Below are 144179 nucleotides of genomic sequence, written 5' to 3'. Positions count from 1 at the left end.
TTCCCCCTCTCTGTTGATCTAATATGCGTTTTAAGGTTTGATGTGTTCTTTCAATGATTGCTTGGCTTGTGGGAGAGTGGGGAATACCAAAAATGTGTCGAACACCCCATTCATTTAAAAATGTGGCCAATTTTTGAGATATGTATGCGGGACCATTGTCAGTTTTTACTTCTTGGGGTATACCCAATGAAGCAAAAGCTTGCAGGAAATGATGACAGGCATGGCTGCCAGTTTCACCTGTGTGAAGGGAAGCAAAAACTGCACCAGAGAACGTGTCTATGGAAACATGAATATTTTTAAATTTACCAAAAGAAGGCTATTTAGTAACACCTGTTTGCCACAACTGTAGGCTTTGTAAGCCTCGGGGGTTGATTGCTCCTGTAGAAACAGGAGGTTGTACCAATTGACAGTCAGGGCAAGTATGAATGATAGCTTTAGCTTGACTTTTAGTGATTTGGAACATTCGCATGAGTGCTTGTGCATTTTGGTGGAAAAAGGCATGACTCAATTTTGCTTGTTCAAAAATATTTGGCAATGTGTTAGAAATGACCATTGTCAGCTTGTCCGCTCTTGCATTTCCTTCCACTAAAAATCCAGGAAGTGAAGAATGCGCCCTAATGTGAGAAACAAAATATGGATTAGTTCTTTATTGCAAAGTTATAAAAAGACATGAAAGCCAACGATGTAAAGTTTCATTACTAACATCCTTTAAAATTGAACCTTCTATTCTCCTGACTACATTAGCAACATAAGCAGAATCTGTGACCAAATTAAAAGGCTGAGGAAACAGCTGAAAAGCTCAAACTACTGCAGCAAGCTCAACAATTTGAGGGGATCCCTCTACTGTTTGAATATCAGATTCCCAAACATCAGTCTTTTGATTAAACCAAGTCACAACGGACTTGTGGCTTTTACCAGAGCCATCAGTGAAGAGAGTCACAGCATGTAAAGGTTCTTCACTTAATTTAGGTTTTTCTCTGAAACTCAATTTTGCTTGCAGTAGTTTGTGAGCTGGATAGTGTATGGAACAAACACCTGGAAAACCTAAGAATGCATATTGTAAATCATCAGAATTTTGCATTGCCCAATTGCAATAATCATTTTTCAATGGCAAATAGATAACTGAACATTCTTGACCTGCCAAAGTTAACAATCTGGTTCTAGCCTTAATTATAATGTATGCAATCATTTCTAAAACTGAGCAAATGGTCTTTGAAAACCTGTAGGGAGGAAAAACCCATTCCATTATTAACAAAGGATCTTGTTCTGTGGCATCCCACTGGAAAATGAGACCACAAAGCTGCATCTTCTCTCCTAAGATTGCAAGAAAGAAAGGATTTTCAGGAACGCAGCGATGAGCTTGTCTTTTTTGAAGAGCTTCTGTGACTTTGTCGAGAGCAGCACGAGCTTCAGGGGTTAAAGTTCTTGGCGAAGTGATGTCGCAACTTCCTCTCAGCAAATGGAAGAGCGGACTCAGTTCATCATTGGTGATTCCCAGCATCGGTCTGACCCAGTTGATTTCTCCTAGAAGTTGTTGTAACTCTTGTAGGTTGTTGACTCTGGTTCGGATCTGAATTTTCTGTGGTATTATTGTCGTCTCAGTCATCTTCCATCCCAGGTACTTCTAAGGTGAAACTTGTTGAATTTTCGTTGCAGAGATTTCAAGTCCAGCTTTTTGAATTTCAGCAACAACACAGTCGCGAGTTTCTTCCATCTCTTCCTTTCAAAGGACTCCACCCTTAAAGCCAATTTTTCTTTCTCTGTATCTATAGATTGACAAACACCAGAACAACCCTGTTTTTGCTTAACTGAAAAAGAGTTCCCCGGAACACAATTTCCCGAGTGGAAGCAGCCACCTCAGCCTCCACCCAGGCCCAACAGAATCCAATTCAGGTTTCAGTGTCCCTGCACAAACAATTTTAGGAAGTACAGTCACTTTTTCATTTCCATCTTTTACACACTTTGTTCCATCCCCCTTACAAGAGTCACATATTTTTACATTAACAGAACAACGCGAAGAAAAGTCCAAAAGAGTCTCATTTTTTCCCAGAGAGAGAGAAGAAAGATTTTGTTCAACAGAGTTCAAAGCAATACTTTCAGCATTTGCAACAACACTTGTAACATTCTCCGATACTCACACAGTCTCCGGTTTACTGGAATTTAATGAGACAGAACAAGAAGCTTTGTTTTCTGAGTCCAAGTTGATCTTATTATTATCAGTTTGTTTAAAACAGTGCTCCAACAGCGCTCTACAAACCGGCATAAGTTCTCTTAAGCTTTCATCTTTTTTGAGAGAGACTAGATTATAGATTCTCCAGTTTATCTGATCCCAAAAGTGAAAAGTAAATGCAGACTGCAGATTTAAATCTTGCGTATTCGCTTTAACCCAGATAAGTAAGTTTTTAAGCTCAGTTTTTGAAATTTCAGAGTGACCTTTTTCTTGTAACATTGCCTCTAATTGATGAAAAACATCCCATTCAACTTTTGATAAATTCGTTCCCATTTTTGTGTTCTTTTAATAATTTTCTTTTTCGCTATTTTGCCTCCCAACGTCACCCAAGCGCTCTCCCGAGATAAGTTACTTACAATTTTCTTGGCTTCGGCGGGAGAGATGATACAGTGTGCTCCTTGTTAACACTTGGGTCTCCGCAGCTGGTACTTCCACGATTTTTCTTTGTTTTTCTTCTATTCTACGTCCTCACACGAGGCACCAATATGCGGGGGACGGGACAGGTATAAGTCCAATGGTGTCAGGAGCCCACGCCTTAAAAAAGGAACCCACTAGGTCGCGGCAAAATATCCAAATATGGATAACATGGTAACCAGACCAGTGAAGAGATTTTTGCTTTTATTTCCAGCACATCAGTCTCAAAATACAAAATGGAGACATGACAGCTCACTGATCCACACCAAAAAATGTCTCCTTCAACAGGGCTCATACAGCAATACATAAAATCATCTCAGACTAGAATTCAGCCAATCAGACACAGAAAACACATCTTGACAAGCATTCTATCCAATCTTATAAAACATAGGTAATCGTAGCTAAAACAAAGACTAGTTGATAAGAGACAAAGAACAGAGTTCTATTCATGCTAACCTTCTAAAGATATACATTAAATAACCTTGTTGCCATCTTAAAGCCTATTCTACAGAAGCCTATTGTTATTTGTCACGTCTACTGCTTGGGAAACTTTTCTGCTTGCATGGAAAACTTTTTCTGCTTGCATGGGAAACTTTTCTGCAATGCTAACAAAACTCCAGTCTAAGGCCTACATACTTCTTTGAAACCATTTCTTAAAATCCTCTAACCTTATGGATTCCAACATTTCCCCCTCTCTGTTTGACCCAGAAGCTTTCATTTTCTTGTCGCTTGCTATTTGCGTTTCATAGCTCTATTGCAAAATTTCTGCTTATTATCTGCTGAAGACCTATTTTCACTAAACTGAAGCATTGCTATATTACGGCACAGCAACTTAATGCTGTGAAGACCCAATCCCTGAAAGAGAGATATGAATCACGTTTGGCAACAGTCACAAGGCATCGTTCAAAAAACTCTGGTCGATTCCAAGGCCTTAATTCAAAACCTTCGTTCATGTCAATACCCTCATCTACTGCTTTCGTGAGATTTCATACACTCTCTGTGCTTCTACTTCCTAGTTCTCCTGCTTGAATGACAAAAACTTCTCGGACTGTTTTGTTCATCATTCGCCGAAGACAACAGAGTATACAAGGTGCCACTATCAATATCAGTATTAGAACACCTAATATGTAAAGACCTATCTTGCAAAGCTGCCTTAGCCAAGGTGCAAAACTCCAATTTTGAAACAAATCATCCAACCAGGAACCTCCATCTTCTTTAATTTGGGCTGTCAGATCCTTTAATTTTTGAATGCTTTTGTGAATGGATTCGGAATGATCAGACAAATTCATACAACACAATCCTTCCAATTCCTCACAACCATGTCCTTGTGCCAGTAAGAGAAAATCAATGGCTGCTCTGTTTTGAAGAGTAGCATGTCTAATACTATCAACATCGGTCAACATATCACTGATTGCGGAGGATGTGGCATTAGCTTGTTTGCTCAGCCAACATCCAACTTGATCTAATTGTCTCAATGCCACAGCTGAAGCCAATTGGGGTAGAAATATACCTGCTGAAAGCCTTCTGGCGGCATTCCAAGGCATAAAATCACTCTGACAGTTCTCATCATAATGAGGAACAGCTCTTGTTTTCCTTTGTTTCTTTTTCATCACTGCTTTGGCAGTGGGGGCAATTATGGTAAGCATACCAATGCTACAAGGGCCACCTTCAAGGTGGGCTGGAATGCCTTGCCAACCTCTGTCTCCGCAAATGATCCAATACCCTTTTGGCAATTGCCGTGGATATTGGTCCGTCTCCAGAAACACATCCCAACTGTTTGAAACATTTGCTGCCCTGAGAAGTTTTTTCAAACAAATGTTCCAATTGAAGGAAGGACTGTTTCCATTGTCAATTCCACCTGGTTTACCATTGGATTCTTTTCTGACCAAAGGAAACTCTTTCACTGGCACACCAACCAAACAGGTTGAGAAAGGCTTTTCTGGTTCCGAATTCGACAGGCATATAGTATCCGATCCGGCAGCCTTGGCTAAGGTCACCCAAACATTCGTTTTCGGTTGATCCACAGCAAATCTGCACGACAAAAAACAATTAACATCAAGCAAAACAAGTATACCATTTGATTCTGCCCCATCTCTTTCAAGAACTAAGTTTTGGCAGAATTCTTTCTAAACAAAAACAATAACCTAAATTTTCAGCCAAAAACTAGCTTTGTTAAACAAACATTCAGCATTCAATTCGTATACTCATAAATAACATTGGCACAAAATCAGAGTTCATGGGTTCCACTGATGCACAAAGAACGTCAGGCACAAGAGGCGTCAGGCGAGACCCGGGATCCTTCCATTCGGTCCACGTCTGCGTACTCGCTTCCTCAGTTCTAGGCTCGACAACAGGTTCTGAAGTGCGATACGGTTTGACGTTTTTGGCAGGAACCCACTTAATTCTTCCAGCACCTGTGGAAATAGAAGCATACCCTTTGCCCCACGTTATTAATTGAAACGGGCCTTCCATCTGTCCAGAGTCAGGGTTTCTAATTAGAAGAGGAGGATGTTCTTTCAGTTTTGCCTGTGTGCTATTTGAAAAGTGTCTAAAGATTGGTGGATCTGGTTCTGTACTTGAACTATTTAGAAAATTAAAACCATACAAAGCCTTACTCAGTCTCATCTGTGGGGTGATTTCCGTTCCCCCTCTCTGTTGATCTAACATGCGTTTTAAGGTTTGATGTGTTCTTTCAATGATTGCTTGGCTTGTGGGAGAGTGGGGAATACCAAAAATGTGTCGAACACCCCATTCATTTAAAAATGTGGCCAATTTTTGAGATATGTATGCGGGACCATTGTCAGTTTTTACTTCTTGGGGTATACCCAATGAAGCAAAAGCTTGCAGGAAATGATGACAGGCATGGCTGCCAGTTTCACCTGTGTGAAGGGAAGCAAAAACTGCACCAGAGAACGTGTCTATGGAAACATGAATATTTTTAAATTTACCAAAAGAAGGCTATTTAGTAACACCTGTTTGCCACAACTGTAGGCTTTGTAAGCCTCGGGGGTTGATTGCTCCTGTAGAAACAGGAGGTTGTACCAATTGACAGTCAGGGCAAGTATGAATGATAGCTTTAGCTTGACTTTTAGTGATTTGGAACATTCGCATGAGTGCTTGTGCATTTTGGTGGAAAAAGGCATGACTCAATTTTGCTTGTTCAAAAATATTTGGCAATGTGTTAGAAATGACCATTGTCAGCTTGTCCGCTCTTGCATTTCCTTCCACTAAAAATCCAGGAAGTGAAGAATGCGCCCTAATGTGAGAAACAAAATATGGATTAGTTCTATATTGCAAAGTTATAAAAAGACATGAAAGCCAACGATGTAAATTTTCATTACTAACATCCTTTAAAATGGAACCTTCTATTCTCCTGACTACATTAGCAACATAAGCAGAATCTGTGACCAAATTAAAAGGCTGAGGAAACAGCTGAAAAGCTCAAACTACTGCAGCAAGCTCAACAATTTGAGGGGATCCCTCTACTGTTTGAATATCAGATTCCCAAACATCAGTCTTTTGATTAAACCAAGTCACAACGGACTTGTGGCTTTTACCAGAGCCATCAGTGAAGAGAGTCACAGCATGTAAAGGTTCTTCACTTAATTTAGGTTTTTCTCTGAAACTCAATTTTGCTTGCAGTAGTTTGTGAGCTGGATAGTGTATGGAACAAACACCTGGAAAACCTAAGAATGCATATTGTAAATCATCAGAATTTTGCATTGCCCAATTGCAATAATCATTTTTCAATGGCAAATAGATAACTGAACATTCTTGACCTGCCAAAGTTAACAATCTGGTTCTAGCCTTAATTATAATGTATGCAATCATTTCTAAAACTGAGCAAATGGTCTTTGAAAACCTGTAGGGAGGAAAAACCCATTCCATTATTAACAAAGGATCTTGTTCTGTGGCATCCCACTGGAAAATGAGACCACAAAGCTGCATCTTCTCTCCTAAGATTGCAAGAAAGAAAGGATTTTCAGGAACGCAGCGATGAGCTTGTCTTTTTTGAAGAGCTTCTGTGACTTTGTCGAGAGCAGCACGAGCTTCAGGGGTTAAAGTTCTTGGCGAAGTGATGTCGCAACTTCCTCTCAGCAAATGGAAGAGCGGACTCAGTTCATCATTGGTGATTCCCAGCATCGGTCTGACCCAGTTGATTTCTCCTAGAAGTTGTTGTAACTCTTGTAGGTTGTTGACTCTGGTTCGGATCTGAATTTTCTGTGGTATTATTGTCGTCTTCCATCGTCTTCCATCATCTTCCATCCCAGGTACTTCTAAGGTGAAACTTGTTGAATTTTCGTTGCAGAGATTTCAAGTCCAGCTTTTTGAATTTCAGCAACAACACAGTCGCGAGTTTCTTCCATCTCTTCCTTTCAAAGGACTCCACCCTTAAAGCCAATTTTTCTTTCTCTGTATCTATAGATTGACAAACACCAGAACAACCCTGTTTTTGCTTAACTGAAAAAGAGTTCCCCGGAACACAATTTCCCGAGTGGAAGCAGCCACCTCAGCCTCCACCCCAGGCCCAACAGAATCCAATTCAGGTTTCAGTGTCCCTGCACAAACAATTTTAGGAAGTACAGTCACTTTTTCATTTCCATCTTTTACACACTTTGTTCCATCCCCCTTACAAGAGTCACATATTTTTACATTAACAGAACAACGCGAAGAAAAGTCCAAAAGAGTCTCATTTTTTCCCAGAGAGAGAGAAGAAAGATTTTGTTCAACAGAGTTCAAAGCAATACTTTCAGCATTTGCAACAACACTTGTAACATTCTCCGATACTCACACAGTCTCCGGTTTACTGGAATTTAATGAGACAGAACAAGAAGCTTTGTTTTCTGAGTCCAAGTTGATCTTATTATTATCAGTTTGTTTAAAACAGTGCTCCAACAGCGCTCTACAAACCGGGATAAGTTCTCTTAAGCTTTCATCTTTCTTGAGAGAGACTAGATTATAGATTCTCCAGTTTATCTGATCCCAAAAATGAAAAGTAAATGCAGACTGCAGATTTAAATCTTGCGTATTCGCTTTAACCCAGATAAGTAAGTTTTTAAGCTCAGTTTTTGAAATTTCAGAGTGACCTTTTTCTTGTAACATTGTCTCTAATTGATGAAAAACATCCCATTCAACTTTTGATAAATTCGTTCCCATTTTTGTGTTCTTTTAATAATTTTCTTTTTCGCTATTTTGCCTCCCAACGTCACCCAAGCGCTCTCCCGAGATAAGTTACTTACAATTTTCTTGGCTTCGGCGGGAGAGATGATACAGTGTGCTCCTTGTTAACACTTGGGTCTCCGCAGCTGGTACTTCCACGATTTTTCTTTGTTTTTCTTCTATTCTACGTCCTCACACGAGGCACCAATATGCGGGGGACGGGACAGGTATAAGTCCAATGGTGTCAGGAGCCCACGCCTTAAAAAAGGAACCCACTAGGTCGCGGCAAAATATCCAAATATGGATAACATGGTAACCAGACCAGTGAAGAGATTTTTGCTTTTATTTCCAGCACATCAGTCTCAAAATACAAAATGGAGACATGACAGCTCACTGATCCACACCAAAAAATGTCTCCTTCAATAGGGCTCATACAGCAATACATAAAATCATCTCAGACTAGAATTCAGCCAATCAGACACAGAAAACACATCTTGACAAGCATTCTATCCAATCTTATAAAACATAGGTAATCGTAGCTAAAACAAAGACTAGTTGATAAGAGACAAAGAACAGAGTTCTATTCATGCTAACCTTCTAAAGATATACATTAAATAACCTTGTTGCCATCCTAAAGCCTATTCTACAGAAGCCTATTGTTATTTGTCACGTCTACTGCTTGGGAAACTTTTCTGCTTGCACGGAAAACTTTTTCTGCTTGCATGGGAAACTTTTCTGCAATGCTAACAAAACTCCAGTCTAAGGCCTACATACTTCTTTGAAACCATTTCTTAAAAATCCTCTAACCTTATGGATTCCAACATTTCCCCCTCTCTGTTTGACCCAGAAGCTTTCATTTTCTTGTCGCTTGCTATTTGCGTTTCATAGCTCTATTGCAAAATTTCTGCTTATTATCTGCTGAAGACCTATTTTCACTAAACTGAAGCATTGCTATATTACGGCACAGCAACTTAATGCTGTGAAGACCCAATCCCTGAAAGAGAGATATGAGTCACGTTTGACAACAGTCACAAGGCATCGTTCAAAAAACTCTGGTCGATTCCAAGGCCTTAATTCAAAACCTTCGTTCATGTCAATACCCTCATCTACTGCTTTCGTGAGATTTCATACACTCTCTGTGCTTCTACTTCCTAGTTCTCCTGCTTGAATGACAAAAACTTCTCGGACTGTTTTGTTCATCATTCGCCGAAGACAACAGAGTATACAAGGTGCCACTATCAATATCAGTATTAGAACACCTAATATGTAAAGACCTATCTTGCAAAGCTGCCTTAGCCAAGGTGCAAAACTCCAATTTTGAAACAAATCATCCAACCAGGAACCTCCATCTTCTTTAATTTGGGCTGTCAGATCCTTTAATTTTTGAATGCTTTTGTGAATGGATTCAGAACGATCAGACAAATTCATACAACACAATCCTTCCAATTCCTCACAACCATGTCCTTGTGCCAGTAAAAGAAAATCAATGGCTTCTCTGTTTTGAAGAGTAGCATGTCTAATACTATCAACATCGGTCAACATATCACTGATTGCGGAGGATGTGGCATTAGCTTGTTTGCTCAGCCAACATCCAACTTGATCTAATTGTCTCAATGCCACAGCTGAAGCCAATTGGGGTAGAAATATACCTGCTGAAAGCCTTCTGGCGGCATTCCAAGGCATAAAATCACTCTGACAGTTCTCATCATAATGAGGAACAGCTCTTGTTTTCCTTTGTTTCTTTTTCATCACTGCTTTGGCAGTGGGGGCAATTATGGTAAGCATACCAATGCTACAAGGGCCACCTTCAAGGTGGGCTGGAATGCCTTGCCAACCTCTGTCTCCGCAAATGATCCAATACCCTTTTGGCAATTGCCGTGGATATTGGTCCGTCTCCAGAAACACATCCCAACTGTTTGAAACATTTGCTGCCCTGAGAAGTTTTTTCGAACAAATGTTCCAATTGAAGGAAGGACTGTTTCCATTGTCAATTCCACCTGGTTTACCATTGGATTCTTTTCTGACCAAAGGAAACTCTTTCACTGGCACACCAACCAAACAGGTTGAGAAAGGCTTTTCTGGTTCCGAATTCGACAGGCATATAGTATCCGATCCGGCAGCCTTGGCTAAGGTCACCCAAACATTCGTTTTCGGTTGATCCACAGGCAAATCTGCACGACAAAAAACAATTAACATCAAGCAAAACAAGTATACCATTTGATTCTGCCCCATCTCTTTCAAGAACTAAGTTTTGGCAGAATTCTTTCTAAACAAAAACAATAACCTAAATTTTCAGCCAAAAACTAGCTTTGTTAAACAAACATTCAGCATTCAATTCGTATACTCATAAATAACATTGGCACAAAATCAGAGTTCATGGGTTCCACCGATGCACAAAGAACGTCAGGCACAAGAGGCGTCAGGCGAGACCCGGGATCCTTCCATTCGGTCCACGTCTGCGTACTCGCTTCCTCAGTTCTAGGCTCGACAACAGGTTCTGAAGTGCGATACGGTTTGACGTTTTTGGCAGGAACCCACTTAATTCTTCCAGCACCTGTGGAAATAGAAGCATACCCTTTGCCCCACGTTATTAATTGAAACGGGCCTTCCATCTGTCCAGAGTCAGGGTTTCTAATTAGAAGAGGAGGATGTTCTTTCAGTTTTGCCTGTGTGCTATTTGAAAAGTGTCTAAAGATTGGTGGATCTGGTTCTGTCCTTGAACTATTTAGAAAATTAAAACCATACAAAGCCTTACTCAGTCTCATCTGTGGGGTGATTTCCGTTCCCCCTCTCTGTTGATCTAATATGCGTTTTAAGGTTTGATGTGTTCTTTCAATGATTGCTTGGCTTGTGGGAGAGTGGGGAATACCAAAAATGTGTCGAACACCCCATTCATTTAAAAATGTGGCCAATTTTTGAGATATGTATGCGGGACCATTGTCAGTTTTTACTTCTTGGGGTATACCCAATGAAGCAAAAGCTTGCAGGAAATGATGACAGGCATGGCTGCCAGTTTCACCTGTGTGAAGGGAAGCAAAAACTGCACCAGAGAACGTGTCTATGGAAACATGAATATTTTTAAATTTACCAAAAGAAGGCTATTTAGTAACACCTGTTTGCCACAACTGTAGGCTTTGTAAGCCTCGGGGGTTGATTGCTCCTGTAGAAACAGGAGGTTGTACCAATTGACAGTCAGGGCAAGTATGAATGATAGCTTTAGCTTGACTTTTAGTGATTTGGAACATTCGCATGAGTGCTTGTGCATTTTGGTGGAAAAAGGCATGACTCAATTTTGCTTGTTCAAAAATATTTGGCAATGTGTTAGAAATGACCATTGTCAGCTTGTCCGCTCTTGCATTTCCTTCCACTAAAAATCCAGGAAGTGAAGAATGCGCCCTAATGTGAGAAACAAAATATGGATTAGTTCTATATTGCAAAGTTATAAAAAGACATGAAAGCCAACGATGTAAAGTTTCATTACTAACATCCTTTAAAATGGAACCTTCTATTCTCCTGACTACATTAGCAACATAAGCAGAATCTGTGACCAAATTAAAAGGCTGAGGAAACAGCTGAAAAGCTCAAACTACTGCAGCAAGCTCAACAATTTGAGGGGATCCCTCTACTGTTTGAATATCAGATTCCCAAACATCAGTCTTTTGATTAAACCAAGTCACAACGGACTTGTGGCTTTTACCAGAGCCATCAGTGAAGAGAGTCACAGCATGTAAAGGTTCTTCACTTAATTTAGGTTTTTCTCTGAAACTCAATTTTGCTTGCAGTAGTTTGTGAGCTGGATAGTGTATGGAACAAACACCTGGAAAACCTAAGAATGCATATTGTAAATCATCAGAATTTTGCATTGCCCAATTGCAATAATCATTTTTCAATGGCAAATAGATAACTGAACATTCTTGACCTGCCAAAGTTAACAATCTGGTTCTAGCCTTAATTATAATGTATGCAATCATTTCTAAAACTGAGCAAATGGTCTTTGAAAACCTGTAGGGAGGAAAAACCCATTCCATTATTAACAAAGGATCTTGTTCTGTGGCATCCCACTGGAAAATGAGACCACAAAGCTGCATCTTCTCTCCTAAGATTGCAAGAAAGAAAGGATTTTCAGGAACGCAGCGATGAGCTTGTCTTTTTTGAAGAGCTTCTGTGACTTTGTCGAGAGCAGCACGAGCTTCAGGGGTTAAAGTTCTTGGCGAAGTGATGTCGCAACTTCCTCTCAGCAAATGGAAGAGCGGACTCAGTTCATCATTGGTGATTCCCACCATCGGTCTGACCCAGTTGATTTCTCCTAGAAGTTGTTGTAACTCTTGTAGGTTGTTGACTCTGGTTCGGATCTGAATTTTCTGTGGTATTATTGTCGTCTTCCATCGTCTTCCATCATCTTCCATCCCAGGTACTTCTAAGGTGAAACTTGTTGAATTTTCGTTGCAGAGATTTCAAGTCCAGCTTTTTGAATTTCAGCAACAACACAGTCGCGAGTTTCTTCCATCTCTTCCTTTCAAAGGACTCCACCCTTAAAGCCAATTTTTCTTTCTCTGTATCTATAGATTGACAAACACCAGAACAACCCTGTTTTTGCTTAACTGAAAAAGAGTTCCCCGGAACCACAATTTCCCGAGTGGAAGCAGCCACCTCAGCCTCCACCCCAGGCCCAACAGAATCCAATTCAGGTTTCAGTGTCCCTGCACAAACAATTTTAGGAAGTACAGTCACTTTTTCATTTCCATCTTTTACACACTTTGTTCCATCCCCCTTACAAGAGTCACATATTTTTACATTAACAGAACAACGCAAAGAAAAGTCCAAAAGAGTCTCATTTTTTCCCAGAGAGAGAGAAGAAAGATTTTGTTCAACAGAGTTCAAAGCAATACTTTCAGCATTTGCAACAACACTTGTAACATTCTCCGATACTCACACAGTCTCCGGTTTACTGGAATTTAATGAGACAGAACAAGAAGCTTTGTTTTCTGAGTCCAAGTTGATCTTATTATTATCAGTTTGTTTAAAACAGTGCTCCAACAGCGCTCTACAAACCGGGATAAGTTCTCTTAAGCTTTCATCTTTCTTGAGAGAGACTAGATTATAGATTCTCCAGTTTATCTGATCCCAAAAATGAAAAGTAAATGCAGACTGCAGATTTAAATCTTGCGTATTCGCTTTAACCCAGATAAGTAAGTTTTTAAGCTCAGTTTTTGAAATTTCAGAGTGACCTTTTTCTTGTAACATTGTCTCTAATTGATGAAAAACATCCCATTCAACTTTTGATAAATTCGTTCCCATTTTTGTGTTCTTTTAATAATTTTCTTTTTCGCTATTTTGCCTCCCAACGTCACCCAAGCGCTCTCCCGAGATAAGTTACTTACAATTTTCTTGGCTTCGGCGGGAGAGATGATACAGTGTGCTCCTTGTTAACACTTGGGTCTCCGCAGCTGGTACTTCCACGATTTTTCTTTGTTTTTCTTCTATTCTACGTCCTCACACGAGGCACCAATATGCGGGGGACGGGACAGGTATAAGTCCAATGGTGTCAGGAGCCCACGCCTTAAAAAAGGAACCCACTAGGTCGCGGCAAAATATCCAAATATGGATAACATGGTAACCAGACCAGTGAAGAGATTTTTGCTTTTATTTCCAGCACATCAGTCTCAAAATACAAAATGGAGACATGACAGCTCACTGATCCACACCAAAAAATGTCTCCTTCAACAGGGCTCATACAGCAATACATAAAATCATCTCAGACTAGAATTCAGCCAATCAGACACAGAAAACACATCTTGACAAGCATTCTATCCAATCTTATAAAACATAGGTAATCGTAGCTAAAACAAAGACTAGTTGATAAGAGACAAAGAACAGAGTTCTATTCATGCTAACCTTCTAAAGATATACATTAAATAACCTTGTTGCCATCCTAAAGCCTATTCTACAGAAGCCTATTGTTATTTGTCACGTCTACTGCTTGGGAAACTTTTCTGCTTGCATGGAAAACTTTTTCTGCTTGCATGGGAAACTTTTCTGCAATGCTAACAAAACTCCAGTCTAAGGCCTACATACTTCTTTGTAACCATTTCTTAAAAATCCTCTAACCTTATGGATTCCAACATTTCCCCCTCTCTGTTTGACCCAGAAGCTTTCATTTTCTTGTCGCTTGCTATTTGCGTTTCATAGCTCTATTGCAAAATTTCTGCTTATTATCTGCTGAAGACCTATTTTCACTAAACTGAAGCATTGCTATATTACGGCACAGCAACTTAATGCTGTGAAGACCCAATCCCTGAAAGAGAGATATGAATCACGTTTGGCAACAGTCACAAGGCATCGTTCAAAAAACTCTGGTCGATTCCAAGGCCTTAATTCAAAACCTTCGTTCATGTCAATACCCTCATCTACTGCTTTCGTGAGATTTCATACACTCTCTGTGCTTCTACTTCCTAGTTCTCCTGCTTGAATGACAAAAACTTCTCGGACTGTTTTGTTCATCATTCGCCGAAGACAACAGAGTATACAAGGTGCCACTATCAATATCAGTATTAGAACACCTAATATGTAAAGACCTATCTTGCAAAGCTGCCTTAGCCAAGGTGCAAAACTCCAATTTTGAAACAAATCATCCAACCAGGAACCTCCATCTTCTTTAATTTGGGCTGTCAGATCCTTTAATTTTTGAATGCTTTTGTGAATGGATTCAGAACGATCAGACAAATTCATACAACACAATCCTTCCAATTCCTCACAACCATGTCCTTGTGCCAGTAAAAGAAAATCAATGGCTGCTCTGTTTTGAAGAGTTGCATGTCTAATACTATCAACATCGGTCAACATATCACTGATTGCGGAGGATGTGGCATTAGCTTGTTTGCTCAGCCAACATCCAACTTGATCTAATTGTCTCAATGCCACAGCTGAAGCCAATTGGGGTAGAAATATACCTGCTGAAAGCCTTCTGGCGGCATTCCAAGGCATAAAATCACTCTGACAGTTCTCATCATAATGAGGAACAGCTCTTGTTTTCCTTTGTTTCTTTTTCATCACTGCTTTGGCAGTGGGGGCAATTATGGTAAGCATACCAATGCTACAAGGGCCACCTTCAAGGTGGGCTGGAATGCCTTGCCAACCTCTGTCTCCGCAAATGATCCAATACCCTTTTGGCAATTGCCGTGGATATTGGTCCGTCTCCAGAAACACATCCCAACTGTTTGAAACATTTGCTGCCCTGAGAAGTTTTTTCGAACAAATGTTCCAATTGAAGGAAGGACTGTTTCCATTGTCAATTCCACCTGGTTTACCATTGGATTCTTTTCTGACCAAAGGAAACTCTTTCACTGGCACACCAACCAAACAGGTTGAGAAAGGCTTTTCTGGTTCCGAATTCGACAGGCATATAGTATCCGATCCGGCAGCCTTGGCTAAGGTCACCCAAACATTCGTTTTCGGTTGATCCACAGGCAAATCTGCACGACAAAAACCAATTAACATCAAGCAAAACAAGTATACCATTTGATTCTGCCCCATCTCTTTCAAGAACTAAGTTTTGGCAGAATTCTTTCTAAACAAAAACAATAACCTAAATTTTCAGCCAAAAACTAGCTTTGTTAAACAAACATTCAGCATTCAATTCGTATACTCATAAATAACATTGGCACAAAATCAGAGTTCATGGGTTCCACCGATGCACAAAGAACGTCAGGCACAAGAGGCGTCAGGCGAGACCCGGGATCCTTCCATTCGGTCCACGTCTGCGTACTCGCTTCCTCAGTTCTAGGCTCGACAACAGGTTCTGAAGTGCGATACGGTTTGACGTTTTTGGCAGGAACCCACTTAATTCTTCCAGCACCTGTGGAAATAGAAGCATACCCTTTGCCCCACGTTATTAATTGAAACGGGCCTTCCATCTGTCCAGAGTCAGGGTTTCTAATTAGAAGAGGAGGATGTTCTTTCAGTTTTGCCTGTGTGCTATTTGAAAAGTGTCTAAAGATTGGTGGATCTGGTTCTGTACTTGAACTATTTAGAAAATTAAAACCATACAAAGCCTTACTCAGTCTCATCTGTGGGGTGATTTCCGTTCCCCCTCTCTGTTGATCTAATATGCGTTTTAAGGTTTGATGTGTTCTTTCAATGATTGCTTGGCTTGTGGGAGAGTGGGGAATACCAAAAATGTGTCGAACACCCCATTCATTTAAAAATGTGGCCAATTTTTGAGATATGTATGCGGGACCATTGTCAGTTTTTACTTCTTGGGGTATACCCAATGAAGCAAAAGCTTGCAGGAAATGATGACAGGCATGGCTGCCAGTTTCACCTGTGTGAAGGGAAGCAAAAACTGCACCAGAGAACGTGTCTATGGAAACATGAATATTTTTAAATTTACCAAAAGAAGGCTATTTAGTAACACCTGTTTGCCACAACTGTAGGCTTTGTAAGCCTCGGGGGTTGATTGCTCCTGTAGAAACAGGAGGTTGTACCAATTGACAGTCAGGGAAAGTATGAATGATAGCTTTAGCTTGACTTTTAGTGATTTGGAACATTCACATGAGTGCTTGTGCATTTTGGTGGAAAAAGGCATGACTCAATTTTGCTTGTTCAAAAATATTTGGCAATGTGTTAGAAATGACCATTGTCAGCTTGTCCGCTCTTGCATTTCCTTCCACTAAAAATCCAGGAAGTGAAGAATGCGCCCTAATGTGAGAAACAAAATATGGATTAGTTCTATATTGCAAAGTTATAAAAAGACATGAAAGCCAACGATGTAAAGTTTCATTACTAACATCCTTTAAAATGGAACCTTCTATTCTCCTGACTACATTAGCAACATAAGCAGAATCTGTGACCAAATTAAAAGGCTGAGGAAACAGCTGAAAAGCTCAAACTACTGCAGCAAGCTCAACAATTTGAGGGGATCCCTCTACTGTTTGAATATCAGATTCCCAAACATCAGTCTTTTGATTAAACCAAGTCACAACGGACTTGTGGCTTTTACCAGAGCCATCAGTGAAGAGAGTCACAGCATGTAAAGGTTCTTCACTTAATTTAGGTTTTTCTCTGAAACTCAATTTTGCTTGCAGTAGTTTGTGAGCTGGATAGTGTATGGAACAAACACCTGGAAAACCTAAGAATGCATATTGTAAATCATCAGAATTTTGCATTGCCCAATTGAAATAATCATTTTTCAATGGCAAATAGATAACTGAACATTCTTGACCTGCCAAAGTTAACAATCTGGTTCTAGCCTTAATTATAATGTATGCAATCATTTCTAAAACTGAGCAAATGGTCTTTGAAAACCTGTAGGGAGGAAAAACCCATTCCATTATTAACAAAGGATCTTGTTCTGTGGCATCCCACTGGAAAATGAGACCACAAAGCTGCATCTTCTCTCCTAAGATTGCAAGAAAGAAAGGATTTTCAGGAACGCAGCGATGAGCTTGTCTTTTTTGAAGAGCTTCTGTGACTTTGTCGAGAGCAGCACGAGCTTCAGGGGTTAAAGTTCTTGGCGAAGTGATGTCGCAACTTCCTCTCAGCAAATGGAAGAGCGGACTCAGTTCATCATTGGTGATTCCCACCATCGGTCTGACCCAGTTGATTTCTCCTAGAAGTTGTTGTAACTCTTGTAGGTTGTTGACTCTGGTTCGGATCTGAATTTTCTGTGGTATTATTGTCGTCTTCCATCGTCTTCCATCATCTTCCATCCCAGGTACTTCTAAGGTGAAACTTGTTGAATTTTCGTTGCAGAGATTTCAAGTCCAGCTTTTTGAATTTCAGCAACAACACAGTCGCGAGTTTCTTCCATCTCTTCCTTTCAAAGGACTCCACCCTTAAAGCCAATTTTTCTTTCTCTGTATCTATAGATTGACAAACACCAGAACAACCCTGTTTTTGCTTAACTGAAAAAGAGTTCCCCGGAACACAATTTCCCGAGTGGAAGCAGCCACCTCAGCCTCCACCCCAGGCCCAACAGAATCCAATTCAGGTTTCAGTGTCCCTGCACAAACAATTTTAGGAAGTACAGTCACTTTTTCATTTCCATCTTTTACACACTTTGTTCCATCCCCCTTACAAGAGTCACATATTTTTACATTAACAGAACAACGCGAAGAAAAGTCCAAAAGAGTCTCATTTTTTCCCAGAGAGAGAGAAGAAAGATTTTGTTCAACAGAGTTCAAAGCAATACTTTCAGCATTTGCAACAACACTTGTAACATTCTCCGATACTCACACAGTCTCCGGTTTACTGGAATTTAATGAGACAGAACCAGAAGCTTTGTTTTCTGAGTCCAAGTTGATCTTATTATTATCAGTTTGTTTAAAACAGTGCTCCAACAGCGCTCTACAAACCGGCATAAGTTCTCTTAAGCTTTCATCTTTTTTGAGAGAGACTAGATTATAGATTCTCCAGTTTATCTGATCCCAAAAATGAAAAGTAAATGCAGACTGCAGATTTAAATCTTGCGTATTCGCTTTAACCCAGATAAGTAAGTTTTTAAGCTCAGTTTTTGAAATTTCAGAGTGACCTTTTTCTTGTAACATTGTCTCTAATTGATGAAAAACATCCCATTCAACTTTTGATAAATTCGTTCCCATTTTTGTGTTCTTTTAATAATTTTCTTTTTCGCTATTTTGCCTCCCAACGTCACCCAAGCGCTCTCCCGAGATAAGTTACTTACAATTTTCTTGGCTTCGGCGGGAGAGATGATACAGTGTGCTCCTTGTTAACACTTGGGTCTCCGCAGCTGGTACTTCCACGATTTTTCTTTGTTTTTCTTCTATTCTACGTCCTCACACGAGGCACCAATATGCGGGGGACGGGACAGGTATAAGTCCAATAGTGTCAGGAACCCACGCCTTAAAAAAGGAACCCACTAGGCCGTGGCAAAATATCCAAATATGGATAACATGGTAACCAGACCAGTGAAGAGATTTTTGCTTTTATTTCCAGCACATCAGTCTCAAAATACAAAATGGAGACATGACAGCTCACTGATCCACACCAAAAAATGTCTCCTTCAACAGGGCTCATACAGCAATACATAAAATCATCTCAGACTAGAATTCAGCCAATCAGACACAGAAAACACATCTTGACAAGCATTCTATCCAATCTTATAAAACATAGGTAATCGTAGCTAAAACAAAGACTAGTTGATAAGAGACAAAGAACAGAGTTCTATTCATGCTAACCTTCTAAAGATATACATTAAATAACCTTGTTGCCATCCTAAAGCCTATTCTACAGAAGCCTATTGTTATTTGTCACGTCTACTGCTTGGGAAACTTTTCTGCTTGCACGGAAAACTTTTTCTGCTTGCATGGGAAACTTTTCTGCAATGCTAACAAAACTCCAGTCTAAGGCCTACATACTTCTTTGTAACCATTTCTTAAAAATCCTCTAACCTTATGGATTCCAACATTTCCCCCTCTCTGTTTGACCCAGAAGCTTTCATTTTCTTGTCGCTTGCTATTTGCGTTTCATAGCTCTATTGCAAAATTTCTGCTTATTATCTGCTGAAGACCTATTTTCACTAAACTGAAGCATTGCTATATTACGGCACAGCAACTTAATGCTGTGAAGACCCAATCCCTGAAAGAGAGATATGAATCACGTTTGACAACAGTCACAAGGCATCGTTCAAAAAACTCTGGTCGATTCCAAGGCCTTAATTCAAAACCTTCGTTCATGTCAATACCCTCATCTACTGCTTTCGTGAGATTTCATACACTCTCTGTGCTTCTACTTCCTAGTTCTCCTGCTTGAATGACAAAAACTTCTCGGACTGTTTTGTTCATCATTCGCCGAAGACAACAGAGTATACAAGGTGCCACTATCAATATCAGCATTAGAACACCTAATATGTAAAGACCTATCTTGCAAAGCTGCCTTAGCCAAGGTGCAAAACTCCAATTTTGAAACAAATCATCCAACCAGGAACCTCCATCTTCTTTAATTTGGGCTGTCAGATCCTTTAATTTTTGAATGCTTTTGTGAATGGATTCAGAACGATCAGACAAATTCATACAACACAATCCTTCCAATTCCTCACAACCATGTCCTTGTGCCAGTAAAAGAAAATCAATGGCTGCTCTGTTTTGAAGAGTAGCATGTCTAATACTATCAACATCGGTCAACATATCACTGATTGCGGAGGATGTGGCATTAGCTTGTTTGCTCAGCCAACATCCAACTTGATCTAATTGTCTCAATGCCACAGCTGAAGCCAATTGGGGTAGAAATATACCTGCTGAAAGCCTTCTGGCGGCATTCCAAGGCATAAAATCACTCTGACAGTTCTCATCATAATGAGGAACAGCTCTTGTTTTCCTTTGTTTCTTTTTCATCACTGCTTTGGCAGTGGGGGCAATTATGGTAAGCATACCAATGCTACAAGGGCCACCTTCAAGGTGGGCTGGAATGCCTTGCCAACCTCTGTCTCCGCAAATGATCCAATACCCTTTTGGCAATTGCCGTGGATATTGGTCCGTCTCCAGAAACACATCCCAACTGTTTGAAACATTTGCTGCCCTGAGAAGTTTTTTCGAACAAATGTTCCAATTGAAGGAAGGACTGTTTCCATTGTCAATTCCACCTGGTTTACCATTGGATTCTTTTCTGACCAAAGGAAACTCTTTCACTGGCACACCAACCAAACAGGTTGAGAAAGGCTTTTCTGGTTCCGAATTAGACAGGCATATAGTATCCGATCCGGCAGCCTTGGCTAAGGTCACCCAAACATTCGTTTTCGGTTGATCCACAGGCAAATCTGCACGACAAAAACCAATTAACATCAAGCAAAACAAGTATACCATTTGATTCTGCCCCATCTCTTTCAAGAACTAAGTTTTGGCAGAATTCTTTCTAAACAAAAACAATAACCTAAATTTTCAGCCAAAAACTAGCTTTGTTAAACAAACATTCAGCATTCAATTCGTATACTCATAAATAACATTGGCACAAAATCAGAGTTCATGGGTTCCACCGATGCACAAAGAACGTCAGGCACAAGAGGCGTCAGGCGAGACCCGGGATCCTTCCATTCGGTCCACGTCTGCGTACTCGCTTCCTCAGTTCTAGGCTCGACAACAGGTTCTGAAGTGCGATACGGTTTGACGTTTTTGGCAGGAACCCACTTAATTCTTCCAGCACCTGTGGAAATAGAAGCATACCCTTTGCCCCACGTTATTAATTGAAACGGGCCTTCCATCTGTCCAGAGTCAGGGTTTCTAATTAGAAGAGGAGGATGTTCTTTCAGTTTTGCCTGTGTGCTATTTGAAAAGTGTCTAAAGATTGGTGGATCTGGTTCTGTACTTGAACTATTTAGAAAATTAAAACCATACAAAGCCTTACTCAGTCTCATCTGTGGGGTGATTTCCGTTCCCCCTCTCTGTTGATCTAATATGCGTTTTAAGGTTTGATGTGTTCTTTCAATGATTGCTTGGCTTGTGGGAGAGTGGGGAATACCAAAAATGTGTCGAACACCCCATTCATTTAAAAATGTGGCCAATTTTTGAGATATGTATGCGGGACCATTGTCAGTTTTTACTTCTTGGGGTATACCCAATGAAGCAAAAGCTTGCAGGAAATGATGACAGGCATGGCTGCCAGTTTCACCTGTGTGAAGGGAAGCAAAAACTGCACCAGAGAACGTGTCTATGGAAACATGAATATTTTTAAATTTACCAAAAGAAGGCTATTTAGTAACACCTGTTTGCCACAACTGTAGGCTTTGTAAGCCTCGGGGGTTGATTGCTCCTGTAGAAACAGGAGGTTGTACCAATTGACAGTCAGGGAAAGTATGAATGATAGCTTTAGCTTGACTTTTAGTGATTTGGAACATTCGCATGAGTGCTTGTGCATTTTGGTGGAAAAAGGCATGACTCAATTTTGCTTGTTCAAAACTATTTGGCAATGTGTTAGAAATGACCATTGTCAGCTTGTCCGCTCTTGCATTTCCTTCCACTAAAAATCCAGGAAGTGAAGAATGCGCCCTAATGTGAGAAACAAAATATGGATTAGTTCTATATTGCAAAGTTATAAAAAGACATGAAAGCCAACGATGTAAAGTTTCATTACTAACATCCTTTAAAATGGAACCTTCTATTCTCCTGACTACATTAGCAACATAAGCAGAATCTGTGACCAAATTAAAAGGCTGAGGAAACAGCTGAAAAGCTCAAACTACTGCAGCAAGCTCAACAATTTGAGGGGATCCCTCTACTGTTTGAATATCAGATTCCCAAACATCAGTCTTTTGATTAAACCAAGTCACAACGGACTTGTGGCTTTTACCAGAGCCATCAGTGAAGAGAGTCACAGCATGTAAAGGTTCTTCACTTAATTTAGGTTTTTCTCTGAAACTCAATTTTGCTTGCAGTAGTTTGTGAGCTGGATAGTGTATGGAACAAACACCTGGAAAACCTAAGAATGCATATTGTAAATCATCAGAATTTTGCATTGCCCAATTGAAATAATCATTTTTCAATGGCAAATAGATAACTGAACATTCTTGACCTGCCAAAGTTAACAATCTGGTTCTAGCCTTAATTATAATGTATGCAATCATTTCTAAAACTGAGCAAATGGTCTTTGAAAACCTGTAGGGAGGAAAAACCCATTCCATTATTAACAAAGGATCTTGTTCTGTGGCATCCCACTGGAAAATGAGACCACAAAGCTGCATCTTCTCTCCTAAGATTGCAAGAAAGAAAGGATTTTCAGGAACGCAGCGATGAGCTTGTCTTTTTTGAAGAGCTTCTGTGACTTTGTCGAGAGCAGCACGAGCTTCAGGGGTTAAAGTTCTTGGCGAAGTGATGTCGCAACTTCCTCTCAGCAAATGGAAGAGCGGACTCAGTTCATCATTGGTGATTCCCACCATCGGTCTGACCCAGTTGATTTCTCCTAGAAGTTGTTGTAACTCTTGTAGGTTGTTGACTCTGGTTCGGATCTGAATTTTCTGTGGTATTATTGTCGTCTTCCATCGTCTTCCATCATCTTCCATCCCAGGTACTTCTAAGGTGAAACTTGTTGAATTTTCGTTGCAGAGATTTCAAGTCCAGCTTTTTGAATTTCAGCAACAACACAGTCGCGAGTTTCTTCCATCTCTTCCTTTCAAAGGACTCCACCCTTAAAGCCAATTTTTCTTTCTCTGTATCTATAGATTGACAAACACCAGAACAACCCTGTTTTTGCTTAACTGAAAAAGAGTTCCCCGGAACACAATTTCCCGAGTGGAAGCAGCCACCTCAGCCTCCACCCCAGGCCCAACAGAATCCAATTCAGGTTTCAGTGTCCCTGCACAAACAATTTTAGGAAGTACAGTCACTTTTTCATTTCCATCTTTTACACACTTTGTTCCATCCCCCTTACAAGAGTCACATATTTTTACATTAACAGAACAACGCGAAGAAAAGTCCAAAAGAGTCTCATTTTTTCCCAGAGAGAGAGAAGAAAGATTTTGTTCAACAGAGTTCAAAGCAATACTTTCAGCATTTGCAACAACACTTGTAACATTCTCCGATACTCACACAGTCTCCGGTTTACTGGAATTTAATGAGACAGAACCAGAAGCTTTGTTTTCTGAGTCCAAGTTGATCTTATTATTATCAGTTTGTTTAAAACAGTGCTCCAACAGCGCTCTACAAACCGGCATAAGTTCTCTTAAGCTTTCATCTTTTTTGAGAGAGACTAGATTATAGATTCTCCAGTTTATCTGATCCCAAAAATGAAAAGTAAATGCAGACTGCAGATTTAAATCTTGCGTATTCGCTTTAACCCAGATAAGTAAGTTTTTAAGCTCAGTTTTTGAAATTTCAGAGTGACCTTTTTCTTGTAACATTGTCTCTAATTGATGAAAAACATCCCATTCAACTTTTGATAAATTCGTTCCCATTTTTGTGTTCTTTTAATAATTTTCTTTTTCGCTATTTTGCCTCCCAACGTCACCCAAGCGCTCTCCCGAGATAAGTTACTTACAATTTTCTTGGCTTCGGCGGGAGAGATGATACAGTGTGCTCCTTGTTAACACTTGGGTCTCCGCAGCTGGTACTTCCACGATTTTTCTTTGTTTTTCTTCTATTCTACGTCCTCACACGAGGCACCAATATGCGGGGGACGGGACAGGTATAAGTCCAATAGTGTCAGGAACCCACGCCTTAAAAAAGGAACCCACTAGGCCGTGGCAAAATATCCAAATATGGATAACATGGTAACCAGACCAGTGAAGAGATTTTTGCTTTTATTTCCAGCACATCAGTCTCAAAATACAAAATGGAGACATGACAGCTCACTGATCCACACCAAAAAATGTCTCCTTCAACAGGGCTCATACAGCAATACATAAAATCATCTCAGACTAGAATTCAGCCAATCAGACACAGAAAACACATCTTGACAAGCATTCTATCCAATCTTATAAAACATAGGTAATCGTAGCTAAAACAAAGACTAGTTGATAAGAGACAAAGAACAGAGTTCTATTCATGCTAACCTTCTAAAGATATACATTAAATAACCTTGTTGCCATCCTAAAGCCTATTCTACAGAAGCCTATTGTTATTTGTCACGTCTACTGCTTGGGAAACTTTTCTGCTTGCACGGAAAACTTTTTCTGCTTGCATGGGAAACTTTTCTGCAATGCTAACAAAACTCCAGTCTAAGGCCTACATACTTCTTTGTAACCATTTCTTAAAAATCCTCTAACCTTATGGATTCCAACATTTCCCCCTCTCTGTTTGACCCAGAAGCTTTCATTTTCTTGTCGCTTGCTATTTGCGTTTCATAGCTCTATTGCAAAATTTCTGCTTATTATCTGCTGAAGACCTATTTTCACTAAACTGAAGCATTGCTATATTACGGCACAGCAACTTAATGCTGTGAAGACCCAATCCCTGAAAGAGAGATATGAATCACGTTTGACAACAGTCACAAGGCATCGTTCAAAAAACTCTGGTCGATTCCAAGGCCTTAATTCAAAACCTTCGTTCATGTCAATACCCTCATCTACTGCTTTCGTGAGATTTCATACACTCTCTGTGCTTCTACTTCCTAGTTCTCCTGCTTGAATGACAAAAACTTCTCGGACTGTTTTGTTCATCATTCGCCGAAGACAACAGAGTATACAAGGTGCCACTATCAATATCAGTATTAGAACACCTAATATGTAAAGACCTATCTTGCAAAGCTGCCTTAGCCAAGGTGCAAAACTCCAATTTTGAAACAAATCATCCAACCAGGAACCTCCATCTTCTTTAATTTGGGCTGTCAGATCCTTTAATTTTTGAATGCTTTTGTGAATGGATTCAGAACGATCAGACAAATTCATACAACACAATCCTTCCAATTCCTCACAACCATGTCCTTGTGCCAGTAAAAGAAAATCAATGGCTGCTCTGTTTTGAAGAGTAGCATGTCTAATACTATCAACATCGGTCAACATATCACTGATTGCGGAGGATGTGGCATTAGCTTGTTTGCTCAGCCAACATCCAACTCGATCTAATTGTCTCAATGCCACAGCTGAAGCCAATTGGGGTAGAAATATACCTGCTGAAAGCCTTCTGGCGGCATTCCAAGGCATAAAATCACTCTGACAGTTCTCATCATAATGAGGAACAGCTCTTGTTTTCCTTTGTTTCTTTTTCATCACTGCTTTGGCAGTGGGGGCAATTATGGTAAGCATACCAATGCTACAAGGGCCACCTTCAAGGTGGGCTGGAATGCCTTGCCAACCTCTGTCTCCGCAAATGATCCAATACCCTTTTGGCAATTGCCGTGGATATTGGTCCGTCTCCAGAAACACATCCCAACTGTTTGAAACATTTGCTGCCCTGAGAAGTTTTTTCGAACAAATGTTCCAATTGAAGGAAGGACTGTTTCCATTGTCAATTCCACCTGGTTTACCATTGGATTCTTTTCTGACCAAAGGAAACTCTTTCACTGGCACACCAACCAAACAGGTTGAGAAAGGCTTTTCTGGTTCCGAATTAGACAGGCATATAGTATCCGATCCGGCAGCCTTGGCTAAGGTCACCCAAACATTCGTTTTCGGTTGATCCACAGGCAAATCTGCACGACAAAAAACAATTAAAATCAAGCAAAACAAGTATACCATTTGATTCTGCCCCATCTCTTTCAAGAACTAAGTTTTGGCAGAATTCTTTCTAAACAAAAACAATAACCTAAATTTTCAGCCAAAAACTAGCTTTGTTAAACAAACATTCAGCATTCAATTCGTATACTCATAAATAACATTGGCACAAAATCAGAGTTCATGGGTTCCACCGATGCACAAAGAACGTCAGGCACAAGAGGCGTCAGGCGAGACCCGGGATCCTTCCATTCGGTCCACGTCTGCGTACTCGCTTCCTCAGTTCTAGGCTCGACAACAGGTTCTGAAGTGCGATACGGTTTGACGTTTTTGGCAGGAACCCACTTAATTCTTCCAGCACCTGTGGAAATAGAAGCATACCCTTTGCCCCACGTTATTAATTGAAACGGGCCTTCCATCTGTCCAGAGTCAGGGTTTCTAATTAGAAGAGGAGGATGTTCTTTCAGTTTTGCCTGTGTGCTATTTGAAAAGTGTCTAAAGATTGGTGGATCTGGTTCTGTACTTGAACTATTTAGAAAATTAAAACCATACAAAGCCTTACTCAGTCTCATCTGTGGGGTGATTTCCGTTCCCCCTCTCTGTTGATCTAATATGCGTTTTAAGGTTTGATGTGTTCTTTCAATGATTGCTTGGCTTGTGGGAGAGTGGGGAATACCAAAAATGTGTCGAACACCCCATTCATTTAAAAATGTGGCCAATTTTTGAGATATGTATGCGGGACCATTGTCAGTTTTTACTTCTTGGGGTATACCCAATGAAGCAAAAGCTTGCAGGAAATGATGACAGGCATGGCTGCCAGTTTCACCTGTGTGAAGGGAAGCAAAAACTGCACCAGAGAACGTGTCTATGGAAACATGAATATTTTTAAATTTACCAAAAGAAGGCTATTTAGTAACACCTGTTTGCCACAACTGTAGGCTTTGTAAGCCTCGGGGGTTGATTGCTCCTGTAGAAACAGGAGGTTGTACCAATTGACAGTCAGGGAAAGTATGAATGATAGCTTTAGCTTGACTTTTAGTGATTTGGAACATTCGCATGAGTGCTTGTGCATTTTGGTGGAAAAAGGCATGACTCAATTTTGCTTGTTCAAAACTATTTGGCAATGTGTTAGAAATGACCATTGTCAGCTTGTCCGCTCTTGCATTTCCTTCCACTAAAAATCCAGGAAGTGAAGAATGCGCCCTAATGTGAGAAACAAAATATGGATTAGTTCTATATTGCAAAGTTATAAAAAGACATGAAAGCCAACGATGTAAAGTTTCATTACTAACATCCTTTAAAATGGAACCTTCTATTCTCCTGACTACATTAGCAACATAAGCAGAATCTGTGACCAAATTAAAAGGCTGAGGAAACAGCTGAAAAGCTCAAACTACTGCAGCAAGCTCAACAATTTGAGGGGATCCCTCTACTGTTTGAATATCAGATTCCCAAACATCAGTCTTTTGATTAAACCAAGTCACAACGGACTTGTGGCTTTTACCAGAGCCATCAGTGAAGAGAGTCACAGCATGTAAAGGTTCTTCACTTAATTTAGGTTTTTCTCTGAAACTCAATTTTGCTTGCAGTAGTTTGTGAGCTGGATAGTGTATGGAACAAACACCTGGAAAACCTAAGAATGCATATTGTAAATCATCAGAATTTTGCATTGCCCAATTGAAATAATCATTTTTCAATGGCAAATAGATAACTGAACATTCTTGACCTGCCAAAGTTAACAATCTGGTTCTAGCCTTAATTATAATGTATGCAATCATTTCTAAAACTGAGCAAATGGTCTTTGAAAACCTGTAGGGAGGAAAAACCCATTCCATTATTAACAAAGGATCTTGTTCTGTGGCATCCCACTGGAAAATGAGACCACAAAGCTGCATCTTCTCTCCTAAGATTGCAAGAAAGAAAGGATTTTCAGGAACGCAGCGATGAGCTTGTCTTTTTTGAAGAGCTTCTGTGACTTTGTCGAGAGCAGCACGAGCTTCAGGGGTTAAAGTTCTTGGCGAAGTGATGTCGCAACTTCCTCTCAGCAAATGGAAGAGCGGACTCAGTTCATCATTGGTGATTCCCACCATCGGTCTGACCCAGTTGATTTCTCCTAGAAGTTGTTGTAACTCTTGTAGGTTGTTGACTCTGGTTCGGATCTGAATTTTCTGTGGTATTATTGTCGTCTTCCATCGTCTTCCATCATCTTCCATCCCAGGTACTTCTAAGGTGAAACTTGTTGAATTTTCGTTGCAGAGATTTCAAGTCCAGCTTTTTGAATTTCAGCAACAACACAGTCGCGAGTTTCTTCCATCTCTTCCTTTCAAAGGACTCCACCCTTAAAGCCAATTTTTCTTTCTCTGTATCTATAGATTGACAAACACCAGAACAACCCTGTTTTTGCTTAACTGAAAAAGAGTTCCCCGGAACCACAATTTCCCGAGTGGAAGCAGCCACCTCAGCCTCCACCCCAGGCCCAACAGAATCCAATTCAGGTTTCAGTGTCCCTGCACAAACAATTTTAGGAAGTACAGTCACTTTTTCATTTCCATCTTTTACACACTTTGTTCCATCCCCCTTACAAGAGTCACATATTTTTACATTAACAGAACAACGCGAAGAAAAGTCCAAAAGAGTCTCATTTTTTCCCAGAGAGAGAGAAGAAAGATTTTGTTCAACAGAGTTCAAAGCAATACTTTCAGCATTTGCAACAACACTTGTAACATTCTCCGATACTCACACAGTCTCCGGTTTACTGGAATTTAATGAGACAGAACAAGAAGCTTTGTTTTCTGAGTCCAAGTTGATCTTATTATTATCAGTTTGTTTAAAACAGTGCTCCAACAGCGCTCTACAAACCGGCATAAGTTCTCTTAAGCTTTCATCTTTTTTGAGAGAGACTAGATTATAGATTCTCCAGTTTATCTGATCCCAAAAATGAAAAGTAAATGCAGACTGCAGATTTAAATCTTGCGTATTCGCTTTAACCCAGATAAGTAAGGTTTTAAGCTCAGTTTTTGAAATTTCAGAGTGACCTTTTTCTTGTAACATTGTCTCTAATTGATGAAAAACATCCCATTCAACTTTTGATAAATTCGTTCCCATTTTTGTGTTCTTTTAATAATTTTCTTTTTCGCTATTTTGCCTCCCAACGTCACCCAAGCGCTCTCCCGAGATAAGTTACTTACAATTTTCTTGGCTTCGGCGGGAGAGATGATACAGTGTGCTCCTTGTTAACACTTGGGTCTCCGCAGCTGGTACTTCCACGATTTTTCTTTGTTTTTCTTCTATTCTACGTCCTCACACGAGGCACCAATATGCGGGGGACGGAACAGGTATAAGTCCAATGGTGTCAGGAGCCCACGCCTTAAAAAAGGAACCCACTACGTCGCGGCAAAATATCCAAATATGGATAACATGGTAACCAGACCAGTGAAGAGATTTTTGCTTTTATTTCCAGCACATCAGTCTCAAAATACAAAATGGAGACATGACAGCTCACTGATCCACACCAAAAAATGTCTCCTTCAACAGGGCTCATACAGCAATACATAAAATCATCTCAGACTAGAATTCAGCCAATCAGACACAGAAAACACATCTTGACAAGCATTCTATCCAATCTTATAAAACATAGGTAATCGTAGCTAAAACAAAGACTAGTTGATAAGAGACAAAGAACAGAGTTCTATTCATGCTAACCTTCTAAAGATATACATTAAATAACCTTGTTGCCATCCTAAAGCCTATTCTACAGAAGCCTATTGTTATTTGTCATGTCTACTGCTTGGGAAACTTTTCTGCTTGCATGGAAAACTTTTTCTGCTTGCATGGGAAACTTTTCTGCAATGCTAACAAAACTCCAGTCTAAGGCCTACATACTACTTTGTAACCATTTCTTAAAAATCCTCTAACCTTATGGATTCCAACATTTCGCCCTCTCTCTTTGACCCAGAAGCTTTCATTTTCTTGTCGCTTGCTATTTGCGTTTCATAGCTCTATTGCAAAATTTCTGCTTATTATCTGCTGAATACCTATTTTCACTAAACTGAAGCATTGCTATATTACAGCACAGCAACTTAATGCGGTGAAGACCCAATCCCTGAAAGAGAGATATGAATCACGTTTGGCAACAGTCACAAGGCATCGTTCAAAAAACTCTGGTCGATTCCAAGGCCTTAATTCAAAACCTTCGTTCATGTCAATACCCTCATCTACTGCTTTCGTGAGATTTCGTACACTCTCTGTGCTTCTACTTCTTAGTTCTCCTGCTTGAATGACAAAAACTTCTCGGACTGTTTTGTTCATCATTCGCCGAACACAACAGAGTATACAAGGTGCCACTATCAATATCAGTATTAGAACACCTAATATGTAAAGACCTATCTTGCAAAGTTGCCTTAGCCAAGGTGCAAAACTCCAATTTTGAAACAAATCATCCAACCAGGAACCTCCATCTTCTTTAATTTGGGCTGTCAGATCCTTTAATTTTTGAATGCTTTTGTGAATGGATTCAGAACGATCAGACAAATTCATACAACACAATCCTTCCAATTCCTCACAACCATGTCCTTGTGCCAGTAAAAGAAAATCAATGGCTGCTCTGTTTTGAAGAGTAGCATGTCTAATACTATCAACATCGGTCAACATATCACTGATTGCGGAGGATGTGGCATTAGCTTGTTTGCTCAGCCAACATCCAACTTGATCTAATTGTCTCAATGCCACAGCTGAAGCCAATTGGGGTAGAAATATACCTGCTGAAAGCCTTCTGGCGGCATTCCAAGGCATAAAATCACTCTGACAGTTCTCATCATAATGAGGAACAGCTCTTGTTTTCCTTTGTTTCTTTTTCATCACTGCTTTGGCAGTGGGGGCAATTATGGTAAGCATACCAATGCTACAAGGGCCACCTTCAAGGTGGGCTGGAATGCCTTGCCAACCTCTCTCTCCGCAAATGATCCAATACCCTTTTGGCAATTGCCGTGGATATTGGTCCGTCTCCAGAAACACATCCCAACTGTTTGAAACATTTGCTGCCCTGAGAAGTTTTTTCGAACAAATGTTCCAATTGAAGGAAGGACTGTTTCCATTGTCAATTCCACCTGGTTTACCATTGGATTCTTTTCTGACCAAAGGAAACTCTTTCACTGGCACACCAACCAAACAGGTTGAGAAAGGCTTTTCTGGTTCCGAATTAGACAGGCATATAGTATCCGATCCGGCAGCCTTGGCTAAGGTCACCCAAACATTCGTTTTCGGTTGATCCACAGGCAAATCTGCACGACAAAAAACAATTAACATCAAGCAAAACAAGTATACCATTTGATTCTGCCCCATCTCTTTCAAGAACTAAGTTTTGGCAGAATTCTTTCTAAACAAAAACAATAACCTAAATTTTCAGCCAAAAATTAGCTTTGTTAAACAAACATTCAGCATTCAATTCGTATACTCATAAATAACATTGGCACAAAATCAGAGTTCATGGGTTCCACCGATGCACAAAGAACGTCAGGCACAAGAGGCGTCAGGCGAGACCCGGGATCCTTCCATTCGGTCCACGTCTGCGTACTCGCTTCCTCAGTTCTAGGCTCGACAACAGGTTCTGAAGTGCGATACGGTTTGACGTTTTTGGCAGGAACCCACTTAATTCTTCCAGCACCTGTGGAAATAGAAGCATACCCTTTGCCCCACGTTATTAATTGAAACGGGCCTTCCATCTGTCCAGAGTCAGGGTTTCTAATTAGAAGAGGAGGATGTTCTTTCAGTTTTGCCTGTGTGCTATTTGAAAAGTGTCTAAAGATTGGTGGATCTGGTTCTGTACTTGAACTATTTAGAAAATTAAAACCATACAAAGCCTTACTCAGTCTCATCTGTGGGGTGATTTCCGTTCCCCCTCTCTGTTGATCTAATATGCGTTTTAAGGTTTGATGTGTTCTTTCAATGATTGCTTGGCTTGTGGGAGAGTGGGGAATACCAAAAATGTGTCGAACACCCCATTCATTTAAAAATGTGGCCAATTTTTGAGATATGTATGCGGGACCATTGTCAGTTTTTACTTCTTGGGGTATACCCAATGAAGCAAAAGCTTGCAGGAAATGATGACAGGCATGGCTGCCAGTTTCACCTGTGTGAAGGGAAGCAAAAACTGCACCAGAGAACGTGTCTATGGAAACATGAATATTTTTAAATTTACCAAAAGAAGGCTATTTAGTAACACCTGTTTGCCACAACTGTAGGCTTTGTAAGCCTCGGGGGTTGATTGCTCCTGTAGAAACAGGAGGTTGTACCAATTGACAGTCAGGGAAAGTATGAATGATAGCTTTAGCTTGACTTTTAGTGATTTGGAACATTCGCATGAGTGCTTGTGCATTTTGGTGGAAAAAGGCATGACTCAATTTTGCTTGTTCAAAAATATTTGGCAATGTGTTAGAAATGACCATTGTCAGCTTGTCCGCTCTTGCATTTCCTTCCACTAAAAATGCAGGAAGTGAAGAATGCGCCCTAATGTAAGAAACAAAATATGGATTAGTTCTATATTGCAAAGTTATAAAAAGACATGAAAGCCAACGATGTAAGTTTCATTACTAACATCCTTTAAAATGGAACCTTCTATTCTCCTGACTACATTAGCAACATAAGCAGAATCTGTGACCAAATTAAAAGGCTGAGGAAACAGCTGAAAAGCTCAAACTACTGCAGCAAGCTCAACAATTTGAGGGGATCCCTCTACTGTTTGAATATCAGATTCCCAAACATCAGTCTTTTGATTAAACCAAGTCACAACGGACTTGTGGCTTTTACCAGAGCCATCAGTGAAGAGAGTCACAGCATGTAAAGGTTCTTCACTTAATTTAGGTTTTTCTCTGAAACTCAATTTTGCTTGCAGTAGTTTGTGAGCTGGATAGTGTATGGAACAAACACCTGGAAAACCTAAGAATGCATATTGTAAATCATCAGAATTTTGCATTGCCCAATTGAAATAATCATTTTTCAATGGCAAATAGATAACTGAACATTCTTGACCTGCCAAAGTTAACAATCTGGTTCTAGCCTTAATTATAATGTATGCAATCATTTCTAAAACTGAGCAAATGGTCTTTGAAAACCTGTAGGGAGGAAAAACCCATTCCATTATTAACAAAGGATCTTGTTCTGCGGCATCCCACTGGAAAATGAGACCACAAAGCTGCATCTTCTCTCCTAAGATTGCAAGAAAGAAAGGATTTTCAGGAACGCAGCGATGAGCTTGTCTTTTTTGAAGAGCTTCTGTGACTTTGTCGAGAGCAGCACGAGCTTCAGGGGTTAAAGTTCTTGGCGAAGTGATGTCGCAACTTCCTCTCAGCAAATGGAAGAGCGGACTCAGTTCATCATTGGTGATTCCCAGCATCGGTCTGACCCAGTTGATTTCTCCTAGAAGTTGTTGTAACTCTTGTAGGTTGTTGACTCTGGTTTGGATCTGAATTTTCTGTGGTATTATTGTCGTCTTCCATCGTCTTCCATCCTCTTCCATCCCAGGTACTTCTAAGGTGAAACTTGTTGAATTTTCGTTGCAGAGATTTCAAGTCCAGCTTTTTGAATTTCAGCAACAACACAGTCGCGAGTTTCTTCCATCTCTTCCTTTCAAAGGACTCCACCCTTAAAGCCAATTTTTCTTTCTCTGTATCTATAGATTGACAAACACCAGAACAACCATGTTTTTGCTTAAGTGAAAAAGAGTTCCCCGGAACCACAATTTCCCGAGTGGAAGCAGCCACCTCAGCCTCCACCCCAGGCCCAACAGAATCCAATTCAGGTTTCAGTGTCCCTGCACAAACAATTTTAGGAAGTACAGTCACTTTTTAATTTCCATCTTTTACACACTTTGTTCCATCCCCCTTACAAGAGTCACATATTTTTACATTAACAGAACAACGCGAAGAAAAGTCCAAAAGAGTCTCATTTTTTCCCAGAGAGAGAGAAGAAAGATTTTGTTCAACAGAGTTCAAAGCAATACTTTCAGCATTTGCAACAACACTTGTAACATTCTCCGATACTCACACAGTCTCCGGTTTACTGGAATTTAATGAGACAGAACCAGAAGCTTTGTTTTCTGAGTCCAAGTTGATCTTATTATTATCAGTTTGTTTAAAACAGCGCTCCAACAGCGCTCTACAAACCGGCATAAGTTCTCTTAAGCTTTCATCTTTTTTGAGAGAGACTAGATTATAGATTCGCCAGTTTATCTGATCCCAAAAATGAAAAGTAAAAGCAGACTGCAGATTTAAATCTTGCGTATTCGCTTTAACCCAGATAAGTAAGTTTTTAAGCTCAGTTTTTGAAATTTCAGAGTGACCTTTTTCTTGTAACATTGCCTCTAATTGATGAAAAACATCCCATTCAACTTTTGATAAATTCGTTCCCATTTTTGTGTTCTTTTAATAATTTTCTTTTTCGCTATTTTGCCTCCCAACGTCACCCAAGCGCTCTCCCGAGATAAGTTACTTACAATTTTCTTGGCTTCGGCGGGAGAGATGATACAGTGTGCTCCTTGTTAACACTTGGGTCTCCGCAGCTGGTACTTCCATGATTTTTCTTTCTTTTTCTTCTATTCTACGTCCTCACACGAGGCACCAATATGCAGGGGACGGGACAGGTATAAGTCCAATAGTGTCAGGAGCCCAACCTTAAAAAAGGAACCCACTACGTCGCGGCAAAATATCCAAATATGGATAACATGGTAACCAGACCAGTGAAGAGATTTTTGCTTTTATTTCCATCACATCAGTCTCAAAATACAAAATGGAGACATGACAGCTCACTGATCCACACCAAAAAATGTCTCCTTCAACAGGGCTCATACAGCAATACATAAAATCATCTCAGACTAGAATTCAGCCAATCAGACACAGAAAACACATCTTGACAAGCATTCTATCCAATCTTATAAAACATAGGTAATCGTAGCTAAAACAAAGACTAGTTGATAAGAGACAAAGAACAGAGTTCTATTCATGCTAACCTTCTAAAGATATACATTAAATTAACTTGTTTCCATTTTTCACGTCTACTGCTTGGGAAACTTTTCTGCTTGCACGGAAATCTTTTCTGCTTGCATGGGAAACTTTTCTGCAATGCTAACAAAACTCCAGTCTAAGGCCTACATACTTCTTTTTAACCATTTCTTAAAAATCCTCTAACCTTATGGATTTCAACATCAGGCCTTTATCAGTTCCATAGCTTTAAGCCATAACAAACACAATTCAACCAACCACCATGCACCACGCTGTGAACACACGACGGTTCTAGAACTTGTTGATTTACCTCTAATTCAGCTGCCTCACCTCCCACAGTCCTTTTCTACTTAGCCAAAGTAATGGGCCTCAGCCCAAGGCCTTCCTTTTTTAAGCTTCTAGCTATATGCAGCAGCAAACCACTACTTTCTTCTGTGCCAAGACTTTAGGTAGACGATTTGCATCTGCCCTTCCAGTGAAACCTAATGGGGAGAGAAAAGCCTCTCAGAGATGTTTAGTCATTCCATTTTCTAGACAGGCCAAATCCAAAGAAAAGCAAGCTATGGGATTGTGTACTTGCTCTTACAAAACACCTGCTGCCCTCTGACAATCAACTAGCAGAAAACCAGCCAAACTGAGACTTGAGGCAAACGACCCTTGGAAGGGAATAATGATGTGATCCATCAAGACAACACTTTTCCAGGCTACCGAGATATTGGAAATGTCAGCAAAGGCTTGAGAGCAAAGGCTGAACAAATGGGGAAAGGGTAAAAGAATCCCAAGAAAAACATGACCAAAGGTTAAAACAATTCCAAGAAAAACATGGGCAAGTAACCTGTTGAAGCCTTCAGGAAATCAGTGGCCGCTGATTGACATAGGCCATTCAAGTTAATTGACCCCTGCACCTTCCACTCCTTTTTCATAGGGTGAATTGAGACCATGGAATCACAATTCCTTGGATTCTGTTCTTAACTTTAGGAGAGAAGTACAGCAGCTGAAGTACCTGTTACTGATGTGATACCCAGAAACACAGAGTTGACACATTTCATTCTTGGCCAATCACAACAAGCAAGACTAAGAGGATAAGGCTGGCTTATGTTCATGACATTTTTCTTGTTTGACAGCCTGCTCTGATTGCAGTGAAACTTTTTCATTAGCTTCTCTCTACAAGGAGAAAGTCAAGTTCAATGTCCTGCCCTACTGCTGCAAGTATACCATTTGGTTTCTCGAGCCAAAAAATTGAATTGGAAGGTACGGAGCTAAGAGCCGCTCCGGGGCGTCTTTCGGCAGAAGCCGCGCTAAGGAGAGCACTGTGAGCGGCACAATCGTCTTTGCGCGAAGAAGCCGCTTCTTCGGCTCCGGGAGCCGGAGAGAGCGGCAGCTTCGGGAAGGTGAAGAAGCAAGCTGTACAACACTGGGATTGTGTGCGCACCTTGCCAACTGATACAAAACAGTACTTTTGCACTCTCCTGACTTTTCCAATCACATGAACGTTCGATTCGAAGCTGTTTTGGACAACTTTTCTTTTCTTCCTGCCAAACACTTGGCAGATATCTCTGCAACTTCCAGAACACGATGGGAGATGTTTTCTGTGCTGGCACAGTTTTTCCTAGCAGACATAGTGGAAAAGCTTTTTGCTGAGATGTAGATGAGAAGAGACGCTAAAGACGAAGGTAGGATGCTGTCCGGAGCTAAGAGCCGCTCCCGGGCGTCTTTCGGCAGAAGCCGCGCTAAGGAGAGCACTGTGAGCGGCACAGTCGTCTTTGCGTGAAAAAGCCGCTTCTTCGGCTCCGGGAGCCGGAGAGAGCTGCAACTTTGGGAAGGTGAAGAAGCAAGCTGTACAACACTGGGATTGTGTGCGCAACTTGCCAACTAATAGAAAACAGTACTTTTGCACTCTCCTGACTTTTCCAGTCACATGAACATTCGATTAGAATCTGTTTTGGACAACTTTTCTTTTCTTCCTGCCAAACACTTGGCAGACCTCCGTGCAACGTCTAGAACACGATGGGAGATGTTTTCTGTGCTGGCACAATTTCTCCTTGCCAGATGTAGTGGAAAAGCTTTTTGCTAAGATGTAGACGACAAGAGAGGCTAAAGAGTGGATGTAAGCAAATGACACCCATCTTCAAAAAATGCAATTAAGAGGACTCGCGATAGTACAAACCAGCCAGCCTCTTTTTTATCCCCAGTAAGTTGATGAAGCAGCTCTTCCTGGAAATCCTTGCCAGGCACATGAAAGACGACCAAATAATGTAGTTAGCATGATTTTTCAGGGGAATTTCATGCTGAACATCACTTTAAACTCCTCTGATGAATCAACTTGACTGGTAGATGAAGGGAATATTATCTGCCTGGGCTTCAGGGCGGTTTTTGACATATCTCTACATGGCAGCACACATACATATGGAATCAATAGTGCAAAGGGGAGGGAATCAGTGTCTTTTCAGTGATGCTGAGGGAAAAGACAAGAGGCAGTGGGCACACACTGAAATACAGGAGATTGCCTTTGAACATCAGTAAATGTTTCTTTATTGTGAGGGTGACTGAACCACGGCACAGACTGCCCAGAAAGATTGTGGAGCCTGGATCTTTGAAGACATTAAAAGTACACCCAGATAGAATCCTGGGCAAGAGGCTCTAGGTATCCTGGTTTAGGCAGGGGGGTTGGGCCTGGTTAGCCCCACCAACCCCTTCCACTCTCTTTCATTCTGTGCTAGTGAATTCTCTTCAAGATGCATTTCAAGCACTGGCATGACAAAGTTCTGTGCAGACAGAGATCCAAATGGACATGGCATCTAAGTTCCTTAAGCAGTGTTCAAGAAGAATGTAAAACTCTGGCACAAGTGTCTCTTCCCTAACTGAATCCCTTTCATGGGAAAATTCCCAGCTCTAGAAAGATCTTCTGATACGCATGCTTAAGACTGACACTGGCTGAGCAAATTTCTCCCTATGTGTATCTAAGACCAGTTAGGATCTTCACCCAAAGTGCTGTCAACATAGTCACAGAATGCCTATTGTTAAGAAGTGACAGCTTCCATCAGAATGGCAACTATTGGTCCACAAAATGGATTAATGGATGGGAATTATCTACGTGGGTTAAAAACAAAAATAAAGAGTTGGTCTTTATTTATCAATTTCATTGCAATATTGATAAGGGAAGAAAAAGATCTAAGTCCTTGACTTTCTGAACTCGAGGAAAGATTTTAAAAATTCCTTGTAAAAATGTATGATCACAATCAGACTATTGAAACCATTTTAGTTGGGAACAAAGTTCCAAAATTGTCTAGATAGTGGCAAAGAAGCCAAGAAAATAGGAAAGAAACAAAAAGAGAGCAAAAGAGTCAGCTTCAGTGTACAAGCTCGTTCTAGAAGTAGTCTGCTGGGAAAAGGAACCCCCAGCTAAATTTCCAATGTATTCCTGCGCTTGATTCAGTAACTGGTCAATGTAAAAACCAATCCTTTTGTACAACTTCTTCCAGCAACAAAAACTCCAACAGGTTGACACTACCATCATGCCTGTTCCAGACATATTTAAAAGAGAAATGATGATTTTCTTGAAAACCTACTTGCATAAAAGTTGCAAGATGGTGGAGGGATTCCCACATCCTCCTTCCTCCATCTGGCTTGAAAGTATATTTGATAAAATATGCAACAAAGCACATGATTTATAAGGGAGAGTCAAATGGATGATTTGGGAATTGATCTCTTGTTGATAGTAAACTTCATATCCACTCGGTGTGACCTTTTTAAAACAAAATGTGGAGCTGAGGCATGAATCTGCCACAACAATTGTAAAGCAAACATACACACTCCCCTTCACATGCCTCCCCTTCCACACACACCTAGGCACACACAGAGATCAGCATAGCAGATCATGAACACCTTGGAAAAGACTGAAATGCTAAATGCCTCTCTTGATGGGCAAAAGAGCTGGTGCAGTAATTCAAATGCCTGGTACAAAAATTCTGTTTCATATTTAGCTCCTATTTAAAACACAGCTTTTCATTTCATTCTATTTACAGAATATTTTAATTTCATTTGTTTCTTTAAAATTACTTAGTTCTCACCTGTTGTATGTCTAGGAATATTTTCTTCCAAAAATAGAAAAAAATAGATGATATCTTTTCAGCAGAAAACATTGGTTGATACAATTTTAAACCATCATGATATGGAAGAATTCTTCTGTCCCTCTCGAAGGTGGAAGAAGCATTTGGATCACAGATCATCTACAATGAAATACTTGACATGTTTAAGATGCTTTCAATCAATTTTGATCGTCAATTGCTTATTCGTTGTAAACAGTAATTTTTCAGTGAAGGGAAAGTGTGTGTGGTATATCTACATGATGTGTTCAAAGCCAGTTCCTACTAATGGCCAGGCTGAATTCCAGTAAATAATGTCCCGAATGATATTTTGCCGCCTTCTTTGGCACTTCATGAAATCTTACCCCGATGAAGTGCTGAAACACAGAGATTTTCTCTTAGAGAGTGTCTCATGTTGTAACCCATCCCATGGATTTTATGCTGTAATTCTTATCTCTTTTAAAATTTACTATCTTCTGTACAGTTTTCATGAAACTTTCTGTTACAGTAGTGAATAGCACAGATAAATGTCATTTTGTACAACTTTGAATTTACCCCAAGAGCTGAGAGAAAACTTGCTCCTATACTTCAATCCGAGTTTCTTCTATAGTCCAACTTTGTTTCTCTACCATCAAGCTTCTCCTTTGTTGCTGCTCCAAGCCCCGTCCAAGGTGACCTTGAATACTTTCAGGGAGGGGACACCCACAACTTCTCTGGGCAACCTGTTCCAGTGTTCCAGCACTCCCACAGTAAAAAAGGCCTTCCTTTCATCTAATATGTGTAGGAAATCATAAATCTAGGCATAGAAGCTTGGAGTGCAAATTTGAAATTCTTTGGATTTGAAGCACATTTTATATGAATACTGACTTACAGATGACTAAAAGATGTTGATGGGCATTTGAGCTGACAAGTTTTGAAAAAGTGCATGGAAATTAAAATTGAAACCACTAAAATTAAAAACTCCTTGCCATTTTCTTTTTCCTCTCCTATTCAAAATTGCATATGTCAGATATCAGTGCTTCATGCAAACATCTCAGATGCTCTCAGAGAAAAAGCTTTTCTTTCAGACTAAGTTGCGGTTGACGTAGAACACTAGCAGGAGTGAAAGTTTTTCTGGGCATCGGGGCAGCACCTTCTCCTTGGATTTGTGTGCAGAATGCATTTTATCCAAACTGGAAAATAGATCCCAGCTCTGTTCTATTCATCATTCTTACTTCATCAGGCCTGAAGATTCTGTGAAAAGTAGCCTGTGGACCTTGAAGATAGCGCATGTGAAACAGATGAGAGGTGATAGAGAAGTTGAGGGAGAGAAGAAAGAGCATATGGCTGAAACCAGAAAGTATTTCTTCACGTGATCATGGAAGATTGCAGGAGCCACTTGGTGCTATCAAACCAGCCCGACTTGGCACTGGTGCCACCTTGGGTCTGGGAGCCATCTTGCATATCGTGCATTTTAAGGAGCCAGCTGGCCACTCCCAGCCATATGCCCCCAAACACAAACCACGGCCCTTTTCTCTGGCAAACAAAACTCAGCTGCCCAGCTTTTTGATGGCAGATGGCAGGAGCCACTTGGTACTATCAAACCAGCCTGACTTGGCACTGGTGCCACCATGGGTCTGGTAACCATCCTGCCTATTGTAGCTTTTCAGGAGCCAGCCGGTCACTCTCAGACATAGGCCCCAGACACAAACCTCGGCCCGTTTCCCTGGCAAACAAAAGTAAGCTGCCCCGCTTCTGGATGGCAGATTGCAGGAGCTACTTAGTACTATCAAACCAGCCCGACTTGGCACTGGTGCCACCTTGGCTCTGGGAACCATCCTGCGTATCGTGGATTTTCAGGGGCCAGCCGGCCACTCTCAGCCATATGCCCCCAAACACAAACCACGGCCCTTTTCTCTGGCAAACAAAACTCAACTGCCCCTCTTCTGCTTGGCAAATTGCAGGACGCACTTGGTACTACAAAAACAGCCCAACTTGGCAGTGGTGCCACCTTGGGTCTGGGAACCATCCTGCGTATCGAGCATTTTAAGGAGCCAGCCGGCCACTCCCATCCATATGCCCCCAAAAACAAACCACGGACCATTTCTCTGGCAAACAAAAATCAGCTGCCCCGCTTCTGGATGGCAGATTGCAGGAGCCACTTTGCACCATCAAACCAGCCCGACTTGGCACTGGTGCCACCTTGGATCTGGGAACCATCCTGCGTATCGTACATATTCAGGAACCAGCCGAACACTGCTGGCCATAGGCCCCCAAACACAAACCTTGGCACGTTTCCCTGGCAAACAAAAGTAAGCTGCCCCGCTTCTGGATGGCAGATTGCAGGAGCCACTTGGTACTAGCAAACCAGCCCAACTTGGTACTGGTGCCACCTTGGGTCTGGGAACCATCCTGCCTATCGTGGATTTTCAGGAAACAGCCGGCCACTCCCAGCCACAGGCCCCCAAACACAAACCACGGCCCATTTCCCTGGCAAACAAAACTCAGCTGCCCCGCTTCTGGATGGCAGTTTGCAGGAGCCACTTGGGACTATCAAACCAGCCCAACTTGGCACTGGTACCACCTTGGATCTGGGAACCATCCTGCGTATCGTGGATTTCCAGGGGCCAGCCGGCCACTCCCAGCCATATGCCCCCAAACACAAACCTCGGCCCATTTCCCTGGCAAACAAAACTCAGCTGCCCCTCTTCTGGATGGCAGTTTGCAGGAGCCACTTGGTACTACAAAAACAGCCCGACTTGGCACTGGTGCCACCTTGGGTCTGGTTACCATCCTGCGTATCGTGCATTTTAAGGAGCCAGCTGGCCACTCCCAGCCATATGCCCCCAAACAAAACCCACGGCCCTTTTCTCTGGCGAACAAAACTCAGCTGCCCCGCTACTGGATGGCAGATTGCAGGAGCCACTTGGTACTATCAAACCAGCCTGACTTGCCACTGGTGCCACCTTGGGTCTGGGAACCATCCTGCCTATCGTGGATTCTAAGGAGCCAGCCGGCCACTCCCAGCCACAGGCCCCCAAACACAAACCACAGCCCTTTTCTCTGGCAAACAAAACTCAGCTGCCCCGCTTCTGGATGGCACATTGCAGGAGTCACTTGGGACTATCAAACCAGCCCGACGTGGCACTGGTGCCACCTTGGGTCTGGGAACCATCCTGCCTATCGTGGATTCTAAGGAGTCAGCCGGCCACTCCCAGCCACAGGCCCCCAAACACAAAAACAACGGCGCTTTTCCCTGGAAAACAAAACTCGTCTGCCAACTTTTTGATGGCAGATTGCAGGAGCCACTTGGTACTATCAAACCAGCCTGACTTGGCACTGGTGCCACCATGGGTCTGGGAACCATCCTGCGTATCGTGAATTTTCAGGGGCCAGGTGGCCACTCCCAGCCATATGCCGCCAAAAACAAACCACGGACCTTTTCTCTGGCAAAAAATCAGCTGCCCTGCTTCTGGATGGCAGATTGCAGGAGCCACTTGGTACTATCAAACCAGCCCGACTTGGCAGTGGTGCCACCTTGGGTCTGGAAGCCGTCATGCGCATGGTTGATTTTCAGGAGTCAGTCGGGCTGGTTTGATGGTGCAAATGGCTCTTGCAATTTGCCATCCAGAAGCGGGGCAGCTGATTTTTGTTTGCCAGAGAATAGTTCCGTGGGTTGTTTTGGGGGCATATGGTTTGGAGTGGCCGGCTGGCTCCTTAAAATGCTCGATACGCAGGATGGTTCCCAGACCCAAGGTGGCACCACTGCCAAGTTGGGCTGTTTTTGTAGTACCAAGTGCATCCTGCAATCTGCCATCCAGAAGCGGGGCAGCTTAGTTTTGTTTGCCAGGGAAACGGGCCGAGGTTTTTCATTGGGGTCTGTGGCCGAGAGCGGTCGGCTGGCTCCTGACAATCCACAATTCGCAGGATGGTTCCCAGACCCAAGGTGGCACCAGTGGCAAGTCAGGCTGGTTTGATAGTACCAAGTGGCTCCTGCAATCTGCCATCCAGTAGCGGGGCAGCTGAGTTTTGTTCGCCAGAGAAAAGGGCCGTGGGTTTTGTTTGGGGGCATATGGCTGGGAGTGGCCAGCTGGCTCCTTAAAATGCACGATACGCAGGATGGTAACCAGACCCAAGGTGGCACCAGTGCCAAGTCGGGCTGTTTTTGTAGTACCAAGTGGCTCCTGCAAACTGCCATCCAGAAGAGGGGCAGCTGAGTTTTGTTTGCCAGGGAAATGGGCCGAGGTTTGTGTTTGGGGGCATATGGCTGGGAGTGGCCGGCTGGCCCCTGGAAATCCACGATACGCAGGATGGTTCCCAGATCCAAGGTGGTACCAGTGCCAAGTTGGGCTGGTTTGATAGTCCCAAGTGGCTCCTGCAAACTGCCATCCAGAAGCGGGGCAGCTGAGTTTTGTTTGCCAGGGAAATGGGCCGTGGTTTGTGTTTGGGGGCCTGTGGCTGGGAGTGGCCGGCTGTTTCCTGAAAATCCACGATAGGCAGGATGGTTCCCAGACCCAAGGTGGCACCAGTACCAAGTTGGGCTGGTTTGCTAGTACCAAGTGGCTCCTGCAATCTGCCATCCAGAAGCGGGGCAGCTTACTTTTGTTTGCCAGGGAAACGTGCCAAGGTTTGTGTTTGGGGGCCTATGGCCAGCAGTGTTCGGCTGGTTCCTGAATATGTACGATACGCAGGATGGTTCCCAGATCCAAGGTGGCACCAGTGCCAAGTCGGGCTGGTTTGATGGTGCAAAGTGGCTCCTGCAATCTGCCATCCAGAAGCGGGGCAGCTGATTTTTGTTTGCCAGAGAAATGGTCCGTGGTTTGTTTTTGGGGGCATATGGATGGGAGTGGCCGGCTGGCTCCTTAAAATGCTCGATACGCAGGATGGTTCCCAGACCCAAGGTGGCACCACTGCCAAGTTGGGCTGTTTTTGTAGTACCAAGTGCGTCCTGCAATTTGCCAAGCAGAAGAGGGGCAGTTGAGTTTTGTTTGCCAGAGAAAAGGGCCGTGGTTTGTGTTTGGGGGCATATGGCTGAGAGTGGCCGGCTGGCCCCTGAAAATCCACGATACGCAGGATGGTTCCCAGAGCCAAGGTGGCACCAGTGCCAAGTCGGGCTGGTTTGATAGTACTAAGTAGCTCCTGCAATCTGCCATCCAGAAGCGGGGCAGCTTACTTTTGTTTGCCAGGGAAACGGGCCGAGGTTTGTGTCTGGGGCCTATGTCTGAGAGTGACCGGCTGGCTCCTGAAAAGCTACAATAGGCAGGATGGTTACCAGACCCATGGTGGCACCAGTGCCAAGTCAGGCTGGTTTCATAGTACCAAGTGGCTCCTGCCATCTGCCATCAAAAAGCTGGGCAGCTGAGTTTTGTTTGCCAGAGAAAAGGGCCGTGGTTTGTGTTTGGGGGCATATGGCTGGGAGTGGCCAGCTGGCTCCTTAAAATGCACGATATGCAAGATGGCTCCCAGACCCAAGGTGGCACCAGTGCCAAGTCGGGCTGGTTTGATAGCACCAAGTGGCTCCTGCAATCTTCCATGATCACGTGAAGAAATACTTTCTGGTTTCAGCCATATGCTCTTTCTTCTCTCCCTCAACTTCTCTATCACCTCTCATCTGTTTCACATGCGCTATCTTCAAGGTCCACAGGCTACTTTTCACAGAATCTTCAGGCCTGATGAAGTAAGAATGATGAATAGAACAGAGCTGGGATCTATTTTCCAGTTTGGATAAAATGCATTCTGCACACAAATCCAAGGAGAAGGTGCTGCCCCGATGCCCAGAAAAACTTTCACTCCTGCTAGTGTTCTACGTCAACCGCAACTTAGTCTGAAAGAAAAACTTTTTCTCTGAGAGCATCTGAGATGTTTGCATGAAGCACTGATATCTGACATATGCAATTTTGAATAGGAGAGGAAAAAGAAAATGGCAAGGAGTTTTTAATTTTAGTGGTTTCAATTTTAATTTCCATGCACTTTTTCAAAACTTGTCAGCTCAAATGCCCATCAACATCTTTTAGTCATCTGTAAGTCAGTATTCATATAAAATGTGCTTCAAATCCAAAGAATTTCAAATTTGCACTCCAAGCTTCTATGCCTAGATTTATGATTTCCTACACATATTAGATGAAAGGAAGGCCTTTTTTACTGTGGGAGTGCTGGAACACTGGAACAGGTTGCCCAGAGAAGTTGTGGGTGTCCCCTCCCTGAAAGTATTCAAGGTCACCTTGGACGGGGCTTGGAGCAGCAACAAAGGAGAAGCTTGATGGTAGAGAAACAAAGTTGGACTATAGAAGAAACTCGGATTGAAGTATAGGAGCAAGTTTTCTCTCAGCTCTTGGGGTAAATTCAAAGTTGTACAAAATGACATTTATCTGTGCTATTCACTACTGTAACAGAAAGTTTCATGAAAACTGTACAGAAGATAGTAAATTTTAAAAGAGATAAGAATTACAGCATAAAATCCATGGGATGGGTTACAACATGAGACACTCTCTAAGAGAAAATCTCTGTGTTTCAGCACTTCATCGGGGTAAGATTTCATGAAGTGCCAAAGAAGGCGGCAAAATATCATTCGGGACATTATTTACTGGAATTCAGCCTGGCCATTAGTAGGAACTGGCTTTGAACACATCATGTAGATATACCACACACACTTTCCCTTCACTGAAAAATTACTGTTTACAACGAATAAGCAATTGACGATCAAAATTGATTGAAAGCATCTTAAACATGTCAAGTATTTCATTGTAGATGATCTGTGATCTAAATGCTTCTTCCACCTTCGAGAGGGACAGAAGAATTCTTCCATATCATGATGGTTTAAAATTGTATCAACCAATGTTTTCTGCTGAAAAGATATCATCTATTTTTTTCTATTTTTGGAAGAAAATATTCCTAGACATACAACAGGTGAGAACTAAGTAATTTTAAAGAAACAAATGAAATTAAAATATTCTGTAAATAGAATGAAATGAAAAGCTGTGTTTTAAATAGGAGCTAAATATGAAACAGAATTTTTGTACCAGGCATTTGAATTACTGCACCAGCTCTTTTGCCCATCAAGAGAGGCATTTAGCATTTCAGTCTTTTCCAAGGTGTTCATGATCTGCTATGCTGATCTCTGTGTGTGCCTAGGTGTGTGTGGAAGGGGAGGCATGTGAAGGGGAGTGTGTATGTTTGCTTTACAATTGTTGTGGCAGATTCATGCCTCAGCTCCACATTTTGTTTTAAAAAGGTCACACCGAGTGGATATGAAGTTTACTATCAACAAGAGATCAATTCCCAAATCATCCATTTGACTCTCCCTTATAAATCATGTGCTTTGTTGCATATTTTATCAAATATACTTTCAAGCCAGATGGAGGAAGGAGGATGTGGGAATCCCTCCACCATCTTGCAACTTTTATGCAAGTAGGTTTTCAAGAAAATCATCATTTCTCTTTTAAATATGTCTGGAACAGGCATGATGGTAGTGTCAACCTGTTGGAGTTTTTGTTGCTGGAAGAAGTTGTACAAAAGGATTGGTTTTTACATTGACCAGTTACTGAATCAAGCGCAGGAATACATTGGAAATTTAGCTGGGGGTTCCTTTTCCCAGCAGACTACTTCTAGAACGAGCTTGTACACTGAAGCTGACTCTTTTGCTCTCTTTTTGTTTCTTTCCTATTTTCTTGGCTTCTTTGCCACTATCTAGACAATTTTGGAACTTTGTTCCCAACTAAAATGGTTTCAATAGTCTGATTGTGATCATACATTTTTACAAGGAATTTTTAAAATCTTTCCTCGAGTTCAGAAAGTCAAGGACTTAGATCTTTTTCTTCCCTTATCAATATTGCAATGAAATTGATAAATAAAGACCAACTCTTTATTTTTGTTTTTAACCCACGTAGATAATTCCCATCCATTAATCCATTTTGTGGACCAATAGTTGCCATTCTGATGGAAGCTGTCACTTCTTAACAATAGGCATTCTGTGACTATGTTGACAGCACTTTGGGTGAAGATCCTAACTGGTCTTAGATACACATAGGGAGAAATTTGCTCAGCCAGTGTCAGTCTTAAGCATGCGTATCAGAAGATCTTTCTAGAGCTGGGAATTTTCCCATGAAAGGGATTCAGTTAGGGAAGAGACACTTGTGCCAGAGTTTTACATTCTTCTTGAACACTGCTTAAGGAACTTAGATGCCATGTCCATTTGGATCTCTGTCTGCACAGAACTTTGTCATGCCAGTGCTTGAAATGCATCTTGAAGAGAATTCACTAGCACAGAATGAAAGAGAGTGGAAGGGGTTGGTGGGGCTAACCAGGCCCAACCCCCCTGCCTAAACCAGGATACCTAGAGCCTCTTGCCCAGGATTCTATCTGGGTGTACTTTTAATGTCTTCAAAGATCCAGGCTCCACAATCTTTCTGGGCAGTCTGTGCCGTGGTTCAGTCACCCTCACAGTAAAGAAACATTTACTGATGTTCAAAGGCAATCTCCTGTATTTCAGTGTGTGCCCACTGCCTCTTGTCTTTTCCCTCAGCATCACTGAAAAGACACTGATTCCCTCCCCTTTGCACTATTGCTTCCATATGTATGTGTGCTGCCATGTAGAGATATGTCAAAAACCGCCCTGAAGCCCAGGCAGATAATATTCCCTTCATCTACCAGTCAAGTTGATTCATCAGAGGAGTTTAAAGTGATGTTCAGCATGAAATTCCCCTGAAAAATCATGCTAACTACATTATTTGGTCGTCTTTCATGTGCCTGGCAAGGATTTCCAGGAAGAGCTGCTTCATCAACTTACTGGGGATAAAAAAGAGGCTGGCTGGTTTGTACTATCGCGAGTCCTCTTAATTGCATTTTTTGAAGATGGGTGTCATTTGCTTACATCCACTCTTTAGCCTCTCTGGTCGTCTACATCTTAGCAAAAAGCTTTTCCACTACATCTGGCAAGGAGAAATTGTGCCAGCACAGAAAACATCTCCCATCGTGTTCTAGACGTTGCACGGAGGTCTGCCAAGTGTTTGGCAGGAAGAAAAGAAAAGTTGTCCAAAACAGATTCTAATCGAATGTTCATGTGACTGGAAAAGTCAGGAGAGTGCAAAAGTACTGTTTTCTATTAGTTGGCAAGTTGCGCACACAATCCCAGTGTTGTACAGCTTGCTTCTTCACCTTCCCAAAGTTGCAGCTCTCTCCGGCTCCCGGAGCCGAAGAAGCGGCTTTTTCACGCAAAGACGACTGTGCCGCTCACAGTGCTCTCCTTAGCGCGGCTTCTGCCGAAAGACGCCCGGGAGCGGCTCTTAGCTCCGGACAGCATCCTACCTTCGTCTTTAGCGCCTCTTCTCATCTACATCTCAGCAAAAAGCTTTTCCACTATGTCTGCTAGGAAAAACTGTGCCAGCACAGAAAACATCTCCCATCGTGTTCTAGACGTTGCAGAGATGTCTGCCAAGTGTTTGGCAGGAAGAAAAGAAAAGTTGTCCAAAACAGCTTCGAAACGAACGTTCATGTGATTGGAAAAGTCAGGAGAGTGCAAAAGTACTGTTTTGTATCAGTTGGCAAGCTGCGCACACAATCCCAGTGTTGTACAGCTTGCTTCTTCACCTTCCCGAAGCTGCCGCTCTCTCCGGCTCCCGGAGCCGAAGAAGCGGCTTCTTCGCGCAAAGACGATTGTGCCGCTCACAGTGCTCTCCTTAGCGCAGCTTCTGCCGAAAGACGCCCGGGAGCGGCTCTTAGCTCCGGACAGCATCCTACCTTCGTCTTTAGCGCCTCTTCTCATCTACATCTCAGCAAAAAGCTTTCCCACTATGTCTGGCTAGGAAAAACTGTGCCAGCACAGAAAACATCTCCCAAGGTGTTCTAGACGTTGCATGGAGGTCTGCCAAGTGTTTGGCAGGAAGAAAAGAAAAGTTGTCCAAAACAGCTTCCAATCGAATATTCATGAGATTGGAAGAGTCAGGAGAGTGCAAAAGTACTGTTTTGTATCAGTTGGCAAGGTACGCACACAATCCCAGTGTAGTACAGCTTACTTCTTCACCTTCCCGAAGCTGCTGCTCTCTCCGGCTCCAGGAGGCGAAGAAGCGGCTTCTTCGCGCAAAGACGATTGTGCCGCTCACAGTGCTCTCCTTAGCGCGGCTTCTGCCCAAAGACGCCCGGGAGCGGCTCTTAGCTCCGGACAGCATCCTACCTTCGTCTTTAGCGCCTCTTCTCATCTACATCTCGGCAAAAAGCTTTTCCACTATGTCTGCTAGGAAAAACTTTGCCAGCACAGAAAACATCTCCCAAGGTGTTCTAGACGTTGCACGGATGTCTGCTGAGTGTTTGGCAGGAAGAAAAGAAAAGTTGTCCAAAACAGCTTCCAATCGAATGTTCATGAGATTGGAAGAGTCAGGAGAGTGCAAAAGTACTGTTTTGTATCAGTTGGCAAGGTACGCACACAATCCCAGTGTAGTACAGCTTGCTTCTTCACCTTCCCGAAGCTGCTGCTCTCTCCGGCTCCAGGAGGCGAAGAAGCGGCTTCTTCGCGCAAAGACGATTGTGCCGCTCACAGTGCTCTCCTTAGCGCGGCTTCTGCCCAAAGACGCCCGGGAGCGGCTCTTAGCTCCGGACAGCATCCTACCTTCGTCTTTAGCGCCTCTTCTCATCTACATCTCGGCAAAAAGCTTTTCCACTATGTCTGCTAGGAAAAACTTTGCCAGCACAGAAAACATCTCCCAAGGTGTTCTAGACGTTGCACGGATGTCTGCCAAGTGTTTGGCAGGAAGAAAAGAAAAGTTGTCCAAAACAGCTTCCAATCGAATGTTCATGTGATTGGAAGAGTCAGGAGAGTGCAAAAGTACTGTTTTGTATCAGTTGGCAAGCTGCGCACACAATCCCAGTGTTGTACAGCTTGCTTCTTCACCTTCCCAAAGCTGCCGCTCTCTCCGGCTCCCGGAGCCGAAGAAGCGGCTTCTTCGCGCAAAGACGATTGTGCCGCTCACAGTGCTCTCCTTAGCGCGGCTTCTGCCGAAAGTCGCCCGGGAGCGGCTCTTAGCTCCGGACAGCATTCTACCTTCGTCTTTAGCGTCTCTTCTCATCTACATCTCAGCAAAACGCTTTCCCACTATTTCTGGCTAGGAAAAACTGTGCCAGCACAGAAAACATCTCCCAAGGTGTTCTAGACGTTGCACGGATGTCTGCCGAGTGTTTGGCAGGAAGAAAAGAAAAGTTGTCCAAAACAGCTTCTAATCGAATGTTCATGTGACTGGAAAAGTCAGGAGAGTGCAAAAGTACTGTTTTCTATTAGTTGGCAATTGCGCACACAATCCCAGTGTTGTACAGCTTGCTTCTTCACCTTCCCGAAGCTGCCGCTCTCTCCGGCTCCCGGAGCCGAAGAAGCGGCTTCTTCGCGCAAAGACGACTGTGCCGCTCACAGTGCCCTCCTTAGCGCGGCTTCTGCCGAAAGACGCCCGGGAGCAGCTCTTAGCTTCGGACAGCATCCTACCTTCGTCTTTAGCGCCTCTTCTCATCTACATCTCAGCAAAAAGCTTTTCCACTATGTCTGGCTAGGAAAAACTGTGCCAGCACAGAAAACATCTTCCATCGTGTCCTAGAAGTTTCAGACATGTCTGCCAAGTGTTTGGCAGGAAGAAAAGGAAAGTTGTCCAAAACAGCTTCTAATCGAATGTTCATGTGACTGGAAAAGTCAGGAGAGTGCAAAAGTACTGTTTTCTATTAGTTGGCAATTGCGCACACAATCCCAGTGTTGTACAGCTTGCTTCTTCACCTTCCCGAAGCTGCCGCTCTCTCCGGCTCCCGGAGCCGAAGAAGCGGCTTCTTCGCGCAAAGACGACTGTGCCGCTCACAGTGCTCTCCTTAGAGCGGCTTCTGCCGAAAGACGCCCGGGAGCGGCTCTTAGCTCCGGACAGCATCCTACCTTCGTCTTTAGCGCCTCTTCTCATCTACATCTCGGCAAAAAGCTTTTCCAATATGTCTGCTAGGAAAAACTGTGCCAGCACAGAAGACATCTCCCATCGTGTTCTAGAAGTTGCAGAGATGTCTGCCGAGTGTTTGGCAGGAAGAAAAGAAAAGTTGTCCAAAACAGCTTCCAATCGAATGTTCATGTGATTGGAAGAGTCAGGAGAGTGCAAAAGTACTGTTTTGTATCAGTTGGCAAGGCGCGCACACAATCCCAGTGTTGTACAGCTTGCTTCTTCACCTTCCCGAAGCTGCCGCTCTCTCCGGCTCCCGGAGCCGAAGAAGCGGCTTCTTCGCGCAAAGACGATTGTGCCGCTCACAGTGCTCTCCTTAGCGCGGCTTCTGCCGAAAGACGCCCGGGAGCGGCTCTTAGCTCCGGACAGCATCCTACCTTCGTCTTTAGCGCCTCTTCTCATCTACATCTCAGCAAAACGCTTTCCCACTATGTCTGGCTAGGAAAAACTGTGCCAGCACAGAAAACATCTCCCAAGGTGTTCTAGACGTTGCACGGATGTCTGCCAAGTGTTTGGCAGGAAGAAAAGGAAAGTTATCCAAAACAGCTTCTAATCGAATGTTCATGTGACTGGAAAAGTCAGGAGAGTGCAAAAGTACTGTTTTCTATTAGTTGGCAATTGCGCACACAATCCCAGTGTTGTACAGCTTGCTTCTTCACCTTCCCGAAGCTGCCGCTCTCTCCGGCTCCCGAAGCCGAAGAAGCGGCTTCTTCGCGCAAAGACGATTGTGCCGCTCACAGTGCTCTCCTTAGCGCGGCTTCTGCCGAAAGACGCCCGGGAGCGGCTCTTAGCTCCGGACAGCATCCTACCTTCGTCTTTAGCGCCTCTTCTCATCTACATCTCAGCAAAAAGCTTTTCCACTTTGTCTGGCTAGGAAAAACTGTGCCAGCACAGAAAACATCGCCCAAGGAGTTCTAGACGTTGCACGGATGTCTGCCAAGTGTTTGGCAGGAAGAAAAGAAAAGTTGTCCAAAACAGCCTCCAATCGAACGTTCATGTGATTGGAAAAGTCAGGAGAGTGCAAAGGTACTGTTTTCTATTAGTTGGCAATTGCGCACACAATCCCAGTGTTGTACAGCTTGCTTCTTCACCTTTCCGAAGCTGCCGCTCTCCCCAGCTCCCGGAGCCGAAGAAGCGGCTTCTTCGCGCAAAGACGACTGTGCCGCTCACAGTGCTCTCCTTAGCGCGGCTTCTGCCGAAAGACGCCCGGGAGCGGCTCTTAGCTCCGGACAGCATCCTACCTTCGTCTTTAGCGTCTCTTCTCATCTACATCTCAGCAAAACGCTTTCCCACTATGTCTGGCTAGGAAAAACTGTGCCAGCACAGAAAACATCTCCCAATGTGTTCTAGACGTTGCACGGATATCTGCCAAGTGTTTGGCAGGAAGAAAAGAAAAGTTGTCCAAAACAGCTTCCAATCGAACGTTCATGTGATTGGAAAAGTCAGGAGAGTGCAAAGGTACTGTTTTGTATCAGTTGGCAAGGTGCGCACACAATCCCAGTGTTGTACAGCTTGCTTCTTCACCTTCCCGAAGCTGCCGCTCTCTCCGGCTCCCGGAGCCGAAGAAGCGGCTTCTTCGCGCAAAGACGATTGTGCCGCTCACAGTGCTCTCCTTAGCGCGGCTTCTGCCGAAAGACGCCCGGGAGCGGCTCTTAGCTCCGGACAGCATCCTACCTTCGTCTTTAGCGCCTCTTCTCATCTACATCTCAGCAAAAAGCTTTTCCACTATGTCTGGCTAGGAAAAACTGTGCCAGCACAGAAAACATCTCCCAAGGTGTTCTAGACGTTGCACGGATGTCTGCCAAGTGTTTGGCAGGAAGAAAAGAAAAGTTGTCCAGAACAGCCTCCAATCGAACGTTCATGAGATTGGAAAAGTCAGGAGAGTGCAAAGGTACTGTTTTCTATTAGTTGGCAATTGCGCACACAATCCCAGTGTTGTACAGCTTGCTTCTTCACCTTTCCGAAGCTGCCGCTCTCTCCGGCTCCCGGAGCCGAAGAAGCGGCTTCTTCGCGCAAAGACGATTGTGCCGCTCACAGTGCTCTCCTTAGCGCGGCTTCTGCCGAAAGACGCCCGGGAGCGGCTCTTAGCTCCGGACAGCATCCTACCTTCGTCTTTAGCGCCTCTTCTCATCTACATCTCGGCAAAAAGCTTTTCCACTATGTCTGGCTAGGAAAAACTGTGGCAGCACAGAAAACACCTCCCAAGGTGTTCTAGACGTTGCACGGATGTCTGCCAAGTGTTTGGCAGGAAGAAAAGAAAAGTTGTCCAAAACAGCTTCCAATCGAACGTTCATGTGATTGGAAAAGTCAGGAGAGTGCAAAGGTACTGTTTTGTATCAGTTGGCAAGGTGCGCACACAATCACAGTGTTGTACAGCTTGCTTCTTCACCTTCCCGAAGCTGCCGCTCTCTCCGGCTCCCGGAGCCGAAGAAGCGGCTTCTTCGCGCAAAGACGATTGTGCCGCTCACAGTGCTCTCCTTAGCGCGGCTTCTGCCGAAAGACGCCCGGGAGCGGCTCTTAGCTCCGGACAGCATCCTACCTTCGTCTTTAGCGCCTCTTCTCATCTACATCTCAGCAAAAAGCTTTTCCACTATGTCTGGCTAGGAAAAACTGTGCCAGCACAGAAAACATCTCCCAAGGTGTTCTAGACGTTGCACGGATGTCTGCCAAGTGTTTGGCAGGAAGAAAAGAAAAGTTGTCCAGAACAGCCTCCAATCGAACGTTCATGAGATTGGAAAAGTCAGGAGAGTGCAAAGGTACTGTTTTCTATTAGTTGGCAATTGCGCACACAATCCCAGTGTTGTACAGCTTGCTTCTTCACCTTTCCGAAGCTGCTGCTCTCTCCGGCTCCCGGAGCCGAAGAAGCGGCTTCTTCGCGCAAAGACGATTGTGCCGCTCACAGTGCTCTCCTTAGCGCGGCTTCTGCCGAAAGACGCCCGGGAGCGGCTCTTAGCTCCGGACAGCATCCTACCTTCGTCTTTAGCGTCTCTTCTCATCTACATCTCGGCAAAAAGCTTTTCCACTATGTCTGGCTAGGAAAAACTGTGGCAGCACAGAAAACACCTCCCAAGGTGTTCTAGACGTTGCACGGATGTCTGCCAAGTGTTTGGCAGGAAGAAAAGAAAAGTTGTCCAAAACAGCTTCCAATCGAACGTTCATGTGATTGGAAGAGTCAGGAGAGTGCAAAAGTACTGTTTTGTATCAGTTGGCAAGGTGCGCACACAATCCCAGTGTTGTACAGCTTGCTTCTTCACCTTCCCGAAGCTGCCGCTCTCCGGCTCCCGGAGCCGAAGAAGCGGCTTCTTCGCGCAAAGACGATTGTGCCGCTCACAGTGCTCTCCTTAGCGCGGCTTCTGCCGAAAGACGCCCGGGAGCAGCTCTTAGCTTCGGACAGCATCCTACCTTCGTCTTTAGCGCCTCTTCTCATCTACATCTCGGCAAAAAGCTTTTCCAATATGTCTGCTAGGAAAAACTGTGCCAGCACAGAAAACATCTCCCATCGTGTTCTAGAAGTTGCAGAGATGTCTGCCGAGTGTTTGGCAGGAAGAAAAGAAAAGTTGTCCAAAACAGCTTCCAATCGAATGTTCATGTGATTGGATGAGTCAGGAGAGTGCAAAAGTACTGTTTTGTATCAGTTGGCAAGGCACGCACACAATCCCAGTGTTGTACAGCTTGCTTCTTCACCGCCCGGGAGCGGCTCTTAGCTCCGGACAGCATCCTACCTTCGTCTTTAGCGTCTCTTCTCATCTACATCTCAGCAAAACGCTTTCCCACTATGTCTGGCTAGGAAAAACTGTGCCAGCACAGAAAACATCGAATGTTCATGTGATTGGAAAAGTCAGGAGAGTGCAAAGGTACTGTTTTGTATCAGTTGGCAAGGTGCGCACACAATCCCAGTGTTGTACAGCTTGCTTCTTCACCTTCCCGAAGCTGCCGCTCTCTCCGGCTCCCGGAGCCGAAGAAGCGGCTTCTTCGCGCAAAGACAATTGTGCCGCTCACAGTGCTCTCCTTAGCGCGGCTTCTGCCGAAAGACGCCCGGGAGCGGCTCTTAGCTCCGGACAGCATCCTACCTTCGTCTTTAGCGCCTCTTCTCATCTACATCTCAGCAAAACGCTTTCACACTATGTCTGGCTAGGAAAAACTGTGCCAGCACAGAAAACATCTCCCAAGGTGTTCTAGACGTTGCACGGATGTCTGCCAAGTGTTTGGCAGGAAGAAAAGGAGAGTTATCCAAAACAGCTTCTAATCGAATGTTCATGTGACTGGAAAAGTCAGGAGAGTGCAAAAGTACTGTTTTCTATTAGTTGGCAATTGCGCACACAATCCCAGTGTTGTACAGCTTGCTTCTTCACCTTCCCGAAGCTGCCGCTCTCTCCGGCTCCCGGAGCCGAAGAAGCGGCTTCTTCGCGCAAAGACGATTGTGCCGCTCACAGTGCTCTCCTTAGCGCGGCTTCTGCCGAAAGACGCCCGGGAGCGGCTCTTAGCTCCGGACAGCATCCTACCTTCGTCTTTAGCGCCTCTTCTCATCTACATCTCAGCAAAAAGCTTTTCCACTATGTCTGGCTAGGAAAAACTGTGCCAGCACAGAAAACATCTCCCAAGGTGTTCTAGACGTTGCACGGATGTCTGCCAAGTGTTTGGCAGGAAGAAAAGAAAAGTTGTCCAGAACAGCCTCCAATCGAACGTTCATGTGTTTGGAAAAGTCAGGAGAGTGCAAAGGTACTGTTTTTAATTAGTTGGCAATTGCGCACACAATCCCAGTGTTGTACAGCTTGCTTCTTCACCTTTCCAAAGCTGCCGCTCTCCCCAGCTCCCGGAGCCGAAGAAGCGGCTTCTTCGCGCAAAGACGATTGTGCCGCTCACAGTGCTCTCCTTAGCGCGGCTTCTGCCGAAAGACGCCCGGGAGCGGCTCTTAGCTCCGGACAGCATCCTACCTTCGTCTTTAGCGCCTCTTCTCATCTACATCTCAGCAAAAAGCTTTTCCACTATGTCTGGCTAGGAAAAACTGTGCCAGCACAGAAAACATCTCCCAAGGTGTTCTAGACGTTGCACGGATGTCTGCCAAGTGTTTGGCAGGAAGAAAAGAAAAGTTGTCCAAAACAGCTTCCAATCGAACGTTCATGTGATTGGAAGAGTCAGGAGAGTGCAAAAGTACTGTTTTGTATCAGTTGGCAAGGTGCGCACACAATCCCAGTGTTGTACAGCTTGCTTCTTCACCTTCCCGAAGCTGCCGCTCTCTCCGGCTCCCGGAGCCGAAGAAGCGGCTTCTTCGCGCATAGACGACTGTGCCGCTCACAGTGCCCTCCTTAGCGCGGCTTCTGCCGAAAGACGCCCGGGAGCAGCTCTTAGCTTCGGACAGCATCCTACCTTCGTCTTTAGCGCCTCTTCTCATCTACATCTCAGCAAAAAGCTTTTCCACTATGTCTGGCTAGGAAAAACTGTGCCAGCACAGAAAACATCTTCCATCGTGTCCTAGAAGTTTCAGAGATGTCTGCCAAGTGTTTGGCAGGAAGAAAAGGAAAGTTGTCCAAAACAGCTTCTAATCGAATGTTCATGTGACTGGAAAAGTCAGGAGAGTGCAAAAGTACTGTTTTCTATTAGTTGGCAATTGCGCACACAATCCCAGTGTTGTACAGCTTGCTTCTTCACCTTCCCGAAGCTGCCGCTCTCTCCGGCTCCCGGAGCGGAAGAAGCGGCTTCTTCGCGCAAAGACGACTGTGCCGCTCACAGTGCTCTCCTTAGAGCGGCTTCTGCCGAAAGACGCCCGGGAGCGGCTCTTAGCTCCGGACAGCATCCTACCTTCGTCTTTAGCGCCTCTTCTCATCTACATCTCGGCAAAAAGCTTTTCCAATATGTCTGCTAGGAAAAACTGTGCCAGCACAGAAAACATCTCCCATCGTGTTCTAGAAGTTGCAGAGATGTCTGCCAAGTGTTTGGCAGGAAGAAAAGAAAAGTTATCCAAAACAGCTTCCAATCGAACGTTCATGTGACTGGAAAAGTCAGGAGAGTGCAAAAGTACTGTTTTCTATTAGGCTGCAATTGCGCACACAATCCCAGTGTTGTACAGCTTGCTTCTTCACCTTCCCGAAGCTGCCGCTCTCTCCGGCTCCCGGAGCGGAAGAAGCGGCTTCTTCGCGCAAAGACGACTGTGCCGCTCACAGTGCTCTCCTTAGAGCGGCTTCTGCCCAAAGACGCCCGGGAGCGGCTCTTAGCTCCGGACAGCATCCAACCTTCGTCTTTAGCGCCTCTTCTCATCTACATCTCGGCAAAAAGCTTTTCCAGTATGTCAGCTAGGAAAAACTGTGCCAGCACAGAAAACATCTCCCAAGGTGTTCTAGACGTTGCACGGATGTCTGCCAAGTGTTTGGCAGGAATAAAAGAAAAGTTGTCCAAAACAGCTTCTAATCGAATGTTCATGTGACTGGAAAAGTCAGGAGAGTGCAAAAGTACTGTTTTCTATTAGTTGGCAAGTTGCGCACACAATCCCAGTGTTGTACAGTTTGCTTCTTCACCTTCCCGAAGTTGCTGCTCTCTCCGGCTCCCGGAGCCGAAGAAGCGGCTTCTTCGCGCAAAGATGACTGTGCCGCTCACAGTGCTCTCCTTAGCGCGGCTTCTGCCGAAAGACGCCCGGGAGCAGCTCTTAGCTTCGGACAGCATCCTACCTTCGTCTTTAGCGCCTCTTCTCATCTACATCTCGGCAAAAAGCTTTTCCACTATGTCTGCTAGGAAAAACTGTGCCAGCACGGAAAACATCTCCCAAGGTGTTCTAGACATTGCACGGATGTCTGCCAAGTGTGTGGCAGGAAAAAAAGAAAAGTTGTCCAAAACAGCTTCCAATCGAACGATCATGTGCTTGGAAAAGTCAGGAGAGTGCAAAGGTACTGTTTTGTATCAGTTGGCAAGGTGCGCACACAATCCCAGTGTTGTACAGCTTGCTTCTTCGCCTTCCCGAAGCTGCCGCTCTCTCCGGCTCCCGGAGCCAAAGAAGCGGCTTCTTCGCGCAAAGACGACTGTGCCGCTCACAGTGCTCTCCTTAGCGCGGCTTCTGCCGAAAGACGCCCGGGAGCGGCTCTTAGCTCCGGACAGCATCCTACCTTCGTCTTTAGCGCCTCTTCTCATCTACATCTCGGCAAAAAGCTTTTCCACTATGTCTGGCTAGGAAAAACTGTGCCAGCACAGAAAACATCTTCCATCGTGTTCTAGAAGTTGCAGAGATGTCTGCCAAGTGTTTGGCAGGAAGAAAAGAAAAGTTGTCCAAAACAGCTTCTAATCGAATGTTCATGTGATTGGAAAAGTCAGGAGAGTGCAAAAGTACTGTTTTGTATCAGTTGGCAAGGTGGGCACACAATCCCAGTGTTGTACAGCTTGCTTCTTCACCTTCCCGAAGCTGCCGCTCTCTCCGGCTCCCGGAGCGGAAGAAACGGATTCTTCGCGCAAAGACGACTGTGCCGCTCACAGTGCTCTCCTTAGCGCGGCTTCTGCCCAAAGACGCCCGGGAGCGACTCTTAGCTCCGGACAGCATCCAACCTTCGTCTTTAGCGCCTCTTCTCATCTACATCTCGGCAAAAAGCTTTTCCAGTATGTCAGCTAGGAAAAACTGTGCCAGCACAGAAAACATCTCCCAAGGTGTTCTAGACGTTGCACGGATGTCTGCCAAGTGTTTGGCAGGAATAAAAGAAAAGTTGTCCAAAACAGCTTCTAATCGAATGTTCATGTGACTGGAAAAGTCAGGAGAGTGCAAAAGTACTGTTTTCTATTAGTTGGCAAGTTGCGCACACAATCCCAGTGTTGTACAGCTTGCTTCTTCACCTTCCCGAAGTTGCCGCTCTCTCCGGCTCCCGGAGCCGAAGAAGCGGCTTCTTCGCGCAAAGATGACTGTGCCGCTCACAGTGCTCTCCTTAGCGCGGCTTCTGCCGAAAGACGCCCGGGAGCGGCTCTTAGCTCCGGACAGCATCCTACCTTCGTCTTTAGCGCCTCTTCTCATCTACATCTCGGCAAAAAGCTTTTCCACTATGTCTGGCTAGGAAAAACTGTGCCAGCACAGAAAACATCTTCCATCGTGTTCTAGAAGTTGCAGAGATGTCTGCCAAGTGTTTGGCAGGAAGAAAAGAAAAGTTGTCCAAAACAGCTTCTAATCGAATGTTCATGTGATTGGAAAAGTCAGGAGAGTGCAAAAGTACTGTTTTGTATCAGTTGGCAATTGCGCACACAATCCCAGTGTTGTACAGCTTGCTTCTTCACCTTCCCGAAGTTGCCGCTCTCTCCGGCTCCCGGAGCCGAAGAAGCGGCTTCTTCGCGCAAAGACGACTGTGCCGCTCACAGTGCTCTCATTAGCGCGGCTTCTGCCGAAAGACGCCCAGGAGCGGCTCTTAGCTCCGGACAGCATCCTACCTTCGTCTTTAGCGCCTCTTCTCATCTACATCTCGGCAAAAAGCTTTTCCACTATGTCTGGCTAGGAAAAACTGTGCCAGCACAGAAAACATCTTCCATCGTGTTCTAGAAGTTGCAGAGATGTCTGTCAAGTGTTTGGCAGGAAGAAAAGAAAAGTTATCCAAAACAGCTTCTAATCGAATGTTCATGTGATTGGAAAAGTCAGGAGAGTGCAAAAGTACTGTTTTGTATCAGTTGGCAAGCTGCGCACACAATCCCAGTGTTTTACAGCTTGCTTCTTCACCTTCCCGAAGCTGCCGCTCTCTCCGGCTCCCGGAGCGGAAGAAGCGGCTTCTTCGCGCAAAGACGACTGTGCCGCTCTCAGTGCTCTCCTTAGCGCGGCTTCTGCCCAAAGACGCCCGGGAGCGGCTCTTAGCTCCGGACAGCATCCTACCTTCGTCTTTAGCACCTCTTCTCATCTACATCTCGGCAAAAAGCTTTTCCTCTATGTCTGGCTAGGAAAAACTGTGCCAGCACAGAAAACATCTTCCATCGTGTTCTAGAAGTTGCAGAGATGTCTGCCAAGTGTTTGGCAGGAAGAAAAGAAAAGTTGTCCAAAACAGCTTCCAATCGAATGTTCATGTGATTGGAAAAGTCAGGAGAGTGCAAAAGTACTGTTTTGTATCAGTTGGCAAGCTGCGCACACAATCCCAGTGTTGTACAGCTTGCTTCTTCACATTCCCGAAGTTGCCGCTCTCCCCGGCTCCCGGAGCAGAAGAAGCGGCTACTTCGCGCAAAGACGATTGTGCCGCTCACAGTGCTCTCCTTAGCGCGGCTTCTGCCGAAAGACGCCCGGGAGCGGCTCTTAGCTCCGGACAGCATCCTACCTTCGTCTTTAGCGCCTCTTCTCATCTACATCTCGGCAAAAAGCTTTTCCACTATGTCTGGCTAGGAAAAACTGTGCCAGCACAGAAAACATCTTCCATCGTGTTCTAGAAGTTGCAGAGATGTCTGTCAAGTGTTTGGCAGGAAGAAAAGAAAAGTTATCCAAAACAGCTTCTAATCGAATGTTCATGTGATTGGAAAAGTCAGGAGAGTGCAAAAGTACTGTTTTGTATCAGTTGGCAAGCTGCGCACACAATCCCAGTGTTTTACAGCTTGCTTCTTCACCTTCCCGAAGCTGCCGCTCTCTCCGGCTCCCGGAGCGGAAGAAGCGGCTTCTTCGCGCAAAGACGACTGTGCCGCTCTCAGTGCTCTCCTTAGCGCGGCTTCTGCCCAAAGACGCCCGGGAGCGGCTCTTAGCTCCGGACAGCATCCTACCTTCGTCTTTAGCGCCTCTTCTCATCTACATCTCGGCAAAAAGCTTTTCCACTATGTCTGGCTAGGAAAAACTGTGCCAGCACAGAAAACATCTTCCATCGTGTTCTAGAAGTTGCAGAGATGTCTGCCAAGTGTTTGGCAGGAAGAAAAGAAAAGTTGTCCAAAACAGCTTCCAATCGAATGTTCATGTGATTGGAAAAGTCAGGAGAGTGCAAAAGTACTGTTTTGTATCAGTTGGCAAGCTGCGCACACAATCCCAGTGTTGTACAGCTTGCTTCTTCACATTCCCGAAGTTGCCGCTCTCCCCGGCTCCCGGAGCAGAAGAAGCGGCTACTTCGCGCAAAGACGATTGTGCCGCTCACAGTGCTCTCCTTAGCGCGGCTTCTGCTGAAAGACGCCCGGGAGCGGCTCTTAGCTCCGGACAGCATCCTACCTTCGTCTTTAGCGTCTCTTCTCATCTACATCTCAGCAAAACGCTTTCCCACTATGTCTGACAAGGAAAAACTGTGCCAGCACAGAAAACATCTCCCAAGGTGTTCTAGACGTTGCACGGATGTCTGCCAAGTGTTTGGCAGGAAGAAAAGGAAAGTTGTCCAAAACAGCTTCCAATCGAACGTTCATGTGATTGGAAAAGTCAGGAGAGTGCAAAAGTACTGTTTTCTATTAGTTGGCAATTGCGCACACAATCCCAGTGCTGTACAGCTTGCTTCTTCACCTTCCCGAAGCTGCCGCTCTCTCCGGCTCCCGGAGCGGAAGAAGCGGCTTCTTCGCGCAAAGACGACTGTGCCGCTCACAGTGCTCTCCTTAGCGCGGCTTCTGCCCAAAGACGCCCGGGAGCGGCTCTTAGCTCCGGACAGCATCCTACCTTCGTCTTTAGCGCCTCTTCTCATCTACATCTCGGCAAAAAGCTTTTCCACTATGTCTGGCTAGGAAAAACTGTGCCAGCACAGAAAACATCTTCCATCGTGTTCTAGAAGTTGCAGAGATGTCTGCCAAGTGTTTGGCAGGAAGAAAAGAAAAGTTGTCCAAAACAGCTTCTAATCGAATGTTCATGTGATTGGAAAAGTCAGGAGAGTGCAAAAGTACTGTTTTGTATCAGTTGGCAAGGTGGGCACACAATCCCAGTGTTGTACAGCTTGCTTCTTCACCTTCCCGAAGCTGCCGCTCTCTCCGGCTCCCGGAGCGGAAGAAACGGATTCTTCGCGCAAAGACGACTGTGCCGCTCACAGTGCTCTCCTTAGCGCGGCTTCTGCCCAAAGACGCCCGGGAGCGACTCTTAGCTCCGGACAGCATCCAACCTTCGTCTTTAGCGCCTCTTCTCATCTACATCTCGGCAAAAAGCTTTTCCAGTATGTCAGCTAGGAAAAACTGTGCCAGCACAGAAAACATCTCCCAAGGTGTTCTAGACGTTGCACGGATGTCTGCCAAGTGTTTGGCAGGAATAAAAGAAAAGTTGTCCAAAACAGCTTCTAATCGAATGTTCATGTGACTGGAAAAGTCAGGAGAGTGCAAAAGTACTGTTTTCTATTAGTTGGCAAGTTGCGCACACAATCCCAGTGTTGTACAGCTTGCTTCTTCACCTTCCCGAAGTTGCCGCTCTCTCCGGCTCCCGGAGCCGAAGAAGCGGCTTCTTCGCGCAAAGATGACTGTGCCGCTCACAGTGCTCTCCTTAGCGCGGCTTCTGCCGAAAGACGCCCGGGAGCGGCTCTTAGCTCCGGACAGCATCCTACCTTCGTCTTTAGCGCCTCTTCTCATCTACATCTCGGCAAAAAGCTTTTCCACTATGTCTGGCTAGGAAAAACTGTGCCAGCACAGAAAACATCTTCCATCGTGTTCTAGAAGTTGCAGAGATGTCTGCCAAGTGTTTGGCAGGAAGAAAAGAAAAGTTGTCCAAAACAGCTTCTAATCGAATGTTCATGTGATTGGAAAAGTCAGGAGAGTGCAAAAGTACTGTTTTGTATCAGTTGGCAATTGCGCACACAATCCCAGTGTTGTACAGCTTGCTTCTTCACCTTCCCGAAGTTGCCGCTCTCTCCGGCTCCCGGAGCCGAAGAAGCGGCTTCTTCGCGCAAAGACGACTGTGCCGCTCACAGTGCTCTCCTTAGCGCGGCTTCTGCCGAAAGACGCCCGGGAGCGGCTCTTAGCTCCGGACAGCATCCTACCTTCGTCTTTAGCGCCTCTTCTCATCTACATCTCGGCAAAAAGCTTTTCCACTATGTCTGGCTAGGAAAAACTGTGCCAGCACAGAAAACATCTTCCATCGTGTTCTAGAAGTTGCAGAGATGTCTGTCAAGTGTTTGGCAGGAAGAAAAGAAAAGTTATCCAAAACAGCTTCTAATCGAATGTTCATGTGATTGGAAAAGTCAGGAGAGTGCAAAAGTACTGTTTTGTATCAGTTGGCAAGCTGCGCACACAATCCCAGTGTTTTACAGCTTGCTTCTTCACCTTCCCGAAGCTGCCGCTCTCTCCGGCTCCCGGAGCGGAAGAAGCGGCTTCTTCGCGCAAAGACGACTGTGCCGCTCTCAGTGCTCTCCTTAGCGCGGCTTCTGCCCAAAGACGCCCGGGAGCGGCTCTTAGCTCCGGACAGCATCCTACCTTCGTCTTTAGCGCCTCTTCTCATCTACATCTCGGCAAAAAGCTTTTCCACTATGTCTGGCTAGGAAAAACTGTGCCAGCACAGAAAACATCTTCCATCGTGTTCTAGAAGTTGCAGAGATGTCTGCCAAGTGTTTGGCAGGAAGAAAAGAAAAGTTGTCCAAAACAGCTTCCAATCGAATGTTCATGTGATTGGAAAAGTCAGGAGAGTGCAAAAGTACTGTTTTGTATCAGTTGGCAAGCTGCGCACACAATCCCAGTGTTGTACAGCTTGCTTCTTCACATTCCCGAAGTTGCCGCTCTCCCCGGCTCCCGGAGCAGAAGAAGCGGCTACTTCGCGCAAAGACGATTGTGCCGCTCACAGTGCTCTCCTTAGCGCGGCTTCTGCTGAAAGACGCCCGGGAGCGGCTCTTAGCTCCGGACAGCATCCTACCTTCGTCTTTAGCGTCTCTTCTCATCTACATCTCAGCAAAACGCTTTCCCACTATGTCTGACAAGGAAAAACTGTGCCAGCACAGAAAACATCTCCCAAGGTGTTCTAGACGTTGCACGGATGTCTGCCAAGTGTTTGGCAGGAAGAAAAGGAAAGTTGTCCAAAACAGCTTCCAATCGAACGTTCATGTGATTGGAAAAGTCAGGAGAGTGCAAAAGTACTGTTTTCTATTAGTTGGCAATTGCGCACACAATCCCAGTGCTGTACAGCTTGCTTCTTCACCTTCCCGAAGCTGCCGCTCTCTCCGGCTCCCGGAGCGGAAGAAGCGGCTTCTTCGCGCAAAGACGACTGTGCCGCTCACAGTGCTCTCCTTAGCGCGGCTTCTGCCCAAAGACGCCCGGGAGCGGCTCTTAGCTCCAGACAGCATCCAACCTTCATCTTTAGCGCCTCTTCTCATCTACATCTTGGCAAAAAGCTTTTCCAGTATGTCAGCTAGGAAAAACTGTGCCAGCACAGAAAACATCTCCCAAGGTGTTCTAGACGTTGCACGGATGTCTGCCAAGTGTTTGGCAGGAATAAAAGAAAAGTTGTCCAAAACAGCTTCTAATCGAATGTTCATGTGACTGGAAAAGTCAGGAGAGTGCAAAAGTACTGTTTTCTATTAGTTGGCAAGTTGCGCACACAATCCCAGTGTTGTACAGCTTGCTTCTTCACCTTCCCGAAGTTGCCGCTCTCTCCGGCTCCCGGAGCCGAAGAAGCGGCTTCTTCGCGCAAAGATGACTGTGCCGCTCACAGTGCTCTCCTTAGCGCGGCTTCTGCCGAAAGACGCCCGGGAGCGGCTCTTAGCTCCGGACAGCATCCTACCTTCGTCTTTAGCGCCTCTTCTCATCTACATCTCGGCAAAAAGCTTTTCCACTATGTCTGGCTAGGAAAAACTGTGCCAGCACAGAAAACATCTTCCATCGTGTTCTAGAAGTTGCAGAGATGTCTGCCAAGTGTTTGGCAGGAAGAAAAGAAAAGTTGTCCAAAACAGCTTCTAATCGAATGTTCATGTGATTGGAAAAGTCAGGAGAGTGCAAAAGTACTGTTTTGTATCAGTTGGCAATTGCGCACACAATCCCAGTGTTGTACAGCTTGCTTCTTCACCTTCCCGAAGTTGCCGCTCTCTCCGGCTCCCGGAGCCGAAGAAGCGGCTTCTTCGCGCAAAGACGACTGTGCCGCTCACAGTGCTCTCCTTAGCGCGGCTTCTGCCGAAAGACGCCCGGGAGCGGCTCTTAGCTCCGGACAGCATCCTACCTTCGTCTTTAGCGCCTCTTCTCATCTACATCTCGGCAAAAAGCTTTTCCACTATGTCTGGCTAGGAAAAACTGTGCCAGCACAGAAAACATCTTCCATCGTGTTCTAGAAGTTGCAGAGATGTCTGTCAAGTGTTTGGCAGGAAGAAAAGAAAAGTTATCCAAAACAGCTTCTAATCGAATGTTCATGTGATTGGAAAAGTCAGGAGAGTGCAAAAGTACTGTTTTGTATCAGTTGGCAAGCTGCGCACACAATCCCAGTGTTTTACAGCTTGCTTCTTCACCTTCCCGAAGCTGCCGCTCTCTCCGGCTCCCGGAGCGGAAGAAGCGGCTTCTTCGCGCAAAGACGACTGTGCCGCTCTCAGTGCTCTCCTTAGCGCGGCTTCTGCCCAAAGACGCCCGGGAGCGGCTCTTAGCTCCGGACAGCATCCTACCTTCGTCTTTAGCGCCTCTTCTCATCTACATCTCGGCAAAAAGCTTTTCCACTATGTCTGGCTAGGAAAAACTGTGCCAGCACAGAAAACATCTTCCATCGTGTTCTAGAAGTTGCAGAGATGTCTGCCAAGTGTTTGGCAGGAAGAAAAGAAAAGTTGTCCAAAACAGCTTCCAATCGAATGTTCATGTGATTGGAAAAGTCAGGAGAGTGCAAAAGTACTGTTTTGTATCAGTTGGCAAGCTGCGCACACAATCCCAGTGTTGTACAGCTTGCTTCTTCACATTCCCGAAGTTGCCGCTCTCCCCGGCTCCCGGAGCAGAAGAAGCGGCTACTTCGCGCAAAGACGATTGTGCCGCTCACAGTGCTCTCCTTAGCGCGGCTTCTGCTGAAAGACGCCCGGGAGCGGCTCTTAGCTCCGGACAGCATCCTACCTTCGTCTTTAGCGTCTCTTCTCATCTACATCTCAGCAAAACGCTTTCCCACTATGTCTGACAAGGAAAAACTGTGCCAGCACAGAAAACATCTCCCAAGGTGTTCTAGACGTTGCACGGATGTCTGCCAAGTGTTTGGCAGGAAGAAAAGGAAAGTTGTCCAAAACAGCTTCCAATCGAACGTTCATGTGATTGGAAAAGTCAGGAGAGTGCAAAAGTACTGTTTTCTATTAGTTGGCAATTGCGCACACAATCCCAGTGCTGTACAGCTTGCTTCTTCACCTTCCCGAAGCTGCCGCTCTCTCCGGCTCCCGGAGCGGAAGAAGCGGCTTCTTCGCGCAAAGACGACTGTGCCGCTCACAGTGCTCTCCTTAGCGCGGCTTCTGCCCAAAGACGCCCGGGAGCGGCTCTTAGCTCCAGACAGCATCCAACCTTCATCTTTAGCGCCTCTTCTCATCTACATCTTGGCAAAAAGCTTTTCCAGTATGTCAGCTAGGAAAAACTGTGCCAGCACAGAAAACATCTCCCAAGGTGTTCTAGACGTTGCACGGATGTCTGCCAAGTGTTTGGCAGGAATAAAAGAAAAGTTGTCCAAAACAGCTTCTAATCGAATGTTCATGTGACTGGAAAAGTCAGGAGAGTGCAAAAGTACTGTTTTCTATTAGTTGGCAAGTTGCGCACACAATCCCAGTGTTGTACAGCTTGCTTCTTCACCTTCCCGAAGTTGCCGCTCTCTCCGGCTCCCGGAGCCGAAGAAGCGGCTTCTTCGCGCAAAGACGACTGTGCCGCTCACAGTGCTCTCCTTAGAGCGGCTTCTGCCGAAAGACGCCCGGGAGCAGCTCTTAGCTTCGGACAGCATCCTACCTTCGTCTTTAGCGCCTCTTCTCATCTACATCTCGGCAAAAAGCTTTTCCACTATGTCTGCTAGGAAAAACTGTGCCAGCACGGAAAACATCTCCCATCGTGTTCTAGACGTTGCAGAGATGTCTGCCAAGTGTTTGGCAGGAAGAAAAGAAAAGTTGTCCAAAACAGCTTCCAATCGAATGTTCATGTGATTGGAAGAGTCAGGAAAGTGCAAAAGTACTGTTTTGTATCAGTTGGCAAGGTACGCACACAATCCCAGTGTTGTACAGCTTGCTTCTTCACCTTCCCGAAGCTGCCGCTCTCGCCGGCTCCCGGAGCCGAAGAAGCGGCTTCTTCGCGCAAAGACGATCGTGCCGCTCACAGTGCTCTCCTTAGGGTGGCTTCTGCCGAAAGACGCCCGAGAGCGGCTCTTAGCTCCGGACAGCATCCTACCTTCGTCTTTAGCGCCTCTTCTCATCTACATCTCGGCAAAATCTTTTCCACTATGTCTGGCTAGGAAAAACTGTGCCAGCACAGAAAACATCTCCCAAGGTTTTCTAGACGTTGCACGGATGTCTGCCAAGTGTTTGGCAGGAAAAAAAGAAAAGTTGTCCAAAACAGCTTCCAATCGAACGATCATGTGCTTGGAAAAGTCAGGAGAGAGCAAAGGTACTGTTTTGTATCAGTTGGCAAGGTGCGCACACAATCCCAGTGTTGTACAGCTTGCTTCTTCACCTTCCCGAAGCTGCCGCTCTCTCCGGCTCCCGGAGCCGAAGAAGCAGCTTCTTCGCGCAAAGACGATTGTGTCGCTCACAGTGCTCTCCTTAGCGCGGCTTCTGCCGAAAGACGCCCGGGAGCGGCTCTTAGCTTTGGAGAGCATCCTACCTTCGTCTTTAGCGCCTCTTCTCATCTACATCTCAGCAAAAAGCTTTTCCACTATGTCTGGCTAGGAAAAACTGTGCCAGCACAGAAAACATCTCCCAAGGTGTTCTAGACGTTGCACGGATGTCTGCCAAGTGTTTGGCAGGAAAAAAAGGAAAGTTGTCCAAAACAGCTTCTAATCGAATGTTCATGTGACTGGAAAAGTCAGGAGAGTGCAAAAGTACTGTTTTCTATTAGTTGGCAATTGCGCACACAATCCCAGTGTTGTACAGCTTGCTTCTTCACCTTCGCGAAGCTGCCACTCCCTCCGGCTCCCAGAGCCGAAGAAGCGGCTTCTTCGCGCAAAGACGACTGTGCCGCTCACAGTGCTCTCCTTAGCGCGGCTTCTGCCGAAAGACGCCCAGGAGCGGCTCTTAGCTTCGGATAGCATCCTACCTTCGTCTTTAGCGCCTCTTCTCATCTACATCTCAGCAAAAAGCTTTTCCACTATGTCTGGCTAGGAAAAACTGTGCCAGCACAGAAAACATCTCCCAAGGTGTTCTAGACGTTGCAGAGATGTCTGCCGAGTGTTTGGCAGGAAGAAAAGAAAAGTTGTCCAAAACAGCTTCCAATCGAACGTTCATGTGATTGGAAGAGTCCGTAGAGTGCAAAAGTACTGTTTTGTATCAGTTGGCAAGGTACGCACACAATCCCAGTGTTGTACAGCTTGCTTCTTCACCTTTCCGAAGCTGCCGCTCTCCCCAGCTCCCGGAGCCGAAGAAGCGGCTTCTTCGCGCAAAGACGACTGTGCCGCTCACAGTGCTCTCCTTAGCGCGGCTTCTGCCCAAAGACGCCCGGGAGTGGCTCTTAGCTCCGGACAGCATCCTACCTTCGTCTTTAGCGCCTCTTCTCATCTACATCTCGGCAAAAAGCTTTTCCACTATGTCAGCTAGGAAAAACTGTGCCAGCACAGAAAACATCTCCCAAGGTGTTCTAGACGTTGCACGGATGTCTGCCAAGTGTTTGGCAGGAAGAAAAGAAAAGTTGTCCAAAACAGCTTCCAATCGAACGTTCATGTGATTGGAAGAGTCAGGAGAGTGCAAAGGTACTGTTTTGTATCAGTTGGCAAGGTGCGCACACAATCCCAGTGTTGTACAGCTTGCTTCTTCACCTTCCCGAAGCTGCCGCTCTCTCCGGCTCCCGGAGCCGAAGAAGCGGCTACTTCGCGCAAAGACGATTGTGCCGCTCACAGTGCTCTCCTTTGCACGGCTTCTGCCGAAAGACGCCCGGGAGCGGCTCTTAGCTCCGGACAGCATCCTACCTTCGTCTTTAGCGTCTCTTCTCATCTACATCTCAGCAAAACGCTTTCCCACTATTTCTGGCTAGGAAAAACTGTGCCAGCACAGAAAACATCTCCTAAGGTGTTCTAGACGTTGCACGGATGTCTGCCAAGTGTTTGGCAGGAAGAAAAGAAAAGTTGTCCAAAACAGCTTCTAATCGAACGTTCATGTGACTGGAAAAGTCAGGAGAGTGCAAAAGTACTGTTTTCTCTTCGTTGGCTAGTTGCGCACACAATCCCAGTGTTGTACAGCTTGCTTCTTCACCCTCCCGAAGTTGCCGCTCTCTCCGGCTCCCGGAGCCGAAGAAGCGGCTTCTTCGCGCAAAGATGACTGTGCCGCTCACAGTGCTCTCCTTAGCGCGGCTTCTGCCCAATGACGCCCCGGAGCGGCTCTTAGCTTCGGACAGCATCCTACCTTCGTCTTTAGCGCCTCTTCTCATCTACATCTCGACAAAAAGCTTTTCCACTATGTCTGCTAGGAAAAACTGTGCCAGCACAGAAAACATCTCCCATCGTGTTCTAGACGTTACAGAGATGTCTGCCAAGTGTTTGGCAGGAAGAAAAGAAAAGTTGTCCAAAACAGCTTCCAATCGAATGTTCATGTGATTGGAAGGGTCAGGAGAGTGCAAAAGTACTGTTTTGTATCAGTTGGCAAGGTACGCACACAATCCCAGTGTTGTACAGCTTGCTTCTTCACCTTCCCGAAGCTGCCGCTCTCTCCGGCTCCCGGAGCCAAAGAAGCGGCTTCTTCGCGCAAAGACGATTGTGCCGCTCACAGTGCTCTCCTTAGCGCGGCTTCTGCCCAAAGACGCCCCGGAGCGGCTCTTAGCTCCGTACCTTCCAATTCAATTTTTTGGCCCGACAAACCAAATGGTATACTTGCAGCAGTAGGGCAGGACAGTTATCTGGACTTTCTCCTTGTAGAGAGAAGCTAATGAAAAAGTTTCACTGCAATCAGAGCAGGCTGTCAAACAAGAAAAATGTCATGAAAATAAGCCAGCCTTATCCTCTTAGTCTTGCTTGTTGTGATTGGCCAATAATGAAATGTGTCAGCTCTGTGTTTCTGGGTATCACATCAGTAACAGGTACTTCAGCTGCTGTACTTCTCTCCTAAAGTTAAGAACAGAATCCAAGGAATTGTGATTCCATGGTCTCAATTCACCCTATGAAAAAGGAGTGGAAGGTGCAGGGGTCAATTAACTTGAATGGCCTATGTCAATCAGCGGCCACTGATTTCCTGAAGGCTTCAACAGGTTACTTGCCCATGTTTTTCTTGGAATTGTTTTAACCTTTGGTCATGTTTTTCTTGGGATTCTTTTACCCTTTCCCCATTTGTTCAGCCTTTGCTCTCAAGCCTTTGCTGACATTTCCAATATCTCGGTAGCCTGGAAAAGTGTTGTCTTGATTGATCACATCATTCTTCCCTTCCAAGGGTCGTTTGCCTCAAGTCTCAGTTTGGCTGGTTTTCTGCTAGGTGATTGTCAGAGGGCAGCAGGTGTTTTGTAAGAGCAAGTACACAATCCCATAGCTTGCTTTTCTTTGGATTTGGCCTGTCTAGAAAATGGAATGACTAAACATCTCTGAGAGGCTTTTCTCTCCCCATTAGGTTTCACTGGAAGGGCAGATGCAAATCGTCTACCTAAAGTCTTGGCACAGAAGAAAGTAGTGGTTTGCTGCTGCATATAGCTAGAAGCTTAAAAAAGGAAGGCCTTGGGCTGAGGCCCATTACTTTGGCTAAGTAGAAAAAGGCTGTGGGAGGTGAGGCAGCTGAATTAGAGGTAAATCAACAAGTTCTAGAACCGTCGTGTGTTCACAGCGTGGTGCATGGTGGTTGGTTGAATTGTGTTTGTTATGGCTTAAAGCTATGGAACTGATAAAGGCCTGATGTTGGAATCCATAAAGTTAGAGGATTTTTAAGAAATGGTTAAAAAGAAGTATGTAGGCCTTAGACAGGAGTTTTGTTAGCATTGCAGAAAAGTTTCCCATGCAAGCAGAAAAGATTTCCGTGCAAGCAGAAAAGTTCCCCAAGCAGTAGACGTGAAAAATGGAAACAAGTTTATTTAATGTATATCTTTAGAAGGTTAGCATGAATAGAACTCTGTTCTTTGTCTCTTATCAACTAGTCTTTGTTTTAGCTACGATTATCTATGTTTTATAAGATTGGATAGAATGCTTGTCAAGATGTGTTTTCTGTGTCTGATTGGCTGAATTCTAGTCTGAGATGATTTTATGTATTGCTGTATGAGCCCTGTTGAAGGAGACATTTTTTGGTGTGGATCAGTGAGCTGTCATGTCTCCATTTTGTATTTTGAGACTGATGTGCTGGAAATAAAAGCAAAAATCTCTTCACTGGTCTGGTTACCATGTTATCCATATTTGGATATTTTGCCGCGGCCTAGTGGGTTCCTTTTTTAAGGCGTGGGCTCCTGACACCATTGGACTTATACCTGTCCCGTCCCCCGCATATTGGTGCCTCGTGTGAGGACGTAGAATAGAAGAAAAACAAAGAAAAATCGTGGAAGTACCAGCTGCGGAGACCCAAGTGTTAACAAGGAGCACACTGTATCATCTCTCCCGCCGAAGCCAAGAAAATTGTAAGTAACTTATCTCGGGAGAGCGCTTGGGTGACGTTGGGAGGCAAAATAGCGAAAAAGAAAATTATTAAAAGAACACAAAAATGGGAACGAATTTATCAAAAGTTGAATGGGATGTTTTTCATCAATTAGAGACAATGTTACAAGAAAAAGGTCACTCTGAAATTTCAAAAACTGAGCTTAAAAACTTACTTATCTGGGTTAAAGCGAATACGCAAGATTTAAATCTGCAGTCTGCTTTTACTTTTCATTTTTGGGATCAGATAAACTGGAGAATCTATAAACTAGTCTCTCTCAAAAAAGATGAAAGCTTAAGAGAACTTATGCCGGTTTGTAGAGCGCTGTTGGAGCACTGTTTTAAACAAACTGATAATAATAAGATCAACTTGGACTCAGAAAACAAAGCTTCTGGTTCTGTCTCATTAAATTCCAGTAAACCGGAGACTGTGTGAGTATCGGAGAATGTTACAAGTGTTGTTGCAAATGCTGAAAGTATTGCTTTGAACTCTGTTGAACAAAATCTTTCTTCTCTCTCTCTGGGAAAAAATGAGACTCTTTTGGACTTTTCTTCGCGTTGTTCTGTTAATGTAAAAATATGTGACTCTTGTAAGGGGGATGGAACAAAGTGTGTAAAAGATGGAAATGAAAAAGTGACTGTACTTCCTAAAATTGTTTGTGCAGGGACACTGAAACCTGAATTGGATTCTGTTGGGCCTGGGGTGGAGGCTGAGGTGGCTGCTTCCACTCGGGAAATTGTGGTTCCGGGGAACTCGTTTTCACTTAAGCAAAAACATGGTTGTTCTGGTGTTTGTCAATCTATAGATACAGAGAAAGAAAAATTGGCTTTAAGGGTGGAGTCCTTTGAAAGGAAGAGATGGAAGAAACTCGCGACTGTGTTGTTGCTGAAATTCAAAAAGCTGGACTTGAAATCTCTGCAACGAAAATTCAACAAGTTTCACCTTAGAAGTACCTGGGATGGAAGATGATGGAAGACGATGGAAGACGACAAGAAGACCACAGAAAATTCAGATCCGAACCAGAGTCAACAACCTACAAGAGTTACAACAACTTCTAGGAGAAATCAACTGGGTCAGACCGATGCTGGGAATCACCAATGATGAACTGAGTCCGCTCTTCCATTTGCTGAGAGGAAGTTGCGACATCACTTCGCCAAGAACTTTAACCCCTGAAGCTCGTGCTGCTCTCGACAAAGTCACAGAAGCTCTTCAAAAAAGACAAGCTCATCGCTGCGTTCCTGAAAATCCTTTCTTTCTTGCAATCTTAGGAGAGAAGATGCAGCTTTGTGGTCTCATTTTCCAGTGGGATGCCACAGAACAAGATCCTTTGTTAATAATGGAATGGGTTTTTCCTCCCTACAGGTTTTCAAAGACCATTTGCTCAGTTTTAGAAATGATTGCATACATTATAATTAAGGCTAGAACCAGATTGTTAACTTTGGCAGGTCAAGAATGTTCAGTTATCTATTTGCCATTGAAAAATGATTATTTCAATTGGGCAATGCAAAATTCTGATGATTTACAATATGCATTCTTAGGTTTTCCAGGTGTTTGTTCCATACACTATCCAGCTCACAAACTACTGCAAGCAAAATTGAGTTTCAGAGAAAAACCTAAATTAAGTGAAGAACCTTTACATGCTGTGACTCTCTTCACTGATGGCTCTGGTAAAAGCCACAAGTCCGTTGTGACTTGGTTTAATCAAAAGACTGATGTTTGAGAATCTGATATTCAAACAGTAGAGGGATCCCCTCAAATTGTTGAGCTTGCTGCAGTAGTTTGAGCTTTTCAGCTGTTTCCTCAGCCTTTTAATTTGGTCACAGATTCTGCTTATGTTGCTAATGTAGTCAGGAGAATAGAAGGTTCCATTTTAAAGGATGTTAGTAATGAAACTTTACATCGTTGGCTTTCATGTCTTTTTATAACTTTGCAATATAGAACTAATCCATATTTTGTTTCTCACATTAGGGCGCATTCTTCACTTCCTGGATTTTTAGTGGAAGGAAATGCAAGAGCGGACAAGCTGACAATGGTCATTTCTAACACATTGCCAAATAGTTTTGAACAAGCAAAATTGAGTCATGCCTTTTTCCACCAAAATGCACAAGCACTCATGCGAATGTTCCAAATCACTAAAAGTCAAGCTAAAGCTATCATTCATACTTGCCCTGACTGTCAATTGGTACAACCTCCTGTTTCTACAGGAGCAATCAACCCCCGAGGCTTACAAAGCCTACAGTTGTGGCAAACAGGTGTTACTAAATAGCCTTCTTTTGGTAAATTTAAAAATATTCATGTTTCCATAGACACGTTCTCTGGTGCAGTTTTTGCTTCCCTTCACACAGGTGAAACTGGCAGCCATGCCTGTCATCATTTCCTGCAAGCTTTTGCTTCATTGGGTATACCCCAAGAAGTAAAAACTGACAATGGTCCCGCATACATATCTCAAAAATTGGCCACATTTTTAAATGAATGGGGTGTTCGACACATTTTTGGTATTCCCCACTCTCCCACAAGCCAAGCAATCATTGAAAGAACACATCAAACCTTAAAACGCATATTAGATCAACAGAGAGGGGGAACGGAAATCACCCCACAGATGAGACTGAGTAAGGCTTTGTATGGTTTTAATTTTCTAAATAGTTCAAGTACAGAACCAGATCCACCAATCTTTAGACACTTTTCAAATAGCACACAGGCAAAACTGAAAGAACATCCTCCTCTTCTAATTAGAAACCCTGACTCTGGACAGATGGAAGGCCCGTTTCAATTAATAACGTGGGGCAAAGGGTATGCTTCTATTTCCACAGGTGCTGGAAGAATTAAGTGGGTTCCTGCCAAAAACGTCAAACCGTATCGCACTTCAGAACCTGTTGTCGAGCCTAGAACTGAGGAAGCGAGTACGCAGACGTGGACCGAATGGAAGGATCCCAGGTCTCACCTGACGCCTCTTGTGCCTGACGTTCTTTGTGCATCGGTGGAACCCATGAACTCTGATTTTGTGCCAATGTTATTTATGAGTATACGAATTGAATGCTGAATGTTGGTTTAACGAAGCAAATTTTTGGCTGAAAATTTAGGTTATTGTTTTTGTTTAGAAAGAATTCTGCCAAAACTTAGTTCTTGAAAGAGATGGGGCAGAATCAAATGGTATACTTGTTTTGCTTGATTTTAATTGTTTTTTGTCGTGCAGATTTGCCTGTGGATCAACCGAAAACGAGTGTTTGGGTGACCTTAGCCAAGGCTGCCGGATCGGATACTATATGTCTGTCTAATTCGGAACCAGAAAAGCCTTTCTCAACCTGTTTGGTTGGTGTGCCAGTGAAAGAGTTTCCTTTGGTCAGAAAAGAATCCAATGGTAAACCAGGTGGAATTGACAATGGAAACAGTCCTTCCTTCAATTGGAACATTTGTTCGAAAAAACTTCTCAGGGCAGCAAATGTTTCAAACAGTTGGGATGTGTTTCTGGAGACGGACCAATATCCACGGCAATTGCCAAAAGGGTATTGGATCATTTGCGGAGACAGAGGTTGGCAAGGCATTCCAGCCCACCTTGAAGGTGGCCCTTGTAGCATTGGTATGCTTACCATAATTGCCCCCACTGCCAAAGCAGTGATGAAAACGAAACAAAGGAAAACAAGAGCTGTTCCTCATTATGATGAGAACTGTCAGAGTGATTTTATGCCTTGGAATGCCGCCAGAAGGCTTTCAGCAGGTATATTTCTACCCCAATTGGCTTCAGCTGTGGCATTGAGACAATTAGATCGAGTTGGATGTTGGCTGAGCAAACAAGCTAATGCCACATCCTCCGCAATCAGTGATATGTTGACCGATGTTGATAGTATTAGACATGCTACTCTTCAAAACAGAGCAGCCATTGATTTTCTTTTACTGGCACAAGGACATGGTTGTGAGGAATTTGAAGGATTGTGTTGTATGAATTTGTCTGATCATTCTGAGTCCATTCACAAAAGCATTCAAAAATTAAAGGATCTGACAGCCCAAATTAAAGAAGATGGAGGTTCCTGGTTGGATGATTTGTTTCAAAATTGGAGTTTTGCACCTTGGCTAAGGCAACTTTGCAAGATAGGTCTTTACATATTAGGTGTTCTAATACTGATATTGATAGTGGCACCTTGTATACTCTGTTGTGTTCGGCGAATGATGAACAAAACAGTCCGAGAAGTTTTTGTCATTCAAGCAGGAGAACTAGGAAGTAGAAGCACAGAGAGTGTACGAAATCTCACGAAAGCAGTAGATGAGGGTATTGACATGAACGAAGGTTTTGAATTAAGGCCTTGGAATCGACCAGAGTTTTTTGAACGATGCCTTGTGACTGCTGCCAAACGTGATTCATAGCTCTCTTTCAGGGATTGGGTCTTCACAGCATTAAGTTGCTGTGCCGTAATATAGCAATGCTTCAGTTTAGTGAAAATAGGTCTTCAGCAGATAATAAGCAGAAATTTTGCAATAGAGCTATGAAACGCAAATAGCAAGCGACAAGAAAATGAAAGCTTCTGGGTCAAACAGAGAGGGGGAAATGTTGGAATCCATAAGGTTAGAGGATTTTTAAGAAATGGTTACAAAGAAGTATGTAGGCCTTAGACTGGAGTTTTGTTAGCATTGCAGAAAAGTTTCCCATGCAAGCAGAAAAAGTTTTCCATGCAAGCAGAAAAGTTTCCCAAGCAGTAGACGTGACAAATAACAATAGGCTTCTGTAGAACTGGCTTTAGGATGGCAACAAGGTTATTTAATGTATATCTTTAGAAGGTTAGCATGAATAGAACTCTGTTCTTTGTCTCTTATCAACTAGTCTTTGTTTTAGCTACGATTACCTATGTTTTATAAGATTGGATAGAATGCTTGTCAAGATGTGTTTTCTGTGTCTGATTGGCTGAATTCTAGTCTGAGATGATTTTATGTATTGCTGTATGAGCCCTGTTGAAGGAGACATTTTTTGGTGTGGATCAGTGAGCTGTCATGTCTCCATTTTGTATTTTGAGACTGATGTGCTGGAAATAAAAGCAAAAATCTCTTCACTGGTCTGGTTACCATGTTATCCATATTTGGATATTTTGCCGCGGCCTAGTGGGTTCCTTTTTTAAGGCGTGGGTTCCTGACACTATTGGACTTATACCTGTCCCGTCCCCCGCATATTGGTGCCTCGTGTGAGGACGTAGAATAGAAGAAAAACAAAGAAAAATCGTGGAAGTACCAGCTGCGGAGACCCAAGTGTTAACAAGGAGCACACTGTATCATCTCTCCCGCCGAAGCCAAGAAAATTGTAAGTAACTTATCTCGGGAGAGCGCTTGGGTGACGTTTAGAGGCAAAATAGCGAAAAAGAAAATTATTAAAAGAACACAAAAATGGGAACGAATTTATCAAAAGTTGAATGGGATGTTTTTCATCAATTAGAGACAATGTTACAAGAAAAAGGTCACTCTGAAATTTCAAAAACTGAGCTTAAAAACTTACTTATCTGGGTTAAAGCGAATACGCAAGATTTAAATCTGCAGTCTGCTTTTACTTTTCATTTTTGGGATCAGATAAACTGGAGAATCTATAAACTAGTCTCTCTCAAAAAAGATGAAAGCTTAAGAGAACTTATGCCGGTTTGTAGAGCGCTGTTGGAGCACTGTTTTAAACAAACTGATAATAATAAGATCAACTTGGACTCAGAAAACAAAGCTTCTGGTTCTGTCTCATTAAATTCCAGTAAACCGGAGACTGTGTGAGTATCGGAGAATGTTACAAGTGTTGTTGCAAATGCTGAAAGTATTGCTTTGAACTCTGTTGAACAAAATCTTTCTTCTCTCTCTCTGGGAAAAAATGAGACTCTTTTGGACTTTTCTTCGCGTTGTTCTGTTAATGTAAAAATATGTGACTCTTGTAAGGGGGATGGAACAAAGTGTGTAAAAGATGGAAATGAAAAAGTGACTGTACTTCCTAAAATTGTTTGTGCAGGGACACTGAAACCTGAATTGGATTCTGTTGGGCCTGGGGTGGAGGCTGAGGTGGCTGCTTCCACTCGGGAAATTGTGGTTCCGGGGAACTCTTTTTCACTTAAGCAAAAACATGGTTGTTCTGGTGTTTGTCAATCTATAGATACAGAGAAAGAAAAATTGGCTTTAAGGGTGGAGTCCTTTGAAAGGAAGAGATGGAAGAAACTCGCGACTGTGTTGTTGCTGAAATTCAAAAAGTTGGATTTGAAATCTCTGCAACGAAAATTCAACAAGTTTCACCTTAGAAGTACCTGGGATGGAAGATGATGGAAGACGATGGAAGACGACAATAATACCACAGAAAATTCAGATCCGAACCAGAGTCAACAACCTACAAGAGTTACAACAACTTCTAGGAGAAATCAACTGGGTCAGACCGATGCTGGGAATCACCAATGATGAACTGAGTCCGCTCTTCCATTTGCTGAGAGGAAGTTGCGACATCACTTCGCCAAGAACTTTAACCCCTGAAGCTCGTGCTGCTCTCGACAAAGTCACAGAAGCTCTTCAAAAAAGACAAGCTCATCGCTGCGTTCCTGAAAATCCTTTCTTTCTTGCAATCTTAGGAGAGAAGATGCAGCTTTGTGGTCTCATTTTCCAGTGGGATGCCGCAGAACAAGATCCTTTGTTAATAATGGAATGGGTTTTTCCTCCCTACAGGTTTTCAAAGACCATTTGCTCAGTTTTAGAAATGATTGCATACATAATAATTAGGGCTAGAACCAGATTGTTAACTTTGGCAGGTCAAGAATGTTCAGTTATCTATTTGCCATTGAAAAATGATTATTTCAATTGGGCAATGCAAAATTCTGATGATTTACAATATGCATTCTTAGGTTTTCCAGGTGTTTGTTCCATACACTATCCAGCTCACAAACTACTGCAAGCAAAATTGAGTTTCAGAGAAAAACCTAAATTAAGTGAAGAACCTTTACATGCTGTGACTCTCTTCACTGATGGCTCTGGTAAAAGCCACAAGTCCGTTGTGACTTGGTTTAATCAAAAGACTGATGTTTGAGAATCTGATATTCAAACAGTAGAGGGATCCCCTCAAATTGTTGAGCCTTCTGCAGTAGTTTGAGCTTTTCAGCTGTTTCCTCAGCCTTTTAATTTGGTCACAGATTCTGCTTATGTTGCTAATGTAGTCAGGAGAATAGAAGGTTCCATTTTAAAGGATGTTAGTAATGAAACTTTACATCGTTGGCTTTCATGTCTTTTTATAACTTTGCAATATAGAACTAATCCATATTTTGTTTCTCACATTAGGGCGCATTCTTCACTTCCTGGATTTTTAGTGGAAGGAAATGCAAGAGCGGACAAGCTGACAATGGTCATTTCTAACACATTGCCAAATAGTTTTGAACAAGCAAAATTGAGTCATGCCTTTTTCCACCAAAATGCACAAGCACTCATGCGAATGTTCCAAATCACTAAAAGTCAAGCTAAAGCTATCATTCATACTTGCCCTGACTGTCAATTGGTACAACCTCCTGTTTCTACAGGAGCAATCCACCCCCGAGGCTTACAAAGCCTACAGTTGTGGCAAACAGGTGTTACTAAATAGCCTTCTTTTGGTAAATTTAAAAATATTCATGTTTCCATAGACACGTTCTCTGGTGCAGTTTTTGCTTCCCTTCACACAGGTGAAACTGGCAGTCATGCCTGTCATCATTTCCTGCAAGCTTTTGCTTCATTGGGTATACCCCAAGAAGTAAAAACTGACAATGGTCCCGCATACATATCTCAAAAATTGGCCACATTTTTAAATGAATGGGGTGTTCGACACATTTTTGGTATTCCCCACTCTCCCACAAGCCAAGCAATCATTGAAAGAACACATCAAACCTTAAAACGCATATTAGATCAACAGAGAGGGGGAACGGAAATCACCCCACAGATGAGACTGAGTAAGGCTTTGTATGGTTTTAATTTTCTAAATAGTTCAAGTACAGAACCAGATCCACCAATCTTTAGACACTTTTCAAATAGCACACAGGCAAAACTGAAAGAACATCCTCCTCTTCTAATTAGAAACCCTGACTCTGGACAGATGGAAGGCCCGTTTCAATTAATAACGTGGGGCAAAGGGTATGCTTCTATTTCCACAGGTGCTGGAAGAATTAAGTGGGTTCCTGCCAAAAACGTCAAACCGTATCGCACTTCAGAACCTGTTGTCGAGCCTAGAACTGAGGAAGCGAGTACGCAGACGTGGACCGAATGGAAGGATCCCGGGTCTCACCTGACGCCTCTTGTGCCTGACGTTCTTTGTGCATCGGTGGAACCCATGAACTCTGATTTTGTGCCAATGTTATTTATGAGTATACGAATTGAATGCTGAATGTTGGTTTAACGAAGCAAATTTTTGGCTGAAAATTTAGGTTATTGTTTTTGTTTAGAAAAACTTCTGCCAAAACTTAGTTCTTGAAAGAGATGGGGCAGAATCAAATGGTATACTTGTTTTGCTTGATTTTAATTGTTTTTTGTCGTGCAGATTTGCCTGTGGATCAACCGAAAACGAGTGTTTGGGTGACCTTAGCCAAGGCTGCCGGATCGGATACTATATGTCTGTCTAATTCGGAACCAGAAAAGCCTTTCTCAACCTGTTTGGTTGGTGTGCCAGTGAAAGAGTTTCCTTTGGTCAGAAAAGAATCCAATGGTAAACCAGGTGGAACTGACAATGGAAACAGTCCTTCCTTCAATTGGAACATTTGTTCGAAAAAACTTCTCAGGGCAGCAAATGTTTCAAACAGTTGGGATGTGTTTCTGGAGACGGACCAATATCCACGGCAATTGCCAAAAGGGTATTGGATCATTTGCGGAGACAGAGGTTGGCAAGGCATTCCAGCCCACCTTGAAGGTGGCCCTTGTAGCATTGGTATGCTTACCATAATTGCCCCCACTGCCAAAGCAGTGATGAAAACGAAACAAAGGAAAACAAGAGCTGTTCCTCATTATGATGAGAACTGTCAGAGTGATTTTATGCCTTGGAATGCCGCCAGAAGGCTTTCAGCAGGTATATTTCTACCCCAATTGGCTTCAGCTGTGGCATTGAGACAATTAGATCGAGTTGGATGTTGGCTGAGCAAACAAGCTAATGCCACATCCTCCGCAATCAGTGATATGTTGACCGATGTTGACAGTATTAGACATGCTACTCTTCAAAACAGAGCAGCCATTGATTTTCTTTTACTGGCACAAGGACATGGTTGTGAGGAATTTGAAGGATTGTGTTGTATGAATTTGTCTGATCATTCTGAATCCATTCACAAAAGCATTCAAAAATTAAAGGATCTGACAGCCCAAATTAAAGAAGATGGAGGTTCCTGGTTGGATGATTTGTTTCAAAATTGGAGTTTTGCACCTTGGCTAAGGCAACTTTGCAAGATAGGTCTTTACATATTAGGTGTTCTAATACTGATATTGATAGTGGCACCTTGTATACTCTGTTGTGTTCGGCGAATGATGAACAAAACAGTCCGAGAAGTTTTTGTCATTCAAGCAGGAGAACTAGGAAGTAGAAGCACAGAGAGTGTACGAAATCTCACGAAAGCAGTAGATGAGGGTATTGACATGAACGAAGGTTTTGAATTAAGGCCTTGGAATCGACCAGAGTTTTTTGAACGATGCCTTGTGACTGCTGCCAAACGTGATTCATAGCTCTCTTTCAGGGATTGGGTCTTCACAGCATTAAGTTGCTGTGCCGTAATATAGCAATGCTTCAGTTTAGTGAAAATAGGTCTTCAGCAGATAATAAGCAGAAATTTTGCAATAGAGCTATGAAACGCAAATAGCAAGCGACAAGAAAATGAAAGCTTCTGGGTCAAACAGAGAGGGGGAAATGTTGGAATCCATAAGGTTAGAGGATTTTTAAGAAATGGTTACAAAGAAGTATGTAGGCCTTAGACTGGAGTTTTGTTAGCATTGCAGAAAAGTTTCCCATGCAAGCAGAAAAAGTTTTCCATGCAAGCAGAAAAGTTTCCCAAGCAGTAGACGTGACAAATAACAATAGGCTTCTGTAGAACTGGCTTTAGGATGGCAACAAGGTTATTTAATGTATATCTTTAGAAGGTTAGCATGAATAGAACTCTGTTCTTTGTCTCTTATCAACTAGTCTTTGTTTTAGCTACGATTACCTATGTTTTATAAGATTGGATAGAATGCTTGTCAAGATGTGTTTTCTGTGTCTGATTGGCTGAATTCTAGTCTGAGATGATTTTATGTATTGCTGTATGAGCCCTGTTGAAGGAGACATTTTTTGGTGTGGATCAGTGAGCTGTCATGTCTCCATTTTGTATTTTGAGACTGATGTGCTGGAAATAAAAGCAAAAATCTCTTCACTGGTCTGGTTACCATGTTATCCATATTTGGATATTTTGCCGCGGCCTAGTGGGTTCCTTTTTTAAGGCGTGGGTTCCTGACACTATTGGACTTATACCTGTCCCGTCCCCCGCATATTGGTGCCTCGTGTGAGGACGTAGAATAGAAGAAAAACAAAGAAAAATCGTGGAAGTACCAGCTGCGGAGACCCAAGTGTTAACAAGGAGCACACTGTATCATCTCTCCCGCCGAAGCCAAGAAAATTGTAAAGTAACTTATCTCGGGAGAGCGCTGGGGTGACGTTGGGAGGCAAAATAGCGAAAAAGAAAATTATTAAAAGAACACAAAAATGGGAACGAATTTATCAAAAGTTGAATGGGATGTTTTTCATCAATTAGAGACAATGTTACAAGAAAAAGGTCACTCTGAAATTTCAAAAACTGAGCTTAAAAACTTACTTATCTGGGTTAAAGCGAATACGCAAGATTTAAATCTGCAGTCTGCTTTTACTTTTCATTTTTGGGATCAGATAAACTGGAGAATCTATAAACTAGTCTCTCTCAAAAAAGATGAAAGCTTAAGAGAACTTATGCCGGTTTGTAGAGCGCTGTTGGAGCACTGTTTTAAACAAACTGATAATAATAAGATCAACTTGGACTCAGAAAACAAAGCTTCTGGTTCTGTCTCATTAAATTCCAGTAAACCGGAGACTGTGTGAGTATCGGAGAATGTTACAAGTGTTGTTGCAAATGCTGAAAGTATTGCTTTGAACTCTGTTGAACAAAATCTTTCTTCTCTCTCTCTGGGAAAAAATGAGACTCTTTTGGACTTTTCTTCGCGTTGTTCTGTTAATGTAAAAATATGTGACTCTTGTAAGGGGGATGGAACAAAGTGTGTAAAAGATGGAAATGAAAAAGTGACTGTACTTCCTAAAATTGTTTGTGCAGGGACACTGAAACCTGAATTGGATTCTGTTGGGCCTGGGGTGGAGGCTGAGGTGGCTGCTTCCACTCGGGAAATTGTGGTTCCGGGGAACTCTTTTTCACTTAAGCAAAAACATGGTTGTTCTGGTGTTTGTCAATCTATAGATACAGAGAAAGAAAAATTGGCTTTAAGGGTGGAGTCCTTTGAAAGGAAGAGATGGAAGAAACTCGCGACTGTGTTGTTGCTGAAATTCAAAAAGTTGGACTTGAAATCTCTGCAACGAAAATTCAACAAGTTTCACCTTAGAAGTACCTGGGATGGAAGATGATGGAAGACGATGGAAGACGACAATAATACCACAGAAAATTCAGATCCGAACCAGAGTCAACAACCTACAAGAGTTACAACAACTTCTAGGAGAAATCAACTGGGTCAGACCGATGCTGGGAATCACCAATGATGAACTGAGTCCGCTCTTCCATTTGCTGAGAGGAAGTTGCGACATCACTTCGCCAAGAACTTTAACCCCTGAAGCTCGTGCTGCTCTCGACAAAGTCACAGAAGCTCTTCAAAAAAGACAAGCTCATCGCTGCGTTCCTGAAAATCCTTTCTTTCTTGCAATCTTAGGAGAGAAGATGCAGCTTTGTGGTCTCATTTTCCAGTGGGATGCCGCAGAACAAGATCCTTTGTTAATAATGGAATGGGTTTTTCCTCCCTACAGGTTTTCAAAGACCATTTGCTCAGTTTTAGAAATGATTGCATACATAATAATTAGGGCTAGAACCAGATTGTTAACTTTGGCAGGTCAAGAATGTTCAGTTATCTATTTGCCATTGAAAAATGATTATTTCAATTGGGCAATGCAAAATTCTGATGATTTACAATATGCATTCTTAGGTTTTCCAGGTGTTTGTTCCATACACTATCCAGCTCACAAACTACTGCAAGCAAAATTGAGTTTCAGAGAAAAACCTAAATTAAGTGAAGAACCTTTACATGCTGTGACTCTCTTCACTGATGGCTCTGGTAAAAGCCACAAGTCCGTTGTGACTTGGTTTAATCAAAAGACTGATGTTTGAGAATCTGATATTCAAACAGTAGAGGGATCCCCTCAAATTGTTGAGCCTTCTGCAGTAGTTTGAGCTTTTCAGCTGTTTCCTCAGCCTTTTAATTTGGTCACAGATTCTGCTTATGTTGCTAATGTAGTCAGGAGAATAGAAGGTTCCATTTTAAAGGATGTTAGTAATGAAACTTTACATCGTTGGCTTTCATGTCTTTTTATAACTTTGCAATATAGAACTAATCCATATTTTGTTTCTCACATTAGGGCGCATTCTTCACTTCCTGGATTTTTAGTGGAAGGAAATGCAAGAGCGGACAAGCTGACAATGGTCATTTCTAACACATTGCCAAATAGTTTTGAACAAGCAAAATTGAGTCATGCCTTTTTCTACCAAAATGCACAAGCACTCATGCGAATGTTCCAAATCACTAAAAGTCAAGCTAAAGCTATCATTCATACTTGCCCTGACTGTCAATTGGTACAACCTCCTGTTTCTACAGGAGCAATCAACCCCCGAGGCTTACAAAGCCTACAGTTGTGGCAAACAGGTGTTACTAAATAGCCTTCTTTTGGTAAATTTAAAAATATTCATGTTTCCATAGACACGTTCTCTGGTGCAGTTTTTGCTTCCCTTCACACAGGTGAAACTGGCAGCCATGCCTGTCATCATTTCCTGCAAGCTTTTGCTTCATTGGGTATACCCCAAGAAGTAAAAACTGACAATGGTCCCGGATACATATCTCAAAAATTGGCCACATTTTTAAATGAATGGGGTGTTCGACACATTTTTGGTATTCCCCACTCTCCCACAAGCCAAGCAATCATTGAAAGAACACATCAAACCTTAAAACGCATATTAGATCAACAGAGAGGGGGAACGGAAATCACCCCACAGATGAGACTGAGTAAGGCTTTGTATGGTTTTAATTTTCTAAATAGTTCAAGTACAGAACCAGATCCACCAATCTTTAGACACTTTTCAAATAGCACACAGGCAAAACTGAAAGAACATCCTCCTCTTCTAATTAGAAACCCTGACTCTGGACAGATGGAAGGCCCGTTTCAATTAATAACGTGGGGCAAAGGGTATGCTTCTATTTCCACAGGTGCTGGAAGAATTAAGTGGGTTCCTGCCAAAAACGTCAAACCGTATCGCACTTCAGAACCTGTTGTCGAGCCTAGAACTGAGGAAGCGAGTACGCAGACGTGGACCGAATGGAAGGATCCCGGGTCTCGCCTGACGCCTCTTGTGCCTGACGTTCTTTGTGCATCGGTGGAACCCATGAACTCTGATTTTGTGCCAATGTTATTTATGAGTATACGAATTGAATGCTGAATGTTGGTTTAACGAAGCAAATTTTTGGCTGAAAATTTAGGTTATTGTTTTTGTTTAGAAAAACTTCTGCCAAAACTTAGTTCTTGAAAGAGATGGGGAAGAATCAAATGGTATACTTGTTTTGCTTGATTTTAATTGTTTTTTGTCGTGCAGATTTGCCTGTGGATCAACCGAAAACGAGTGTTTGGGTGACCTTAGCCAAGGCTGCCGGATCGGATACTATATGTCTGTCTAATTCGGAACCAGAAAAGCCTTTCTCAACCTGTTTGGTTGGTGTGCCAGTGAAAGAGTTTCCTTTGGTCAGAAAAGAATCCAATGGTAAACCAGGTGGAACTGACAATGGAAACAGTCCTTCCTTCAATTGGAACATTTGTTCGAAAAAACTTCTCAGGGCAGCAAATGTTTCAAACAGTTGGGATGTGTTTCTGGAGACGGACCAATATCCACGGCAATTGCCAAAAGGGTATTGGATCATTTGCGGAGACAGAGGTTGGCAAGGCATTCCAGCCCACCTTGAAGGTGGCCCTTGTAGCATTGGTATGCTTACCATAATTGCCCCCACTGCCAAAGCAGTGATGAAAACGAAACAAAGGAAAACAAGAGCTGTTCCTCATTATGATGAGAACTGTCAGAGTGATTTTATGCCTTGGAATGCCGCCAGAAGGCTTTCAGCAGGTATATTTCTACCCCAATTGGCTTCAGCTGTGGCATTGAGACAATTAGATCGAGTTGGATGTTGGCTGAGCAAACAAGCTAATGCCACATCCTCCGCAATCAGTGATATGTTGACCGATGTTGATAGTATTAGACATGCTACTCTTCAAAACAGAGCAGCCATTGATTTTCTTTTACTGGCACAAGGACATGGTTGTGAGGAATTTGAAGGATTGTGTTGTATGAATTTGTCTGATCATTCTGAATCCATTCACAAAAGCATTCAAAAATTAAAGGATCTGACAGCCCAAATTAAAGAAGATGGAGGTTCCTGGTTGGATGATTTGTTTCAAAATTGGAGTTTTGCACCTTGGCTAAGGCAACTTTGCAAGATAGGTCTTTACATATTAGGTGTTCTAATACTGATATTGATAGTGGCACCTTGTATACTCTGTTGTGTTCGGCGAATGATGAACAAAACAGTCCGAGAAGTTTTTGTCATTCAAGCAGGAGAACTAGGAAGTAGAAGCACAGAGAGTGTACGAAATCTCACGAAAGCAGTAGATGAGGGTATTGACATGAACGAAGGTTTTGAATTAAGGCCTTGGAATCGACCAGAGTTTTTTGAACGATGCCTTGTGACTGTTGCCAAACGTGATTCATATCTCTCTTTCAGGGATTGGGTCTTCACAGCATTAAGTTGCTGTGCCGTAATATAGCAATGCTTCAGTTTAGTGAAAATAGGTCTTCAGCAGATAATAAGCAGAAATTTTGCAATAGAGCTATGAAACGCAAATAGCAAGCGACAAGAAAATGAAAGCTTCTGGGTCAAACAGAGAGGGGGAAATGTTGGAATCCATAAGGTTAGAGGATTTTTAAGAAATGGTTACAAAGAAGTATGTAGGCCTTAGACTGGAGTTTTGTTAGCATTGCAGAAAAGTTTCCCATGCAAGCAGAAAAAGTTTTCCATGCAAGCAGAAAAGTTTCCCAAGCAGTAGACGTGACAAATAACAATAGGCTTCTGTAGAACTGGCTTTAGGATGGCAACAAGGTTATTTAATGTATATCTTTAGAAGGTTAGCATGAATAGAACTCTGTTCTTTGTCTCTTATCAACTAGTCTTTGTTTTAGCTACGATTACCTATGTTTTATAAGATTGGATAGAATGCTTGTCAAGATGTGTTTTCTGTGTCTGATTGGCTGAATTCTAGTCTGAGATGATTTTATGTATTGCTGTATGAGCCCTGTTGAAGGAGACATTTTTTGGTGTGGATCAGTGAGCTGTCATGTCTCCATTTTGTATTTTGAGACTGATGTGCTGGAAATAAAAGCAAAAATCTCTTCACTGGTCTGGTTACCATGTTATCCATATTTGGATATTTTGCCGCGGCCTAGTGGGTTCCTTTTTTAAGGCGTGGGTTCCTGACACTATTGGACTTATACCTGTCCCGTCCCCCGCATATTGGTGCCTCGTGTGAGGACGTAGAATAGAAGAAAAACAAAGAAAAATCGTGGAAGTACCAGCTGCGGAGACCCAAGTGTTAACAAGGAGCACACTGTATCATCTCTCCCGCCGAAGCCAAGAAAATTGTAAGTAACTTATCTCGGGAGAGCGCTTGGGTGACGTTGGGAGGCAAAATAGCGAAAAAGAAAATTATTAAAAGAACACAAAAATGGGAACGAATTTATCAAAAGTTGAATGGGATGTTTTTCATCAATTAGAGACAATGTTACAAGAAAAAGGTCACTCTGAAATTTCAAAAACTGAGCTTAAAAACTTACTTATCTGGGTTAAAGCGAATACGCAAGATTTAAATCTGCAGTCTGCTTTTACTTTTCATTTTTGGGATCAGATAAACTGGAGAATCTATAAACTAGTCTCTCTCAAAAAAGATGAAAGCTTAAGAGAACTTATGCCGGTTTGTAGAGCGCTGTTGGAGCACTGTTTTAAACAAACTGATAATAATAAGATCAACTTGGACTCAGAAAACAAAGCTTCTGGTTCTGTCTCATTAAATTCCAGTAAACCGGAGACTGTGTGAGTATCGGAGAATGTTACAAGTGTTGTTGCAAATGCTGAAAGTATTGCTTTGAACTCTGTTGAACAAAATCTTTCTTCTCTCTCTCTGGGAAAAAATGAGACTCTTTTGGACTTTTCTTCGCGTTGTTCTGTTAATGTAAAAATATGTGACTCTTGTAAGGGGGATGGAACAAAGTGTGTAAAAGATGGAAATGAAAAAGTGACTGTACTTCCTAAAATTGTTTGTGCAGGGACACTGAAACCTGAATTGGATTCTGTTGGGCCTGGGGTGGAGGCTGAGGTGGCTGCTTCCACTCGGGAAATTGTGGTTCCGGGGAACTCTTTTTCACTTAAGCAAAAACATGGTTGTTCTGGTGTTTGTCAATCTATAGATACAGAGAAAGAAAAATTGGCTTTAAGGGTGGAGTCCTTTGAAAGGAAGAGATGGAAGAAACTCGCGACTGTGTTGTTGCTGAAATTCAAAAAGTTGGATTTGAAATCTCTGCAACGAAAATTCAACAAGTTTCACCTTAGAAGTACCTGGGATGGAAGATGATGGAAGACGATGGAAGACGACAATAATACCACAGAAAATTCAGATCCGAACCAGAGTCAACAACCTACAAGAGTTACAACAACTTCTAGGAGAAATCAACTGGGTCAGACCGATGCTGGGAATCACCAATGATGAACTGAGTCCGCTCTTCCATTTGCTGAGAGGAAGTTGCGACATCACTTCGCCAAGAACTTTAACCCCTGAAGCTCGTGCTGCTCTCGACAAAGTCACAGAAGCTCTTCAAAAAAGACAAGCTCATCGCTGCGTTCCTGAAAATCCTTTCTTTCTTGCAATCTTAGGAGAGAAGATGCAGCTTTGTGGTCTCATTTTCCAGTGGGATGCCGCAGAACAAGATCCTTTGTTAATAATGGAATGGGTTTTTCCTCCCTACAGGTTTTCAAAGACCATTTGCTCAGTTTTAGAAATGATTGCATACATTATAATTAGGGCTAGAACCAGATTGTTAACTTTGGCAGGTCAAGAATGTTCAGTTATCTATTTGCCATTGAAAAATGATTATTTCAATTGGGCAATGCAAAATTCTGATGATTTACAATATGCATTCTTAGGTTTTCCAGGTGTTTGTTCCATACACTATCCAGCTCACAAACTACTGCAAGCAAAATTGAGTTTCAGAGAAAAACCTAAATTAAGTGAAGAACCTTTACATGCTGTGACTCTCTTCACTGATGGCTCTGGTAAAAGCCACAAGTCCGTTGTGACTTGGTTTAATCAAAAGACTGATGTTTGAGAATCTGATATTCAAACAGTAGAGGGATCCCCTCAAATTGTTGAGCCTTCTGCAGTAGTTTGAGCTTTTCAGCTGTTTCCTCAGCCTTTTAATTTGGTCACAGATTCTGCTTATGTTGCTAATGTAGTCAGGAGAATAGAAGGTTCCATTTTAAAGGATGTTAGTAATGAAACTTTACATCGTTGGCTTTCATGTCTTTTTATAACTTTGCAATATAGAACTAATCCATATTTTGTTTCTCACATTAGGGCGCATTCTTCACTTCCTGGATTTTTAGTGGAAGGAAATGCAAGAGCGGACAAGCTGACAATGGTCATTTCTAACACATTGCCAAATAGTTTTGAACAAGCAAAATTGAGTCATGCCTTTTTCTACCAAAATGCACAAGCACTCATGCGAATGTTCCAAATCACTAAAAGTCAAGCTAAAGCTATCATTCATACTTGCCCTGACTGTCAATTGGTACAACCTCCTGTTTCTACAGGAGCAATCAACCCCCGAGGCTTACAAAGCCTACAGTTGTGGCAAACAGGTGTTACTAAATAGCCTTCTTTTGGTAAATTTAAAAATATTCATGTTTCCATAGACACGTTCTCTGGTGCAGTTTTTGCTTCCCTTCACACAGGTGAAACTGGCAGCCATGCCTGTCATCATTTCCTGCAAGCTTTTGCTTCATTGGGTATACCCCAAGAAGTAAAAACTGACAATGGTCCCGGATACATATCTCAAAAATTGGCCACATTTTTAAATGAATGGGGTGTTCGACACATTTTTGGTATTCCCCACTCTCCCACAAGCCAAGCAATCATTGAAAGAACACATCAAACCTTAAAACGCATATTAGATCAACAGAGAGGGGGAACGGAAATCACCCCACAGATGAGACTGAGTAAGGCTTTGTATGGTTTTAATTTTCTAAATAGTTCAAGTACAGAACCAGATCCACCAATCTTTAGACACTTTTCAAATAGCACACAGGCAAAACTGAAAGAACATCCTCCTCTTCTAATTAGAAACCCTGACTCTGGACAGATGGAAGGCCCGTTTCAATTAATAACGTGGGGCAAAGGGTATGCTTCTATTTCCACAGGTGCTGGAAGAATTAAGTGGGTTCCTGCCAAAAACGTCAAACCGTATCGCACTTCAGAACCTGTTGTCGAGCCTAGAACTGAGGAAGCGAGTACGCAGACGTGGACCGAATGGAAGGATCCCGGGTCTCACCTGACGCCTCTTGTGCCTGACGTTCTTTGTGCATCGGTGGAACCCATGAACTCTGATTTTGTGCCAATGTTATTTATGAGTATACGAATTGAATGCTGAATGTTGGTTTAACGAAGCAAATTTTTGGCTGAAAATTTAGGTTATTGTTTTTGTTTAGAAAAACTTCTGCCAAAACTTAGTTCTTGAAAGAGATGGGGAAGAATCAAATGGTATACTTGTTTTGCTTGATTTTAATTGTTTTTTGTCGTGCAGATTTGCCTGTGGATCAACCGAAAACGAGTGTTTGGGTGACCTTAGCCAAGGCTGCCGGATCGGATACTATATGTCTGTCTAATTCGGAACCAGAAAAGCCTTTCTCAACCTGTTTGGTTGGTGTGCCAGTGAAAGAGTTTCCTTTGGTCAGAAAAGAATCCAATGGTAAACCAGGTGGAACTGACAATGGAAACAGTCCTTCCTTCAATTGGAACATTTGTTCGAAAAAACTTCTCAGGGCAGCAAATGTTTCAAACAGTTGGGATGTGTTTCTGGAGACGGACCAATATCCACGGCAATTGCCAAAAGGGTATTGGATCATTTGCGGAGACAGAGGTTGGCAAGGCATTCCAGCCCACCTTGAAGGTGGCCCTTGTAGCATTGGTATGCTTACCATAATTGCCCCCACTGCCAAAGCAGTGATGAAAACGAAACAAAGGAAAACAAGAGCTGTTCCTCATTATGATGAGAACTGTCAGAGTGATTTTATGCCTTGGAATGCCGCCAGAAGGCTTTCAGCAGGTATATTTCTACCCCAATTGGCTTCAGCTGTGGCATTGAGACAATTAGATCGAGTTGGATGTTGGCTGAGCAAACAAGCTAATGCCACATCCTCCGCAATCAGTGATATGTTGACCGATGTTGATAGTATTAGACATGCTACTCTTCAAAACAGAGCAGCCATTGATTTTCTTTTACTGGCACAAGGACATGGTTGTGAGGAATTTGAAGGATTGTGTTGTATGAATTTGTCTGATCATTCTGAATCCATTCACAAAAGCATTCAAAAATTAAAGGATCTGACAGCCCAAATTAAAGAAGATGGAGGTTCCTGGTTGGATGATTTGTTTCAAAATTGGAGTTTTGCACCTTGGCTAAGGCAACTTTGCAAGATAGGTCTTTACATATTAGGTGTTCTAATACTGATATTGATAGTGGCACCTTGTATACTCTGTTGTGTTCGGCGAATGATGAACAAAACAGTCCGAGAAGTTTTTGTCATTCAAGCAGGAGAACTAGGAAGTAGAAGCACAGAGAGTGTACGAAATCTCACGAAAGCAGTAGATGAGGGTATTGACATGAACGAAGGTTTTGAATTAAGGCCTTGGAATCGACCAGAGTTTTTTGAACGATGCCTTGTGACTGCTGCCAAACGTGATTCATAGCTCTCTTTCAGGGATTGGGTCTTCACAGCATTAAGTTGCTGTGCCGTAATATAGCAATGCTTCAGTTTAGTGAAAATAGGTCTTCAGCAGATAATAAGCAGAAATTTTGCAGTAGAGCTATGAAACGCAAATAGCAAGCGACAAGAAAATGAAAGCTTCTGGGTCAAACAGAGAGGGGGAAATGTTGGAATCCATAAGGTTAGAGGATTTTTAAGAAATGGTTACAAAGAAGTATGTAGGCCTTAGACTGGAGTTTTGTTAGCATTGCAGAAAAGTTTCCCATGCAAGCAGAAAAAGTTTTCCATGCAAGCAGAAAAGTTTCCCAAGCAGTAGACGTGACAAATAACAATAGGCTTCTGTAGAATTGGCTTTAGGATGGCAACAAGGTTATTTAATGTATATCTTTAGAAGGTTAGCATGAATAGAACTCTGTTCTTTGTCTCTTATCAACTAGTCTTTGTTTTAGCTACGATTACCTATGTTTTATAAGATTGGATAGAATGCTTGTCAAGATGTGTTTTCTGTGTCTGATTGGCTGAATTCTAGTCTGAGATGATTTTATGTATTGCTGTATGAGCCCTGTTGAAGGAGACATTTTTTGGTGTGGATCAGTGAGCTGTCATGTCTCCATTTTGTATTTTGAGACTGATGTGCTGGAAATAAAAGCAAAAATCTCTTCACTGGTCTGGTTACCATGTTATCCATATTTGGATATTTTGCCGCGGCCTAGTGGGTTCCTTTTTTAAGGCGTGGGCTCCTGACACCATTGGACTTATACCTGTCCCGTCCCCCGCATATTGGTGCCTCGTGTGAGGACGTAGAATAGAAGAAAAACAAAGAAAAATCGTGGAAGTACCAGCTGCGGAGACCCAAGTGTTAACAAGGAGCACACTGTATCATCTCTCCCGCCGAAGCCAAGAAAATTGTAAGTAACTTATCTCGGGAGAGCGCTTGGGTGACGTTGGGAGGCAAAATAGCGAAAAAGAAAATTATTAAAAGAACACAAAAATGGGAACGAATTTATCAAAAGTTGAATGGGATGTTTTTCATCAATTAGAGACAATGTTACAAGAAAAAGGTCACTCTGAAATTTCAAAAACTGAGCTTAAAAACTTACTTATCTGGGTTAAAGCGAATACGCAAGATTTAAATCTGCAGTCTGCTTTTACTTTTCATTTTTGAGATCAGATAAACTGGAGAATCTATAATCTAGTCTCTCTCAAAAAAGATGAAAGCTTAAGAGAACTTATGCCGGTTTGTAGAGCGCTGTTGGAGCACTGTTTTAAACAAACTGATAATAATAAGATCAACTTGGACTCAGAAAACAAAGCTTCTGGTTCTGTCTCATTAAATTCCAGTAAACCGGAGACTGTGTGAGTATCGGAGAATGTTACAAGTGTTGTTGCAAATGCTGAAAGTATTGCTTTGAACTCTGTTGAACAAAATCTTTCTTCTCTCTCTCTGGGAAAAAATGAGACTCTTTTGGACTTTTCTTCGCGTTGTTCTGTTAATGTAAAAATATGTGACTCTTGTAAGGGGGATGGAACAAAGTGTGTAAAAGATGGAAATGAAAAAGTGACTGTACTTCCTAAAATTGTTTGTGCAGGGACACTGAAACCTGAATTGGATTCTGTTGGGCCTGGGGTGGAGGCTGAGGTGGCTGCTTCCACTCGGGAAATTGTGGTTCCGGGGAACTCTTTTTCACTTAAGCAAAAACATGGTTGTTCTGGTGTTTGTCAATCTATAGATACAGAGAAAGAAAAATTGGCTTTAAGGGTGGAGTCCTTTGAAAGGAAGAGATGGAAGAAACTGGCGACTGTGTTGTTGCTGAAATTCAAAAAGTTGGACTTGAAATCTCTGCAACGAAAATTCAACAAGTTTCACCTTAGAAGTACCTGGGATGGAAGATGATGGAAGACGATGGAAGACGACAATAATACCACAGAAAATTCAGATCCGAACCAGAGTCAACAACCTACAAGAGTTACAACAACTTCTAGGAGAAATCAACTGGGTCAGACCGATGCTGGGAATCACCAATGATGAACTGAGTCCGCTCTTCCATTTGCTGAGAGGAAGTTGCGACATCACTTCGCCAAGAACTTTAACCCCTGAAGCTCGTGCTGCTCTCGACAAAGTCACAGAAGCTCTTCAAAAAAGACAAGCTCATCGCTGCATTCCTGAAAATCCTTTCTTTCTTGCAATCTTAGGAGAGAAGATGCAGCTTTGTGGTCTCATTTTCCAGTGGGATGCCGCAGAACAAGATCCTTTGTTAATAATGGAATGGGTTTTTCCTCCCTACAGGTTTTCAAAGACCATTTGCTCAGTTTTAGAAATGATTGCATACATTATAATTAGGGCTAGAACCAGATTGTTAACTTTGGCAGGTCAAGAATGTTCAGTTATCTATTTGCCATTGAAAAATGATTATTTCAATTGGGCAATGCAAAATTCTGATGATTTACAATATGCATTCTTAGGTTTTCCAGGTGTTTGTTCCATACACTATCCAGCTCACAAACTACTGCAAGCAAAATTGAGTTTCAGAGAAAAACCTAAATTAAGTGAAGAACCTTTACATGCTGTGACTCTCTTCACTGATGGCTCTGGTAAAAGCCACAAGTCCGTTGTGACTTGGTTTAATCAAAAGACTGATGTTTGAGAATCTGATATTCAAACAGTAGAGGGATCCCCTCAAATTGTTGAGCCTTCTGCAGTAGTTTGAGCTTTTCAGCTGTTTCCTCAGCCTTTTAATTTGGTCACAGATTCTGCTTATGTTGCTAATGTAGTCAGGAGAATAGAAGGTTCCATTTTAAAGGATGTTAGTAATGAAACTTTACATCGTTGGCTTTCATGTCTTTTTATAACTTTGCAATATAGAACTAATCCATATTTTGTTTCTCACATTAGGGCGCATTCTTCACTTCCTGGATTTTTAGTGGAAGGAAATGCAAGAGCGGACAAGCTGACAATGGTCATTTCTAACACATTGCCAAATAGTTTTGAACAAGCAAAATTGAGTCATGCCTTTTTCTACCAAAATGCACAAGCACTCATGCGAATGTTCCAAATCACTAAAAGTCAAGCTAAAGCTATCATTCATACTTGCCCTGACTGTCAATTGGTACAACCTCCTGTTTCTACAGGAGCAATCAACCCCCGAGGCTTACAAAGCCTACAGTTGTGGCAAACAGGTGTTACTAAATAGCCTTCTTTTGGTAAATTTAAAAATATTCATGTTTCCATAGACACGTTCTCTGGTGCAGTTTTTGCTTCCCTTCACACAGGTGAAACTGGCAGCCATGCCTGTCATCATTTCCTGCAAGCTTTTGCTTCATTGGGTATACCCCAAGAAGTAAAAACTGACAATGGTCCCGGATACATATCTCAAAAATTGGCCACATTTTTAAATGAATGGGGTGTTCGACACATTTTTGGTATTCCCCACTCTCCCACAAGCCAAGCAATCATTGAAAGAACACATCAAACCTTAAAACGCATATTAGATCAACAGAGAGGGGGAACGGAAATCACCCCACAGATGAGACTGAGTAAGGCTTTGTATGGTTTTAATTTTCTAAATAGTTCAAGTACAGAACCAGATCCACCAATCTTTAGACACTTTTCAAATAGCACACAGGCAAAACTGAAAGAACATCCTCCTCTTCTAATTAGAAACCCTGACTCTGGACAGATGGAAGGCCCGTTTCAATTAATAACGTGGGGCAAAGGGTATGCTTCTATTTCCACAGGTGCTGGAAGAATTAAGTGGGTTCCTGCCAAAAACGTCAAACCGTATCGCACTTCAGAACCTGTTGTCGAGCCTAGAACTGAGGAAGCGAGTACGCAGACGTGGACCGAATGGAAGGATCCCGGGTCTCGCCTGACGCCTCTTGTGCCTGACGTTCTTTGTGCATCGGTGGAACCCATGAACTCTGATTTTGTGCCAATGTTATTTATGAGTATACGAATTGAATGCTGAATGTTGGTTTAACGAAGCAAATTTTTGGCTGAAAATTTAGGTTATTGTTTTTGTTTAGAAAAACTTCTGCCAAAACTTAGTTCTTGAAAGAGATGGGGAAGAATCAAATGGTATACTTGTTTTGCTTGATTTTAATTGTTTTTTGTCGTGCAGATTTGCCTGTGGATCAACCGAAAACGAGTGTTTGGGTGACCTTAGCCAAGGCTGCCGGATCGGATACTATATGTCTGTCTAATTCGGAACCAGAAAAGCCTTTCTCAACCTGTTTGGTTGGTGTGCCAGTGAAAGAGTTTCCTTTGGTCAGAAAAGAATCCAATGGTAAACCAGGTGGAACTGACAATGGAAACAGTCCTTCCTTCAATTGGAACATTTGTTCGAAAAAACTTCTCAGGGCAGCAAATGTTTCAAACAGTTGGGATGTGTTTCTGGAGACGGACCAATATCCACGGCAATTGCCAAAAGGGTATTGGATCATTTGCGGAGACAGAGGTTGGCAAGGCATTCCAGCCCACCTTGAAGGTGGCCCTTGTAGCATTGGTATGCTTACCATAATTGCCCCCACTGCCAAAGCAGTGATGAAAACGAAACAAAGGAAAACAAGAGCTGTTCCTCATTATGATGAGAACTGTCAGAGTGATTTTATGCCTTGGAATGCCGCCAGAAGGCTTTCAGCAGGTATATTTCTACCCCAATTGGCTTCAGCTGTGGCATTGAGACAATTAGATCGAGTTGGATGTTGGCTGAGCAAACAAGCTAATGCCACATCCTCCGCAATCAGTGATATGTTGACCGATGTTGATAGTATTAGACATGCTACTCTTCAAAACAGAGCAGCCATTGATTTTCTTTTACTGGCACAAGGACATGGTTGTGAGGAATTGGAAGGATTGTGTTGTATGAATTTGTCTGATCATTCCGAATCCATTCACAAAAGCATTCAAAAATTAAAGGATCTGACAGCCCAAATTAAAGAAGATGGAGGTTCCTGGTTGGATGATTTGTTTCAAAATTGGAGTTTTGCACCTTGGCTAAGGCAACTTTGCAAGATAGGTCTTTACATATTAGGTGTTCTAATACTGATATTGATAGTGGCACCTTGTATACTCTGTTGTGTTCGGCGAATGATGAACAAAACAGTCCGAGAAGTTTTTGTCATTCAAGCAGGAGAACTAGGAAGTAGAAGCACAGAGAGTGTACGAAATCTCACGAAAGCAGTAGATGAGGGTATTGACATGAACGAAGGTTTTGAATTAAGGCCTTGGAATCGACCAGAGTTTTTTGAACGATGCCTTGTGACTGCTGCCAAACGTGATTCATAGCTCTCTTTCAGGGATTGGGTCTTCACAGCATTAAGTTGCTGTGCCGTAATATAGCAATGCTTCAGTTTAGTGAAAATAGGTCTTCAGCAGATAATAAGCAGAAATTTTGCAATAGAGCTATGAAACGCAAATAGCAAGCGACAAGAAAATGAAAGCTTCTGGGTCAAACAGAGAGGGGGAAATGTTGGAATCCATAAGGTTAGAGGATTTTTAAGAAATGGTTACAAAGAAGTATGTAGGCCTTAGACTGGAGTTTTGTTAGCATTGCAGAAAAGTTTCCCATGCAAGCAGAAAAAGTTTTCCATGCAAGCAGAAAAGTTTCCCAAGCAGTAGACGTGACAAATAACAATAGGCTTCTGTAGAATTGGCTTTAGGATGGCAACAAGGTTATTTAATGTATATCTTTAGAAGGTTAGCATGAATAGAACTCTGTTCTTTGTCTCTTATCAACTAGTCTTTGTTTTAGCTACGATTACCTATGTTTTATAAGATTGGATAGAATGCTTGTCAAGATGTGTTTTCTGTGTCTGATTGGCTGAATTCTAGTCTGAGATGATTTTATGTATTGCTGTATGAGCCCTGTTGAAGGAGACATTTTTTGGTGTGGATCAGTGAGCTGTCATGTCTCCATTTTGTATTTTGAGACTGATGTGCTGGAAATAAAAGCAAAAATCTCTTCACTGGTCTGGTTACCATGTTATCCATATTTGGATATTTTGCCGCGGCCTAGTGGGTTCCTTTTTTAAGGCGTGGGCTCCTGACACCATTGGACTTATACCTGTCCCGTCCCCCGCATATTGGTGCCTCGTGTGAGGACGTAGAATAGAAGAAAAACAAAGAAAAATCGTGGAAGTACCAGCTGCGGAGACCCAAGTGTTAACAAGGAGCACACTGTATCATCTCTCCCGCCGAAGCCAAGAAAATTGTAAGTAACTTATCTCGGGAGAGCGCTTGGGTGACGTTGGGAGGCAAAATAGCGAAAAAGAAAATTATTAAAAGAACACAAAAATGGGAACGAATTTATCAAAAGTTGAATGGGATGTTTTTCATCAATTAGAGACAATGTTACAAGAAAAAGGTCACTCTGAAATTTCAAAAACTGAGCTTAAAAACTTACTTATCTGGGTTAAAGCGAATACGCAAGATTTAAATCTGCAGTCTGCTTTTACTTTTCATTTTTGAGATCAGATAAACTGGAGAATCTATAATCTAGTCTCTCTCAAAAAAGATGAAAGCTTAAGAGAACTTATGCCGGTTTGTAGAGCGCTGTTGGAGCACTGTTTTAAACAAACTGATAATAATAAGATCAACTTGGACTCAGAAAACAAAGCTTCTGGTTCTGTCTCATTAAATTCCAGTAAACCGGAGACTGTGTGAGTATCGGAGAATGTTACAAGTGTTGTTGCAAATGCTGAAAGTATTGCTTTGAACTCTGTTGAACAAAATCTTTCTTCTCTCTCTCTGGGAAAAAATGAGACTCTTTTGGACTTTTCTTCGCGTTGTTCTGTTAATGTAAAAATATGTGACTCTTGTAAGGGGGATGGAACAAAGTGTGTAAAAGATGGAAATGAAAAAGTGACTGTACTTCCTAAAATTGTTTGTGCAGGGACACTGAAACCTGAATTGGATTCTGTTGGGCCTGGGGTGGAGGCTGAGGTGGCTGCTTCCACTCGGGAAATTGTGGTTCCGGGGAACTCTTTTTCACTTAAGCAAAAACATGGTTGTTCTGGTGTTTGTCAATCTATAGATACAGAGAAAGAAAAATTGGCTTTAAGGGTGGAGTCCTTTGAAAGGAAGAGATGGAAGAAACTGGCGACTGTGTTGTTGCTGAAATTCAAAAAGTTGGACTTGAAATCTCTGCAACGAAAATTCAACAAGTTTCACCTTAGAAGTACCTGGGATGGAAGATGATGGAAGACGATGGAAGACGACAATAATACCACAGAAAATTCAGATCCGAACCAGAGTCAACAACCTACAAGAGTTACAACAACTTCTAGGAGAAATCAACTGGGTCAGACCGATGCTGGGAATCACCAATGATGAACTGAGTCCGCTCTTCCATTTGCTGAGAGGAAGTTGCGACATCACTTCGCCAAGAACTTTAACCCCTGAAGCTCGTGCTGCTCTCGACAAAGTCACAGAAGCTCTTCAAAAAAGACAAGCTCATCGCTGCGTTCCTGAAAATCCTTTCTTTCTTGCAATCTTAGGAGAGAAGATGCAGCTTTGTGGTCTCATTTTCCAGTGGGATGCCGCAGAACAAGATCCTTTGTTAATAATGGAATGGGTTTTTCCTCCCTACAGGTTTTCAAAGACCATTTGCTCAGTTTTAGAAATGATTGCATACATTATAATTAGGGCTAGAACCAGATTGTTAACTTTGGCAGGTCAAGAATGTTCAGTTATCTATTTGCCATTGAAAAATGATTATTTCAATTGGGCAATGCAAAATTCTGATGATTTACAATATGCATTCTTAGGTTTTCCAGGTGTTTGTTCCATACACTATCCAGCTCACAAACTACTGCAAGCAAAATTGAGTTTCAGAGAAAAACCTAAATTAAGTGAAGAACCTTTACATGCTGTGACTCTCTTCACTGATGGCTCTGGTAAAAGCCACAAGTCCGTTGTGACTTGGTTTAATCAAAAGACTGATGTTTGAGAATCTGATATTCAAACAGTAGAGGGATCCCCTCAAATTGTTGAGCCTTCTGCAGTAGTTTGAGCTTTTCAGCTGTTTCCTCAGCCTTTTAATTTGGTCACAGATTCTGCTTATGTTGCTAATGTAGTCAGGAGAATAGAAGGTTCCATTTTAAAGGATGTTAGTAATGAAACTTTACATCGTTGGCTTTCATGTCTTTTTATAACTTTGCAATATAGAACTAATCCATATTTTGTTTCTCACATTAGGGCGCATTCTTCACTTCCTGGATTTTTAGTGGAAGGAAATGCAAGAGCGGACAAGCTGACAATGGTCATTTCTAACACATTGCCAAATAGTTTTGAACAAGCAAAATTGAGTCATGCCTTTTTCTACCAAAATGCACAAGCACTCATGCGAATGTTCCAAATCACTAAAAGTCAAGCTAAAGCTATCATTCATACTTGCCCTGACTGTCAATTGGTACAACCTCCTGTTTCTACAGGAGCAATCAACCCCCGAGGCTTACAAAGCCTACAGTTGTGGCAAACAGGTGTTACTAAATAGCCTTCTTTTGGTAAATTTAAAAATATTCATGTTTCCATAGACACGTTCTCTGGTGCAGTTTTTGCTTCCCTTCACACAGGTGAAACTGGCAGCCATGCCTGTCATCATTTCCTGCAAGCTTTTGCTTCATTGGGTATACCCCAAGAAGTAAAAACTGACAATGGTCCCGCATACATATCTCAAAAATTGGCCACATTTTTAAATGAATGGGGTGTTCGACACATTTTTGGTATTCCCCACTCTCCCACAAGCCAAGCAATCATTGAAAGAACACATCAAACCTTAAAACGCATATTAGATCAACAGAGAGGGGGAACGGAAATCACCCCACAGATGAGACTGAGTAAGGCTTTGTAGGGTTTTAATTTTCTAAATAGTTCAAGTACAGAACCAGATCCACCAATCTTTAGACACTTTTCAAATAGCACACAGGCAAAACTGAAAGAACATCCTCCTCTTCTAATTAGAAACCCTGACTCTGGACAGATGGAAGGCCCGTTTCAATTAATAACGTGGGGCAAAGGGTATGCTTCTATTTCCACAGGTGCTGGAAGAATTAAGTGGGTTCCTGCCAAAAACGTCAAACCGTATCGCACTTCAGAACCTGTTGTCGAGCCTAGAACTGAGGAAGCGAGTACGCAGACGTGGACCGAATGGAAGGATCCCGGGTCTCGCCTGACGCCTCTTGTGCCTGACGTTCTTTGTGCATCGGTGGAACCCATGAACTCTGATTTTGTGCCAATGTTATTTATGAGTATACGAATTGAATGCTGAATGTTTGTCTAACGAAGCAAATTTTTGGCTGAAAATTTAGGTTATTGTTTTTGTTTAGAAAGAATTCTGCCAAAACTTAGTTCTTGAAAGAGATGGGGCAGAATCAAATGGTATACTTGTTTTGCTTGATTTTAATTGTTTTTTGTCGTGCAGATTTGCCTGTGGATCAAACGAAAACGAGTGTTTGGGTGACCTTAGCCAAGGCTGCCGGATCGGATACTATATGTCTGTCTAATTCGGAACCAGAAAAGCCTTTCTCAACCTGTTTGGTTGGTGTGCCAGTGAAAGAGTTTCCTTTGGTCAGAAAAGAATCCAATGGTAAACCAGGTGGAATTGACAATGGAAACAGTCCTTCCTTCAATTGGAACATTTGTTCGAAAAAACTTCTCAGGGCAGCAAATGTTTCAAACAGTTGGGATGTGTTTCTGGAGACGGACCAATACCCACGGCAATTGCCAAAAGGGTATTGGATCATTTGCGGAGACAGAGGTTGGCAAGGCATTCCAGCCCACCTTGAAGGTGGCCCTTGTAGCATTGGTATGCTTACCATAATTGCCCCCACTGCCAAAGCAGTGATGAAAAAGAAACAAAGGAAAACAAGAGCTGTTCCTCATTATGATGAGAACTGTCAGAGTGATTTTATGCCTTGGAATGCCGCCAGAAGGCTTTCAGCAGGTATATTTCTACCCCAATTGGCTTCAGCTGTGGCATTGAGACAATTAGATCGAGTTGGATGTTGGCTGAGCAAACAAGCTAATGCCACATCCTCCGCAATCAGTGATATGTTGACCGATGTTGATAGTATTAGACATGCTACTCTTCAAAACAGAGCAGCCATTGATTTTCTCTTACTGGCACAAGGACATGGTTGTGAGGAATTTGAAGGATTGTGTTGTATGAATTTGTCTGATCGTTCTGAATCCATTCACAAAAGCATTCAAAAATTAAAGGATCTGACAGACCAAATTAAAGAAGATGGAGGTTCCTGGTTGGATGATTTGTTTCAAAATTGGAGTTTTGCACCTTGGCTAAGGCAACTTTGCAAGATAGGTCTTTACATATTAGGTGTTCTAATACTGATATTGATAGTGGCACCTTGTATACTCTGTTGTCTTCGGCGAATGATGAACAAAACAGCCCGAGAAGTTTTTGTCATTCAAGCAGGAGAACTAGGAAGTAGAAGCACAGAGAGTGTACGAAATCTCACGAAAGCAGTAGATGAGGGTATTGACATGAACGAAGGTTTTGAATTAAGGCCTTGGAATCGACCAGAGTTTTTTGAACGATGCCTTGTGACTGCTGCCAAACGTGATTCATAGCTCTCTTTCAGGGATTGGGTCTTCACAGCATTAAGTTGCTGTGCCGTAATATAGCAATGCTTCAGTTTAGTGAAAATAGGTCTTCAGCAGATAATAAGCAGAAATTTTGCAATAGAGCTATGAAACGCAAATAGCAAGCGACAAGAAAATGAAAGCTTCTGGGTCAAACAGAGAGGGGGAAATGTTGGAATCCATAAGGTTAGAGGATTTTTAAGAAATGGTTACAAAGAAGTATGTAGGCCTTAGACTGGAGTTTTGTTAGCATTGCAGAAAAGTTTCCCATGCAAGCAGAAAAAGTTTTCCATGCAAGCAGAAAAGTTTCCCAAGCAGTAGACGTGACAAATAACAATAGGCTTCTGTAGAATTGGCTTTAGGATGGCAACAAGGTTATTTAATGCATATCTTTAGAAGGTTAGCATGAATAGAACTCTGTTCTTTGTCTCTTATCAACTAGTCTTTGTTTTAGCTACGATTACCTATGTTGTATAAGATTGGATAGAATGCTTGTCAAGATGTGTTTTCTGTGTCTGATTGGCTGAATTCTAGTCTGAGATGATTTTATGTATTGCTGTATGAGCCCTGTTGAAGGAGACATTTTTTGGTGTGGATCAGTGAGCTGTCATGTCTCCATTTTGTATTTTGAGACTGATGTGCTGGAAATAAAAGCAAAAATCTCTTCACTGGTCTGGTTACCATGTTATCCATATTTGGATATTTTGCCGCGGCCTAGTGGGTTCCTTTTTTAAGGCGTGGGCTCCTGACACCATTGGACTTATACCTGTCCCGTCCCCCGCATATTGGTGCCTCGTGTGAGGACGTAGAATAGAAGAAAAACAAAGAAAAATCGTGGAAGTACCAGCTGCGGAGACCCAAGTGTTAACAAGGATCACACTGTATCATCTCTCCCGCCGAAGCCAAGAAAATTGTAAGTAACTTATCTCGGGAGAGCGCTTGGGTGACGTTGGGAGGCAAAATAGCGAAAAAGAAAATTATTAAAAGAACACAAAAATGGGAACGAATTTATCAAAAGTTGAATGGGATGTTTTTCATCAATTAGAGACAATGTTACAAGAAAAAGGTCACTCTGAAATTTCAAAAACTGAGCTTAAAAACTTACTTATCTGGGTTAAAGCGAATACGCAAGATTTAAATCTGCAGTCTGCTTTTACTTTTCATTTTTGGGATCAGATAAACTGGAGAATCTATAATCTAGTCTCTCTCAAAAAAGATGAAAGCTTAAGAGAACTTATGCCGGTTTGTAGAGCGCTGTTGGAGCACTGTTTTAAACAAACTGATAATAATAAGATCAACTTGGACTCAGAAAACAAAGCTTCTGGTTCTGTCTCATTAAATTCCAGTAAACCGGAGACTGTGTGAGTATCGGAGAATGTTACAAGTGTTGTTGCAAATGCTGAAAGTATTGCTTTGAACTCTGTTGAACAAAATCTTTCTTCTCTCTCTCTGGGAAAAAATGAGACTCTTTTGGACTTTTCTTCGCGTTGTTCTGTTAATGTAAAAATATGGGACTCTTGTAAGGGGGATGGAACAAAGTGTGTAAAAGATGGAAATGAAAAAGTGACTGTACTTCCTAAAATTGTTTGTGCAGGGACACTAAAACCTGAATTGGATTCTGTTGGGCCTGGGGTGGAGGCTGAGGTGGCTTCTTCCACTCGGGAAATTGTGGTTCCGGGGAACTCTTTTTCAGTTAAGCAAAAACATGGTTGTTCTGGTGTTTGTCAATCTATAGATACAGAGAAAGAAAAATTGGCTTTAAGGGTGGAGTCCTTTGAAAGGAAGAGATGGAAGAAACTGGCGACTGTGTTGTTGCTGAAATTCAAAAAGCTGGACTTGAAATCTCTGCAACGAAAATTCAACAAGTTTCACCTTAGAAGTACCTGGGATGGAAGATGATGGAAGACGATGGAAGACGACAATAATACCACAGAAAATTCAGATCCGAACCAGAGTCAACAACCTACAAGAGTTACAACAACTTCTAGGAGAAATCAACTGGGTCAGACCGATGCTGGGAATCACCAATGATGAACTGAGTCCGCTCTTCCATTTGCTGAGAGGAAGTTGCGACATCACTTCGCCAAGAACTTTAACCCCTGAAGCTCGTGCTGCTCTCGACAAAGTCACAGAAGCTCTTCAAAAAAGACAAGCTCATCGCTGCGTTCCTGAAAATCCTTTCTTTCTTGCAATCTTAGGAGAGAAGATGCAGCTTTGTGGTCTCATTTTCCAGTGGGATGCCACAGAACAAGATCCTTTGTTAATAATGGAATGGGTTTTTCCTCCCTACAGGTTTTCAAAGACCATTTGCTCAGTTTTAGAAATGATTGCATACATTATAATTAAGGCTAGAACCAGATTGTTAACTTTGGCAGGTCAAGAATGTTCAGTTATCTATTTGCCATTGAAAAATGATTATTTCAATTGGGCAATGCAAAATTCTGATGATTTACAATATGCATTCTTAGGTTTTCCAGGTGTTTGTTCCATACACTATCCAGCTCACAAACTACTGCAAGCAAAATTGAGTTTCAGAGAAAAACCTAAATTAAGTGAAGAACCTTTACATGCTGTGACTCTCTTCACTGATGGCTCTGGTAAAAGCCACAAGTCCGTTGTGACTTGGTTTAATCAAAAGACTGATGTTTGGGAATCTGATATTCAAACAGTAGAGGGATCCCCTCAAATTGTTGAGCTTGCTGCAGTAGTTTGAGCTTTTCAGCTGTTTCCTCAGCCTTTTAATTTGGTCACAGATTCTGCTTATGTTGCTAATGTAGTCAGGAGAATAGAAGGTTCCATTTTAAAGGATGTTAGTAATGAAACTTACATCGTTGGCTTTCATGTCTTTTTATAACTTTGCAATATAGAACTAATCCATATTTTGTTTCTCACATTAGGGCGCATTCTTCACTTCCTGGATTTTTAGTGGAAGGAAATGCAAGAGCGGACAAGCTGACAATGGTCATTTCTAACACAATGCCAAATAGTTTTGAACAAGCAAAATTGAGTCATGCCTTTTTCCACCAAAATGCACAAGCACTCATGCGAATGTTCCAAATCACTAAAAGTCAAGCTAAAGCTATCATTCATACTTGCCCTGACTGTCAATTGGTACAACCTCCTGTTTCTACAGGAGCAATCAACCCCCGAGGCTTACAAAGCCTACAGTTGTGGCAAACAGGTGTTACTAAATAGCCTTCTTTTGGTAAATTTAAAAATATTCATGTTTCCATAGACACGTTCTCTGGTGCAGTTTTTGCTTCCCTTCACACAGGTGAAACTGGCAGCCATGCCTGTCATCATTTCCTGCAAGCTTTTGCTTCATTGGGTATACCCCAAGAAGTAAAAACTGACAATGGTCCCGCATACATATCTCAAAACTTGGCCACATTTTTAAATGAATGGGGTGTTCGACACATTTTTGGTATTCCCCACTCTCCCACAAGCCAAGCAATCATTGAAAGAACACATCAAACCTTAAAACGCATATTAGATCAACAGAGAGGGGGAACGGAAATCACCCCACAGATGAGACTGAGTAAGGCTTTGTATGGTTTTAATTTTCTAAATAGTTCAAGTACAGAACCAGATCCACCAATCTTTAGACACTTTTCAAATAGCACACAGGCAAAACTGAAAGAACATCCTCCTCTTCTAATTAGAAACCCTGACTCTGGACAGATGGAAGGCCCGTTTCAATTAATAACGTGGGGCAAAGGGTATGCTTCTATTTCCACAGGTGCTGGAAGAATTAAGTGGGTTCCTGCCAAAAACGTCAAACCGTATCGCACTTCAGAACCTGTTGTCGAGCCTAGAACTGAGGAAGCGAGTACGCAGACGTGGACCGAATGGAAGGATCCCGGGTCTCGCCTGACGCCTCTTGTGCCTGACGTTCTTTGTGCATCGGTGGAACCCATGAACTCTGATTTTGTGCCAATGTTATTTATGAGTATACGAATTGAATGCTGAATGTTTGTCTAACGAAGCAAATTTTTGGCTGAAAATTTAGGTTATTGTTTTTGTTTAGAAAGAATTCTGCCAAAACTTAGTTCTTGAAAGAGATGGGGCAGAATCAAATGGTATACTTGTTTTGCTTGATTTTAATTGTTTTTTGTCGTGCAGATTTGCCTGTGGATCAACCGAAAACAAGTGTTTGGGTGACCTTAGCCAAGGCTGCCGGATCGGATACTATACGCCTGTCTAATTCGGAACCAGAAAAGCCTTTCTCAACCTGTTTGGTTGGTGTGCCAGTGAAAGAGTTTCCTTTGGTCAGAAAAGAATCCAATGGTAAACCAGGTGGAATTGACAATGGAAACAGTCCTTCCTTCAATTGGAACATTTGTTCGAAAAAACTTCTCAGGGCAGCAAATGTTTCAAACAGTTGGGATGTGTTTCTGGAGACGGACCAATATCCACGGCAATTGCCAAAAGGGTATTGGATCATTTGCGGAGACAGAGGTTGGCAAGGCATTCCAGCCCACCTTGAAGGTGGCCCTTGTAGCATTGGTATGCTTACCATAATTGCCCCCACTGCCAAAGCAGTGATGAAAAAGAAACAAAGGAAAACAAGAGCTGTTCCTCATTATGATGAGAACTGTCAGAGTGATTTTATGCCTTGGAATGCCGCCAGAAGGCTTTCAGCAGGTATATTTCTACCCCAATTGGCTTCAGCTGTGGCATTGAGACAATTAGATCGAGTTGGATGTTGGCTGAGCAAACAAGCTAATGCCACATCCTCCGCAATCAGTGATATGTTGACCGATGTTGATAGTATTAGACATGCTACTCTTCAAAACAGAGCAGCCATTGATTTTCTTTTACTGGCACAAGGACATGGTTGTGAGGAATTTGAAGGATTGTGTTGTATGAATTTGTCTGATCATTCCGAATCCATTCACAAAAGCATTCAAAAATTAAAGGATCTGACAGACCAAATTAAAGAAGATGGAGGTTCCTGGTTGGATGATTTGTTTCAAAATTGGAGTTTTGCACCTTGGCTAAGGCAACTTTGCAAGATAGGTCTTTACATATTAGGTGTTCTAATACTGATATTGATAGTGGCACCTTGTATACTCTGTTGTCTTCGGCGAATGATGAACAAAACAGCCCGAGAAGTTTTTGTCATTCAAGCAGGAGAACTAGGAAGTAGAAGCACAGAGAGTGTACGAAATCTCACGAAAGCAGTAGATGAGGGTATTGACATGATCGAAGGTTTTGAATTAAGGCCTTGGAATCGACCAGAGTTTTTTGAACGATGCCTTGTGACTGTTGCCAAACGTGATTCATATCTCTCTTTCAGGGATTGGGTCTTCACAGCATTAAGTTGCTGTGCCGTAATATAGCAATGCTTCAGTTTAGTGAAAATAGGTCTTCAGCAGATAATAAGCAGAAATTTTGCAATAGAGCTATGAAACGCAAATAGCAAGCGACAAGAAAATGAAAGCTTCTGGGTCAAACAGAGAGGGGGAAATGTTGGAATCCATAAGGTTAGAGGATTTTTAAGAAATGGTTACAAAGAAGTATGTAGGCCTTAGACTGGAGTTTTGTTAGCATTGCAGAAAAGTTTCCCATGCAAGCAGAAAAAGTTTTCCATGCAAGCAGAAAAGTTTCCCAAGCAGTAGACGTGACAAATAACAATAGGCTTCTGTAGAATTGGCTTTAGGATGGCAACAAGGTTATTTAATGTATATCTTTAGAAGGTTAGCATGAATAGAACTCTGTTCTTTGTCTCTTATCAACTAGTCTTTGTTTTAGCTACGATTACCTATGTTTTATAAGATTGGATAGAATGCTTGTCAAGATGTGTTTTCTGTGTCTGATTGGCTGAATTCTAGTCTGAGATGATTTTATGTATTGCTGTATGAGCCCTGTTGAAGGAGACATTTTTTGGTGTGGATCAGTGAGCTGTCATGTCTCCATTTTGTATTTTGAGACTGATGTGCTGGAAATAAAAGCAAAAATCTCTTCACTGGTCTGGTTACCATGTTATCCATATTTGGATATTTTGCCGCGGCCTAGTGGGTTCCTTTTTTAAGGCGTGGGCTCCTGACACCATTGGACTTATACCTGTCCCGTCCCCCGCATATTGGTGCCTCGTGTGAGGACGTAGAATAGAAGAAAAACAAAGAAAAATCGTGGAAGTACCAGCTGCGGAGACCCAAGTGTTAACAAGGAGCACACTGTATCATCTCTCCCGCCGAAGCCAAGAAAATTGTAAGTAACTTATCTCGGGAGAGCGCTTGGGTGACGTTGGGAGGCAAAATAGCGAAAAAGAAAATTATTAAAAGAACACAAAAATGGGAACGAATTTATCAAAAGTTGAATGGGATGTTTTTCATCAATTAGAGACAATGTTACAAGAAAAAGGTCACTCTGAAATTTCAAAAACTGAGCTTAAAAACTTACTTATCTGGGTTAAAGCGAATACGCAAGATTTAAATCTGCAGTCTGCTTTTACTTTTCATTTTTGGGATCAGATAAACTGGAGAATCTATAATCTAGTCTCTCTCAAAAAAGATGAAAGCTTAAGAGAACTTATGCCGGTTTGTAGAGCGCTGTTGGAGCACTGTTTTAAACAAACTGATAATAATAAGATCAACTTGGACTCAGAAAACAAAGCTTCTGGTTCTGTCTCATTAAATTCCAGTAAACCGGAGACTGTGTGAGTATCGGAGAATGTTACAAGTGTTGTTGCAAATGCTGAAAGTATTGCTTTGAACTCTGTTGAACAAAATCTTTCTTCTCTCTCTCTGGGAAAAAATGAGACTCTTTTGGACTTTTCTTCGCGTTGTTCTGTTAATGTAAAAATATGTGACTCTTGTAAGGGGGATGGAACAAAGTGTGTAAAAGATGGAAATGAAAAAGTGACTGTACTTCCTAAAATTGTTTGTGCAGGGACACTGAAACCTGAATTGGATTCTGTTGGGCCTGGGGTGGAGGCTGAGGTGGCTGCTTCCACTCGGGAAATTGTGGTTCCGGGGAACTCGTTTTCACTTAAGCAAAAACATGGTTGTTCTGGTGTTTGTCAATCTATAGATACAGAGAAAGAAAAATTGGCTTTAAGGGTGGAGTCCTTTGAAAGGAAGAGATGGAAGAAACTGGCGACTGTGTTGTTGCTGAAATTCAAAAAGCTGGACTTGAAATCTCTGCAACGAAAATTCAACAAGTTTCACCTTAGAAGTACCTGGGATGGAAGATGATGGAAGACGATGGAAGACGACAATAATACCACAGAAAATTCAGATCCGAACCAGAGTCAACAACCTACAAGAGTTACAACAACTTCTAGGAGAAATCAACTGGGTCAGACCGATGCTGGGAATCACCAATGATGAACTGAGTCCGCTCTTCCATTTGCTGAGAGGAAGTTGCGACATCACTTCGCCAAGAACTTTAACCCCTGAAGCTCGTGCTGCTCTCGACAAAGTCACAGAAGCTCTTCAAAAAAGACAAGCTCATCGCTGCGTTCCTGAAAATCCTTTCTTTCTTGCAATCTTAGGAGAGAAGATGCAGCTTTGTGGTCTCATTTTCCAGTGGGATGCCACAGAACAAGATCCTTTGTTAATAATGGAATGGGTTTTTCCTCCCTACAGGTTTTCAAAGACCATTTGCTCAGTTTTAGAAATGATTGCATACATTATAATTAAGGCTAGAACCAGATTGTTAACTTTGGCAGGTCAAGAATGTTCAGTTATCTATTTGCCATTGAAAAATGATTATTTCAATTGGGCAATGCAAAATTCTGATGATTTACAATATGCATTCTTAGGTTTTCCAGGTGTTTGTTCCATACACTATCCAGCTCACAAACTACTGCAAGCAAAATTGAGTTTCAGAGAAAAACCTAAATTAAGTGAAGAACCTTTACATGCTGTGACTCTCTTCACTGATGGCTCTGGTAAAAGCCACAAGTCCGTTGTGACTTGGTTTAATCAAAAGACTGATGTTTGGGAATCTGATATTCAAACAGTAGAGGGATCCCCTCAAATTGTTGAGCTTGCTGCAGTAGTTTGAGCTTTTCAGCTGTTTCCTCAGCCTTTTAATTTGGTCACAGATTCTGCTTATGTTGCTAATGTAGTCAGGAGAATAGAAGGTTCCATTTTAAAGGATGTTAGTAATGAAACTTACATCGTTGGCTTTCATGTCTTTTTATAACTTTGCAATATAGAACTAATCCATATTTTGTTTCTCACATTAGGGCGCATTCTTCACTTCCTGGATTTTTAGTGGAAGGAAATGCAAGAGCGGACAAGCTGACAATGGTCATTTCTAACACATTGCCAAATATTTTTGAACAAGCAAAATTGAGTCATGCCTTTTTCCACCAAAATGCACAAGCACTCATGCGAATGTTCCAAATCACTAAAAGTCAAGCTAAAGCTATCATTCATACTTGCCCTGACTGTCAATTGGTACAACCTCCTGTTTCTACAGGAGCAATCAACCCCCGAGGCTTACAAAGCCTACAGTTGTGGCAAACAGGTGTTACTAAATAGCCTTCTTTTGGTAAATTTAAAAATATTCATGTTTCCATAGACACGTTCTCTGGTGCAGTTTTTGCTTCCCTTCACACAGGTGAAACTGGCAGCCATGCCTGTCATCATTTCCTGCAAGCTTTTGCTTCATTGGGTATACCCCAAGAAGTAAAAACTGACAATGGTCCCGCATACATATCTCAAAAATTGGCCACATTTTTAAATGAATGGGGTGTTCGACACATTTTTGGTATTCCCCACTCTCCCACAAGCCAAGCAATCATTGAAAGAACACATCAAACCTTAAAACGCATATTAGATCAACAGAGAGGGGGAACGGAAATCACCCCACAGATGAGACTGAGTAAGGCTTTGTATGGTTTTAATTTTCTAAATAGTTCAAGTACAGAACCAGATCCACCAATCTTTAGACACTTTTCAAATAGCACACAGGCAAAACTGAAAGAACATCCTCCTCTTCTAATTAGAAACCCTGACTCTGGACAGATGGAAGGCCCGTTTCAATTAATAACGTGGGGCAAAGGGTATGCTTCTATTTCCACAGGTGCTGGAAGAATTAAGTGGGTTCCTGCCAAAAACGTCAAACCGTATCGCACTTCAGAACCTGTTGTCGAGCCTAGAACTGAGGAAGCGAGTACGCAGACGTGGACCGAATGGAAGGATCCCGGGTCTCGCCTGACGCCTCTTGTGCCTGACGTTCTTTGTGCATCGGTGGAACCCATGAACTCTGATTTTGTGCCAATGTTATTTATGAGTATACGAATTGAATGCTGAATGTTTGTCTAACGAAGCAAATTTTTGGCTGAAAATTTAGGTTATTGTTTTTGTTTAGAAAGAATTCTGCCAAAACTTAGTTCTTGAAAGAGATGGGGCAGAATCAAATGGTATACTTGTTTTGCTTGATTTTAATTGTTTGTTGTCGTGCAGATTTGCCTGTGGATCAACTGAAAACGAGTGTTTGGGTGACCTTAGCCAAGGCTGCCGGATCGGATACTATATGCCTGTCTAATTCGGAACCAGAAAAGCCTTTCTCAACCTGTTTGGTTGGTGTGCCAGTGAAAGAGTTTCCTTTGGTCAGAAAAGAATCCAATGGTAAACCAGGTGGAATTGACAATGGAAACAGTCCTTCCTTCAATTGGAACATTTGTTCGAAAAAACTTCTCAGGGCAGCAAATGTTTCAAACAGTTGGGATGTGTTTCTGGAGACGGACCAATATCCACGGCAATTGCCAAAAGGGTATTGGATCATTTGCGGAGACAGAGGTTGGCAAGGCATTCCAGCCCACCTTGAAGGTGGCCCTTGTAGCATTGGTATGCTTACCATAATTGCCCCCACTGCCAAAGCAGTGATGAAAAAGAAACAAAGGAAAACAAGAGCTGTTCCTCATTATGATGAGAACTGTCAGAGTGATTTTATGCCTTGGAATGCCGCCAGAAGGCTTTCAGCAGGTATATTTCTACCCCAATTGGCTTCAGCTGTGGCATTGAGACAATTAGATCGAGTTGGATGTTGGCTGAGCAAACAAGCTAATGCCACATCCTCCGCAATCAGTGATATGTTGACCGATGTTGATAGTATTAGACATGCTACTCTTCAAAACAGAGCAGCCATTGATTTTCTTTTACTGGCACAAGGACATGGTTGTGAGGAATTTGAAGGATTGTGTTGTATGAATTTGTCTGATCGTTCTGAATCCATTCACAAAAGCATTCAAAAATTAAAGGATCTGACAGCCCAAATTAAAGAAGATGGAGGTTCCTGGTTGGATGATTTGTTTGAAAATTGGAGTTTTGCACCTTGGCTAAGGCAACTTTGCAAGATAGGTCTTTACATATTAGGTGTTCTAATACTGATATTGATAGTGGCACCTTGTATACTCTGTTGTGTTTGGCGAATGATGAACAAAACAGTCCGAGAAGTTTTTGTCATTCAAGCAGGAGAACTAGGAAGTAGAAGCACAGAGAGTGTACGAAATCTCACGAAAGCAGTAGATGAGGGTATTGACATGAACGAAGGTTTTGAATTAAGGCCTTGGAATCGACCAGAGTTTTTTGAACGATGCCTTGTGACTGTTGCCAAACGTGATTCATATCTCTCTTTCAGGGATTGGGTCTTCACAGCATTAAGTTGCTGTGCCATAATATAGCAATGCTTCAGTTAAGTGAAAATAGGTCTTCAGCAGATAATAAGCAGAAATTTTGCAATAGAGCTATGAAACGCAAATAGCAAGCGACAAGAAAATGAAAGCTTCTGGGTCAAACAGAGAGGGGGAAATGTTGGAATCCATAAGGTTAGAGGATTTTTAAGAAATGGTTACAAAGAAGTATGTAGGCCTTAGACTGGAGTTTTGTTAGCATTGCAGAAAAGTTTCCCATGCAAGCAGAAAAAGTTTTCCATGCAAGCAGAAAAGTTTCCCAAGCAGTAGACGTGACAAATAACAATAGGCTTCTGTAGAATTGGCTTTAGGATGGCAACAAGGTTATTTAATGTATATCTTTAGAAGGTTAGCATGAATAGAACTCTGTTCTTTGTCTCTTATCAACTAGTCTTTGTTTTAGCTACGATTACCTATGTTTTATAAGATTGGATAGAATGCTTGTCAAGATGTGTTTTCTGTGTCTGATTGGCTGAATTCTAGTCTGAGATGATTTTATGTATTGCTGTATGAGCCCTGTTGAAGGAGACATTTTTTGGTGTGGATCAGTGAGCTGTCATGTCTCCATTTTGTATTTTGAGACTGATGTGCTGGAAATAAAAGCAAAAATCTCTTCACTGGTCTGGTTACCATGTTATCCATATTTGGATATTTTGCCGCGGCCTAGTGGGTTCCTTTTTTAAGGCGTGGGTTCCTGACACTATTGGACTTATACCTGTCCCGTCCCCCGCATATTGGTGCCTCGTGTGAGGACGTAGAATAGAAGAAAAAGAAAGAAAAATCGTGGAAGTACCAGCTGCGGAGACCCAAGTGTTAACAAGGAGCACACTGTATCATCTCTCCCGCCGAAGCCAAGAAAATTGTAAGTAACTTATCTCGGGAGAGCGCTTGGGTGACGTTGGGAGGCAAAATAGCGAAAAAGAAAATTATTAAAAGAACACAAAAATGGGAACGAATTTATCAAAAGTTGAATGGGATGTTTTTCATCAATTAGAGACAATGTTACAAGAAAAAGGTCACTCTGAAATTTCAAAAACTGAGCTTAAAAACTTACTTATCTGGGTTAAAGCGAATACGCAAGATTTAAATCTGCAGTCTGCTTTTACTTTTCATTTTTGGGATCAGATAAACTGGAGAATCTATAAACTAGTCTCTCTCAAAAAAGATGAAAGCTTAAGAGAACTTATGCCGGTTTGTAGAGCGCTGTTGGAGCACTGTTTTAAACAAACTGATAATAATAAGATCAACTTGGACTCAGAAAACAAAGCTTCTGGTTCTGTCTCATTAAATTCCAGTAAACTGGAGACTGTGTGAGTATCGGAGAATGTTACAAGTGTTGTTGCAAATGCTGAAAGTATTGCTTTGAACTCTGTTGAACAAAATCTTTCTTCTCTCTCTCTGGGAAAAAATGAGACTCTTTTGGACTTTTCTTCGCGTTGTTCTGTTAATGTAAAAATATGTGACCCTTTTAAGGGGAATGGAACAAAGTGTGTAAAAGATGGAAATGAAAAAGTGACTGTACTTCCTAAAATTGTTTGTGCAGGGACACTGAAACCTGAATTGGATTCTGTTGGGCCTGGGGTGGAGGCTGAGGTGGCTGCTTCCACTCGGGAAATTGTGGTTCCGGGGAACTCTTTTTCAGTTAAGCAAAAACATGGTTGTTCTGGTGTTTGTCAATCTATAGATACAGAGAAAGAAAAATTGGCTTTAAGGGTGGAGTCCTTTGAAAGGAAGAGATGGAAGAAACTCGCGACTGTGTTGTTGCTGAAATTCAAAAAGCTGGACTTGAAATCTCTGCAACGAAAATTCAACAAGTTTCACCTTAGAAGTACCTGGGATGGAAGATGATGGAAGACGATGGAAGACGACAATAATACCACAGAAAATTCAGATCCGAACCAGAGTCAACAACCTACAAGAGTTACAACAACTTCTAGGAGAAATCAACTGGGTCAGACCGATGGTGGGAATCACCAATGATGAACTGAGTCCGCTCTTCCATTTGCTGAGAGGAAGTTGCGACATCACTTCGCCAAGAACTTTAACCCCTGAAGCTCGTGCTGCTCTCGACAAAGTCACAGAAGCTCTTCAAAAAAGACAAGCTCATCGCTGCGTTCCTGAAAATCCTTTCTTTCTTGCAATCTTAGGAGAGAAGATGCAGCTTTGTGGTCTCATTTTCCAGTGGGATGCCGCAGAACAAGATCCTTTGTTAATAATGGAATGGGTTTTTCCTCCCTACAGGTTTTCAAAGACCATTTGCTCAGTTTTAGAAATGATTGCATACATTATAATTAAGGCTAGAACCAGATTGTTAACTTTGGCAGGTCAAGAATGTTCAGTTATCTATTTGCCATTGAAAAATGATTATTTCAATTGGGCAATGCAAAATTCTGATGATTTACAATATGCATTCTTAGGTTTTCCAGGTGTTTGTTCCATACACTATCCAGCTCACAAACTACTGCAAGCAAAATTGAGTTTCAGAGAAAAACCTAAATTAAGTGAAGAACCTTTACATGCTGTGACTCTCTTCACTGATGGCTCTGGTAAAAGCCACAAGTCCGTTGTGACTTGGTTTAATCAAAAGACTGATGTTTGGGAATCTGATATTCAAACAGTAGAGGGATCCCCTCAAATTGTTGAGCTTGCTGCAGTAGTTTGAGCTTTTCAGCTGTTTCCTCAGCCTTTTAATTTGGTCACAGATTCTGCTTATGTTGCTAATGTAGTCAGGAGAATAGAAGGTTCCATTTTAAAGGATGTTAGTAATGAAACTTACATCGTTGGCTTTCATGTCTTTTTATAACTTTGCAATATAGAACTAATCCATATTTTGTTTCTCACATTAGGGCGCATTCTTCACTTCCTGGATTTTTAGTGGAAGGAAATGCAAGAGCGGACAAGCTGACAATGGTCATTTCTAACACATTGCCAAATATTTTTGAACAAGCAAAATTGAGTCATGCCTTTTTCCACCAAAATGCACAAGCACTCATGCGAATGTTCCAAATCACTAAAAGTCAAGCTAAAGCTATCATTCATACTTGCCCTGATTGTCAATTGGTACAACCTCCTGTTTCTACAGGAGCAATCAACCCCCGAGGCTTACAAAGCCTACAGTTGTGGCAAACAGGTGTTACTAAATAGCCTTCTTTTGGTAAATTTAAAAATATTCATGTTTCCATAGACACGTTCTCTGGTGCAGTTTTTGCTTCCCTTCACACAGGTGAAACTGGCAGCCATGCCTGTCATCATTTCCTGCAAGCTTTTGCTTCATTGGGTATACCCCAAGAAGTAAAAACTGACAATGGTCCCGCATACATATCTCAAAAATTGGCCACATTTTTAAATGAATGGGGTGTTCGACACATTTTTGGTATTCCCCACTCTCCCACAAGCCAAGCAATCATTGAAAGAACACATCAAACCTTAAAACGCATATTAGATCAACAGAGAGGGGGAACGGAAATCACCCCACAGATGAGACTGAGTAAGGCTTTGTATGGTTTTAATTTTCTAAATAGTTCAAGTACAGAACCAGATCCACCAATCTTTAGACACTTTTCAAATAGCACACAGGCAAAACTGAAAGAACATCCTCCTCTTCTAATTAGAAACCCTGACTCTGGACAGATGGAAGGCCCGTTTCAATTAATAACGTGGGGCAAAGGGTATGCTTCTATTTCCACAGGTGCTGGAAGAATTAAGTGGGTTCCTGCCAAAAACGTCAAACCGTATCGCACTTCAGAACCTGTTGTCGAGCCTAGAACTGAGGAAGCGAGTACGCAGACGTGGACCGAATGGAAGGATCCCGGGTCTCGCCTGACGCCTCTTGTGCCTGACGTTCTTTGTGCATCGGTGGAACCCATGAACTCTGATTTTGTGCCAATGTTATTTATGAGTATACGAATTGAATGCTGAATGTTTGTCTAACGAAGCAAATTTTTGGCTGAAAATTTAGGTTATTGTTTTTGTTTAGAAAGAATTCTGCCAAAACTTAGTTCTTGAAAGAGATGGGGCAGAATCAAATGGTATACTTGTTTTGCTTGATTTTAATTGTTTTTTGTCGTGCAGATTTGCCTGTGGATCAAACGAAAACGAGTGTTTGGGTGACCTTAGCCAAGGCTGCCGGATCGGATACTATATGCCTGTCTAATTCGGAACCAGAAAAGCCTTTCTCAACCTGTTTGGTTGGTGTGCCAGTGAAAGAAATTCCTTTGGTCAGAAAAGAATCCAATGGTAAACCAGGTGGAATTGACAATGGAAACAGTCCTTCCTTCAATTGGAACATTTGTTCGAAAAAACTTCTCAGGGCAGCAAATGTTTCAAACAGTTGGGATGTGTTTCTGGAGACGGACCAATATCCACGGCAATTGCCAAAAGGGTATTGGATCATTTGCGGAGACAGAGGTTGGCAAGGCATTCCAGCCCACCTTGAAGGTGGCCCTTGTAGCATTGGTATGCTTACCATAATTGCCCCCACTGCCAAAGCAGTGATGAAAAAGAAACAAAGGAAAACAAGAGCTGTTCCTCATTATGATGAGAACTGTCAGAGTGATTTTATGCCTTGGAATGCCGCCAGAAGGCTTTCAGCAGGTATATTTCTACCCCAATTGGCTTCAGCTGTGGCATTGAGACAATTAGATCGAGTTGGATGTTGGCTGAGCAAACAAGCTAATGCCACATCCTCCGCAATCAGTGATATGTTGACCGATGTTGATAGTATTAGACATGCTACTCTTCAAAACAGAGCAGCCATTGATTTTCTTTTACTGGCACAAGGACATGGTTGTGAGGAATTTGAAGGATTGTGTTGTATGAATTTGTCTGATCGTTCTGAATCCATTCACAAAAGCATTCAAAAATTAAAGGATCTGACAGCCCAAATTAAAGAAGATGGAGGTTCCTGGTTGGATGATTTGTTTGAAAATTGGAGTTTTGCACCTTGGCTAAGGCAACTTTGCAAGATAGGTCTTTACATATTAGGTGTTCTAATACTGATATTGATAGTGGCACCTTGTATACTCTGTTGTCTTCGGCGAATGATGAACAAAACAGTCCGAGAAGTTTTTGTCATTCAAGCAGGAGAACTAGGAAGTAGAAGCACAGAGAGTGTACGAAATCTCACGAAAGCAGTAAATGAGGGTATTGACATGAACGAAGGTTTTGAATTAAGGCCTTGGAATCGACCAGAGTTTTTTGAACGATGCCTTGTGACTGTTGCCAAACGTGATTCATATCTCTCTTTCAGGGATTGGGTCTTCACAGCATTAAGTTGCTGTGCCATAATATAGCAATGCTTCAGTTAAGTGAAAATAGGTCTTCAGCAGATAATAAGCAGAAATTTTGCAATAGAGCTATGAAATGCAAATAGCAAGCGACAAGAAAATGAAAGCTTCTGGGTCAAAGAGAGAGGGGGAAATGTTGGAATCCATAAGGTTAGAGGATTTTTAAGAAATGGTTACAAAGAAGTATGTAGGCCTTAGACAGGAGTTTTGTTAGCATTGCAGAAAAGTTTCCCATGCAAGCAGAAAAAGTTTTCCATGCAAGCAGAAAAGTTTCCCAAGCAGTAGACGTGACAAATAACAATAGGCTTCTGTAGAATTGGCTTTAGGATGGCAACAAGGTTATTTAATGTATATCTTTAGAAGGTTAGCATGAATAGAACTCTGTTCTTTGTCTCTTATCAACTAGTCTTTGTTTTAGCTACGATTACCTATGTTTTATAAGATTGGATAGAATGCTTGTCAAGATGTGTTTTCTGTGTCTGATTGGCTGAATTCTAGTCTGAGATGATTTTATGTATTGCTGTATGAGCCCTGTTGAAGGAGACATTTTTTGGTGTGGATCAGTGAGCTGTCATGTCTCCATTTTGTATTTTGAGACTGATGTGCTGGAAATAAAAGCAAAAATCTCTTCACTGGTCTGGTTACCATGTTATCCATATTTGGATATTTTGCCGCGGCCTAGTGGGTTCCTTTTTTAAGGCGTGGGTTCCTGACACTATTGGACTTATACCTGTCCCGTCCCCCGCATATTGGTGCCTCGTGTGAGGACGTAGAATAGAAGAAAAAGAAAGAAAAATCGTGGAAGTACCAGCTGCGGAGACCCAAGTGTTAACAAGGAGCACACTGTATCATCTCTCCCGCCGAAGCCAAGAAAATTGTAAGTAACTTATCTCGGGAGAGCGCTTGGGTGACGTTGGGAGGCAAAATAGCGAAAAAGAAAATTATTAAAAGAACACAAAAATGGGAACGAATTTATCAAAAGTTGAATGGGATGTTTTTCATCAATTAGAGACAATGTTACAAGAAAAAGTTCACTCTGAAATTTCAAAAACTGAGCTTAAAAACTTACTTATCTGGGTTAAAGCGAATACGCAAGATTTAAATCTGCAGTCTGCTTTTACTTTTCATTTTTGGGATCAGATAAACTGGAGAATCTATAAACTAGTCTCTCTCAAAAAAGATGAAAGCTTGGGAGAACTTATGCCGGTTTGAAGAGCGCTGTTGGAGCACTGTTTTAAACAAACTGATAATAATAAGATCAACTTGGACTCAGAAAACAAAGCTTCTGGTTCTGTCTCATTAAATTCCAGTAAACCGGAGACTGTGTGAGTATCGGAGAATGTTACAAGTGTTGTTGCAAATGCTGAAAGTATTGCTTTGAACTCTGTTGAACAAAATCTTTCTTCTCTCTCTCTGGGAAAAAATGAGACTCTTTTGGACTTTTCTTCGTGTTGTTCTGTTAATGTAAAAATATGTGACTCTTGTAAGGGGGATGGAACAAAGTGTGTAAAAGATGGAAATGAAAAAGTGACTGTACTTCCTAAAATTGTTTGTGCAGGGACACTGAAACCTGAATTGGATTCTGTTGGGCCTGGGGTGGAGGCTGAGGTGGCTGCTTCCACTCGGGAAATTGTGGTTCCGGGGAACTCTTTTTCACTTAAGCAAAAACATGGTTGTTCTGGTGTTTGTCAATCTATAGATACAGAGAAAGAAAAATTGGCTTTAAGGGTGGAGTCCTTTGAAAGGAAGTAATGGAAGAAACTCGCGACTGTGTTGTTGCTGAAATTCAAAAAGCTGGACTTGAAATCTCTGCAACGAAAATTCAACAAGTTTCACCTTAGAAGTACCTGGGATGGAAGATGATGGAAGACGATGGAAGACGACAATAATACCACAGAAAATTCAGATCCGAACCAGAGTCAACAACCTACAAGAGTTACAACAACTTCTAGGAGAAATCAACTGGGTCAGACCGATGGTGGGAATCACCAATGATGAACTGAGTCCGCTCTTCCATTTGCTGAGAGGAAGTTGCGACATCACTTCGCCAAGAACTTTAACCCCTGAAGCTCGTGCTGCTCTCGACAAAGTCACAGAAGCTCTTCAAAAAAGACAAGCTCATCGCTGCGTTCCTGAAAATCCTTTCTTTCTTGCAATCTTAGGAGAGAAGATGCAGCTTTGGGGTCTCATTTTCCAGTGGGATGCCGCAGAACAAGATCCTTTGTTAATAATGGAATGGGTTTTTCCTCCCTACAGGTTTTCAAAGACCATTTGCTCAGTTTTAGAAATGATTGCATACATTATAATTAAGGCTAGAACCAGATTGTTAACTTTGGCAGGTCAAGAATGTTCAGTTATCTATTTGCCATTGAAAAATGATTATTTCAATTGGGCAATGCAAAATTCTGATGATTTACAATATGCATTCTTAGGTTTTCCAGGTGTTTGTTCCATACACTATCCAGCTCACAAACTACTGCAAGCAAAATTGAGTTTCAGAGAAAAACCTAAATTAAGTGAAGAACCTTTACATGCTGTGACTCTCTTCACTGATGGCTCTGGTAAAAGCCACAAGTCCGTTGTGACTTGGTTTAATCAAAAGACTGATGTTTGGGAATCTGATATTCAAACAGTAGAGGGATCCCCTCAAATTGTTGAGCTTGCTGCAGTAGTTTGAGCTTTTCAGCTGTTTCCTCAGCCTTTTAATTTGGTCACAGATTCTGCTTATGTTGCTAATGTAGTCAGGAGAATAGAAGGTTCCATTTTAAAGGATGTTAGTAATGAAACTGTACATCGTTGGCTTTCATGTCTTTTTATAACTTTGCAATATAGAACTAATCCATATTTTGTTTCTCACATTAGGGCGCATTCTTCACTTCCTGGATTTTTAGTGGAAGGAAATGCAAGAGCGGACAAGCTGACAATGGTCGTTTCTAACACATTGCCAAATATTTTTGAACAAGCAAAATTGAGTCATGCCTTTTTCTACCAAAATGCACAAGCACTCATGCGAATGTTCCAAATCACTAAAAGTCAAGCTAAAGCTATCATTCATACTTGCCCTGACTGTCAATTGGTACAACCTCCTGTTTCTACAGGAGCAATCAACCCCCGAGGCTTACAAAGCCTACAGTTGTGGCAAACAGGTGTTACTAAATAGCCTTCTTTTGGTAAATTTAAAAATATTCATGTTTCCATAGACACGTTCTCTGGTGCAGTTTTTGCTTCCCTTCACACAGGTGAAACTGGCAGCCATGCCTGTCATCATTTCCTGCAAGCTTTTGCTTCATTGGGTATACCCCAAGAAGTAAAAACTGACAATGGTCCCGCATACATATCTCAAAAATTGGCCACATTTTTAAATGAATGGGGTGTTCGACACATTTTTGGTATTCCCCACTCTCCCACAAGCCAAGCAATCATTGAAAGAACACATCAAACCTTAAAACGCATATTAGATCAACAGAGAGGGGGAACAGAAATCACCCCACAGATGAAACTGAGTAAGGCTTTGTATGGTTTTAATTTTCTAAATAGTTCAAGTACAGAACCAGATCCACCAATCTTTAGACACTTTTCAAATAGCACACAGGCAAAACTGAAAGAACATCCTCCTCTTCTAATTAGAAACCCTGACTCTGGACAGATGGAAGGCCCGTTTCAATTAATAACGTGGGGCAAAGGGTATGCTTCTATTTCCACAGGTGCTGGAAGAATTAAGTGGGTTCCTGCCAAAAACGTCAAACCGTATCGCACTTCAGAACCTGTTGTCGAGCCTAGAACTGAGGAAGCGAGTACGCAGACGTGGACCGAATGGAAGGATCCCGGGTCTCGCCTGACGCCTCTTGTGCCTGACGTTCTTTGTGCATCGGTGGAACCCATGAACTCTGATTTTGTGCCAATGTTATTTATGAGTATACGAATTGAATGCTGAATGTTTGTTTAACGAAGCAAATTTTTGGCTGAAAATTTAGGTTATTGTTTTTGTTTAGAAAGAATTCTGCCAAAACTTAGTTCTTGAAAGAGATGGGGCAGAATCAAATGGTATACTTGTTTTGCTTGATTTTAATTGTTTTTTGTCGTGCAGATTTGCCTGTGGATCAACCGAAAACGAGTGTTTGGGTGACCTTAGCCAAGGCTGCCGGATCGGATACTATATGCCTGTCTAATTCGGAACCAGAAAAGCCTTTCTCAACCTGTTTGGTTGGTGTGCCAGTGAAAGAGTTTCCTTTGGTCAGAAAAGAATCCAATGGTAAACCAGGTGGAATTGACAATGGAAACAGTCCTTCCTTCAATTGGAACATTTGTTCGAAAAAACTTCTCAGGGCAGCAAATGTTTCAAACAGTTGGGATGTGTTTCTGGAGACGGACCAATACCCACGGCAATTGCCAAAAGGGTATTGGATCATTTGCGGAGACAGAGGTTGGCAAGGCATTCCAGCCCACCTTGAAGGTGGCCCTTGTAGCATTGGTATGCTTACCATAATTGCCCCCACTGCCAAAGCAGTGATGAAAAAGAAACAAAGGAAAACAAGAGCTGTTCCTCATTATGATGAGAACTGTCAGAGTGATTTTATGCCTTGGAATGCCGCCAGAAGGCTTTCAGCAGGTATATTTCTACCCCAATTGGCTTCAGCTGTGGCATTGAGACAATTAGATCGAGTTGGATGTTGGCTGAGCAAACAAGCTAATGCCACATCCTCCGCAATCAGTGATATGTTGACCGATGTTGATAGTATTAGACATGCTACTCTTCAAAACAGAGCAGCCATTGATTTTCTTTTACTGGCACAAGGACATGGTTGTGAGGAATTTGAAGGATTGTGTTGTATGAATTTGTCTGATCGTTCTGAATCCATTCACAAAAGCATTCAAAAATTAAAGGATCTGACAGCCCAAATTAAAGAAGATGGAGGTTCCTGGTTGGATGATTTGTTTCAAAATTGGAGTTTTGCAACTTGGCCAAGGCAACTTTGCAAGATAGGTCTTTACATATTAGGTGTTCTAATACTGATATTGATAGTGGCACCTTGTATGCTCTGTTGTGTTCGGCGAATGATGAACAAAACAGTCCGAGAAGTTTTTGTCATTCAAGCAGGAGAACTAGGAAGTAGAAGCACAGAGAGTGTATGAAATCTCATGAAAGCAGTAGATGAGGGTATTGACATGAACGAAGGTTTTGAATTAAGGCCTTGGAATCGACCAGAGTTTTTTGAACGATGCCTTGTGACTGTTGCCAAACGTGATTCATATCTCTCTTTCAGGGATTGGGTCTTCACAGCATTAAGTTGCTGTGCCGTAATATAGCAATGCTTCAGTTAAGTGAAAATAGGTCTTCAGCAGATAATAAGCAGAAATTTTGCAATAGAGCTATGAAACGCAAATAGCAAGCGACAAGAAAATGAAAGCTTCTGGGTCAAACAGAGAGGGGGAAATGTTGGAATCCATAAGGTTAGAGGATTTTTAAGAAATGGTTACAAAGAAGTATGTAGGCCTTAGACTGGAGTTTTGTTAGCATTGCAGAAAAGTTTCCCATGCAAGCAGAAAAAGTTTTCCATGCAAGCAGAAAAGTTTCCCAAGCAGTAGACGTGACAAATAACAATAGGCTTCTGTAGAATTGGCTTTAGGATGGCAACAAGGTTATTTAATGTATATCTTTAGAAGGTTAGCATGAATAGAACTCTGTTCTTTGTCTCTTATCAACTAGTCTTTGTTTTAGCTACGATTACCTATGTTTTATAAGATTGGATAGAATGCTTGTCAAGATGTGTTTTCTGTGTCTGATTGGCTGAATTCTAGTCTGAGATGATTTTATGTATTGCTGTATGAGCCCTGTTGAAGGAGACATTTTTTGGTGTGGATCAGTGAGCTGTCATGTCTCCATTTTGTATTTTGAGACTGATGTGCTGGAAATAAAAGCAAAAATCTCTTCACTGGTCTGGTTACCATGTTATCCATATTTGGATATTTTACCGCGACCTAGTGGGTTCCTTTTTTAAGGCATGGGCTCCTGACACTATTGGACTTATACCTGTCCCGTCCCCCGCATATTGGTGCCTCGTGTGAGGACGTAGAATAGAAGAAAAACAAAGAAAAATCGTGGAAGTACCAGCTGCGGAGACCCAAGTGTTAACAAGGAGCACACTGTATCATCTCTCCCGCCGAAGCCAAGAAAATTGTAAGTAACTTATCTCGGGAGAGCGCTTGGGTGATGTTGGGAGGCAAAATAGCGAAAAAGAAAATTATTAAAAGAACACAAAAATGGGAACGAATTTATCAAAAGTTGAATGGGATGTTTTTCATCAATTAGAGACAATGTTACAAGAAAAAGGTCACTCTGAAATTTCAAAAACTGAGCTTAAAAACTTACTTATCTGGGTTAAAGTGAATACGCAAGATTTAAATCTGCAGTCTGCTTTTACTTTTCATTTTTGGGATCAGATAAACTGGAGAATCTATAAACTAGTCTCTCTCAAAAAAGATGAAAGCTTAAGAGAACTTATGCCGGTTTGTAGAGCGCTGTTGGAGCACTGTTTTAAACAAACTGATAATAATAAGATCAACTTGGACTCAGAAAACAAAGCTTCTGGTTCTGTCTCATTAAATTCCAGTAAACCGGAGACTGTGTGAGTATCGGAGAATGTTACAAGTGTTGTTGCAAATGCTGAAAGTATTGCTTTGAACGCTGTTGAACAAAATCTTTCTTCTCTCTCTCTGGGAAAAAATGAGACTCTTTTGGACTTTTCTTCGCGTTGTTCTGTTAATGTAAAAATATGTGACTCTTGTAAGGGGGATGGAACAAAGTGTGTAAAAGATGGAAATGAAAAAGTTGTTTGTGCAGGGACACTGAAACCTGAATTGGATTCTGTTGGGCCTGGGGTGGAGGCTGAGGTGGCTTCTTCCACTCGGGAAATTGTGGTTCCGGGGAACTCTTTTTCAGTTAAGCAAAAACATGGTTGTTCTGGTGTTTGTCAATCTATAGATACAGAGAAAGAAAAATTGGCTTTAAGGGTGGAGTCCTTTGAAAGGAAGAGATGGAAGAAACTCGCGACTGTGTTGTTGCTGAAATTCAAAAAGCTGGACTTGAAATCTCTGCAACGAAAATTCAACAAGTTTCACCTTAGAAGTACCTGGGATGGAAGATGATGGAAGACGATGGAAGACGACAATAATACCACAGAAAATTCAGATCCGAACCAGAGTCAACAACCTACAAGAGTTACAACAACTTCTAGGAGAAATCAACTGGGTCAGACCGATGCTGGGAATCACCAATGATGAACTGAGTCCGCTCTTCCATTTGCTGAGAGGAAGTTGCGACATCACTTCGCCAAGAACTTTAACCCCTGAAGCTCGTGCTGCTCTCGACAAAGTCACAGAAGCTCTTCAAAAAAGACAAGCTCATCGCTGCGTTCCTGAAAATCCTTTCTTTCTTGCAATCTTAGGAGAGAAGATGCAGCTTTGTGGTCTCATTTTCCAGTGGGATGCCACAGAACAAGATCCTTTGTTAATAATGGAATGGGTTTTTCCTCCCTACAGGTTTTCAAAGACCATTTGCTCAGTTTTAGAAATGATTGCATACATTATAATTAAGGCTAGAACCAGATTGTTAACTTTGGCAGGTCAAGAATGTTCAGTTATCTATTTGCCATTGAAAAATGATTATTTCAATTGGGCAATGCAAAATTCTGATGATTTACAATATGCATTCTTAGGTTTTCCAGGTGTTTGTTCCATACACTATCCAGCTCACAAACTACTGCAAGCAAAATTGAGTTTCAGAGAAAAACCTAAATTAAGTGAAGAACCTTTACATGCTGTGACTCTCTTCACTGATGGCTCTGGTGAAAGCCACAAGTCCGTTGTGACTTGGTTTAATCAAAAGACTGATGTTTGGGAATCTGATATTCAAACAGTAGAGGGATCCCCTCAAATTGTTGAGCTTGCTGCAGTAGTTTGAGCTTTTCAGCTGTTTCCTCAGCCTTTTAATTTGGTCACAGATTCTGCTTATGTTGCTAATGTAGTCAGGAGAATAGAAGGTTCCATTTTAAAGGATGTTAGTAATGAAACTTTACATCGTTGGCTTTCATGTCTTTTTATAACTTTGCAATATAGAACTAATCCATATTTTGTTTCTCACATTAGGGCGCATTCTTCACTTCCTGGATTTTTAGTGGAAGGAAATGCAAGAGCGGACAAGCTGACAATGGTCATTTCTAACACATTGCCAAATATTTTTGAACAAGCAAAATTGAGTCATGCCTTTTTCCACCAAAATGCACAAGCACTCATGCGAATGTTCCAAATCACTAAAAGTCAAGCTAAAGCTATCATTCATACTTGCCCTGACTGTCAATTGGTACAACCTCCTGTTTCTACAGGAGCAATCAACCCCCGAGGCTTACAAAGCCTACAGTTGTGGCAAACAGGTATTACTAAATAGCCTTCTTTTGGTAAATTTAAAAATATTCATGTTTCCATAGACACGTTCTCTGGTGCAGTTTTTGCTTCCCTTCACACAGGTGAAACTGGCAGCCATGCCTGTCATCATTTCCTGCAAGCTTTTGCTTCATTGGGTATACCCCAAGAAGTAAAAACTGACAATGGTCCCGCATACATATCTCAAAAATTGGCCACATTTTTAAATGAATGGGGTGTTCGACACATTTTTGGTATTCCCCACTCTCCCACAAGCCAAGCAATCATTGAAAGAACACATCAAACCTTAAAACGCATATTAGATCAACAGAGAGGGGGAACGGAAATCACCCCACAGATGAGACTGAGTAAGGCTTTGTATGGTTTTAATTTTCTAAATAGTTCAAGTACAGAACCAGATCCACCAATCTTTAGACACTTTTCAAATAGCACACAGGCAAAACTGAAAGAACATCCTCCTCTTCTAATTAGAAACCCTGACTCTGGACAGATGGAAGGCCCGTTTCAATTAATAACGTGGGGCAAAGGGTATGCTTCTATTTCCACAGGTTCTGGAAGAATTAAGTGGGTTCCTGCCAAAAACGTCAAACCGTATCGCACTTCAGAACCTGTTGTCGAGCCTAGAACTGAGGAAGCGAGTACGCAGACGTGGACCGAATGGAAGGATCCCGGGTCTCGCCTGACGCCTCTTGTGCCTGACGTTCTTTGTGCATCGGTGGAACCCATGAACTCTGATTTTGTGCCAATGTTATTTATGAGTATACGAATTGAATGCTGAATGTTTGTCTAACGAAGCAAATTTTTGGCTGAAAATTTAGGTTATTGTTTTTGTTTAGAAAGAATTCTGCCAAAACTTAGTTCTTGAAAGAGATGGGGCAGAATCAAATGGTATACTTGTTTTGCTTGATTTTAATTGTTTTTTGTCGTGCAGATTTGCCTGCGGATCAAACGAAAACGAGTGTTTGGGTGACCTTAGCCAAGGCTGCCGGATCGGATACTATATGCCTGTCTAATTCGGAACCAGAAAAGCCTTTCTCAACCTGTTTGGTTGGTGTGCCAGTGAAAGAAATTCCTTTGGTCAGAAAAGAATCCAATGGTAAACCAGGTGGAATTGACAATGGAAACAGTCCTTCCTTCAATTGGAACATTTGTTCGAAAAAACTTCTCAGGGCAGCAAATGTTTCAAACAGTTGGGATGTGTTTCTGGAGACGGACCAATATCCACGGCAATTGCCAAAAGGGTATTGGATCATTTGCGGAGACAGAGGTTGGCAAGGCATTCCAGCCCACCTTGAAGGTGGCCCTTGTAGCATTGGTATGCTTACCATAATTGCCCCCACTGCCAAAGCAGTGATGAAAAAGAAACAAAGGAAAACAAGAGCTGTTCCTCATTATGATGAGAACTGTCAGAGTGATTTTATGCCTTGGAATGCCGCCAGAAGGCTTTCAGCAGGTATATTTCTACCCCAATTGGCTTCAGCTGTGGCATTGAGACAATTAGATCGAGTTGGATGTTGGCTGAGCAAACAAGCTAATGCCACATCCTCCGCAATCAGTGATATGTTGACCGATGTTGATAGTATTAGACATGCTACTCTTCAAAACAGAGCAGCCATTGATTTTCTTTTACTGGCACAAGGACATGGTTGTGAGGAATTTGAAGGATTGTGTTGTATGAATTTGTCTGATCGTTCTGAATCCATTCACAAAAGCATTCAAAAATTAAAGGATCTGACAGCCCAAATTAAAGAAGATGGAGGTTCCTGGTTGGATGATTTGTTTGAAAATTGGAGTTTTGCACCTTGGCTAAGGCAACTTTGCAAGATAGGTCTTTACATATTAGGTGTTCTAATACTGATATTGATAGTGGCACCTTGTATACTCTGTTGTGTTTGGCGAATGATGAACAAAACAGTCCGAGAAGTTTTTGTCATTCAAGCAGGAGAACTAGGAAGTAGAAGCACAGAGAGTGTACGAAATCTCACGAAAGCAGTAGATGAGGGTATTGACATGAACGAAGGTTTTGAATTAAGGCCTTGGAATCGACCAGAGTTTTTTGAACGATGCCTTGTGACTGTTGCCAAACGTGATTCATATCTCTCTTTCAGGGATTGGGTCTTCACAGCATTAAGTTGCTGTGCCATAATATAGCAATGCTTCAGTTAAGTGAAAATAGGTCTTCAGCAGATAATAAGCAGAAATTTTGCAATAGAGCTATGAAACGCAAATAGCAAGCGACAAGAAAATGAAAGCTTCTGGGTCAAACAGAGAGGGGGAAATGTTGGAATCCATAAGGTTAGAGGATTTTTAAGAAATGGTTACAAAGAAGTATGTAGGCCTTAGACTGGAGTTTTGTTAGCATTGCAGAAAAGTTTCCCATGCAAGCAGAAAAAGTTTTCCATGCAAGCAGAAAAGTTTCCCAAGCAGTAGACGTGACAAATAACAATAGGCTTCTGTAGAATTGGCTTTAGGATGGCAACAAGGTTATTTAATGTATATCTTTAGAAGGTTAGCATGAATAGAACTCTGTTCTTTGTCTCTTATCAACTAGTCTTTGTTTTAGCTACGATTACCTATGTTTTATAAGATTGGATAGAATGCTTGTCAAGATGTGTTTTCTGTGTCTGATTGGCTGAATTCTAGTCTGAGATGATTTTATGTATTGCTGTATGAGCCCTGTTGAAGGAGACATTTTTTGGTGTGGATCAGTGAGCTGTCATGTCTCCATTTTGTATTTTGAGACTGATGTGCTGGAAATAAAAGCAAAAATCTCTTCACTGGTCTGGTTACCATGTTATCCATATTTGGATATTTTGCCGCGGCCTAGTGGGTTCCTTTTTTAAGGCGTGGGTTCCTGACACTATTGGACTTATACCTGTCCCGTCCCCCGCATATTGGTGCCTCGTGTGAGGACGTAGAATAGAAGAAAAAGAAAGAAAAATCGTGGAAGTACCAGCTGCGGAGACCCAAGTGTTAACAAGGAGCACACTGTATCATCTCTCCCGCCGAAGCCAAGAAAATTGTAAGTAACTTATCTCGGGAGAGCGCTTGGGTGACGTTGGGAGGCAAAATAGCGAAAAAGAAAATTATTAAAAGAACACAAAAATGGGAACGAATTTATCAAAAGTTGAATGGGATGTTTTTCATCAATTAGAGACAATGTTACAAGAAAAAGGTCACTCTGAAATTTCAAAAACTGAGCTTAAAAACTTACTTATCTGGGTTAAAGCGAATACGCAAGATTTAAATCTGCAGTCTGCTTTTACTTTTCATTTTTGGGATCAGATAAACTGGAGAATCTATAAACTAGTCTCTCTCAAAAAAGATGAAAGCTTAAGAGAACTTATGCCGGTTTGTAGAGCGCTGTTGGAGCACTGTTTTAAACAAACTGATAATAATAAGATCAACTTGGACTCAGAAAACAAAGCTTCTGGTTCTGTCTCATTAAATTCCAGTAAACTGGAGACTGTGTGAGTATCGGAGAATGTTACAAGTGTTGTTGCAAATGCTGAAAGTATTGCTTTGAACTCTGTTGAACAAAATCTTTCTTCTCTCTCTCTGGGAAAAAATGAGACTCTTTTGGACTTTTCTTCGCGTTGTTCTGTTAATGTAAAAATATGTGACCCTTTTAAGGGGAATGGAACAAAGTGTGTAAAAGATGGAAATGAAAAAGTGACTGTACTTCCTAAAATTGTTTGTGCAGGGACACTGAAACCTGAATTGGATTCTGTTGGGCCTGGGGTGGAGGCTGAGGTGGCTGCTTCCACTCGGGAAATTGTGGTTCCGGGGAACTCTTTTTCAGTTAAGCAAAAACATGGTTGTTCTGGTGTTTGTCAATCTATAGATACAGAGAAAGAAAAATTGGCTTTAAGGGTGGAGTCCTTTGAAAGGAAGAGATGGAAGAAACTCGCGACTGTGTTGTTGCTGAAATTCAAAAAGCTGGACTTGAAATCTCTGCAACGAAAATTCAACAAGTTTCACCTTAGAAGTACCTGGGATGGAAGATGATGGAAGACGATGGAAGACGACAATAATACCACAGAAAATTCAGATCCGAACCAGAGTCAACAACCTACAAGAGTTACAACAACTTCTAGGAGAAATCAACTGGGTCAGACCGATGGTGGGAATCACCAATGATGAACTGAGTCCGCTCTTCCATTTGCTGAGAGGAAGTTGCGACATCACTTCGCCAAGAACTTTAACCCCTGAAGCTCGTGCTGCTCTCGACAAAGTCACAGAAGCTCTTCAAAAAAGACAAGCTCATCGCTGCGTTCCTGAAAATCCTTTCTTTCTTGCAATCTTAGGAGAGAAGATGCAGCTTTGTGGTCTCATTTTCCAGTGGGATGCCGCAGAACAAGATCCTTTGTTAATAATGGAATGGGTTTTTCCTCCCTACAGGTTTTCAAAGACCATTTGCTCAGTTTTAGAAATGATTGCATACATTATAATTAAGGCTAGAACCAGATTGTTAACTTTGGCAGGTCAAGAATGTTCAGTTATCTATTTGCCATTGAAAAATGATTATTTCAATTGGGCAATGCAAAATTCTGATGATTTACAATATGCATTCTTAGGTTTTCCAGGTGTTTGTTCCATACACTATCCAGCTCACAAACTACTGCAAGCAAAATTGAGTTTCAGAGAAAAACCTAAATTAAGTGAAGAACCTTTACATGCTGTGACTCTCTTCACTGATGGCTCTGGTAAAAGCCACAAGTCCGTTGTGACTTGGTTTAATCAAAAGACTGATGTTTGGGAATCTGATATTCAAACAGTAGAGGGATCCCCTCAAATTGTTGAGCTTGCTGCAGTAGTTTGAGCTTTTCAGCTGTTTCCTCAGCCTTTTAATTTGGTCACAGATTCTGCTTATGTTGCTAATGTAGTCAGGAGAATAGAAGGTTCCATTTTAAAGGATGTTAGTAATGAAACTTACATCGTTGGCTTTCATGTCTTTTTATAACTTTGCAATATAGAACTAATCCATATTTTGTTTCTCACATTAGGGCGCATTCTTCACTTCCTGGATTTTTAGTGGAAGGAAATGCAAGAGCGGACAAGCTGACAATGGTCATTTCTAACACATTGCCAAATATTTTTGAACAAGCAAAATTGAGTCATGCCTTTTTCCACCAAAATGCACAAGCACTCATGCGAATGTTCCAAATCACTAAAAGTCAAGCTAAAGCTATCATTCATACTTGCCCTGATTGTCAATTGGTACAACCTCCTGTTTCTACAGGAGCAATCAACCCCCGAGGCTTACAAAGCCTACAGTTGTGGCAAACAGGTGTTACTAAATAGCCTTCTTTTGGTAAATTTAAAAATATTCATGTTTCCATAGACACGTTCTCTGGTGCAGTTTTTGCTTCCCTTCACACAGGTGAAACTGGCAGCCATGCCTGTCATCATTTCCTGCAAGCTTTTGCTTCATTGGGTATACCCCAAGAAGTAAAAACTGACAATGGTCCCGCATACATATCTCAAAAATTGGCCACATTTTTAAATGAATGGGGTGTTCGACACATTTTTGGTATTCCCCACTCTCCCACAAGCCAAGCAATCATTGAAAGAACACATCAAACCTTAAAACGCATATTAGATCAACAGAGAGGGGGAACGGAAATCACCCCACAGATGAGACTGAGTAAGGCTTTGTATGGTTTTAATTTTCTAAATAGTTCAAGTACAGAACCAGATCCACCAATCTTTAGACACTTTTCAAATAGCACACAGGCAAAACTGAAAGAACATCCTCCTCTTCTAATTAGAAACCCTGACTCTGGACAGATGGAAGGCCCGTTTCAATTAATAACGTGGGGCAAAGGGTATGCTTCTATTTCCACAGGTGCTGGAAGAATTAAGTGGGTTCCTGCCAAAAACGTCAAACCGTATCGCACTTCAGAACCTGTTGTCGAGCCTAGAACTGAGGAAGCGAGTACGCAGACGTGGACCGAATGGAAGGATCCCGGGTCTCGCCTGACGCCTCTTGTGCCTGACGTTCTTTGTGCATCGGTGGAACCCATGAACTCTGATTTTGTGCCAATGTTATTTATGAGTATACGAATTGAATGCTGAATGTTTGTCTAACGAAGCAAATTTTTGGCTGAAAATTTAGGTTATTGTTTTTGTTTAGAAAGAATTCTGCCAAAACTTAGTTCTTGAAAGAGATGGGGCAGAATCAAATGGTATACTTGTTTTGCTTGATTTTAATTGTTTTTTGTCGTGCAGATTTGCCTGTGGATCAAACGAAAACGAGTGTTTGGGTGACCTTAGCCAAGGCTGCCGGATCGGATACTATATGCCTGTCTAATTCGGAACCAGAAAAGCCTTTCTCAACCTGTTTGGTTGGTGTGCCAGTGAAAGAAATTCCTTTGGTCAGAAAAGAATCCAATGGTAAACCAGGTGGAATTGACAATGGAAACAGTCCTTCCTTCAATTGGAACATTTGTTCGAAAAAACTTCTCAGGGCAGCAAATGTTTCAAACAGTTGGGATGTGTTTCTGGAGACGGACCAATATCCACGGCAATTGCCAAAAGGGTATTGGATCATTTGCGGAGACAGAGGTTGGCAAGGCATTCCAGCCCACCTTGAAGGTGGCCCTTGTAGCATTGGTATGCTTACCATAATTGCCCCCACTGCCAAAGCAGTGATGAAAAAGAAACAAAGGAAAACAAGAGCTGTTCCTCATTATGATGAGAACTGTCAGAGTGATTTTATGCCTTGGAATGCCGCCAGAAGGCTTTCAGCAGGTATATTTCTACCCCAATTGGCTTCAGCTGTGGCATTGAGACAATTAGATCGAGTTGGATGTTGGCTGAGCAAACAAGCTAATGCCACATCCTCCGCAATCAGTGATATGTTGACCGATGTTGATAGTATTAGACATGCTACTCTTCAAAACAGAGCAGCCATTGATTTTCTTTTACTGGCACAAGGACATGGTTGTGAGGAATTTGAAGGATTGTGTTGTATGAATTTGTCTGATCGTTCTGAATCCATTCACAAAAGCATTCAAAAATTAAAGGATCTGACAGCCCAAATTAAAGAAGATGGAGGTTCCTGGTTGGATGATTTGTTTGAAAATTGGAGTTTTGCACCTTGGCTAAGGCAACTTTGCAAGATAGGTCTTTACATATTAGGTGTTCTAATACTGATATTGATAGTGGCACCTTGTATACTCTGTTGTCTTCGGCGAATGATGAACAAAACAGTCCGAGAAGTTTTTGTCATTCAAGCAGGAGAACTAGGAAGTAGAAGCACAGAGAGTGTACGAAATCTCACGAAAGCAGTAAATGAGGGTATTGACATGAACGAAGGTTTTGAATTAAGGCCTTGGAATCGACCAGAGTTTTTTGAACGATGCCTTGTGACTGTTGCCAAACGTGATTCATATCTCTCTTTCAGGGATTGGGTCTTCACAGCATTAAGTTGCTGTGCCATAATATAGCAATGCTTCAGTTAAGTGAAAATAGGTCTTCAGCAGATAATAAGCAGAAATTTTGCAATAGAGCTATGAAATGCAAATAGCAAGCGACAAGAAAATGAAAGCTTCTGGGTCAAACAGAGAGGGGGAAATGTTGGAATCCATAAGGTTAGAGGATTTTTAAGAAATGGTTACAAAGAAGTATGTAGGCCTTAGACAGGAGTTTTGTTAGCATTGCAGAAAAGTTTCCCATGCAAGCAGAAAAAGTTTTCCATGCAAGCAGAAAAGTTTCCCAAGCAGTAGACGTGACAAATAACAATAGGCTTCTGTAGAATTGGCTTTAGGATGGCAACAAGGTTATTTAATGTATATCTTTAGAAGGTTAGCATGAATAGAACTCTGTTCTTTGTCTCTTATCAACTAGTCTTTGTTTTAGCTACGATTACCTATGTTTTATAAGATTGGATAGAATGCTTGTCAAGATGTGTTTTCTGTGTCTGATTGGCTGAATTCTAGTCTGAGATGATTTTATGTATTGCTGTATGAGCCCTGTTGAAGGAGACATTTTTTGGTGTGGATCAGTGAGCTGTCATGTCTCCATTTTGTATTTTGAGACTGATGTGCTGGAAATAAAAGCAAAAATCTCTTCACTGGTCTGGTTACCATGTTATCCATATTTGGATATTTTGCCGCGGCCTAGTGGGTTCCTTTTTTAAGGCGTGGGTTCCTGACACTATTGGACTTATACCTGTCCCGTCCCCCGCATATTGGTGCCTCGTGTGAGGACGTAGAATAGAAGAAAAAGAAAGAAAAATCGTGGAAGTACCAGCTGCGGAGACCCAAGTGTTAACAAGGAGCACACTGTATCATCTCTCCCGCCGAAGCCAAGAAAATTGTAAGTAACTTATCTCGGGAGAGCGCTTGGGTGACGTTGGGAGGCAAAATAGCGAAAAAGAAAATTATTAAAAGAACACAAAAATGGGAACGAATTTATCAAAAGTTGAATGGGATGTTTTTCATCAATTAGAGACAATGTTACAAGAAAAAGTTCACTCTGAAATTTCAAAAACTGAGCTTAAAAACTTACTTATCTGGGTTAAAGCGAATACGCAAGATTTAAATCTGCAGTCTGCTTTTACTTTTCATTTTTGGGATCAGATAAACTGGAGAATCTATAAACTAGTCTCTCTCAAAAAAGATGAAAGCTTGGGAGAACTTATGCCGGTTTGAAGAGCGCTGTTGGAGCACTGTTTTAAACAAACTGATAATAATAAGATCAACTTGGACTCAGAAAACAAAGCTTCTGGTTCTGTCTCATTAAATTCCAGTAAACCGGAGACTGTGTGAGTATCGGAGAATGTTACAAGTGTTGTTGCAAATGCTGAAAGTATTGCTTTGAACTCTGTTGAACAAAATCTTTCTTCTCTCTCTCTGGGAAAAAATGAGACTCTTTTGGACTTTTCTTCGTGTTGTTCTGTTAATGTAAAAATATGTGACTCTTGTAAGGGGGATGGAACAAAGTGTGTAAAAGATGGAAATGAAAAAGTGACTGTACTTCCTAAAATTGTTTGTGCAGGGACACTGAAACCTGAATTGGATTCTGTTGGGCCTGGGGTGGAGGCTGAGGTGGCTGCTTCCACTCGGGAAATTGTGGTTCCGGGGAACTCTTTTTCACTTAAGCAAAAACATGGTTGTTCTGGTGTTTGTCAATCTATAGATACAGAGAAAGAAAAATTGGCTTTAAGGGTGGAGTCCTTTGAAAGGAAGTAATGGAAGAAACTCGCGACTGTGTTGTTGCTGAAATTCAAAAAGCTGGACTTGAAATCTCTGCAACGAAAATTCAACAAGTTTCACCTTAGAAGTACCTGGGATGGAAGATGATGGAAGACGATGGAAGACGACAATAATACCACAGAAAATTCAGATCCGAACCAGAGTCAACAACCTACAAGAGTTACAACAACTTCTAGGAGAAATCAACTGGGTCAGACCGATGGTGGGAATCACCAATGATGAACTGAGTCCGCTCTTCCATTTGCTGAGAGGAAGTTGCGACATCACTTCGCCAAGAACTTTAACCCCTGAAGCTCGTGCTGCTCTCGACAAAGTCACAGAAGCTCTTCAAAAAAGACAAGCTCATCGCTGCGTTCCTGAAAATCCTTTCTTTCTTGCAATCTTAGGAGAGAAGATGCAGCTTTGGGGTCTCATTTTCCAGTGGGATGCCGCAGAACAAGATCCTTTGTTAATAATGGAATGGGTTTTTCCTCCCTACAGGTTTTCAAAGACCATTTGCTCAGTTTTAGAAATGATTGCATACATTATAATTAAGGCTAGAACCAGATTGTTAACTTTGGCAGGTCAAGAATGTTCAGTTATCTATTTGCCATTGAAAAATGATTATTTCAATTGGGCAATGCAAAATTCTGATGATTTACAATATGCATTCTTAGGTTTTCCAGGTGTTTGTTCCATACACTATCCAGCTCACAAACTACTGCAAGCAAAATTGAGTTTCAGAGAAAAACCTAAATTAAGTGAAGAACCTTTACATGCTGTGACTCTCTTCACTGATGGCTCTGGTAAAAGCCACAAGTCCGTTGTGACTTGGTTTAATCAAAAGACTGATGTTTGGGAATCTGATATTCAAACAGTAGAGGGATCCCCTCAAATTGTTGAGCTTGCTGCAGTAGTTTGAGCTTTTCAGCTGTTTCCTCAGCCTTTTAATTTGGTCACAGATTCTGCTTATGTTGCTAATGTAGTCAGGAGAATAGAAGGTTCCATTTTAAAGGATGTTAGTAATGAAACTGTACATCGTTGGCTTTCATGTCTTTTTATAACTTTGCAATATAGAACTAATCCATATTTTGTTTCTCACATTAGGGCGCATTCTTCACTTCCTGGATTTTTAGTGGAAGGAAATGCAAGAGCGGACAAGCTGACAATGGTCGTTTCTAACACATTGCCAAATATTTTTGAACAAGCAAAATTGAGTCATGCCTTTTTCTACCAAAATGCACAAGCACTCATGCGAATGTTCCAAATCACTAAAAGTCAAGCTAAAGCTATCATTCATACTTGCCCTGACTGTCAATTGGTACAACCTCCTGTTTCTACAGGAGCAATCAACCCCCGAGGCTTACAAAGCCTACAGTTGTGGCAAACAGGTGTTACTAAATAGCCTTCTTTTGGTAAATTTAAAAATATTCATGTTTCCATAGACACGTTCTCTGGTGCAGTTTTTGCTTCCCTTCACACAGGTGAAACTGGCAGCCATGCCTGTCATCATTTCCTGCAAGCTTTTGCTTCATTGGGTATACCCCAAGAAGTAAAAACTGACAATGGTCCCGCATACATATCTCAAAAATTGGCCACATTTTTAAATGAATGGGGTGTTCGACACATTTTTGGTATTCCCCACTCTCCCACAAGCCAAGCAATCATTGAAAGAACACATCAAACCTTAAAACGCATATTAGATCAACAGAGAGGGGGAACAGAAATCACCCCACAGATGAAACTGAGTAAGGCTTTGTATGGTTTTAATTTTCTAAATAGTTCAAGTACAGAACCAGATCCACCAATCTTTAGACACTTTTCAAATAGCACACAGGCAAAACTGAAAGAACATCCTCCTCTTCTAATTAGAAACCCTGACTCTGGACAGATGGAAGGCCCGTTTCAATTAATAACGTGGGGCAAAGGGTATGCTTCTATTTCCACAGGTGCTGGAAGAATTAAGTGGGTTCCTGCCAAAAACGTCAAACCGTATCGCACTTCAGAACCTGTTGTCGAGCCTAGAACTGAGGAAGCGAGTACGCAGACGTGGACCGAATGGAAGGATCCCGGGTCTCGCCTGACGCCTCTTGTGCCTGACGTTCTTTGTGCATCGGTGGAACCCATGAACTCTGATTTTGTGCCAATGTTATTTATGAGTATACGAATTGAATGCTGAATGTTTGTTTAACGAAGCAAATTTTTGGCTGAAAATTTAGGTTATTGTTTTTGTTTAGAAAGAATTCTGCCAAAACTTAGTTCTTGAAAGAGATGGGGCAGAATCAAATGGTATACTTGTTTTGCTTGATTTTAATTGTTTTTTGTCGTGCAGATTTGCCTGTGGATCAACCGAAAACGAGTGTTTGGGTGACCTTAGGCAAGGCTGCCGGATCGGATACTATATGTCTGTCTAATTCGGAACCAGAAAAGCCTTTCTCAACCTGTTTGGTTGGTGTGCCAGTGAAAGAGTTTCCTTTGGTCAGAAAAGAATCCAATGGTAAACCAGGTGGAATTGACAATGGAAACAGTCCTTCCTTCAATTGGAACATTTGTTCGAAAAAACTTCTCAGGGCAGCAAATGTTTCAAACAGTTGGGATGTGTTTCTGGAGACGGACCAATACCCACGGCAATTGCCAAAAGGGTATTGGATCATTTGCGGAGACAGAGGTTGGCAAGGCATTCCAGCCCACCTTGAAGGTGGCCCTTGTAGCATTGGTATGCTTACCATAATTGCCCCCACTGCCAAAGCAGTGATGAAAAAGAAACAAAGGAAAACAAGAGCTGTTCCTCATTATGATGAGAACTGTCAGAGTGATTTTATGCCTTGGAATGCCGCCAGAAGGCTTTCAGCAGGTATATTTCTACCCCAATTGGCTTCAGCTGTGGCATTGAGAAAATTAGATCGAGTTGGATGTTGGCTGAGCAAACAAGCTAATGCCACATCCTCCGCAATCAGTGATATGTTGACCGATGTTGATAGTATTAGACATGCTACTCTTCAAAACAGAGCAGCCATTGATTTTCTTTTACTGGCACAAGGACATGGTTGTGAGGAATTTGAAGGATTGTGTTGTATGAATTTGTCTGATCGTTCTGAATCCATTCACAAAAGCATTCAAAAATTAAAGGATCTGACAGCCCAAATTAAAGAAGATGGAGGTTCCTGGTTGGATGATTTGTTTCAAAATTGGAGTTTTGCAACTTGGCCAAGGCAACTTTGCAAGATAGGTCTTTACATATTAGGTGTTCTAATACTGATATTGATAGTGGCACCTTGTATACTCTGTTGTGTTCGGCGAATGATGAACAAAACAGTCCGAGAAGTTTTTGTCATTCAAGCAGGAGAACTAGGAAGTAGAAGCACAGAGAGTGTATGAAATCTCATGAAAGCAGTAGATGAGGGTATTGACATGAACGAAGGTTTTGAATTAAGGCCTTGGAATCGACCAGAGTTTTTTGAACGATGCCTTGTGACTGTTGCCAAACGTGATTCATATCTCTCTTTCAGGGATTGGGTCTTCACAGCATTAAGTTGCTGTGCCGTAATATAGCAATGCTTCAGTTTAGTGAAAATAGGTCTTCAGCAGATAATAAGCAGAAATTTTGCAATAGAGCTATGAAACGCAAATAGCAAGCGACAAGAAAATGAAAGCTTCTGGGTCAAACAGAGAGGGGGAAATGTTGGAATCCATAAGGTTAGAGGATTTTTAAGAAATGGTTACAAAGAAGTATGTAGGCCTTAGACTGGAGTTTTGTTAGCATTGCAGAAAAGTTTCCCATGCAAGCAGAAAAAGTTTTCCATGCAAGCAGAAAAGTTTCCCAAGCAGTAGACGTGACAAATAACAATAGGCTTCTGTAGAATTGGCTTTAGGATGGCAACAAGGTTATTTAATGTATATCTTTAGAAGGTTAGCATGAATAGAACTCTGTTCTTTGTCTCTTATCAACTAGTCTTTGTTTTAGCTACGATTACCTATGTTTTATAAGATTGGATAGAATGCTTGTCAAGATGTGTTTTCTGTGTCTGATTGGCTGAATTCTAGTCTGAGATGATTTTATGTATTGCTGTATGAGCCCTGTTGAAGGAGACATTTTTTGGTGTGGATCAGTGAGCTGTCATGTCTCCATTTTGTATTTTGAGACTGATGTGCTGGAAATAAAAGCAAAAATCTCTTCACTGGTCTGGTTACCATGTTATCCATATTTGGATATTTTACCGCGACCTAGTGGGTTCCTTTTTTAAGGCATGGGCTCCTGACACTATTGGACTTATACCTGTCCCGTCCCCCGCATATTGGTGCCTCGTGTGAGGACGTAGAATAGAAGAAAAACAAAGAAAAATCGTGGAAGTACCAGCTGCGGAGACCCAAGTGTTAACAAGGAGCACACTGTATCATCTCTCCCGCCGAAGCCAAGAAAATTGTAAGTAACTTATCTCGGGAGAGCGCTTGGGTGACGTTGGGAGGCAAAATAGCGAAAAAGAAAATTATTAAAAGAACACAAAAATGGGAACGAATTTATCAAAAGTTGAATGGGATGTTTTTCATCAATTAGAGACAATGTTACAAGAAAAAGGTCACTCTGAAATTTCAAAAACTGAGCTTAAAAACTTACTTATCTGGGTTAAAGTGAATACGCAAGATTTAAATCTGCAGTCTGCTTTTACTTTTCATTTTTGGGATCAGATAAACTGGAGAATCTATAAACTAGTCTCTCTCAAAAAAGATGAAAGCTTAAGAGAACTTATGCCGGTTTGTAGAGCGCTGTTGGAGCACTGTTTTAAACAAACTGATAATAATAAGATCAACTTGGACTCAGAAAACAAAGCTTCTGGTTCTGTCTCATTAAATTCCAGTAAACCGGAGACTGTGTGAGTATCGGAGAATGTTACAAGTGTTGTTGCAAATGCTGAAAGTATTGCTTTGAACTCTGTTGAACAAAATCTTTCTTCTCTCTCTCTGGGAAAAAATGAGACTCTTTTGGACTTTTCTTTGCGTTGTTCTGTTAATGTAAAAATATGTGACTCTTGTAAGGGGGATGGAACAAAGTGTGTAAAAGATGGAAATGAAAAAGTTGTTTGTGCAGGGACACTGAAACCTGAATTGGATTCTGTTGGGCCTGGGGTGGAGGCTGAGGTGGCTTCTTCCACTCGGGAAATTGTGGTTCCGGGGAACTCTTTTTCAGTTAAGCAAAAACATGGTTGTTCTGGTGTTTGTCAATCTATAGATACAGAGAAAGAAAAATTGGCTTTAAGGGTGGAGTCCTTTGAAAGGAAGAGATGGAAGAAACTCGCGACTGTGTTGTTGCTGAAATTCAAAAAGCTGGACTTGAAATCTCTGCAACGAAAATTCAACAAGTTTCACCTTAGAAGTACCTGGGATGGAAGATGATGGAAGACGATGGAAGACGACAATAATACCACAGAAAATTCAGATCCGAACCAGAGTCAACAACCTACAAGAGTTACAACAACTTCTAGGAGAAATCAACTGGGTCAGACCGATGCTGGGAATCACCAATGATGAACTGAGTCCGCTCTTCCATTTGCTGAGAGGAAGTTGCGACATCACTTCGCCAAGAACTTTAACCCCTGAAGCTCGTGCTGCTCTCGACAAAGTCACAGAAGCTCTTCAAAAAAGACAAGCTCATCGCTGCGTTCCTGAAAATCCTTTCTTTCTTGCAATCTTAGGAGAGAAGATGCAGCTTTGTGGTCTCATTTTCCAGTGGGATGCCACAGAACAAGATCCTTTGTTAATAATGGAATGGGTTTTTCCTCCCTACAGGTTTTCAAAGACCATTTGCTCAGTTTTAGAAATGATTGCATACATTATAATTAAGGCTAGAACCAGATTGTTAACTTTGGCAGGTCAAGAATGTTCAGTTATCTATTTGCCATTGAAAAATGATTATTGCAATTGGGCAATGCAAAATTCTGATGATTTACAATATGCATTCTTAGGTTTTCCAGGTGTTTGTTCCATACACTATCCAGCTCACAAACTACTGCAAGCAAAATTGAGTTTCAGAGAAAAACCTAAATTAAGTGAAGAACCTTTACATGCTGTGACTCTCTTCACTGATGGCTCTGGTAAAAGCCACAAGTCCGTTGTGACTTGGTTTAATCAAAAGACTGATGTTTGGGAATCTGATATTCAAACAGTAGAGGGATCCCCTCAAATTGTTGAGCTTGCTGCAGTAGTTTGAGCTTTTCAGCTGTTTCCTCAGCCTTTTAATTTGGTCACAGATTCTGCTTATGTTGCTAATGTAGTCAGGAGAATAGAAGGTTCCATTTTAAAGGATGTTAGTAATGAAACTTTACATCGTTGGCTTTCATGTCTTTTTATAACTTTGCAATATAGAACTAATCCATATTTTGTTTCTCACATTAGGGCGCATTCTTCACTTCCTGGATTTTTAGTGGAAGGAAATGCAAGAGCGGACAAGCTGACAATGGTCATTTCTAACACATTGCCAAATATTTTTGAACAAGCAAAATTGAGTCATGCCTTTTTCCACCAAAATGCACAAGCACTCATGCGAATGTTCCAAATCACTAAAAGTCAAGCTAAAGCTATCATTCATACTTGCCCTGACTGTCAATTGGTACAACCTCCTGTTTCTACAGGAGCAATCAACCCCCGAGGCTTACAAAGCCTACAGTTGTGGCAAACAGGTGTTACTAAATAGCCTTCTTTTGGTAAATTTAAAAATATTCATGTTTCCATAGACACGTTCTCTGGTGCAGTTTTTGCTTCCCTTCACACAGGTGAAACTGGCAGCCATGCCTGTCATCATTTCCTGCAAGCTTTTGCTTCATTGGGTATACCCCAAGAAGTAAAAACTGACAATGGTCCCGCATACATATCTCAAAAATTGGCCACATTTTTAAATGAATGGGGTGTTCGACACATTTTTGGTATTCCCCACTCTCCCACAAGCCAAGCAATCATTGAAAGAACACATCAAACCTTAAAACGCATATTAGATCAACAGAGAGGGGGAACAGAAATCACCCCACAGATGAAACTGAGTAAGGCTTTGTATGGTTTTAATTTTCTAAATAGTTCAAGTACAGAACCAGATCCACCAATCTTTAGACACTTTTCAAATAGCACACAGGCAAAACTGAAAGAACATCCTCCTCTTCTAATTAGAAACCCTGACTCTGGACAGATGGAAGGCCCGTTTCAATTAATAACGTGGGGCAAAGGGTATGCTTCTATTTCCACAGGTGCTGGAAGAATTAAGTGGGTTCCTGCCAAAAACGTCAAACCGTATCGCACTTCAGAACCTGTTGTCGAGCCTAGAACTGAGGAAGCGAGTACGCAGACGTGGACCGAATGGAAGGATCCCGGGTCTCGCCTGACGCCTCTTGTGCCTGACGTTCTTTGTGCATCGGTGGAACCCATGAACTCTGATTTTGTGCCAATGTTATTTATGAGTATACGAATTGAATGCTGAATGTTTGTTTAACGAAGCAAATTTTTGGCTGAAAATTTAGGTTATTGTTTTTGTTTAGAAAGAATTCTGCCAAAACTTAGTTCTTGAAAGAGATGGGGCAGAATCAAATGGTATACTTGTTTTGCTTGATTTTAATTGTTTTTTGTCGTGCAGATTTGCCTGTGGATCAACCGAAAACGAGTGTTTGGGTGACCTTAGCCAAGGCTGCCGGATCGGATACTATATGCCTGTCTAATTCGGAACCAGAAAAGCCTTTCTCAACCTGTTTGGTTGGTGTGCCAGTGAAAGAGTTTCCTTTGGTCAGAAAAGAATCCAATGGTAAACCAGGTGGAATTGACAATGGAAACAGTCCTTCCTTCAATTGGAACATTTGTTCGAAAAAACTTCTCAGGGCAGCAAATGTTTCAAACAGTTGGGATGTGTTTCTGGAGACGGACCAATACCCACGGCAATTGCCAAAAGGGTATTGGATCATTTGCGGAGACAGAGGTTGGCAAGGCATTCCAGCCCACCTTGAAGGTGGCCCTTGTAGCATTGGTATGCTTACCATAATTGCCCCCACTGCCAAAGCAGTGATGAAAAAGAAACAAAGGAAAACAAGAGCTGTTCCTCATTATGATGAGAACTGTCAGAGTGATTTTATGCCTTGGAATGCCGCCAGAAGGCTTTCAGCAGGTATATTTCTACCCCAATTGGCTTCAGCTGTGGCATTGAGACAATTAGATCGAGTTGGATGTTGGCTGAGCAAACAAGCTAATGCCACATCCTCCGCAATCAGTGATATGTTGACCGATGTTGATAGTATTAGACATGCTACTCTTCAAA

The sequence above is a fragment of the Melospiza melodia genome, chromosome W (genome assembly GCF_035770615.1).
Source record: "Melospiza melodia melodia isolate bMelMel2 chromosome W, bMelMel2.pri, whole genome shotgun sequence".
Classification (NCBI taxonomy): Eukaryota; Metazoa; Chordata; class Aves; order Passeriformes; family Passerellidae; genus Melospiza; species Melospiza melodia.
This window is presented reverse-complemented; position numbering follows the sequence as displayed.